At 57.6% G+C, this 125,904-nt stretch overlaps 4 protein-coding genes across 4 annotated transcripts; 3 read left to right on the forward strand and 1 right to left on the reverse strand.

The window, feature by feature from the left end:
• The first annotated feature begins 9,823 nt into the window (after positions 1-9,823).
• Positions 9,824-33,947, forward strand: SEMA7A (semaphorin 7A (John Milton Hagen blood group)). Its single transcript, XM_041418611.1, has 14 exons — positions 9,824-10,080; positions 23,754-23,887; positions 24,828-24,878; positions 25,171-25,266; positions 25,343-25,427; positions 26,141-26,251; positions 28,156-28,295; positions 28,569-28,747; positions 28,869-28,977; positions 29,238-29,436; positions 30,461-30,576; positions 30,946-31,097; positions 31,721-31,788; positions 32,415-33,947. The coding sequence occupies exons 1-14, from the start codon at positions 9,966-9,968 to the stop codon at positions 32,759-32,761; spliced, it is 1,902 nt and encodes a 633-aa protein (XP_041274545.1). The 5' UTR covers positions 9,824-9,965; the 3' UTR covers positions 32,762-33,947.
• Positions 33,948-40,483: 6,536 nt separating this feature from the next.
• On the forward strand, positions 40,484-50,875 carry LOC121343597 (cholesterol side-chain cleavage enzyme, mitochondrial). Its single transcript, XM_041418894.1, has 9 exons — positions 40,484-41,096; positions 42,613-42,768; positions 45,008-45,207; positions 46,489-46,692; positions 47,750-47,910; positions 48,705-48,871; positions 49,027-49,105; positions 49,733-49,924; positions 50,744-50,875. Exons 1-9 carry the CDS (start codon positions 40,816-40,818, stop codon positions 50,864-50,866), a joined length of 1,563 nt encoding a protein of 520 aa, XP_041274828.1. The 5' UTR covers positions 40,484-40,815; the 3' UTR covers positions 50,867-50,875.
• ISLR2 (immunoglobulin superfamily containing leucine rich repeat 2) lies at positions 48,769-64,463 on the forward strand. Its single transcript, XM_041418893.1, has 3 exons — positions 48,769-48,871; positions 55,217-57,217; positions 62,255-64,463. Exons 2-3 carry the CDS (start codon positions 55,223-55,225, stop codon positions 63,503-63,505), a joined length of 3,246 nt encoding a protein of 1,081 aa, XP_041274827.1. The 5' UTR covers positions 48,769-48,871; positions 55,217-55,222; the 3' UTR covers positions 63,506-64,463.
• A 2,047-nt stretch (positions 64,464-66,510) lies between these two features.
• Positions 66,511-80,883, reverse strand: STRA6 (signaling receptor and transporter of retinol STRA6). Its single transcript, XM_041418381.1, has 17 exons — positions 80,762-80,883; positions 80,384-80,462; positions 79,512-79,597; positions 78,566-78,717; positions 77,195-77,361; positions 76,435-76,522; positions 75,587-75,692; positions 75,401-75,477; positions 74,839-74,900; positions 73,828-74,008; positions 72,170-72,245; positions 70,922-71,055; positions 70,022-70,139; positions 69,150-69,251; positions 68,083-68,246; positions 67,228-67,365; positions 66,511-66,689 (listed from the first exon to the last, which is right to left on the reverse strand). Exons 1-17 carry the CDS (start codon positions 80,881-80,883, stop codon positions 66,511-66,513), a joined length of 2,031 nt encoding a protein of 676 aa, XP_041274315.1.
• Between the last annotated feature and the right edge of the window lie 45,021 nt (positions 80,884-125,904).

The raw sequence follows: 125,904 nt of genomic DNA on the forward strand, positions 1-125,904 counted from the left end.
ATCTTGCTAGATAGACTTTTCTGTAGCTTAGGAAGTTATTCTAGCCAAGAGTTAATACACAGACCATTGTTCTATTTGTCCTTACTTTCTACTTCTTATATAACTTTTCTGCTGACAAATCTTATGGCTCTATTTGCAGTTGGCTCACTTAGCTCTAATTACAGTTCTGCTGTTTCTGAGGCCTGCCTTTTGCAGCTTTCCCAAAACCCTCAGATTTTAAGGATTCCCACAAGTGGAACTGCAGAAAAAGCTCTGCCTCGGTGGGAAGTGGTGCTTTCAGCAGAGGGCACGGCCACCACGAGGTGACAGTGACAAAGAAATGACAAGGGCTGAGTGAGAGCTGGAGAAATGCCCGGTGTGGTTTCCACCACGTGCCGCGGCTGCAAAGCCAATTAACGGCGTTTGCCTCTAATTGCAATCAGTGGGAGCAGCGAAAAGCCAGGCCTGGAGCTGGGCCCGGCATCGCTCGGGGTGCGCTGGGCTTAACGAGGCGTGAAAACGGCAGCGGGTTCTCGGAGCGGAGAGCGCTCTCCTGCTTCACCTCCAGGCTGCTGCGCTGCCCTCTAATCCCTCTGTGATCCTCGCTGATAGCATCTCGGTGTCACCCAGCAAACCGGGACTGTTCTCTGCGGGACCCCTGCGCTGATAGGCTTTAATCCTGTCCAGAGGATTAATGCCCCGAGGGAGGGAGGGGCTGGTTTTGTGCTCACTCTGGAGCAGATAAGATGTGATGGACATAAATGGCTTTCCTGACACCCTCCCGGCTCTCTGCTGTCCGCACGCACACGGATTTTGTGTGTAAGGAAACCGATTAATCCCTTCCCATCCCTGGATCCCTTCGCAGGGGCAGGACAGAGCACATGCACAGCCCTCCCTTCCCCAGAGCCTTGCTGGCAGCCCCAATCCTCCGGGATAACCACGGATTAGCCGGATCACAGATGCTCCTGCCCAAAGCTGGGAAGCATTTGCAGGCTCTCCCGGCCACCAGTGCGTCCAGTTTGCCTTCCTGCACCACCTGAATTATCATTTTAGGGCTCAAACTGGACCAACACGTCCAGTTTGCCTTCCTGCACCACCTGAATTTTCATTTTAGGGCTCAAACTGGGCCAGCACGTCCAGTTTGCCTTACTGCACCACCTGAATTCTCAGTTTAGGGCTCAAACTGGGCCAGCACGTCCAGTTTGTCTTCCTGCACCACCTGAATTCTCAGTTTAGGGCTCAAACTGGACCAGCACGTCCAGTTTGCCTTCCTGCACCACCTGAATTCTCAGTTTAGGGCTCAAACTGGGCCAGCACGTCCAGTTTGCCTTCCTGCACCACCTGAATTCTCAATTTGAGGCTCATTGCTGTCCCAAAACGGTGTTTTTTGTGTCACTCGGGATATTTGATCCCTCCGTTGACCCACGTTTGGCATGAAGCCGTTTTCGCTGCTATTTCTGCTTCCCAACGCCCCCAGCGAGCTGAGAACTGCCTGGATTTTTTGGGTTTTTTTGGGCTGGAAGTGACTTTTCCCAGATTTCCTTTCCCAAGCGGCAGGGCTTGGCTGGGAGCAGCAGCTCAGGCACATGCAGTGGCTGCAGCAGAGGAGAAGTTGGCAGCGCTGCCGCTCACGACATCGCTTCCCTCGCCCGGCAGAGCCGTGCCTGAGCACAGGGGGAGCTGCGGGGAGGGGGAGAGGCTCTGCAGCCTCCTGCACGGCTGGGCAGCGACCGGAGCTCTGCTGCAGCGGCTCCTGCAGCAGCTCCTGCGGCACGGGGGGAGCTCGGAGGGGGCTGGGAGTGGTTCTGCAGCCACCCCAGTGCTGCGTGTTCCCGCTCCCAGCCTCACATGGGAGGGATGCTCAGGGGCTCTGCAAGGGCAGGAGCAGCAGAACAGCAGGGAAAGGCTTGAAAGGACAGGGTTAGGTTGGGTACCAGGGAGGAATTGTTCCCTCTGAGGGTGTGCAGGCCCTGGTACAGGTGCCCAGAGAGGCTGTGCTGCCCCTGGATCCCTGGCCTGGTGGGAGGTGTCCCTGCCCATGGCAGGGGTGGAATGGGGTGGCTTTAGGGTCCTTGTCACTAATTGTGAGTGGCTGAACGGAGACAGAGCAAACTGATGCCTGTTCCTTGTGCTCCATCCCTGGAGGTGCCCTGGCAGCTTCCCCTGCCGTGTTGGGAGCAGAGTGCTCTGCTTGGCTCTCAGTTCATCCCTCTCCTGCCCCTCTCTGTTCTCCAGCCCAGCAGCCCTGGCTGGGCTTTACTGGGAGCAGACTGGGAAGTAGGTGTTGTCTGACCCTGGAAGAGCAGGAGGTCAGGCCACGGTTCCCCAACGTCAGCAGGAACCTTCTGTTTGTGACATCAAAGAGCTGTTCTTGGTCTGCTTCCCTGCTGGCCTGGCTGGGGCTGCCAGGGGAAGCTGGGACAGCAGGGATGGATGGGAGCAGCTGCTTTTCCTCCCCTGTTTTCCATAATCCTGTTTTTCATCCCACTGCTGGACACCTGGAGGGGGTGGAGGTTTGGCTGGGCCCTACACCATGTGTTATCTGGAGCCCTTCTTCTCCTTGTCTCTCTCATTTTGGGCTGATTTGTCTCTGCTGGTTAATTTTCCAGCAAAAAGGTGGAGAGGAGGCAGAGCAGAATCTCCCAGATGGCTTTTGCAGTGCCTCAACCAATGCTGGCCAGATTTCCATGGGATAATGTTGGCTCCTTGCTCTCCCAGCCTGACTGTTCCCAGTTTGTCCCAGTCACACCTTGCCCTGGGCACATAAATTCCAGAAAATCAGTGAAGGTGACTTTCCCTGATTCTCCAGCATTTGTTGGGCAGGTACATCCAGCAGGAGCAGCAGCAGGAATTTGTCTGGCACAGCCTTTGCCAATCAACTTTCTTTTTTGCGGAGGTTTCCTGGCTGCTTCCAGCTTTGTCCTTGTAGGAAAGGCCAAAACACATCAAAAATTTGAGTTTTTCTTCCTTTCCCAGCTCCATGTTGGTTCAGTGAGGGGACAAAATAAGAGGATGTTTGGCAATAAGGACATTTTGGTTTTACTCTTTCTCAGGGAAACTTTGGAGAAAGGAGCAAAGTTCTGATTTTGGGACAGCTGATGAGGTGAGAGCATGGGGACGGCAGGTGACACATCCCAGTGACCTGTGTCCTGTGGGGTTTGCTCCCTTGCCTGCCATGAATCACTATTTTCCTGTTAGAAGTGACAAAAAAGGAGCTCTGATTTCAGCCCTCAAAGCTCCCTTTTAAGGTTACAGAGTTGAGAGGCCCCACGTGATCCACAATAAAAACCAGGCAACTATTTTAATTTGGTGAAAGCAGAAATGGGCTGAAAATGTCACCCTGTGAGAATATTTCTATTTCCTTATGTTCCCTTTTATATTTATAGTGTTCTAATATTCACAAACGTGTCCCAAAATCCCTTTGAGAGGCTTTTTCCCCCCTCCCATCTCTGAAATAAATGCTGATTTAAGAGCAGGGTCTGCTGGTTCAGCAGGGATGAATTAATTCAGGGGTTGAGTTGGAGCTGTGGGGTTCCCACTCCAGGAGCCATAAAAGCATCAGAGGGGATCCAGAATTCCTTTTTTTCCTGCAAGGGCCAAGAACAGAGACTGGAGCAAAACTTTGGATCAGGGTGAGCAGAGAAAAACCCATTTCTAAGAGATTTCCCAGCATCTGGCTGTCAGAGGCTGGGGCACTTTCAGAGCTGGGTGTTGGGAGCAGACCCCACATGAGGTTTGTCCTTAAACTGATCAATCTGTGGCCTCTCTGTCACCTGGGGGTGGCCTCAGGTGCCAAGGCTATCTAGCACCTGGACAGGGAAGCTGTGGGGCATGTCCTGGGTCCCAGGAAAGCTTTGAGGGTTCCTTTTGGGGTGCACTGGGGCAGCAGGAGGTGATACAGGCAGGGCAGCCAGCAAAGACATTGTCCTCCAATGTCACTGGGGCAGGAGGACATGACAAGGATGGGGCAGCGAGCAAGGACTTTGTCATCTGATGTCATTGGGGCAGGAGGACATGACAAGGGTGGGGCAGCGAGCAAGGACTTTGTCATCTGATGTCATTGGGGCAGGAGGACATGACAAGGGTGGGGCAGCCAGCAGGGACATGGTCCCCTGATGTCCCTGGGGTAGGAGGAGGTGACAAGGACACCCAAGGGAGTGGGGCAGTCAGGAACAGCGTTGTCTCCTGATGTCACTGGAGCAGGAGGAATGGGTTCCTTTTGGGGTGCCTGTGGCCACAGGGGCATGAGGGAGGTGACAAGGACAGGGCAGCCTGGAAGATCATTGTCCCTTGATGTCACTGGAGCAGGAGGAGCCAGCCCAGCAGGTCCCAGCATTTCCCTCCATGCTCTGGATTTGTCTACCTGGGGAGGTGGTGCAGCCCCATCCCTAGGTGTGTTTAACAAAGCCTGGATGTGGCACTGGGTGCCAGGGTTTAGTTGGGGTGTTGGGACATGGTGGTGATCTTGAAGGTCTCTTCCAACACAGTCATTCTGTGAATTCTGTGATTTTGCTGTTCCTGAGCGTTTCTCTGCATGGTGCTGGATTAAAGTTCTGGAATGTTCTGCCCAGGGAGGTGGTGCAGTCCCCATCCCTGGGTGCTGGATTAAATTTCTGGATTTGTCTACCTGGGGAGGGGGTGCAGCCCCATCCCTGGGGGTGTTTAACAAAGCCTGGATGTGGCACTGGGTGCCAGGGTTCAGTTGAGGTGCTGGGGTTGGATTTGATGACCTTGAAGGTCTCTTCCAGCCTGGTCATTCTGTGAATTGTGTGAATTCTGTGGGTCTGTGTGCTGCTCCTGGGGAGGGAAGCAGTGCTGGCCCCTCAGGATGCCTTTGTGGGGTTTGTCTGGCTGCCCTGCAGCGCTCTGACCCCGGAGGATTCTCAGTTACACATCATTTAATCACCCCAGCTCCTGCCAGCTGCTGTCTGCTCTGATGAGTTCCCAGCTGTTTTAATGCCTTGTGAAGCTGACCTAGAGCAGAGGCTAGACAGAGCTAAAGAATAAAGCAGGGATTTATTAAAAGGCCTCCATGGATCCACCTTGGGCAGCACAAGAGCCCAGCCAGGGCTACACCCAAGATAAAGCAAAATGGTCACAAAATGGACAGCTGGTCACAAGGTCTCTCACTTTGATAAGTTCTGCTCCATTTGCATATTGCAGCAAATTGTCCAACCACAGCTCCAGCCCATGCAGTCCCATCCTTGTTTTTCTCTCTTCAGCCCACATTGTTTATGCCCTTGGGGCTGAGATTTGGGTCATTTGTCCTTGGTGCCCAGCTAGAGCAGGAATTGTTTTGTCTCCCTGCTCTGTGCAGAGAGCTCACCATTCCCTCATATGAAGCCCAGACCCACACACTAAAGCAGCACAAAATCTGAAAAATATAAAACCTAAACCTGAGGCATCAGCTTTGTTCTCCTCCCACCCCATTCCTCATTCCCTTTTTCCTCCCTGAGCTGACCTCTGTCCCAAAGGGGCCCTGTGGGACTGGGCTGGCCCCACAGCAGGTGACAGGCAGCACCAGGAAGGACAGATGGGACACGGGAAGAAAGGGAAGCTCTTCCCTGCCCAGCCCAGTGGAAAAACAAGCCAAAGGGACTCCGGGGACATCCTGCTGGAAGAGATGGAGAGCTCCCCGTGTGTGCTGATCCAGTGTCACCACAGTCACCAGGCCCGGGGGTGGCTCTCAGGGGTCACAGTGGGGAGGAGAAGCAGGACAGGGCCCTTTTCCCCCCCTTTTTTCCCTGTCTCTCCCTTTCTGGCGAGATAGCGCTGCTGGAAGCGCTCCAAGGTCATGGCCAAGGAGGTTTCTTTTCCTGAGCAGCTCGGCTTTATGAGGCCAGAGAGGGCTCTGGCACTTGGCCCAGCAGCTTCTCCAGATCCAGGTGAGTTTGTTTGGACTCCCTGCAGAAGAATGTGGGCTGAAACTCCAGGCAGATTGCAGAGGGGTCAGACCTTAACCAGCTGTGTGCAGGAGGGTTTTGTGCCTCTGCTAGGGCTGATAAGGGGAGTTATCGTCTTGGTTAGGGGGTGGTGGTGCTGGACCCTCCCTGGGCATTCCAGAGCTGCTGGCAGATGTGGGAATTCAATTTTGGGGAGCCTGAGACGTGGCCATTCCCACTGCAGTGCTGCCCTGGAGCACAGCACACAGGGAAAGCAGGCTCAGGAGCTGCAGAACACTCTGACCTGCTGGAACCTCACAGGGACATGGAGCTGGCATGGAGCTCTCATGGTGGGAGTGTGGTGAGCAGAACCACCATTCCTGTTCTTTTTGTTCTAGCCTTGTTTCACTGGGTGAGACTCCACACTGGATTTTGTTAACTCTCCCTTTCTGGCACCCCTGCCTCGTTTCCTGCCCCACCATTTCCCCTCTTGTAGGAAATGAATTTGGAGAAAATTCTCCAAGTTTAATAGAAGTTTGATATTTGTTTACATGCAAATATTATATTTGCACAGCTTGTAGGTTTACTTACTATTTAAACAAAAATAGTAGGTTTACATAGTATGTATTTGTGTGTAAACAAATAGCAAACTTCTATCAAACTTGAAGAATTTTCTACAATTTCATTTCCCACGCTCTCTGAGGATGTGACACCTTCTGGTGATGCTCCTGAGTGGGTTTGGTGACAAGGGTGGGCTGTGGCTGTGGCCAGTCCTCAGGCAGGACCTGTGACCAGTAAATCACGTTGTGACCCTGGCCTGGAAGGTCCTGGGCTAGCCCCTGGGCTTTCCTTTGGAGGCATAGGAGGAAGGGGACTCCCAGCTGGGGTTTTGTGCTGCTCTCAAAATCACTGAGTGCAAATCAGCTCAGTCAAGTTCCCTTCTGACCAAATCTCTTGGGAAATCTTTTCTGGGGGGTGAAATCTCTTCTTGGGGGCACGTGGTTCCTCCACCCCTTTCCTGGGTGGTTTGTAAAGCCCTGGGGGTGGCTCTGAGCTCATTTGGGCCCCTTTGGTGGCACTTGTGCTTTGGCAGAACCCAGGGGGGAACTTGTGCCAACTGCACAGAGCCCCCAGACTCAATCCAGCTTGAGAAGGTGAGCCTGGAGAGCTGGGAAGTTCCCAAACTGTGCAGGGCCGTGGCCTTGGGGAGGGATGGTTGAGGTTTTTTGGTTGCTGCATACCAGGAATGTGAGCTGGGGGGGAGAATTTGGGTGTGGAGAGCAGAAACTGCAGCAGCTGATCAAGGATCTGCTCTGCTCACTTCCCTCCTCACTCTGTCAGCTGGGAATGAAGGGTCTGTCAGCACCACCAGGAGCTGAGGGGGATTTCACTGATTCCCACTCCAAAGCCGGCCTTCTCAGGCAGCCTGTTCCCAAAAGGAGGAGTGGGAGCTCTCATCTTCCAAAAGTTCTGTCCCAACCTCCTGGGCTGTCAGTCCCTCCCACAGCTTCAGCACAGGATTTTCCAGGTGCAGCATCCCAACCTTGTCTGGGAAGAGTGATGGAAAAGGGGATGAGGAACATCCTCATCATTTGTCCAGCTCATCCCAATGGAAAAGGGGCATGAGGAACATCCTCATCTTGTGTCCAGATGATCCCAATGGAAAAGGAGCATGAGGAACATCCTCATCTTATGTCCAGATGATCCCAATGGAAAAGGGGGATGAGGAACAGCCTCATCTTGTGTCCAGATGATCCCAACCTTGTCTGGGAAGGGCTGATGGAAAAGGAACCTTCTCATCCTTTCTCCAGCTCATCCCAACCTTGTCTGAGAAGGGAGGATGGAAAAGGGGGATGAGGAACATGCTCATCCTTTGTCCAGCTCAGCAGGGTCCCTCTGGCAGTGTCACACCTGCTTTGTGGCACAGCAAAGGTCCTGCCTGGCTTAGCCAGGGCTGAGATTTCTCTTGTTGTTCCTTTTTTCCGTGGAAGATCCTCCCTGCTGGTGCTTCCAAGGGTCACATTCCTGGCCGGCGGAAGGTAACAGATCTGGTTTTGTGGATAAAATCACCACAAGCCTGCACGGGTGCCAAGTGCAATCCGAGCTCTCTGGGTTGCCTGGGCCACAAACATGATGAATAAAACTGTTCCTCTTGGGGAAAAAAATCTGTGCTTCTGACAAGATTCCTGGGGGAGGCTGCCTCCTGATCCGTGCTGGAAGCGAGGCGCATGATCTGGGAGAAAGCTGCTCACGAGTTCTGCTGGGGAAGTTCTGATCCCAGAGTGGAGCAGATGGAAATTTCTGCAGGAAGGGGCTGAGCTGCTGCCTGGAATCTGATGCTGCCTGCTCCTGAGCTACCAAACTCAATCTGGGAGCTCCTTCCCTGCTTTGGGAAGGATGTTCTTCATTCCAGCACCTCCTGCGCACCGGGCCAGGCTGGAAATGGGCTCTGGGGAGCTTTGCTGCTCTGGAAGGTTGGGTTTTCCTGGGGGTTTGTTCTCCACATCCTGCCCATCTCCTGGAATCGCTTTCCCAGGCAATGAGCTCATGGTTCTGGGAGCCAGGCTCCCCCCTGGCTGCTCTCACCCTTCCCTGTGAGGCTGCCCAGAGCAGCTGGAAGCGCTCCAGGATGGGCTCGGAGCACCCTGGGACAGTGGGAGGTGTTGGACACCAAGGTCCCTTCCACCCCAAACCACTCTGGGATCCTACAAACACTCCTAAAATCCTGAAGGAGCTTGAGTCCTGAAAACTCCTTTTTCAGGAGTGTTTTTGGGGAAAAAACCTCCTTTTTCAGGGGTGTTCTTGGGGAAGAAACCTCCTTTTTCAGGGGTGTTTCGGGAAGAAAATTGTTTTCAGGAGTGTTCTTGGGGAAGAAAACTCCTTTTTTTCCTGCTGGAAACCAAGTGATAACGGGGTCTGGCAGCTCAGGGAGCAAACAGGGACCTGCAGCTGCCCCCGGGGCAGTTGGGGCTGAGCTCAGAGCGCTGCAGGGCTGGGAATCACCTCGGCCAGAAGTGAGTGTGTGCCTTCCCCCTGTAATTACCCCTGTAATTACCCCTGTAATTACACCCGGCAGCTGCGTGGCCAAAGAAAGATGAACCCACACACACAAAGAAGCGCCGGGAAATCCCTGTGGCTCCTTCAAATTCACCATTAGCCGGCTCATTAATTTATTTTTGCTTCCTTCAGCGTGCCCCCCTCGCCCTGCCCCTGCTCGTCCCTCCAGGAGCGGAGCGGGGCCGGGGCTGAGCTTCAATCGTCGCTTTAAAGGGCGCAGCTGCGGCTCCTTCCCGGTGGGCTTCTCCCATTCCGGTCACGTCCCGGCTCGCTCTCCGTGCTCGGAATGCCCCGCTCCTCTCATTAACCACAGCCACAAAGGCTCCCGGGCCTCCCCGGAGGGACCTTTGCGACAAAAAGGTGCCCGTGCCACCCGCGGGGTGTCCTTTGGGGGAGCGGCCGCGTCACGAAGGTTCGGGATGCTCGGGCAAGGGTTCGCCTTCCTGCCGGCTCCCGGAGTGTGACATCCACTCGGGGATGTCATTCCCCTGCCACGTGTGCTCGGGGTGTGACAGCGCGGGGAGCCCGTGGTGACGCTCGGGTGTCCCTAGGAGTGGCCCTTCCCTGCTGGCCCTGCTGCATCCTGCTCCTCCTGGATCCAGCTGTGTCGCTCCCCATCCAGATGTTGCCCTCCTGTCACCGCACCTGGCTCGGGGCACACCGCCGTGTCACACCACCCCCTCCCTGCCCCTATTTCCGTTCCCCTCTCACTCGTCCCAACCTCTCTTTCCCCTCCGCAGCCCCCGCGGGAAGTTCTTCGCAAACCCCGGCCCAGCTGCGGCTTTTCCGCGGGGGACAAAGCCACCGACCTCCTCACCGAGGAGAAGGAGGAAAACCCCAAAAAAAGCCCCCAAAGCGCGCGGTAAGAGCTGTGCCGGAGCTCAGGTGTGAGGCGAGCTGCCGGGGTGTTTTACTCCATCTTCCCTGCGCAGGGCCCGCCCTCCCCGCGCCATTGGCTGCGCCCGGCTGCTCGCAGCCTTTTGTACGCGGGGAGATGCAGCTGTCAGCCCGCCCGGCCGCCGATCCCGGCTCGCTCCCGGACTAGGAATGGGCAGGAGGAAGTCGCCTGTTGCCCTCCTGGTGGCCCTGTGGCTCGGCCAGCTGGGCGCGTGGGCAGCGGGGCGCCCCAAGGTGAACCCCAGGATCATCGCGGCTCCCCAAGGTGAGTCCCGGGCTGCGCCCTCGGGATGCGGCTGCTCCCCGCGCCGGCTCCTTCCCTTCTGGGGCTCGTCCTTTGAGCACTCGGGCTATTTTTATTTCTTTTGTGTTCTCGGGGAGGCTTTTGGCTCTCGTTAAACGCCTGTGGGCTGAGGCTGCTGGCTTTTAATTGGCTTTTCAGACCGTTCTTTCTTTTTTCTTTATTTTATTTTTTTTAGTGGTTTAAAAGCATTTTTCTACGAGCTGGGGATATTAAAGGCTGTCGAAAAGCGCTTCCCCCCCTATCTGCTGACTATATTAAAGGCTGTCAAAAAGCTCTAACACATTTCCTAACTTGCAGTTCTCCAGAAAGGAGAAGTGTGTATTTACATAGTTAATGCACTTATTTATCTGCTTGAACTCGCCCTGCTAGCTGCAGACGAGTTTGGGGAGTAAATATTTGCCGAGGACCGCTGGTCTCGGGGAAAAAATTTACAAACGGCACGTAAGGACTTTGTAACCAGACTGGATCTGGGCGAACCCGAACAAAGAAATGTTTTCAAGGCTCCGAGCCTGGTGTGTCGGCGCTGGTTTCATCCCGAGTTTTGGGATGAATCCCCTCCAGGCTGGCTGGAACAAAGACCCCGTTGGCTCTGCCGGGCGGGCTCTGCAGCACAAGGGCTCCTCTGTTGCTCCCCATTCCCTGGCAACTTCCGAGAACGCCCATTTCCCCCGCTTCGTTCCGTGCCATCTGTTCTCCTCCGCTGGCATTTGCGTGCCCTTCCCCGGGCTGGCAGAGCGGGGAGGGGGGTGCTGGCCGTGTGCGCGGCTCGGGGGTGGCCTCTGCTGTCACCTTGTCACACAAAGGGGAGAGGCACCGGCACGCAGGGCAGGGGAGGCTGCTCCGCTATGGCGTCACCGGCGGTGGCTGCGGGAAAAGGGGATGGGAGCTGCTGCTCCGGGGACATCCCCCCCTGTTCCCTACAGCGCTGGCGTTCGGTGTGGCTGGAAATTGAGGGACAGGGAGGGACGGAGTGGCCGATCCCCACCTGTGTCCCTGCACAATGCTGTCACTCGTCGCTCACCCGTGTCTGGGTGGCACTGAAGGCTGCTAGCACCTGTCACCGAAACCAATCAGGGCATTCAGCTACTCTCGGTGCTTATCCGTGCCTGTAATTATTTCGGAGAACTCGGCGGGGCCCCGGGCTAAGCGGGATTGCAGTCAGGGAGCGATGGGAGCGAGCCGTGTCCTATTTCACATCTCCTTGGTGTCACCTCTACCCTCCAGAAGCAGGGCAGTGGGTGTGCGAGGAGCAGGAGGAGGAGGAAACGGGCTGGGGGCTGCTGTGGCCGCAAACCCCGCTGAACTTCCCGTGGCCCGGGCGCACTGAAAGCTCAGCATGTTCAGCGTTCGGGCTCCGCACGTGGCTGCCGCAGCTGCAGCCCGCTCCGAGCCGGCCCTCGCCAGCCGTGCGGGGGGGATGGAGCCGCAGGGCTGATTTTCAGCTCGCAGGGCTGATTTCCAGCTCGGCCCCCCATTCCTGGGGGTGGGGAGAAGCGTTCCGGGCCCGCCGCTGCCTTTGCAGTGGTGCAGGGCTGGCCCTGGGCTCTGCGGGAGCTGGCAGCTCTCCCCTAATTAAATTTCTTCCACGCCACGGCCCCGCACAGGCGGCAGGTGATGCGGCTCGGCAAAGGCACCTCCACGTGCCCCAGCCCTGAGGAGGGCGAGGGTGCGGAATTCTGGGGCTGGGCAGAGCCGGGCTCTCTGCAGGAGCGATCCCTCCCTGCCTGCAGCGCAGGAAATCGGGCAAAGCTGCAGCTGCTTTTCCATCCCTCGGCCTTGATCCCCTCACCAGCAGCGTGCACGGCAAGTCTGTGACACCAAAAGGCTCAATTTCACCGGTTTGGCGACATCTGGATCCTCCCAGCGTCCACCAGACCCTGCCCTCCCTGCAGCTCCCGCTACTTTGGCCCCCAATTCCCAGTAAGAAATAGCAGAGGGGACGCGGGCATCTGGGACAAAACACACCCAGGCCAAGGTGGCACAACCCTGAGCTCACCCCTGCAGACAAAGGAGCACCGCGGGCCTGTCCTGCCGCTGGGAGCTCCCGCATTAACAATTCCCACCACTTTGGAGCACAGTGTTCTGCAGCTCCGTGGCCCCTGCAGCCCGCACAGGTGGCCGGCTCCAGGTCACCGTGGGCAAGTGGTCACTGCCAGGCACTCCTGGCTCTGCAGGGTCCCCTCCTCCCACGGAGCCCGGAGCAAAGGTCAGCTCCACATCACTGCTCGAGGCATTTTTGCTGACAGGGCCTTTACCCCGTTCCCTTTGGAGGCTGACCCGGGAGTGTCCCCGGCTGCTGCCCTTCCCCGTGTCCTGCGGAGGGCTCCGAGTTCCTGCGGGCTGAGCCTCACGGAGTGTTCCCATCATCCCTTCCCTCCCCATCCTCCCCTGCCTCCCTGGATTTTCCCCTGCCCGGTTGGGATATGCTCTAGGAAAGGTGCAGCCGCATCCCACAAGGAGCTTTCGGTGCTCGGCACGGCTCCCCCGTATCCCGGGGAGTGTGACAGTGGAGGGGACAGCCCGGCCCGGCTGTCTCCTGACCGGAAAGTCACCGAGCATCGCAAAACGCTGAGCGTGGCACGGAGCCTGGGGCTGCTGCAGCCCGCGGCCTTTGCAGCGCAGGCTGGGCTGGAGCTGCTGCCACGCTCAGCAATTCGTCCCTGCTCAGCCACACGTGCAGAGAGCCGAGGAAAACTCATCCCACCGCGGGGTGGGCTGGGCTCCGGCTGTTTAATTATTCCCAGCTCATTAACAGGTGAGCTGGAAGCCGAGATAAGGAGGTCCCCGAGGGAAAGGCAGGATTATACACTTGACCCTTGGCTGCCTCAGCGGGGTGAGCTGGCTCCAGCCCGCCCCGGGCTACAGCGGGCACTTGGATTGGCAGTTCCGGGAATCTGCCTGGAACAGCTCCTGGGCTCTGCTGGGCTTGGCTGCCTCCTTGCCTGGGAGGGCTGTGTCAGCAGGGCTGCCGGGGAGCTTGCTGTGCCCTGGCACAGCAGGGCTAGGTCCACCTGGAACCTTCTGGAAAGAGCTGCAGAGGGGTTTGGGATCAGGGATGGAGGGGCAGGACACAGGGCATGGCTCCCACTGCCACAGGGCAGGGGTGGATGGGATATTGGGAAGGAATTCCTGGCTGGGATGGATTTCCCAGAGCAGCTGTGGCTGCCCCTGGGTCCCTGGCAGTGCCCAAGGCCAGGTCGGACATTGGGGCTGGGAGCACCCTGGGACAGTGGGAGGTGTCCCTGACCATGGCAGAGCATGGGATGAGATGATCCTTGAGGTCTTCATCTCCTCCTGTTGTGGCAAACGAAGGATTTCTGGTGCCAGCAGCAGCTTTTCTCCTCGGTGACAGCATCTCTGGGGTTTTTTGTGGTCTCGTGGTGTGAAACATCTTTGTAGGACACTTTCCCACCAAGCTCTCAGAGCATCACCATTTCCAGGAGAAAGCTGCTCGCTTTCCCAGCAGTGCTATTTTCTCCTTTTTCACAGGGTTGGGGGATGCTGGGAGCTGAAAATGTTGGTTAGGGATGAAAAAAAAAAAGAGAAAAAGAAAAAAGAAATATGTTTTGCTGTGCGCAGATTGAAAAAGAAGAAAAGCAAACCAAACAAATGGAGTGAATCACAGGCACCTCCTGTTGCAAGAGCACGACACAAAAACAACAGGCAGGGCACGACTGATGGAAGTTGTGGCTGGAAAAGGGAGCCAGATGCCAATTCCTGACCAAGCTCCCAGCTCTGCACCAGCCAATTTGGGGACAGAACTGCTGAAAACCGGCCTGGGAAGGTGTTCTGTGGGTGATGCAGTCGGTGCCTTAAATGGGACACACTAAATTTAGACCTGAGTGCTTGAGTACAAACTAAACCCAAGCTTGAGCACGGAATAACTCTAACTCCAAGGTGCTTTTTAGGGAAAATCTCACATCCTAAAACGGGCTGGGAGGTGAGCGAGGAGGGGAAATGGGTTCCAGCCAGCTCCGTGGCTATTCCAGGCTGCTCCAGAAATAGGGCTGGTTCCTCCTGCTGGGCACCCTTTTGCTACCAGCCCAGCCCCACCCGAGTGGCACGCCGTGGGAGTGCCAGGGGAGCAGGATGTGGAGGTGTAATTTAGGTGTAAGGTTTGGGTGATACAGCCCTTAATGACAGCTCTGTCTGTCACCTGTCCCCACCCCGGCTTTGTTCACTGGGTCAGGGCAGCGATGATTCCACGTCTCGTTATGCACTGGGGGTAAATATTCCCGTCTGGTGGGTGGGACGGAGAGGGCACGGCGAGTTTCGGGAGTTTCCTTGAGGAAATTCGAGGCCGGTCCCAGCCGGACACCTGCCCTCGCACTGCCCCGGCCGCGGCTGTGCTGGGATCTGGAGTTTTGGGAAGTCTGCTTTCACATTCCTGCCCCCGGGGCTTTCCGAGTCTGGGGAATGCGGGGCTGCAGCCAGGGCTGGACGTGAGGCACATGGGAAGTCTGAGTCCCGGGCACACAGAGGGTGCTGGGGAGGGCTCCGGGAGGGCACAAACTGGAATGGCTCAGGGCTGGCACCCACATGGAGAGCACGGCAGGTGTGGGAAGCCTCCAGCAGCAGGAGGGAGCTGGAAAGACATGGTGGGGCCTTTCCTGATCCCTCTGGGAAGGGCACGGCGGGGCTGTTCCTGACCCCATTGGGAAGGGCATGGCAGGGCCATTCCTGATCCCACTGGGATCCTTCCCAATCCCTCTGGAATGGGCACCATGGGGCCATTCCCGATGCCTCTGCAAAGGACACAGCAAGGCAATTCCGAATCCCATTGGGGTGCTTCCTAATCCCAATGGGGAGGGCACAGTGGGGCCATTCCCAATCCCGTTGGGATCCTTCCTGATCCCTCTGGGAAGGGCACGGTGGGGCTGTTCCGGATCCCACTGGGATCCTTCCCAGTGCTACTGGGAAGGACATGGTGAGGTCATTCCCGATCTCTCTGGGAAGGACATGGCAGGATGATTCCCAACCCCACTGGGATCATTCCCAGTTCCCCTGGGAAGAGCACAGCAGGACCATTCCTGATCCCACCGGGAAGGGCCTCACCCGTGTTCCACAGGGATCAAACCTCTGGATCTTCCCACTCAGAACTTCCCTAGGGACACCAAGGCGGCTGTGCCCTTTGCCCAGCCCTGTGCCCAGCCCTGTGCCCACCCCTGCCCAGGAAGGGTTTTCCAGCTGTGAGGAGCTGCGATAGGGAAGTGGATGGAGAGTGGTTGTTCTGCTGCTGGATGCTGCAGAAGGTGCTTGGGGCAGCTTTTCCCCCTGGAAGGCCTTTCCTGGGAAATCAATGCCTGGGTTTGACTTTCCTGGGCTGGGAGGGGCTCCCCGGATCCGCCGAATCCATCCTTTGTTGCATTGACACAACATCCAGCAGTGCTTGTGCCATTGTTGGATAAAATTCCATCATCACAGCCTGGGACCAGCGCTGCAGAGCGGAGCCTTTGCAGAGCGGCAGAACCTGCCTCTAAATTTAGCCCCTGCAGCCGTGGGGTGCAGCCAGGAAGGCCGGACCTGCCGGATGGCACAAATCCACAGAATCAAAGGCTCCGGCCTCGCCTTGCAGCTCCGGTGCTGCATAATTATGGGGGGAGCGAGAGTGGGGCCGTGTTAGTATTCATGGAATTGCTGCCGAGCCCGCCAGCCGGGGGTTTGATGTTTAATAAGGAGAATTCCAGCGTTCCCGGAGCGTGGGGCGAGCGGAGCCCCGGCTTTGAATCCAGGGCTTGTTCCCCGCAGGATGCAGGTTAGGGGTCTCTTTTGTTGCTGGCTGAGTGGGTGTTTGGGATCAATTCCAGCTCCAGCTTGGAGCAGAGATATCGGCAGCACAGCTCCCAGAAGAGCTTTTGGGATCCCAAATCCCAATCCCAAACCCAGCAGCTCGGTTCCCAAACCAAAAGCGATTTTTCCCCCTCAAGGAGCTCCCAGAAATAGCTCGGGAACTGTTGATGTGCCAGGATATTTCCTTTCGGGAGCGTGCCTCTGAAAAAGTGCATTTGTGTGCTCTGCAGCGTGGCCCTGCCGGGCATTGGGATCTCTGGCTTTTGTGGGATGGATTATCCCTACTAAAGCGGGCTCCATTGTCTGCCCGGCTCGGGAAAAGCTGGGCAGGGCAGGGATCCCTCCAGGGCACCCTGGGCACGCAGGGACAGGGGGGAAAGGAGCAAGGGAAAAGCGGGATGGAGGAATTCCCAGCTGGAGCGGAAAGCCCCGCTGGGTGAGGATGTTGGTGGTCCCGCAAGGCCGTGCCCTTCCCTCGGAGGGGAGCTCGGAAGGGCTGGGGAGGCAGAGATGAGATGAGATAAGAGAGAAAGAGAGAACGCGGAGCTCTGTTGGCGGGTGATGAATCGCTGCTCATCTCCGGAGCGGCTCGGGGGGGATGAGAAACTCCGGATGAGCCCCGGGGCCGCGCCTTGCCGGGATCTCGGGGTGAGACAGAGGTGTGAGATGGCTCAGGCTGCTTTCACATCTCGTGTTTTGGGATTTCCCACCAGCTCCTCGGCCTCTTAGAGGGGTTTTCGGGCTGTGTGTCCCCCCAGTCTCTATCTCCCCGCCTGTGCTGGTTCTGATTGAGCAGCTGGAGTTTACCCCAGCTGGAAAATGGGAAGGAAAGCAGCCCACAGGCCCAATCCCTGCTTTTGGGAACCGCAGCCTTTCCTGCAGGATGGAGGGAACGGCAAAATTCCCGTCAGGGCTTTTACCCAGCCCGGGCTGATGGGAAACCACTTCGGAAAACCTTTTAACTGCTCCTTCCTGGGATGCGGCTGAGGGAAAGCCCGGCCCAGGCATCGCTGCGAGCCTGGCCCTGCCCTTCCCTGCCCCGGGGGCACGAGAGAGGCTGGGCTGCCTATGGAACACCGGGAATTCCACCAGGACTCGCTGATCCACGTTCCAGCCTCGGGGTGGGATGGACACAAAGCCGCGGCAGGGAGTTCCCCGGCCACGGGAAGCAGGGAATGGCTCACTTGTTCGGCCAGAAACTTTCTCTCTGATTTCCCCAGGAGTTTTTGGGGGTCCCTGCTCCTTTCAGGAACAGGGGAGAGCAGGAAAGCAGGGACAGGTGGCCACGATCCTGTCAGCTCCGAGCTGAGCAGGAGAGGGGAGCGTGGAGGGGGTGAAAGTGGGGCCAGGGTGGGCTTTGGACCCCGAGGGAGCTCCTGGGGGATGGGATAGAAACCTGGAGGGGGCAAAAAGGGGCCAGGGTGGGATTTGGACCCGGAGGGAGCTCCTGGGGGGATGGGACAGAAACCTGGAGGTGTCACTGTCACTTCTGCTCTGCTGCTTCTGCTTCCTTTGAGAAATGACTCAGGTTGGGGCACGGGGCAACCTGAAACACGACAGGGCTGCTCTGGGGTGATCCCTCTGCCCTTCCTTCCAGGCTCTCCTTCTCCAGAGGGGTGTCCCTGGGGACTCTGGGGGAACAGGACCCTGCTCCTGGGGTGCAGCCCCGGCAGAGGCTGGGGACAAGAGGGGACAGCAGGGAGGAAGTGGCCTCCACGCAATTCTTGCCTCTTGCGTTTCTCCTTTCGCCTCCTTCTCAGAAACCCCTCCAGAAAATGTGAAATGTGTCACTTCTCACGAGGTGTGGGATGGTGGTGGCAGCGTGCTGGGACCTCGCAGCCACAACCCTTCAAATTTTCTGTGGCAGGTCGGAGCAAACCTGCCCAAAACTTCTGAAATGCCTCATTTACAGTCAGGCTGTTCCTATAAAAAACCCCTTTGCTGCAGGCTCTGTCCCAGGAGCCTGCCAAGGCTGCCTGAGCCATCCATCCCATGGGAATGGGACACTCCTGTCCCACCAGGCTGCCTGAGGCGTCCATCCCATGGGAATGGGACACTCCTGCCCCCGCTGTGCCCCCCCGCTCAGTGTCACACTGTTCCCTCGTGTCACTCTGTTCCCTTTGAGCAAAGTCACGCTGGAAGGAAAACTTAGCACAGCAGCTCCTTGGAGACATATTTCCTCTTCCTGAAATGCCTCATTTTGGGAATTTATAGAATGTCTAAAAAAAAAAAGAAAAGAAAGAGAAAATGCAGCTTGGCTTCTTGCTGGCATCCTGTTGGAGCTCTGGGAGGAGGGAGGCAGTGGTGTGGTGAATCCAGCCCTGCTCTGGGGACAGAGGGGACCCTGGCAGCCCTCTGGGGTGTCCCTCTCACCCTGGCAGAGGTTGGGAAGGTGGGAAATGCAGGGATTGTCCTCCTGGCCCAGCCTGGCCTGAGGGAATGACGAAACTCCAGCCGCACTGCGGAGTTTGGGAGCTGGGATGGAGTCCCGAGTGTCTCAGGGAGTGGCCCTGAATCACATTCCCGGGAGAAGGGGACCTGGGCTTCTGTCACTCATCCTGTGGGAAGTGGGACAGGGATTGGTGTCACCACATCCTGCCTGGCACTGGGACAGGGATCGGTGTCATCACATCCTGACTGGCAACGGGGCAGGGATCGGTGACATCATATTCAGACTGGGAGCAGGACAGGGATCGGTGCCACCGTATTGGAAGCAGGACAGGGATCAGTGTCATCACATCCAGACTGGGAGCGGGACAGGGATCGGTGTCACCGTATTGGAAGCAGGACAGGGATCAGTGTCATCACATCCAGACTGGGAGAGGGACAGGGATCGGTGTCACCGTATTGGAAGCAGGACAGGGATCGGTGTCACAGCATCCAGGCGCTCCCGGTTGCTACCCCAGCGGCAGGATCGCTGTGGAGAGCCCGGGTCGCTCGCCCTGACTCAGGCGGGATGCGGGCGCAGGTGACATCCAGGGCCACTCCCACATTCCCAGCCTTTCCGTCAGAGTTTCCTGCTGCCTCCAGCGCCGATCCCAGCCGGACGCGCTGTCATCGAGGTGGGAACGTGTCACGGCGGTGGGGAAAGGAATCCAAGCCGGGGAATGTTTGGAGGCTGCGCGGGCAGCGGAGCAGGTGGCAGTGCCATCGGGGCCACCGCGAGTGACAGCGCTGCCACGCGTCACAGCGACACTTCCCGGGGACCGCCTGGGCTGCGGGGCTCGGCTGGGCTGCCAGCGCTCGGCACCGTGCCCGTGCCAATCCCGCTTTTCCTCGTGCCAGTCCTGGTTTGCCCCGTGCCAATCCCGGCTTGCCACGTGCCAATCCCGGTTTGCCACGTGCTGGTGGCTCGGCCGCTTGTCCCCATCCTGCGACAGGGACAGGAGAGCTCGGGGTGGCACAGCTCAGCCGAGGGGCCGTGTGGGAGTGGGCAGTGCCAGGGGACGGCAATTCCAGGGAGAGGGAATTACAGAGAAAAGGGCAATTCCAGGCACAGGGCAATTCCAGAAGGGGGCAATTCCAGGAGGGAGCAATTCCAGGAGCAGGGTATTCCAGGAGCAGGGCAATTCCAGGAGGGGGCAATTCCAGGAGCAGGGTATTCCAGGAGGGGGAAATTCCAGGTAGAGGACAGTTTTAGGAGAGGGCAATTCCAGGGAAAGGGAATTCCAGGGAGAGGGAATTCCAGGAGAGGGCAATTACAGGAGGGGGCAATTCCGGGGAGAGGGCAATTCCAGGAGGGGGCAATTACAAAGAGAGGGCAATTCCAGATGAGGGCAATTCCTGGGAAGAGGCAATTCCAGGAGTGGACAATTTTAGGGAGCAGTCACACTCCCTACCCTGCTCTCCCACCTCACATTCCAAGGTTATTCCCACTTTGCAGGAATTTATGAGCAGGAAATGAAAGATCTGCCTCGTGCCCACCCCAGCTCCCAAAATCCAGGTTCTGCTCCCATCCCGCTTCCACTTCCATTTATTTCAGATAAATGCTTAATTTCAAATCCTGATTTTATCCCTTGGGAGCCCTCCCCTCCACCCTGCTCTGCCCCAGCACAGCATCCCCACAGAATTCCTGTTGGATTAAACCCTTTCCTGACTTCGAGGTGGGGCAAGTGGGAGGCGTTTCAAAACCTTTTATTCCATTTTCAGTCTCTTGTGAGGCAATACAGATTTATAAATCACTCCATAGCAATCAGAAGCAGTCAGAAAAGAAATTAATCCCACAAATTCCTTTTTTTCCCCGGAGCCGGGAGCGGTGCGAGCCGGTGACTCAGGAGCGTCTGGGCTGCGGGAGGCGCTGCCAGCCGGGAATGCTGGAGCCGGGACAGGAGAGGCGAGGGGAGGGAAGGCAAGGCGGCGCTGACTCAGCCCCGGGCGGGCTGAGATGGGGTTTGCTGGGAGAGGTTGCAGCCCACGCTGCCCCTCTGCTCCGGGGGTGGGAACAGCCGGCTCCGGGATGTTTTGGAATGCTCCAGGATGCTCTGGGATGCTCTGAGATGCTCCAGGATGCTCTGGAATGTTCCAGGATGCTCTGGGATGCTCTCAGATGCTTTGGGATGCCCTGGGATGCTTTGGGATGCTCCAGGATGCTCTGGAATGCTTTGGGATGCTCTGGGATGCTCTGGTGCTTCTCAAGGGGCTCTTGGTCCCACAGGGAGCCGCTTGCTCTGTCACCAAAGGTTGGATGCAAAGCAGGATTGCTCCCCTCTCTCTGTGAAAAACACGAGAATTCACACAAGTGAACTCCTGTGCACATTTAAAGTTTAATAAAGGACAGTAGGAAACAAGGAGCACAGAGCAAAGGTTATTGTGGCATCAGCCAAGAGCCCCCTGTTATCTTCAGGGATACCCCTTAAATAACTTTAATTACATCCGCCTGTTGCATATTCATAGACCCTTATGCATAGTAATTTTTCCCCAAACTCATTTACATGTTCCAAGAATTGTTTAGCATGGTTTCTCCTCAGTTCCACCTTTTTAGATCACGTGGATTCCTTGGTTGTGGTTTTAGTCCCTTTTTATCCCCTGCAGTTTTGGGCCTGTCCCTCACTGCCTTCAGAGGGTGAGTGCTGCTGGCTGGCAGATGTGTGCAGGTGTGCTCACCCTGTGTCACTGGGTGCTGTCCCATCCCAGCAGGCTCTGGAACACACTGGGATCAGCCATTGCACTGAGCTTAATGAGCAACAGAAATGAAATCCATATCTTTACAACAAAGTTACTTTAGCACCACACATAAAATCCATTAATTTTTTACGAAAAACCAATATTATAATATGAATTTATAACATCTTCACTGCATCCGGGGCATCTCCCGGCTCTCATCCCTGCCCCCTTCCCTCCCCCCAGCATCCTCCGGGATGTCCCTCTCCCTGATTTGATGTCCCCGCTCCCTCCCCTCTGGCTCGGAGCTCTGCCGAGCACAAAGCCGCCCTTTCTCCCATTCAGGCCCCTGAGCGGGGACATTTCCAGGGACAGTGGTGCCATTGATTCCCGCCCGAGCCGCGGGGCTGGCGGCAAACACCGGGCACAGGGGCTCGGAGGGGTCAGCCAGGCTCTGGGAATGAGCCCTGTGTCCCCTGGAGCTCCGGGGATGGATTTGGGAGCAGGGGTGATGGCAGGGCCAAGCCCTCCAAGGGCAACGGCCTTTATTTCCAGTGTCAAAAGCAGCTTTTGAGAGATGTCCCGTTCTTTGGGGACACAATGGGACACGACCCTGTCCCTGGCAGTGTCCAAGCCAGGCTGGATGGGGCTTGGAGCACCCTGGCACAGTGGAAGGTGTCCCTGCCTTGGCACAGGGTGGAACGAGATGAACTTTAGAGTCCCTTCCAAAAATTCCCAAAAATTCCATGCTTTTATGGTGCTGAGATGATGCCCTCTGCCTCCTCATTCTCATCTCTTGATGCTGTTCAAATCCCAGACTCATAGCTTGGGGTGCAGGAATATTCCCCCACCCCACCATGGGACAAGGGGATCAAACCCCAGACTCATAGCTTGGGGTGCAGGGATGTTCCCCCATCCCACCAAGATCCAAGCCCCTTCCCTAACACAAGCTGCTGCAGGCAGAGCAGGACTTAGAACCAGCTTTGCAGGATTGAGGACCAGCCCTGCAGGACTCAGGACCAGCTCTGCAGGACTCAGGACCAGCCCTACAGGGCTTAGGACCAGCCCTGCAGGGACCCCAGCGGCACAGGGATCCCAGCAGCCGCTCCTGGAAGCGCTCGGAGGCTCGGCTGCCAGCTCCGAGCCCAGCCCAGGCTCGCTGGAGGCTGGCAGAGCTGTTTCCTCTCTCGGCTCTGATTCACGGCGGTCCCCGGGGAGCTGCAGGATAAACAACAACCTCGGCGCCGGCCAAATGATTGTTTAGGGCTGCTTTGTTTTCTGCTCGCGGCTCGGCAGGGCTCGGGGAGCTCAGGAAGAGCCCCCAGAGGAGCCTCAGGGCAGCAGGAGAGAAGTGTGGGAGAGGAGGAGGAGGAGCTGAGTTTGGAGCTCAGACTCAAAACTTGGAGATTTGCCTGGGTTAGCAGCGATTTAGGGGCTGGGGTTTCAAACTCAGTGAAGTTTGGTGAGGTCTGGGCAGACCCTCTCGAGGCGTGTTGGTGATGGGGTCACGGCACTTCAGTGGGGTTTTTGGGAAGAGAGAGGGTGTGAAGGGGATTGTGCCTCTGCTGGCTGCAGAATCAGCCTGGAAGGTTCTGTGCCAGCTTTTCCAGCTCGGGCTCAGCGGTTTCCAGAGCCTTTGGGCGCAGGGGAGGCTGGGCAGGGCACAGGGGCAGGAAGGGACGGTCCCAGGGGAATGGCACAGGGAACTGTCCCCTCCTTGTGTCCCCAAATTGAACCTGGGCGGTTCTGGCAGCTTCTCCAGCCCTGCTGAGAAAACTCTGCTTGTTTTAAGGGATGAGGGACCCGCAGGAGGTGGGAATAACCCCCCGCACCCAGCGGGAATTCAGCGCCCCGGTGACCTCCGGGGTGCCTCTTGCTGAGCGGGGCAGAGGGAGAGCCGGGCTGGGCAGTGCCGAGTGCCAGCCCTGGCAATTAAGAGCCACGCGCCGCTGATTAATTGCCCGGCGGTGCCGGCTGCCAGCTCCAGCAGCGCTCCCGGCCTTTGGCCGAGCGCTGGGAGCGCTGCCCAGGGCAGAGGCCGCTGTCTTTGGGAAAAGGAAAAGCGGGAATGGCGAGCTCGGAGCGCCGGGCAGAGGGCAGCCCTGAGCCCCGGAGCGATCCCCGGGAACACCTCGGTTTTTGGGATCCCAGGGGAGGAGCAGGGCCGGCCTCGCCCAGCCCAGCTGGACACGCAGCGGGAATGGAGCGGGTTTGTAGGGAAGGGGGGCTGGAGAAGGTGGGATGTGAAAGAGGAAGGGCAGAGGGGCAGACAGACGGATCTGCTGCCAGCTGGGACATCTGAGGGCTGGCTGCCACTTTTTGTTCCTGTCTGGGACACGGAGCCTGGGGGTGGTGGCTTTGGGTGAATGTTTCTCCTGTCATACCTGGGCTCTGGCCTGGGATCCACACCCTGTCCATCCTCCTGGAGATCCAAACCCTGTCCATCCTCCTGAGATCCAAACCCTGTCCATCCCTCCTGGGATCCCAACCCTGTCCATCCTCCTGGAGATCCAAACCCTGTCCATCCTCCTGAGATCCAAACCCTGTCCATCCCTCCTGGAGATCCAAACCCTGTCCATCCCTCCTGGGGTCCCAACCCTGTCCATCCCTCCTGGAGATCCAAACCCTGTCCATCCTCCTGGGCAGGTTCTTCCTTTCCTCCTGAAGGACAGACAAGGGCACGGGCAGGGATGGGATCCGCGGGTGCCCCCAGAGCAGCTCCCTGAGGTGTGTGCCCTTCCCAGGTGCCAAGGAGTATGTGTTCCCACGGAGGGAGAGGTTTCCGGTGTTCTTCCACCAGGAAAACACCTCCTCCATCTACGTCGGGGGCGAGGGGAGGCTCTACTACTACGACTTTGCAACGCGTGAGAACTACACGGTGAGGAGGCGCCGCTAACCGGTTTGGCAGCAAAACCCCACAAAAAGTCTCCGGGATCCATCTCCTGGCCATCATTCCGGGCCTGGATGAGCCTGGTCTCTTCCCAGCCAGCTCCATCCTGCCAGGGAACAAAAACCCAGCAGGAAAGAATGGGTTAGGGTTAGGGCTGGGGTCGGGGTTAGGTTTGGGGCTAGCATGAGGGTTAGGTTTAGGGTTAGGGTTAGGATTAGGGTTAAATCTCCCGTGTTGTCCACAGGTGGGTTTTACCTTGGGTGGGATCCCTTTGAGGCTCTCACTTCTCCGCACAGAGGGTGTTTCCAGCCAGGGATCTTTCCTGGATTCATCCTGGACATTTCCAGGCTGGGGTCCTTTCTGGATCCATGCTGGATATTTCCAGCTGGGGATATTTTCTGGATGCATGCTGGATCTTCCTAACCAGGGATCCTTTGTGGATCCATCCCAGGTATTTCCAGCCAGGGATCCTTTCTGGATCTATCCTGGATATTTCCTGTTGGGGATCCTTTCTGGATCCATCCTGGATATCCCCATCCAGCGATCCTTTCTGGATCCATCCCAAATGTTTCCAGCCTGGGGATCCTTTTTGGATCCACCCTGGATGTTTCCAGCTTTAGACCCTTTCTGGATCCATCCCAAATATTTCCAGACAGTGATACTTTCTGGATCCACCCTGGATTTTTTCAGTCAGGGATCCTTTCTGGATCCACGCTGGATATTTCCAGCCAGGGATCCTTTCTGAATTGAGAGCAGCAATGCTCAGATTCCGTCACTGGCATCCAGCCCGGCCTTCCTGCGGGATTTCAGGCACCAGGGGTGGGGAACAAGGACACTTCGTGGGTTTAGGTGACCTTGTGATGCACTGAGCCCACGCCTGGTGGCATTGGGAGAGCAGGAATGGAAACGTTTCCCTCTCTTATCCTAGGAAGAGTTCCCGGTGAAAAATGAAGGCCAGTGCGTGTCCTCTGGGAATCTGGTAGGTCCCACCTGTGAGGGAACAGTGGGGTGGCATGGGCTGGAGGATTTGGGTTGAGGAGGGAACAGCAGGATGGGGAAGATTTGGGTTGAAGGAATAATGGGATGGGGAGGATTTGGGTTGAAGAGGGAACAGTGGGATGGGGAGGGCTGGAGTATTTGGTTGAATGAGCTGTGCGAGCTCCTCATGAGCTCCCTCTGGACGAGGAGATCTGGGAAAACCCAGGAAGGATCTGGGGACTGGTGTGGTGCTGGGGGCTCTGTGCCATTGGCAGGCTCCTCTCCCCTGGCAGGAGGACAGCCGGAATTACCTGACCCTGGTGGAGCAGTACGGGGACGGGCTCTTGGTGTGCGGGACCGGCGCCTGCGCTCCCACCTGCTGGAACGTGGTACGGACCCTTCCCCCATCCTGGGTGGGGAAAACCTGGCCTGACCCCACTCAGGATCCCTTTTGTCCTTCCCCAGACACAGAGGAAGGAGAGCTCGCCTTGGGATGGGAGAGGGATCGCTCCCTTCACCCCTGACTCCAACACCCTCGTCGTTGTTGATGGTATGTGGGATATTTTCACATTTTCCTTTTTTCCCGTGGTTTTGTTATGCTTGAAGCCTTCCTGGGACAAACAGCAACTCCCTGAGGCTGCTCCAAGGGCTTTGTCCCTTTGGCTCTCCTCATGTTTTGCATGGAAATGCACATCCCTTTGGGACAGAGGTTGGAGATTCCCACAGGGGCGTGGGATGGGGGCTCTGTTTGGGAGGAACACTGAAAATCAGGAATGCCTTGGGTCAGGAGGGCCTGAATCAGGAATGCTTTGGGGGGGGAGGAACCTGAATCAGGAATGCTTTGGGTGGGGAGGGACCTAGGAAGGAGGGACCTGAATCAGGAATGCTTTGGGAATGCTTTGGGTCAGAAGGGACCTGGGAAGGAGGGACCTAAATTAGGAATGTTTTGGGTAGGGAGCAACCTCGGGAGGAGGGACCTGAATCAGGAATGCTTTGGGTCAGGAGGGACCTGGGTAGGAGGGACCTGAATCAGGAATGCTTTGGGTTGGGGTGGACCTTGGAAGGAGGGTCTGCAGTGATCCCACAGCTCCAGGCCTGCTGTGGGGACAGATGAGGATCCTTCCAAGAATCTGTCCCTGTCACCCTTCAAGGACTGGGTGTCAGGACTGGGATTCCTGTTCCACACCCACCATCCCTGTGATGCCCAGGAAGTCCTGGCTGCTTTCTCTCCTCATCCTCTTCCCACTCCCTTGTGTCCCACAGGCCAAGACATCTACTCCACCATCAAGAAGAGCCAGCAGAATGGGAAGATCCCTCGATTCCGCCGTGTGAGGGGTGGGGGAGAGCTCTACACCAGTGACACTGTGATGCAGAGTGAGTGAGGACATTCCCACGGGGGGGACAATCCCGGCAGGGGGACATTCCCACTGGGGGGATCCCCACTGGACTCTGCCCCCCCACAGCTGGCAGGGGACAGGAGAAGCTCCAGAGCTTCTTGTGGGGGCTCATCAGTGTCGGATTAAGCAAAACTCGTTGGTTTTGCTTTGCTTGCTTTTGCAGTGCAGATAAGGCTGTAGATCCATCAAAAAGGAGTGTTTGGGTTGCTTTAGCCAAGTCTGCAGGCTCAGACACCAAATGTTTGACCAATTTGATCCCAAACAAACCCTTTGTGACCTGTTTGATGTGCCAGTGCCAGCCAAGGAGTGGCCAATACCCAATGGTGGCAATTATTGGTGTGAGGCTGCCAACGATACCAATCCCATAACTAATTGGTGTCATTAGGTCCCTGATCTTCTTAAAGCACCTTCTGAACCTCAAGAATCGGAAATTCTTGGTTCTTTGGCAATGGAATTTTGTCCTGAGGGTGATCCACAGTTAAGAGTTGCTCTCCATCACGCTGTGTACACAAACTCCAGTTTGTGGTGCAGCTGTGCCCCCTAAGCTTAATCCGACACATCGGGTGCCCTCAGTGCCCGCCAGGAGGGAGCCAGCTGTCTGCTTCCCCTGACCGCTGTCCCAAACCAGCACAAAAGTGACTTCCCTGTCCTTGGGGCATGGGGAAATGAGGCTGGCGAGTCCCTCCTGCAGGGTGGAAGGAAATTGGGTTGTGCAAAATGCCCGGCAGCTGCCCCACAGCGTTGGGCAACTTCCAGTGCGGGCAGGGGCCCTGGGCAAACCTCAGCCAGGGCCAAACCCAGGGCAGGGACAGGGAGGGGACATGGGGAAAGGACCCTGCTCCACTTCCCTGGGCTTGTGGTGGCTGCTGTGGTGGCTTCCGGGGGGGATTATTGAGATAAAAAACAGAACTAAAATGGCAGCGGGATAAAACAGGGAGGGGGAAACCAAACCAGACCTGAGAGCCCCAGGGCTGCCAGCATGATCCTGGGACATTCCCTGACATGGGAATAGCAGGGCTTTGATCCCAGGACATTCCCTGCTGTGGGAACAGCAAGACTCTGATCCCTGGAGATTCCCTGCCATGGAAACTATCAGCTCAGGATCTCAGAACGACCCAGGGGTGCATTAACAGGAATGGTGTTACGGAGTTTTCCCAACACACAGCACGATTGCTCCTCCTTAGGGAGCCTTCCTTCCCACAATAGCTCCCAGAGCCAGGAGGGACTTGGGGTTCTGTGGCTGCCAAGGCTTCCCCAGGCTCCAGGGGGTTGTTCCCTGCAGGGAATGAGTCCATGCAGTCAGGCAGGAGGCACTGCGAAGGTGGCACCGATGCCTCAGGTTTAGCTTATATACTTTTCAGATTTAATGTGTGGGTCTGGGCTTCGTGTTAGGGGATGGTGAGCTCTCTGCACAGAGCAGGGAGACAAAACAATTCCTGCTCTAGCTGGGCACCAAGGACAAATGATCCAAATCTCAGCCCCAATGGCATAAAAAACAGTGGAATGAAGATAGAAAAACAAGAAGGATGGGATTTCATAATCTAAAACTGTAATTGGACAATTAACTGCAATATGCAAATGGAGCAGAACTTATAAAAGTGAGAGACCTTGGTTGTCCATTTTGGTTTATCTTGGATGTAGCCCTGGCTGGGCTCTTGTGCTGCCCAAGGTGGATCCATTGAGGAGATCCTTGTAATATATCCCTGCTTTATTCTTGAGCTCAGTCTCATCTCAGTTCTAGCTCAGCCTTCCCAAGGAGGGGCAGCCTGGGCTGAGATCTGTCCTTTCCCTGGGCCACAGCCATGTCCCACTCCCTGCCCTGTCCCCACCGCTGGCTCCCCAGATGAAATCAGGTCCAAGCTCTGTCCCTTGTCTCCCCAGACCCTCAGTTTGTCAAAGCCACCACGCTGAGGCATGAGGAGCCTCACCAGGACAAGATTTATTACTTCTTCCGCGAGGACAACCCGGACAAGAGCCCCGAGGCGCCTCGGAACATCTCACGGGTGGCCCAGCTGTGTAAGGTACCTTGGGGACAGGCTGGAGTGGCAGCCAGGACAGCTCCAGAGGGGAGAGGGGATGTGCCAGCTCCCCTGGGCTTACCCAGTCTTGGTTTGGCTCCTCTGAGTGGGGCACTGCCTCGTCCTTTGGCCTCATAAGGGAGAGAATTCCCCGCTCTGTCTCACTGGGATGGCAGGAACAGGATTGTGGCAGCATCCCATGGTTCCCCATCAGGATGGGCATTTTGGGGTGTTTCCCCCAAACCCTGACTCCCTCCTCGCTGTCCCTGCCCCCAGGAGGACAGGGGAGGAACCAGCTCCCTCTCAGCCTCCAAGTGGACCACGTTCCTCAAGGCCACCCTGATCTGCGTGGACCCCGTCACCAAGGGCAACTTCAACTGGCTGCAGGACGTCTTCTTCGTCCCTGCGGGCGACTGGCGGCGCTCCAAGGTCTACGGGCTCTTCACCAACACCTGGTGAGGGGCCCTGGCCCAAATCCTCCCTTCCAGCCCTCTTTTCCCTCTGGAAAACAGCTGGAGTGAGCACGGCGATGGGCACAGCCCGGTGTCCCCCCTGACCCTGTCGTTGTCCCCTCAGGGGAAGCTCTGCCGTCTGCGTCTACTCCTTCGGGGACATCGACAACGTGTTCAGGACATCGCGGCTCAAAGGCTACAACGGCCCCACCCCGGAGGTCAAACCTGGCCAGGTGAGGGAGGGACAGGAGCTGCCCCGCGGGAGGCCCGGGGAGGGGACACGGAGCGAGGGAGGAGCTGGGAACGGAGGGAGGCTGGAAAAGGTCCGATCCCTTCATGGAAAGCACGGGGACAGAGGATCTCAGAGGGCACCTGGCACGGGCACAGTGACAACACCCGCGGGGCAGAGCTGTCCCCTTCCCCCGCCGTCCTCAGCGCTCCACCCGCCTCTGACTCCGGTGCCTTTTGTCCCCTTCTGTCCCCTCTGCCGCAGTGCGTCCCCTCGGGGCAGCACACGCCGAGCGAGACCTTCAAGATCGCGGACAGCCACCCCGAGGTGGAGGAGCGGGTGGAGCCGCTGTCCCCCTCCAGGAGCCCCCTGTTCCACAACAAGCACCGCTACCAGAAAATCGGCGTGCACGAGGTGGCCGCGGGCGACGGGCAGCGCTACAACGTCCTCTACCTGGCCACAGGTGCGGGGACAGAGCCAGGGGACCTTCCCCGCGGGCAGGGCTGCCTTCCCAGCCTGGCATATGCTCGTCAGGCAGCAGCGAGCTGCCAAATTTCGGGAACAGCTGATCGCTGCCAGGCTGGCTGTGTGGGCACAGCCGGGCTCCGGGCAGCGTCCCAGGCACGGGGGAGGCGGGCACGGTTCGTGCTGGGGGGCAGAAATCCTTCCCCAAAGAGCAGCTCCGTCGTTTTTTGGTGCTTCCCGAGCTGTCCTGGTCCCTCCCATCCGTGGGATGTGTTCCCTGGCACTCGTGGAGGGACCTGCAGGGGTTTAAAATCCTGGTTTTGTGATGGAGAAGGTGCAGCCGGCTCTCAGTGGGTGGCTGGGGTTGGATTGGGGCCCACGAGTGATGGGTTTGTGATTTTACAGTTAGAGAGAAATAGAGAGAAATAAAGAGAAACTGAGCAAGAGAGTTAGAAACAGGGAAATAGAGACAGTTAGAGAGAAACTGAGAAATACAGAAATAGAGAAACAGAGCAAGAGATAGAGAAACAGAAACACAGTTAAAGAGAAACAGAGAAATAGAAAGAGAAACAGAGCAATAAATGGAGAGAAACAGAGAAATACAGGAACAGAGAAACAGAGTTAGAGAGAAACAAAGAAATAGAGAGAGAAACAGAGCAATAGAGTTGAAATAGGGTGAAACAGAGAGACAGAGGGACAGAGCAATGGAGGATTTGCAGGATCCTGGGTCTAAATGCAGCCAATGCCCAGCAGGGTCCCCCTGGGCAGCCTGATCCAACAGGAAGGGCTGTGGGATGGACATGGAGTCACCTAGGAGGTCCTGCATGAGCTGGGCTTCCCCTCCCCCTGGCTGAGGGGGGAGAAGGGATCCCTTTGGGAAGGGGGAAGCACGAGGATTCCCAGCCCAGTTCCCTCGGGGTGCTGCTCCTGCCCTCGCTGGGTGTCGGGTGCAGGCAGGCACCTCCTGGCACCGTCACCACTCTCAGGGTGCCTCACCAGGGCTGTGCCCTCTCTCTCCCCAGACAAGGGGTCCATCCACAAGGTGGTGGAGCTGCCAGACGGGGTGCAGAACATCGTGGAGATCCAGGTGTTCCCCAACAAGGATCCCATCCAGGCCATGATCCTGGACCACGCCAGGGTGGGTCCCTGCTCTGGGGGTGGGAGAACGGGGTGGGTGAGGTATGGATGGGTCAGTGCCAGCCCCAGGGTCTGGGAGTGAAGTCATGGAACTATTTGGGTTGGAAGGGACCTTTAATGACCATCCTATGATGACTCTATGACCTTCAGTGATCACTTTAATGATCACCCTATGACCTTTAATGATCATCCAGTCCCACCTTCCACTATCCCAGCAGCTGTGGCTGCTCCAAGCTCCAGTAGCCACCCTGGCCTTGGGCACTTCCAGGGATCCAGGGGCACATCTCCTTGGCCTCCCTCCAGCAGCTCCAGCTCCTTCCTGACCTTCCCTGGGACACGGAATGACAGTTCCTGTGCTCTCCTCCGGCAGGCCGTGCTCTACGTGGGCTCCAGCAGCCGCGTCCTGGAGCTGCCCATGGACATGTGCGGCGCCTACCGCAACAACTGCCACAGCTGCGTGCTGGCCAGGGACCCCTACTGCGGCTGGGCCAACGGCTCCTGCCTCTCGCTGGCCCTCAGCCGGTGCGTGGGGGCCACTCCCACCCCAATCCCACCCCAATCCCACCTGAAAAACACCCACACCCCCAGCATTCCCCTCCTGGGCTGAGTGCGCGAGTGGCTTTGGGGTGGATGCGCTGTCTGCAAAGGTTTGGGGTGCTCTGTGTGGATCCATCCCTCCCTTGAAGGGTTTTGGGCACCCAGCTCTTCTCCCTGAAACTTTGGGGTTCTCTCCATAGATCCCTCCCTCCCTTAGATGGTTTTGGGCACCCAATCCCTCTCCCCAAGAGTTTGGGGTGCTCTGTATGGATCCATCTGTCCCTTGAAGGGTTTTGGGCACCCCACCCCTCTCCCAGAAATTGTGGGGTGCTCTGCGCAGATTCATCACTCCCTTGAAGGGTTTTGGGCACCCAAACACATTTTCCCAAAACTGTGAATGTTCTGTGTCGATCCATCCCTCTATTGAAGGGTTTTGGGCACCCATCCCCTCTCCTTGCTGCTGGGTCTCACATTGGTCATCTCCAACCTTCTGAAATTGAGATGGGAGGGGGAGATTCCCGCTCATCCCACTGATGTGGCGGATTCACATCCCTGAACTGCCGCTTCCCAAAATTCTCTTGGTGCTTATTCCCATTCCCATCCCCCAGGGATGTGCTCCAGAACCTGAACTTGGACTCATGGCGAGGAAGCTGCCAGAGGGGTGATGTCAAGGAAGGTACATGGAGATGTTGTAGCTGGGGAAGGAATTGTTGGATTCTCCAGGCTTTGGATGGGTTTGGATGGGTTTGGATGGGTTTGGAGGGATTTGGATGAGTTTGGATGGGTTTGGACGAGTTTGGATGTGTTTGGGAGGGTTTGGATAGGTTTGGATGGGTTTGGGAGGGTTTGGATGAGTTTGGATGGGTTTGGATAGGTTTGGGCAGGTTTGGATGAGTTTGGACAGGCTTGGATGGGTTTGGATGAATTTGGGTGAGTTTGGATGGGTTTGGGTTGGTTTGGATGGGTTTGGACGGGTTTGGATGAGTTTTGATGGGTTTGGAGGGATTTGGATGGGTTTTGATGAGTCTGGACAGGTCGTCTGTCTTGGTTTGAAAGCCAGGTGTCTGCTAAGGAAGGCAGGAGCCTCCCCTGAAATGGAAAATGGAAAGCCCCATCCCTCCAATTTATTAATATAATTTTGAAATTAAGGGGCTCTCAGGCAGAAACATGGGAGCAGGAATAACAGGGCAGACCAGAAGTTTCAAGGAGTTCTCTCTCAGAAGCCACCTCTGAGGCTTCCTCCACCCCACTAAAACCCAGACTGCTCCCAACTAACTCAACCTCACCCCCGTGTCCCCGCAGACGACTTCCGGAACATCTCGGTGATGCCCCTGTCCCGCTACTACCTCAACTGCTCCATCGAGTCCCACTACGCCACCTACAACTGGTACCACGAGGACGTGCTCATCAAGAGCTGCAACACCTCGCACCCGCAGCACGACTGCTTCCACTTCATCCCCAGCGTGCGGCGCGAGCACTACGGCCACTACGTCTGCGTGTCCGAGGAGGACGGCTTCCGCCAGGCGCTGGTCAAGGAGCGCCTGCTGGACCGCCAGCGCTTCCTGTGGCAGCGCGGCCGCGCTCCGGCCACGCTGGCCTCGTGGCTCCAGCTGCTGCTCGTGGTGGCCCTGGCCGAGCTCTTCCACTGACGCCGTCCCGCTCGCCCTGCCCGCTGCCGCGGTGGTTTCTGCGGCTCCGTGGACCTGGAGCCGCTCGCCTTCCTCACGGCCGGCCTCGCTGGCGGAGCCGCGGGAGGAGGGTGTGACACGGTGGCGGCCCCGCTGGCCAGCCATGCATGCGCTGATGCTCAGGGCGAGGCCGCTCCTTGCATGTGATGAAGATGAGGAGGAGGAGGAGCCGGCCCTCGGCCTCCGGACTGCGGGATGCCGGCGGGGGCCGCTGCCTCCCGAGGTTTTGGGGGGTGATGCTGGGGTTGGCAGCGGCTGGGACACCCCCGGCGAGTCCCCTCCTGCTCCGGGGGGCTCGGAGGCCTGAGGGGGGCTCGGTTCGTTGTTTTTTGGTGTGGGAGGGAGGTCGGGAATCGGCGCCGCCGCGTGGGAATTTGCATGGAAAAGCCTCGGAAGGTGACTGGATTTGGGGTGTGGGGACGGGAAGGGGAGGTGGGAGCAGAGCCCGGAGCGGAGCGGGGGGCGCTGGGGAGACGCTGGAGACGCACAAATCCTCTGCAGGCAGCTGAGGGGCATCGCAGCGGGGCCGAGCCCGCTCCCACCCTGTCCCGGGCGTCCTCAGGGAAAGCGGCCGCGGATCTCAGGGCAGCGGGGGGGCTGCGCCTGTCCCCGCCTCTGTCCCTGTCCCCCGGGGCAGGCCCGGCCTTCGCTTCCCCCGCGCTTTCGGAGGTCTCGGAGCGAGACTAAACTGTGAAAATCGGGATTTTCTCCCTGCAAAGGGGGATCCCGCTCCTTGTCCCAACCTTGCCCAGCCCGGAGCGGCCCGGCCCTGGGCGGGGACACCCAGGGGACACCCTTGCCGTGCTTCCAATGCCTGTCCCGGCTCGGGAGAGCCCGAGGGGCCACGGGCAGCGGGCCAGAGCTTCCTACTGCACTACATCCCCGAGATGTTCCCCATGCCCAGCCCAGGACAGAGCTTCTCACAGCCCTTCTCAAAGCACTTTAACTTTGTGGACTAACAGATATTTATTATATCGACTGCTCGTTTCTGTCTTGTAGGATTTTATAATATTACAGCAGGCGGGGGCGGATCACAGGAGAGGAAAATTTTAAAAACCCACCACAACAGCTACCAAAAAAAATCCCCCCAACCCTTTCAGACCTGTAACCAAAGCGGATGGTTGGAATAAAGAGTGGAAGAAAGGCAGGAGAGCGCCGCGGTTCTCACTGGGAATGATGGGGCCGGGATTTCCCCTGACCTTTTCCGTGTCCTGCTCTCTCCAGCTCCGGGTTTGCTGCTCCTGTTTCGGGCCAGCAGCAAATTCCCGCTGGAAATCCCAAAGGAGGGAGTGAGCAGCAGCCCTGGGCAGGGAGGGGAGGGAATAGCGGCGGGGTTCGTGGTGTGGAGCCATCCCCGCTCCTCCTGCCTGGGATGCTCGGGATTTTTGGGAAAAGCGAGCTGGTGGTCGGTGCTGTGAGGGAAAAAGGGGTGGGCTGGAGCTGGGGGGAGGCGAGGAACGGTAATTCAGGATTTTGGAAGGTGCTAAAAGAGGCAGAAGCGAACGAAGCCTCCAGCAGCAAGGCAGGGCCGGCTCGGGGCTCGTCCCGGTCCGTGCCCGGCTATTCCCGATGCTCCTGCCGGGGAAATATTTCGGGATGGGTGAATGAGCTGCACCTCGGGACTGCAGTGACGCACAGCGCTGGGGACACGGGGGTGGCACTGAGGGGACCCGACCGTCCCCGCTCCTCACGGGGGCGAGGTTTGGCAGCCGAAAGCGAAACCTTTCCCTGCCTCCATCCCTCCTTGGCACAGAATTCCCGCTGGCACCCGCGGCGTGCGGGAAGGCAGGAGGCAGGAGCCGGGAACGGGCCATTCCCGAGCCGGGAGCTGGAATTTTGGCAGCCCAGTGGGGTGGGAACGCCGAGGAGCCCAGAGCCCGGGGGTAATTTTGGGTGCAGCGCACGGACTCGGAGCTCTTCCCACTCCAAGCGGCCCCGGCAGAAAGGCAGAGCCGGCTCGGGGCTCGTCCCGGTCCGTGCCCGGCTATTCCCGATGCTCCTGCCGGGGAAATATTTCGGGATGGGTGAATGAGCTGCACCTCGGGACTGCAGTGACGCACAGCGCTGGGGACACGGGGGTGGCACTGAGGGGACCCGACCGTCCCCGCTCCTCACGGGGGCGAGGTTTGGCAGCCGAAAGCGAAACCTTTCCCTGCCTCCATCCCTCCTTGGCACAGAATTCCCGCTGGCACCCGCGGCGTGCGGGAAGGCAGGAGGCAGGAGCCGGGAACGGGCCATTCCCGAACCGGGAGCGGGAATTTTGGCAGCCCCGTGGGGTGGGAACGCCGAGGAGCCCAGAGCCCGGGGGGAATTTTGGGTGCAGCGCACGGACTCGGAGCTCTTCCCACTCCCAGCTCCACCGGTGGGACCCCAAAGCTCCAAAATCCCGGGAAAGAGGCTCAGGAGCAGCGCACGAAGGTGACGCTCAAGAATTCCCACCCTGGAATGGGTGGGAATGGGCGCAGGGAGCCAGAATTCCAGTTTGGCCGCCCAAAATCCCTTTCCTTGCCCAAAAACCCGGCGGAGAGCGGGGGTGCGAGCAGCGCGGGGACAAGCGGGAGGCCCCGGGTGACAGCGACACAGGAGGGGCTGGCAGGACAAGCCAGCCAGGACAAACCGCGGAGCTTTTATTGCCGAAATCCCCGGGGAAAGCAGCGCCGGCCGAGCCCTGCGGGTGTGTTTTATCCCGGGACACGCTCCGCTGCTTCCTGAAATCCAGCCAGCCAAAACCCGGGATTTGTTGTGGCCTGCGGCTGCCCGGGGGGAGCCGAGATGTCCCCGCGCTGTCACCTCGTTGTCCCGGGGGTTATTCTGGGATGTGAGCTCTCCCGGGAAGCTCCAGCGCATGGGTCAGCCATTCCAGCAGCTTTTCCAGGCTTTTCCTGGCACAGGCGGAGCAGCGACGAACAAAACCACCAGGAGCGTTTGGGGTTTTAACCCCAGGGCCATTTTTGGGGCTGTTCTGTGGTTTTGTGAGGGTCCCCAGGACGAGGGAAGAGATGAATCTGACTCCATGATCTCAGAAGGCTGATTGATTATTTTATGGTGTTATGTTATATTAAAAGGATGCTGTACCAAACTATACTAAACTATACAGAGAAAAGGATACATCAGAAGGTTTAACAAGAATGATGATGGAAACTCGTGACTGACTCCTCAGAGTCCGACACAGCCCGACCGTGAGTGGTCATTAAGTCAAAACAATTAACTTGAAACCAATCAAGCATGCACCTGTTGGTAAACAATGTCCAAACACATTCCACAGCAGCAAAACGCAGGAGAAGCAAATCAGATAATTACTGTTGTCATTTTTCTCTGAGGCTTCTCAGCTTCTCAGGAGGTGAAACCAATCAAGCATGCACTTGTTGGTAAACAATGTCCAAACACATTCCACAGCAGCAAAACGCAGGAGAAGCAAATCAGATAATTACTGTTGTCATTTTTCTCTGAGGCTTCTCAGCTTCCCAGGAGAGAAATCCTGGCGAAGGGATTTTTCAGAAAATATGGCAGTGACGCTATTCCACACGCTTCAAACAAAAACCACCAGGAACGTTTGGGTTTTTACCCCAGGGTCGTTTTTGGGGCTATTCCAGCCCGGGGGCTGCTCCAGGAGGAGGATTTGCCATGCAGGACCATCCTGTATCCCCACGGATGGATTGGGACACCCCGGGAATCCTTTCCTGCTAAGATCGGGATCCCCCGGAGCCGGGATTGCAGGGATGGAGAGGCGCTGCTGCATCCCGGCCACGCCTTCACTTAAAATCCATTTGCGGCATTCCAAGGGTGGGGGTCCCGGATCCCTGCGGCGCTCCCGGCTCGCTCCCGGCTGCCTCAGCCCTGCCCAGCCGCTTTTCCCAGCCCGGGATGCGGCGGCTCCGCTTTGGGGGATTTTTGGCTACCGTGCTCCCCGTTTTTCCCCGAGGATCCCGAGGTTTAACCCGGGGTCTGTCTGTCTGTCTGTCCCTCTGCTTTCCCGGGGTCCAGAGATGGGGAGTGATCCAAGTGGGATCCAAGGAGGATCTAGGTGGGATCTGAGAGGAGGACTGAGGAATCTGAGGGGGATCCAGGTGGGACCCGAGAGGGGGATCCAGGAGGATCTGAGAGGGATCCGAGGTGGGACCTGAGGGGTATCCAGGCGGGATCTGAGAGGGGGATCCAGGCGGGATCTGAGAGGGATCCGAGTGGGACCCGAGGGGGATCCAGGGCTGGGATGGGGAGTGATCCAGGTGGGATCCAAAGGGGATCCAGGTGGGATCTGAGAGGAGGACTGAGGGATCTGAGGGGGATCCAGGCGGGATCTGAGAGGGGGATCCAGGAGGATCTGAGAGGGATCCGAGGTGGGACCTGAGGGGGATCCAGGTGGGATCTGAGGGGGATCCAGGCGGGATCTGAGAGGGATCCAGGTGGGACCCGAGGGGGATCCAGGCGGGACAAGGGCTGGGCGGAGCATGGGGAGGGGTCTGAGCGGGAAATGCGGCACTTTAGGGGAAATGAGATGGCCCGGGAGAAACCGGGGGAAGTTAAACTCGGGATGATCCCACACCAGCCTCTTCCTCTTCCTCCTCCTCCTCCTCCTCCTTCCCCCATGGGATGGGATGCCCCAATCCCCCTGGCAGCTTTGAAGCCTGGCAGTAAATGAGCAAGCAGAAATTCCTTTTAACGGAGGAAGGGAATAAAAACCCTCATTTTTTAAATTCCAGTTTCACATCAAAGCCGATCCTGGACCCCCACTCTGGGTCTCGAGCATCGAGCAGAAATTCGTTTTAACGGAGGAGGAAGGGAATAAAACCCCTCATTTTTTAAATTCCAGTTTCACATCAAAGCCGATCCTGGACCCCCCCTCTGGGTCTCGAGCATCCCCAAATCCCTGAGGGATGCTGAGGAGGATGGTGAGCCTTCCTCCCGTGCCAGGGAAAACCCTCCAGGGTGCGTTTGTCAGCCAAACGTTTCATTTTCAACACGATTGTGACAAAAAAAGAATTTTCCCCGCCAGAATTCGAGTCCCGGGGGGTTCTGGGCGAGATTTCACCACCGGGATTTTCCCGGATCCACTCGGGGAGAGCGGGGGGGGGAGCCCGGGATGAAAACCCTGCGGGGAAGAGAAGAAATTGGGGGGAAATCCCTCAAATCCAGAGGGGAACCGCGGGGGGATGGACCCCCAGAGGGACCCTGTGGGGCGGGGGGGTCCCTCGATAGGGCAGAGGAGACTTTGTGGGACAGGAGGGTCCTTCTGTAGGATTTATGGGGCAGGGGTGTCCCTTTAGGATGGGGGGGGTCTCTATGGGGCAGAGAGGTCCCTATAGGGTTTTCTATGGGGCAGGGAGGTCTCTATGGGACAGGGACCCACAGAGAAATCCCTTATAGGGTTTCTGTGGGGCAGAGAGGTCCTTATAGGGTATCTATGGGGTAGGGAGGTCCCTATAGGGTATCTATGGGGCAGAGGGTCTCTGTAGGGTTTCTGTGGGGCAGAGAGGTCCCTATAGGGTATCTATGAGGCAGGGAGGTCTCTGTAGGGTTTCTGTGGGGCAGGGAGGTCCCTGTGCAGCAGGTGCAGTTTCGGGGTCAGGCGCTGCTCCCGCGCGGCCTCGGGCACCCCGGGGTGGTGGCACTGTCCCCTGAGTGTCCCCTGCGGGACATGCCATCGCATCCCATGGGCTCGGGGGGCAGAGACCCCGCGGGGCTGGGAGCTGCGCCCCCAAATCCCTTCCCGGCCCCAAATCCCCGCGTGCCTGTAGGGTATCTATGGGGCAGAGGGTCTCTGTAGGGTTTCTGTGGGGCAGAGAGGTCCCTATAGGGTATCTATGAGGCAGGGAGGTCTCTGTAGGGTTTCTGTGGGGCAGGGAGGTCCCTGTGCAGCAGGTGCAGTTTCGGGGTCAGGCAGCGAAGCCACAGCTCCGGGCGCTGCTCCCGGGCGGCCTCGAGCACCCCGGGGTGGTGGCACTGTCCCCTGAGTGTCCCCTGCGGGACATGCCATCGCATCCCATGGGCTCGGGGGGCAGAGACCCCGCGGGGCTGGGAGCTGCGCCCCCAAATCCCTTCCCGGCCCCAAATCCCCGCGTGCCGCTGCAGCGGGGCGTGCCGAGGTCCCCGGGGGTGACTCCCGAGGGGAGGGGTGGCCCTGGTGTCACCCGCTCGCTCCAGAGGTGACAAAACCCCCGCGGTGTCACCTCCCCCGCGCGACGAGAGCGCTGCGGAGGGACCGCGCTGGTGGCCGGCGTGGGTGGCACTGGGGACAAGGCCACGCGGGGGAGGTGACGCGGATCTGTCCCGCTCCTCCCGAGCTGCGGGGGCGGGGCAGCGCTTTTGTCACCGCTTCTGTCACCAGGGCTGGGGGCGAAGTGTCGCTGCGGGTCCCTTGGCACCCCCGAGCCCTTCCTGTCCCCCCAGCTCCTGACAGAGCCCCCGGGCCAGGGGACACGGCTGTCCCCTCGTGCTCTGGGAGTGGCTCGGTGACTTCTCCGGGTGGGGGACAAGGGCAGGACCCGTGAGGGGACACCTGTGTGAGAGGGGACACACACAGGGGCGGTGCTGGCGTGTGCCCACCCTGCGGGAAGGGGCTGGAAGGAGGTGCGGAGGTGACACACTGATGGGGCTGTGACGTCAGGGGTGGGGACAATGGCTCGGCATGGAGCTGTGTGTCCCTCGGTGTCCCTCCATGTCCCCCGGTGTCCCTTCATGTCCCTCCGTGTCTCTCTGTGTCCCTCTGCATCTCTCTGTGTCCCTCAGTGTCCCTCGGTGTCCCCCAGTGTCTCTCGGTGTCCCATGGTGTCCCTCCGCGTCCCACAGTGTCCCTCAGTGTCCCTCTGTGTCCCTTTGTGTCCCTCCATGTCCCTCAGCGTCCGTCCGTGTCCCTCTGTGTCCCCCAGTGTCTCTCGGTGTCTCTCCATGTCCCTCGGTGTCCCTCGGTGTCCCTCTGTGTCCCCTGGGCCCTGCCCCCGTGTCCGTGGCAGGAGGGGACACAGCGGGTCCCACCCAGGACGGTGACAGTGCAGAGGGACAGGAGGGGGTGGCACTGTGCCACCATGTCCCCAAGGCGTGGGGCTGCAGCCAGTGGGCTTTGGGGCTGGGCCAGCAATGGGGACAGGGACAGGGACAGCAGGGGACAGATCCTGGGCCTGGGAGGAGACAGGGGAGACTGGGACCATGGGGATGGAGGGGACAGGGCCCGCGGGGCAGGAGGGGACAGCCGCTGTGGCCTGGCAGGGGACAGCTCCGCGCTCCGAGGAGGGAGGGGACAGCGCTGTCCCCGCGCGGTGGCACTGACGGGCCCGGCGCGCCCCCCGGTGCCTGTCGCCGATGTCGCATCCGCCGCCAGCCCCGCTCGGCGTCCCCACTGCTCATCCCTGTCGCGGGGACACCCCAAAGAGGGGACCCCCGTGTCCCCCTCCCCATTGTCCCCCGCCCCAAGCGCTGGCTGGAACAGAGGGAACTGTCGCGCCTGGGGACAGGGGACAAGGGACAAGGGACAAGCTTCGTACCTCTCTTGGAACACCCCAAAAGCCCTTCCCTGCTCTCAGGGGGAGTCTGGGGTTTGGAATTTGGGGATTGGGGTTTGGGATTTGGGATTTCGGGTTTGGGATTTTGGGGTTTGAGATTTGGGGTTCGGGGTTTGGGATTTGGGATTTTGGGTTTGGGGTTTTGGGCTTGAGGATTTGGGGATTTGGGACGGAGCCCTGGAATGCCGGGCCCGCCCCCCGGCACGTGAGGCGCCCCCAGCAGTGGCACCGAGTCCCCAAGGCCACCCCCCGCCGGGGTGACCCTGGCTGGCGGCCCCCAAGGCTGTCCCCGGCCGGGGTGACCCGCCCCGCGCCTCGTTATCATTTTTGGGGCACATCCCTCCTTTCTGCCAAGGCCACCGTGTCACCTGTCCCGGGGCCGGCGGGGCCCGCGCGGTGCCACCCCCGGCGCGTGGCGGTGGCGGTGGCGGGGGCTGTCCCCGCGGGGGGCGGGCGGGAGCAGCTCCGTGAGCTCGCCATAAGAGCGAGGCCACCGCGTCCCTCCGGGCCACCCTCCCCATGCTCGCCCAAGCTGTCACCAAGCCCGGAGCCCTGCGGGGATGTCCCCGAGCCGCAGCCGCGTGGTGTCGCCGGCTCGGCGGGGCTGCCGGCGCAGTCCCCTCGGCTGTCCCCTCGGCTGTCCCCTCGGCTGTCCCCTCGGCTCCCCGGCCCTTTAACCAGGTGCCGGGCGAGTGGCGAGCGGGCTGGCTCAACCTGTACCGCTTCTGGCAGGAGGGCGGCCTGAGCACCCTGCACCTCAGCATGGCGCGCAACTTCCGCCGCTTCGGGCCCATCTACAGGTGAGGTGGCCGTGTCGCCTCCCCGTGTCCCCTCCTGTGTCGCCTCCCTGTGTACCCTGCCCCTGCCACCCCCCTGTGTCCTCTCCCCGTGTACTCTCCTCGTGTCCCCTCCGTGTGTCCCCTCCCCGCGTCCCCTGCTCGGTCCCCTGCCTCTGTCTCCTGCCCATGTCCCCTGCCCGTGTCCCCTGCTAGTGTGCCCCTCTCGTGTCCCCCCATCCGTGTCCCCTCCCCGGTCCCCTGCCCGGACCTCTGCCCCCGTGCCCAGACCGTGTCCCCTCCTTGTGTCATCTTCCCGTGTCCCCTGCCCGGTCTCCTGTCCCTGTCCCCTGCCCAGTACTCTCTCCGTGTCCTCTCCTCGTGTCCCCTGCCCATGTCCCCTCTCCTGTCCCCGTGTCCCTTCCCGTGTCCCCTGCCCGGTCTCCTGTCCCTGTCCCCTGCCCAGTACTCTCTCCGTGTCCTCTCCTCGTGTCCCCTGCCCATGTCCCCTCTCCTGTCCCCGTGTCCCTTCCCGTGTCCCCTGCTGTGTCCCCTCCCCGTATCCCCTTCCTGTGTCCCCAGCTCTGTCCTCTGCCCCTGTCCCCTCCCTGTGTCCCCTGCCCATGTCCCCTCCCTTGTCCCTTGCTCGTGTCCCCTCTCTGTGTGCCCTGCCCATGTCCATTTGTCCGTGTCCCCTCCCATGTCCCCTCCCGTGTCCCCTCCTGTCCCCAGCCTGGCCATGTTCCCAGTCCGGGGCTGAGATGCTGGAGGAGCCTGGCCCATGAGGGACAAGAAGGGAGGAGACAGGGACAGCGGGGTGGCAGAGACAGGTCCTGTGCCCTCTGAGGGGACAGGGGCTGGGGGTCAGGAGAGGAGAGATCCTGTGCTCAGGGAGGGGACAGGGAACTTGGGACGGGATTTGGGGACAGATGCTCTGCCCTGGGAGGGGACAGGAACACTGTGGCAGCTGGGGACAGATGCTCTGCCCTGGAAGGGGACAGGGACACAGTGGCAGCTGGGGACAGATGCTCTGCCCTGGGAGGGGACAGGAAACCTGCACAGGGAGGGGACAGGGACCGAGGGGAGGGAGGGGAAAAGGGCTGTGAAGGTCAAGAGGGGACAGGGACTGTGGGGCAGGGCCCCGTGGATGCAGGACTTGGGGATAGCAGGGACAGGACATTGCCATGGGAACAGGACATTGCTATGGGGACAGAACAGGACACTGCCATGGGGACAGGACACTGCCAGGGGGACAGGGGAGGACATTGCCATGGGGACAAGACAGGACATTGCCAGGAGAATAGGACACTGCCATGGGGACAGGACAGGACATTCGCAGGGGGACAGGACAGGACATTGCCTTGGTGACAGGAGAGGACATTGCCACGGGGACAGGACACTCCCATGGGGACAGGACATTGCCATGGGGACAGGACAGGACACTGCCATGGGGACAGGACATTGCCATGGGGACAGGACAGGACACTGCCATGGGGACAGGCCATTCCCAGGGCGGGGTGCTGACTGTGGGGTCCCCCAGGGAGAAGCTGGGTGTCTACGAGAGCGTGAACATCATCAGCCCCGGGGACGCGGCCACGCTGTTCCAGGCCGAGGGGGCCCTGCCCGAGCGCTTCCGCGTGCCCCCGTGGGTGGCCTACCGCGACTTCCGCAACAAACCCTACGGCGTGCTGCTCAAGTGAGTGCCGAGCTCAAACCCGGCGGGGGCACCCCAAAGCCGGGCTCCTCAAGGGAGTGGGGACCTCAAATCCCCTCCAGTGAGGGGGGATCCCAAATCCCCAGAAGGGTTTCCACGAATTCAGGTTCCTGATGATCCTCAAGTGAGTGAGGATCCCAAATCCCAGCTCCTCTCACTCCTCAAGTAACTGGGGATCCCAAAGCTGGGCTCCTGTTGCTCCTCAAGTGAGTGGGGACCCCAGATCCCCTCCAGCAACTGGAGACCCCAAATTCAGGCTCCTCAAGTGAGTGCTGGCCCCAAATCCCCTCCAGTGAGTGGGGACCCCAAACCCGGGCTCCTCAAATGATTGGGGAACCCCAAATCCCCTCAAGCAACTGGGGACCTCAAATCCAGACTCATCAAGTGAGTAGGGACCCCAAATCTGGGCTCCTGTCACTCAAGTGATTGGGGATCCCAAATCCCCTGCAGCAAGTGGAGACCCCAAGTCTGGACTCCTTATATGAGTGCGAACCCCAAATCCCCTCCACTGAGTGGGGACCCCAAATCCGGGCTCCTCAAGTGAATGGGGACCCCAGATCTGGGCTCCTTAAGGGAGTGGGGACCCCAAATCCCCAGGAGTGCTGACCCCAAAGCTGGGCTCCTCAAGTGAGTGCAGACCCCAAATCTGTTCTCAAGTGAGTGGGGACCCCAAATCCCCAGGCATGGGGACCCCAAATCCAGGCTCTTCAAGGGAGTGCTAACCCCAAATTTTGGCTCCTCAGGTGTGTGCCAACCCCAAACTCCCTCAAGTGATTGAGGGACCCCAAATCCCCTCCAGCGAGTGAGGACCCTAAATCTGGGCTCCTCAAGGGATTGCTGACTCTAAATCCAGGCTCCTCAAATGATTAGGGGACCCCAAATGCCTTTCAGCGACTGGGAACCCCAAATCCGGGCTTCTCAAATGATTGTGGGACCCCAAATCCCCTCAAGTCATTGGGTGACCCCAAAATGCCCTCAAGCGAGTGGGAACCCAAATCCAGGCTCCTCTAGTGAGTGGGAACCCAAATCTGAGCTTCTCAAGTGATAGGGGGACCCCAAATCCCCAGGAGTGGGGACCCCAAATCTGGGCTCCTGTCACTTCTCAAGTGACTGGGGACCCCAAATCCCCTTCACTGAGTGGAGACCCCGAGTATGTGTTCCTCATATGAGTGCTGACCCCAAATCCTCTCTAGTGAGTGGGGACCCCAAACCCGGGCTCCTCAAGCGAGTGCAGACCCCAAATCCCGTCCAGTAAGTGGGGACCCCAAACCCGGGCTCCTCAAGTGAGTGCTGACCCCACATCCCCAGATGTGGGGGCCCCAAATCTGGGCTCCTGCCGTGACAGTCCCAGGGCAGGACACAGGCGCGGCCGGAGGGCGTTGGGGACATTGGCCGCGCTTTGGGGACGTTGGCTGCGCTTTGGGGACATTGGCCGGGTTTGGGGACGATGGCCGGGCTTTGGGGGTGCCATCGGGCGTGTCCCCGGGGCAGGACGGGCGAGGCGTGGCGCTCGGACCGGCTGCTGCTCAACAAGGAGGCGCTGGCCCCCGCGGCCGTGCCCGGCTTCGTGCCGCTGCTCAGCGCCGTGGGCGAGGACTTCGTGCGGCGCGCGCGGGCCCAGGCGCGGCAGAGCGGCCGCGGCTGCTGGACGGGAGACTTCAGCCAGGAGCTGTTCCGCTTCGCCCTCAAATCCCCAGGAGTGGGGACCCCAAATCTGGGCTCCTGTCACTTCTCAAGTGACTGGGGACCCCAAATCCCCTTCACTGAGTGGAGACCCCGAGTATGTGTTCCTCATATGAGTGCTGACCCCAAATCCTCTCTAGTGAGTGGGGACCCCAAACCCGGGCTCCTCAAGCGAGTGCAGACCCCAAATCCCGTCCAGTAAGTGGGGACCCCAAACCCGGGCTCCTCAAGTGAGTGCTGACCCCACATCCCCAGATGTGGGGGCCCCAAATCTGGGCTCCTGCCGTGACAGTCCCAGGGCAGGACACAGGCGCGGCCGGAGGGCGTTGGGGACATTGGCCGTGCTTTGGGGACATTGGCCGCGCTTTGGGGACATTGGCCATGCTTTGGGGATGTTGGCCGCGCTTTGGGGACGTTGGCCGTGCTTTGGGGATGTTGGCCGCGCTTTGGGGATATTGGCCGCGCTTTGGGGACGATGGCCGGGTTTGGGGACGATGGCCGGGCTTTGGGGGTGCCATCGGGCGTGTCCCCGGGGCAGGACGGGCGAGGCGTGGCGCTCGGACCGGCTGCTGCTCAACAAGGAGGCGCTGGCCCCCGCGGCCGTGCCCGGCTTCGTGCCGCTGCTCAGCGCCGTGGGCGAGGACTTCGTGCGGCGCGCGCGGGCCCAGGCGCGGCAGAGCGGCCGCGGCTGCTGGACGGGAGACTTCAGCCAGGAGCTGTTCCGCTTCGCCCTTGAGTGTGACAAACACCCCAAAACCCAAAAGAACCCCAAAACACCCAAACACAAAAAAAACCCAAAGCCCCCCAAAGACTCCTAAAAACCCCCAAAACACCAAAACTCCCCCCAAAAAACCCCCAACCCCCCCAAGAAACCTCAAAGAAACCAAAAACCCAAAAAAAAGTCCAATCCCCCCCTAAAAAACCTCAAACCCCCCAAACCCCAAAAAACCCCCGAAACCCAAGAAAACCTCCCAAACCCCCAAAGAACCCAAAAAACCCCACAAACCCCCCAAAACCCCCCCAAACCCCTCAAAACTCCCCAAAACCACCAGCCCCGGCCCGGCCTCAGGGATTGGCTAAAGGAGAGCGAAGAAGGGTGGCCCCTCCCCAGGTGGGATGTCCCCTCTCCTGGTGGGATGTCCCCTCTCCAGATGGGCTGTCCCCCAGAGCACCCGACACTGTTGGCAGAGCAGCTTTTTGTCCTTTCCTGGCCACCAGCTGGTGACAAACCCAGCCCCTCAGGGACAAACAGGAGGCCAAGCCAGGTCTCCATGGCCACGGCAAGGCTGGAGGTGGCCTTGGGGACAGGGACGTGTCCCTGACGGTCAGTGGGAGTGCCTGGGCCAGGTCTCCATGGCCTTGGGGACAAGGACAGGTCCCTCACAGTCACTTGGAGCACCTGGGGCTGGTCCCTGTGGCCATGGGGACAGGGATAGGGACAAGACATGTTCCTGACTGTCCCCATCCTCAGTGGTGTGCCACGTGCTGTACAGGGAGGTCCCTCTGGCCACGGGGACATGTCCCTGACTGTCCCTGTCCCCAGCAGTGTGCCACGTGTTGTACGGGGAGTGCCTGGGGCTGGTCCTTGTGGCCATGGGGACATGTCCCTGACTGTCCCCATCCCCATCCCCAGCCATGTGCCATGTGCTGTACAGGGAGCACGTGGGGGTGGTCCCTGTGGCCATGGCCATGGGGACAGGGACAATGACATGTCCCTGACTGTCCCTGTTCCTGTCCCGAGTGGTGTGCCATGTGTTGTACGGGGAGCGCCTGGGGCTGGTGCCATGGCCATGGGGACAGGGACAATGACATGTCCATGACTGTCCCTGTCCTGTCCCCAGCAGTGTGCCATGTGCTGTACAGGGAGGTCCCAGTGGTCATGGGGATGAGGACAATGACAATGACACATCCCTGACTGTCCCTGTCCCGTCCCCAGCAGTGTGCCACGTGCTGTACAGGGAGGTCCCTCTGGCCACGGGGACACGTCCCTGACTGTCCCTGTCCCTGTCCCGTCCCCAGCGGTGTGCCACGTGCTGTACGGGGAGCGCCTGGGCTTGCTGCAGGATTTCGTGCAGCCCGAGGCGCAGCGCTTCATCGAGGCCGTGTCGCGCATGTTCCACACCACGGCGCCCATGCTGTACCTGCCGCCCGCGCTGCTGCAGCGCCTGCGCAGCCGCACCTGGCGCGAGCACGTGCAGGCCTGGGACGCCATCTTCTACCAGGGTCAGTGCCACCCCGTCACCTCCCCCTGTCACCTCACCCTGACACCTCTGGGGATGCCTCACCCTGTCACCCTGCCCTGTCACCTCACCCCATCAGCTCTCCCTGCCACCCCTGGGGACACTTCACCCTGCCACCTTGTCCTGTCACCTCACCCTACTACCTCACCCTGCCACCTCTGGGGACACTTTGCCCTGTCACCTCACCCTGCCACCTGTCCCTGCCACCTCTGGGGATCAGCTCTCCCTGCCACCCCTGGGGACACTTCACCCTGCCACCTTGTCCTGTCACCTCACCCTACTACCTCACCCTGCCACCTCTGGGGACACCTTGCCCTGCCACCTCACCCTGTCATGTGACCCTGCCAGCTCGCCCTGCCACCTATGGGAACACCTCTGAGGATGCCTCTGGGTATGCCCTGCCACCTGTCCCTGCCACCTCTGGGGACACTTTGCCCTGTCACCTCACCCTGCCACCTGTCCCTGCCACCTCTGGGGACACTTTGCCCTGCCACCTCACCCTGCCACCTGTCCCTGCCACCTCTGGGGACACCTTGCCCTGCCACCTCGCCCCGTCAGTTCACCCTGTCACCTCACCCTGCCACCTCTGGGGACACTTCACCCTGTCACCTCTGTGTCACCCCATGACCATTTCTTCACCTCTCAGCCTTTCCCACGGCACCCCGCAGACACCTCAAAACCAACCATACAAACCACCCCCATAAATCCCGCTGCAGCCATCCTCCATCGTTCCATTTCTCCAAAACACCCAACCTTTCTTACAAAACTATCCCCTAAAACTCATTCCTGATCCAACCTTTCTTACAAAACCTCCTCCAAAACTTATTCCTGATCCAATTTCTCTCTCAGCATTATCCATCCTCTTCCACAATGTTTCTAAACCAACATTTCTTACCTCAAAATTTACGTGTAAATATTAAAATTTCCTACAAATCCATTTCCCACACGAGGGCACCTCTGGGAGGTTTCACCTCCACGATGAAGCCGCTCCCAAGGCGGTGACATTGATGTGTCCCCGGGGTGTCCCCGTGTCCCCTCAGCGGACCAGTGCATCCAGAACGTGTACCGGGACCTGCGGCTGCGGCGCAAGAGCAGCCAGGAGCACATGGGCATCCTGGGCAACCTCATCCTGCGCGACAAGCTGCCCCTGGACGACATCCGCGCCAGCGTCACCGAGATGATGGCCGGAGGGGTGGACACGGTACGGGCCTGGGGACACGGCCTGCCTGGGGACGGGACACGCAGGGAGAAAGTGCTGGGTGGGGCTGGGAGAAGGTCCTGGTTGGTGATAGGTGGGACAGGGAGGGAGAAGGTCCTGAATGGGGCAGGGAGAAAGTTCTGGTTGGTGATGGGTGGGGCAGTGCCAAGTTGGTAGGAGAAGGTCCTGGCAGCACCAAGCAGGTCCTGGCAGCTCTGAGCAGATCCTGGCAGCACTGAGCAGGTCCTGACAGCACCGAGCTGGACACGGTACGGGCCTGGGGACACGGCCTGCCTGGGGACGGGACACGCAGGGAGAAAGTGCTGGGTGGGGCTGGGAGAAGGTCCTGGTTGGTGATAGGTGGGACAGGGAGGGAGAAGGTCCTGAATGGGGCAGGGAGAAGGTTCTGGTTGGTGATGGGTGGGGCAGGGAGAAGGTTCTGGTTGGTGATGGGTGGGGCAGTGCCAAGTTGGTAAGAGAAGGTCCTGGCATCACAGAGCAGGTCCTGGCAGGGCTGAGCAGGTCCTGGCAGCACCGAGTAGGTCCTGGCAGGGTTGAGCAGGTCCTGGCAGCACCAAGCAGGTCCTGGCAGCTCTGAGCAGGTCCTGACAGCACTGAGCAGGTCCTGGCAGCTCTGAGGAGGTCCTGACAGCACTGAACAGGTCCTGGCAGCTCTGAGCAGGTCCTGGCAGCACCGAGCAGGTCCTGGCAGGGCTGAGCAGGTCCTGGAAGCTCTGAGCAGGTCCTGGCAGCACCGAGCAGGTCCTGGCAGCCGTGTGCCCTGTGTCTGTCCCCAGACGTCCATGACCCTGCAGTGGGCCATGCTGGAGCTGGCGCGGGCCCCGGGCGTGCAGGAGCAGCTGCGGGCAGAGGTCCTGGCAGCCAAGCGCGAGGCGGGCGGTGACCGTGAGAAGATGCTGAAATCCACACGGCTGCTCAAAGCCGCCATCAAGGAGACACTCAGGTGAGGAGGAGGAGGAGGAGCTCAGGTGAGGAGGAGGGGCTGCTCAGGTGAGGAGGAGGAGGAGGGGGTCCGGTGAGGAGGGGCCGCTCAGGGGAGGAAGTCACACCGCCCTCCCCGGAGTGTCCCCAAAGCCCCCGGTGGCACGTGTCGTGCAGGCTGCACCCGGTGGCCGTGACCCTGCAGAGGTACACCACGCACGAGGTCATCCTGCAGGACTACCGCATCCCGCCAGGGGTGAGGGGACAGCGGGACAGCGGGACAGCAGGGAGAGGGGGACACGGGGACAGTGGGGACATGGCATATGGGGATGTGGAGACATGGGGACACAGGGACAGGGGGATGTGGGGTTTTGGGGACATGGGGATAGGGGGGACAGGGAGATGGGGGGATGTGGGGACATGGGGAAATGGGGAAGGGGGGGACAGGGGAGAAGGGGACATGGGGATGTGGGGACATGGACACAGGCACATGGCGACAGGGGTATGGGGACACAGGGACATGGGGATATGGGGACAGGGGGTCACTGGGACAGAGGGACATGGAGACAAGGGGATGGGGGATGAGGGAACATGGGGATGTGGGGAGAGGAGGGGACACAGAGACACAGGGATATGGGGACAGGTGGTCACTGGGACACAGGGACATGTGGAGGTGGGGATGTGGGGAGATGGGGATGCAGGCAGGCAGGGACATGAGGATATGAGGACACAGGGACAGAAGGACAGGAGGACATGATGATACGAGGACACGAGCACATGGGAACATGGGGACATGAGGACACGAGGATACGGGGACACGGGGACATGGGGATGCAGGATGACACGGTGACACGAGGCCCCCGTCCCCCGCTGCTCCCGGCAGACGCTGGTGCAGGTGGGGCTGTACGCCATGGGCCGCGACCCCGCCGTGTTCCCGCGGCCCGAGCGCTTCCGCCCGCAGCGCTGGCTGGCCGCCGGCCCCAAGCCCTTCCTGGGGCTGGGCTTCGGCTTCGGGCCCCGCCAGTGCCTGGGCCGCCGCATCGCCGAGCTGGAGATGCAGCTCTTCCTCATGCACGTGAGTGTCGCCTGTCCCCAGCGCCCGGGGACAGCGCGGTGGCTGTGGGGTTCATCCGGCGGGGTCCCCAATGCCAGGGGTCAGCACGGTGGGATCTGTCCCCATGGGGTCCCTGATGTGAGGGGACACCATGGTGGCAGTGGGGTCCATCCCGCGGAGTCTCCAACATGAGGGGACAACGTGGTGGCTGTGGGCTCCATCCCCGTGGGTGAGGGGACAGCGTGGTGGCTGTGGGGTCTGTCCCACGGGGTCCCCAACACGAGGGGAAAGTGTGGTGGCCACAGGGTCTGTCCTGTGGAGTCCCCGGCATGAGGGTACAGCACGATGGCTGCGGGCTCCATCCCCGTGGAGTCCCCGGTGTGAGGGGACAGCATGGTGGTCACAGGGTCCATCCTGCAGGATCCCTGATGCGAGGTGACAGGGCGGTGGCCGTGGGGTCCATCACACAGGTCCCCAACATGAGGGGACAGCGCGGTGCCCGTGGGGTCTGTCCCATGGGGTCCCCAATGCCAGGGGACAGTGTCACTGGGGTGGCTCCAGGCTCTGTCCCCATGGAGTCCCTGAGGTGAGGGGACAGTGTGGTGACCATGTGGTCCGTCCTGCCGGTCCCTGACATGAGGGGACAGCGCAGTGGCCATGGAGTCTGTCCCCGTGGGGTCTGTCCCCATGTGGTCCCCGACACAAGGGGACAGCGCGGTGGCCGCAGGGTCCATCCTGTGGAATCCTGGCTTGGCTCGGCTCGGAGTGACCTCGAAGGTGACCCCGGGCCCGTCCCACCCGGTGTCCCCAAGGCCCCAGCGCCGTGTCCTCTCCGCCCAGATCCTGGAGAACTTCAAGATCGAGACCATGCGGGCCGTGGAGATCGGCACCAAGTTCGACCTCATCCTGATCCCGGACCGGCCCATCCAGCTGACCCTGCGGCCCCTCGAGGGCCAGCCCTGAGGAGGGGACACCCCGGGGACACCCCCACGTCCCCCGATGGCATTTGGGGACAGCGGGGACGCTCCCAGGGCCGCGGCCTCGGCTCGAGGCCTCGCTTTACGGGGAGACAAAGCGGGGCCGCCCCGCAGGGAGGGGATGGGGCTGGGGGTCCCCTCTGGCTCCCGGGGGTCCCACCGAGCTGCCCCGAGCCTCTGGAATGTCCTGGAGCCTCTGGAATGTTCTGGAATGTTCTGCCTGGCTCTGCTCCATGGGAAAGGGCTCGGCGGGGTCAGGCCGGGGGGGCAGCGCCCGGGGGGCTCGGGAAGGGCCGGGAGGGGCTGGGGGCACAGGGAGGGCCCCCATGGGGGATCCAGAACCCTCTCTGGGGGGGCAGGGGACACCGGGGACACTGGGGACACTGGGGTCACTGGGGGCATTGGGGGACACTGGGGACACTGGGGGCATTGGGGGCACTGGGGACACAGAGAGTCACTCCCAGGGGAGGGCTCTGCAGTGAGCAGTGAGACACTGGGGACATGGGGGACAATGGGGACATCAGGAACACCGGGAGTCACTCCCGGGGGAGGGGTCTGTGGTGGACAGGGGTCACTGGGGGACACTGGGGACACTTGTGACATTGGGGGACACTGGGGGTCACTGGAGATATTGGGGACACTGAAGGCATTGGGGTCACTGTAGGACACTGGGGACATTGGAGACACTGGGAGATGCTGGGGACACTGTAGGTCACTGGGGACACTGGGGGTCACCAGGGACACTGGGAATACTGGGGACATTTGGGACACTGAGGTCACTGGGGGCGTTGGGGACACTGTAGGACACTGGTGTCACCGGTGTCCCCTGTCCCCGCGCTCACCAGGGCCAGGCTGTGCTCCCGCAGGCGCGTCCCCAACTCCTGCTGCTCCCGGGCCCGGCTGCGGGCGGCCTCCTGCAGCTGGGACAGACCCAAACAGGCTGGGACAGACCCCAAAATGGGCTGGGGACCCCAAAACAGGCTGGGACAGACCCCAAACAGGCTGGGACAGACCCCAAACAGCGATGGGGATGCCAAAAGGGGCTGACGACCCCAAACCACGATGGGGGACCCTAAACCAGGCTGGGGACACCAAACCAGGCAGGGGGACCCAAACCGCACTAGGTGACCCCAAAACAGATTGGGTGACCCCAAACCGCACTGGGTGATCCCAAAAACATGCTACTTGACCCCAAAACCCTCTGGGTGCCCCCAAAAGCCCCTGGGTGACCCCTTCCCCACCCCGCGCTGCCCACCTGCCTCTCCCCCCAGGACAATGTGCCTTGTCCCTGTCACGCACAGGGTGGCAGTGCCCTGCCCGTGCCCGGCACGCACCCAGCCTGTCCAGCAGCTCCTCCCGGGTCAGCACGTCCAGCTCGGTGCCGCGGAGCTGCGCCGGCTCCCGTCCCTCCATCCCATGGAAGTGGCACTGGTGTGCCCGGGTGTCCCCATGCAGGTGGCACTGGGTGTCCCCATGCAGGTGGCACTGGGTGGCAGTCGCGTGTCGCGGGCTGTCTCGAGCGGGGCTGGCTGTGACAAGGCAGTGCCACCACCAGGTGTCCCCTTCGCACAGCGGCTCGCGGGCTGGCGCTGCTCTGGGGACACGGGGACACCGACACGGGGACACCGACACGGTAACACTGAAAGTGTGACATTGGTGACACTGACCCTGTGACACTGGGGACACTGACACGTGTGACACTGTGAGACACCCTGTGACACTGACACGATGACCCTGACACTGTGACACTGACATTGGTGACACTGACACGTGTGACACTGACCCTGTGACACTGACACGGTGTCACTGCCATTGTCACACGGCCATTATCACACTGCCATTGTCACACCGCCAGTGGTCACGCGCCCACCCGGACCCCCCGCGTGTCCCCCCGAATGTCCCTCGGTCACCCCCGGGTGGCGGCGCTGCTGGGCAGGAGCGGGGAAGGGAGAGAGGAGGGAGAAGGGTGGGAGGGGCGGGAGAAGGGAGAGAGGGAGGGGAGGGAAAGGGGAGAGAGGGGAAGGAGAGCAGTGGGAGGGAAGAGAGGGGTGGGAGAGAGGGGATGGAAAGGAGGGAGAAGGGTGGGAGGGGGCGCGATCCCAAAGGATCAGGACGTTATTCCCAATCCCACAGCGATCCCAAAGGATCAGGATGTTGTTCTAAATCCCGCAGTGATCCCAAACGACCCAGGACGTTATTCCCGGAGGCCCAGGCTGTGGGATCAGGATCAGCTTTTCCCTGCTCCGATCCTGCCCCAAAGCTCATCCATCCCAAAACAGGACTGGCACTTCCAGAGGGGCAGAACAGCTCCCAAAACCCCCAAATCCTGGAAAAAGGTGTCTAAAAATACTGCAAAAAACCCACTGTCTTAAATTTCCCTTCTCTGCCAGGAAAATGCCATTTTCTGGGGGTTTTTAGGGCCGTGAATGGCTCTGCTGGAATGACATTGATGATCCCGAAGGGATGTGATCAGTAATTTCCAGCCATATCAATCAATTCCCAAATGAACAATGGGAAAAGGGAGCCAGGAGAGGGAGAGGGGGAAATGGGATGGGAATATAATGGAATAAATCTGGGAAGGGGATGGAATCGGATCTGTGCTATCCATGGATCCACCCATCCATCATCCATCCATCCATCCATCCATCCATCCATCCATCCATCCATCCCTGGGAATGGGGTTGGGGATTGTGCCCGGCAGGCACAGCTCGGGGCGGGGCCGTCTCTGTCGCGACTCAGCCGTGTCGGCGACACCGGGAGGAGCCGCTCTCCTCCCCCGTCCGCACCGTGTCCCCCTGGCCCTGGCCGCTCGCCGCGGGGCGGGGACTGAGGAATCGGGGTCGGGAGCGGGAAAGGCGGGCGGGATCGAGGCGGGGATCGATTCCTGCCCGGATCGATGGTTCCTGCCCGGAGCTGGGGGACACCGCGCTCCCCGGATCCCGCTTTTCCGCGGGGGGAACGCTCCTGGGGCGGGACGCGGGAGCAGCATCCCCCCCCTCTCCCGTCCCCGTCCTCCCTCCCGACTCAAGGCTCGCTGAGCGCCCGCACGGGCCGGCATCGCCCCTGGAATTCCCGCATGGATCGGGAATAGCAGCAGCACGGGAGAGTCCGACCTGCTTTGCCTCCATCCTCCGAGGGATGCGCGGGCGGGACGGGAGCCGCGCCCCGACGGCATCGCCGCCGCTCCGGGGGAAAGCGGGAACCGCACAGCGGCGGCGGAGGGCCGAGCAGCACGGGCGCCTCCGCTTTTTTGGGGGCGTTATTTCTGCGTTTTCGGGGGTACCGGCGGTGCGGGAGCGGCCGCGGGCGGCGCCGACCGGGTGGGTGGGTGGGTGGGTGGTGGGCTGGGAGAAGGAAGGGGGTGGCGAGCGGGCGGAGGGGGAGGCTGGCAGAAATGCAAATCGCTGCCTCTCGCTGTGCCTCGGCAGCCCAGAGCCCGCACGGCCCCGCCGCCGCTCGCAGCTCAGCCCCGGCAGGCGCGGGGGCAGCGGGCGGGGTCCCCCCGGTCCCCCCGCCCCTCGGCCGGCTGGCAGGAGGAGGATGAGGAGCGCCGGGAAGGGCTGAGGGTGGCGGAGAGGCACCTAGGAGAGGGTGAGTGGCGGGGGACAGGGGGACAGGAGAGGGGGAATAGGGCGGGGATGAAGTAGGGAGAGACGGGGGAAAGAGGGAGGGGAGAGCTGGAGGGAAGGGAGAGGAGAGGGAAGCGAAAGAAATAATTGGGGAAGGAGGGATGAAAGCAGAGGATAAAGAAAATGGAGGTTAATTAGTTGGTTATTTCGCGGGGGAGAGTGTGGGAGGAAAAGCCTGATAGAGCCGGGGAAAAGAAAGTGAGAAGGGTGGGAAGAGCCGCCTGGGAAAGGGAGAAGGAAAAACCTGATCGAGCCGAGAAATAGAGAGTGAGAAGGGTGGGAAGAACCGGCCAGGGGAGAGGGAAGGAAAACCTTAATTGAGCCTCGAAATAGAGAGTGAGAAGGGTGGGAAAGGGAGAAGGAAAAACCTGATCCAGCCGGGAAAAAGAGTGAGAAGGGTGGGAAGAGAAGGAAAAACCTGACTGAGCCGAGAAATAGAGAGTGAGAAGGGTGGGAAGAGCCGGCCAGGGAAGGAGGGAAGAAAAACCTGACTGAGCCGAGAAAAAGAGAGCGAGAAGGGTGGGAAGAGCCGCCGGGAAGGGGAGGAAAGCGGGGGAGAGGGCGAGCAGGGGATGCGCGGGAGGCAGCGGGCGGCAGCCGGGGGGAGCCGGGCACAGACAATGGGGCGCGGCCCCGCCGCCTCCACCTCCCGCCGCCGGGCGGGGCCGGGGCGCGCTGGCGCTGAGCCCCGCGCTGTCCCCTGCCAGGGGGACATGGCCCCGCTGCTGGCGCTGCTGCTGGCGGCCCTGCTGGGCTCGGGCCGGGCGTGCCCGGAGCCGTGCGCTTGCGTGGACAAGTACGCGCACCAGTTCGCCGACTGCGCCTACAAGGAGCTGCAGGCCGTGCCCGCGGGGCTGCCCTCCAACGTGACCACCCTGAGCCTGTCGGCCAACAAGATCAGCTCGCTGCCCCGCGGCGCCTTCGCCGAGGTGACCCAGGTGAGCTCGCTGTGGCTGGCGCACAACGAGATCGCCACCATCGAGCCCGGCGCGCTGGCCGTGCTGGCGCAGCTCAAGAACCTGGACATCAGCCACAACCAGATCGTGGAGTTCCCCTGGCGGGACCTGCGCAACCTGAGCGCGCTGCAGCTGCTCAAGATGAACAACAACCGCATGGCGCTGGTGCCGCCCGACGCCTTCCGCACGCTCAAGGACCTGCGCTCGCTGCGCATCAACAACAACCGCTTCGCCACGCTGGCCGAGGGCATCTTCGACTCGCTGGGCTCGCTGTCGCACCTGCAGATCTACAACAACCCCTTCGAGTGCTCCTGCGCGCTGCGCTGGCTGAAGCGCTGGATGGAGAGCACGCTCATCTCCATCCCCGAGAAGGACTCCATCGCCTGCGCGCTGCCCGAGCGCCTGCGCGGCGTGCCGCTGGCCAAGCTGCCCGAGCTGCGCTGCGCCGCGCCCGCCGTCAGCATCACCTACTCGCCCGAGCTGGACGCGGCCGAGCTGCCCGACGGCTTCACGCTGAGCCTGCACTGCGCCGCCAGCGGCTCGCCGCCGCCCGAGCTGCGCTGGAAGATCCGCACGGCCGGCCAGAGCCTGGAGCTCGGCGGGAGCGGCCCGGAGAGCGCGGCCAAGGAGGAGCCGCGGCCGGAGCCCGAGCGCTTCGTGGCGTTCAAGAACGGCACCTTGGTGATCCCGCACCTGAGCAAGCGCGAGGAGGGCACCTACACCTGCGTGGCCACCAACGAGGTGGGCAGCAACCACTCCTCGGTCAACGTGGCGGTGGCGGGCGCGCAGAAATACCCGCCGGCGCCCGGAGGGGACCCGCTGGGCGGCAAGGGGCAGGCGGGCGACAAGAAACCCGACGCCGAGGCGGCCAAGAACAGCGTGCTGACCCCGGAGGAGAGGGGCAAAGCGCTGGGCCCCACCCGGCAGAGCCGGCCCGGCTCGGCGGCGGGGCCGGAGCCTGAGGGCCGGGGCCGGGTCCCGTTGGAGCCGCCGGGCCTGGAGAAGAAGTGCGGGGCCTCGGCGGGCGGCTCCAAGTACATCTCCAACCACGCCTTCAACCAGAGCGGCGACTTCAAGCGGCACAGCTTCGAGCTGGGCGTCATCGCCCTGGACGTGGCCGAGCGCGACGCCCGGGTGCAGCTGACGCCCACCCAGCCCGGCGGGGGCCACCTGGGCGTGCTCTACCTGTGCCAGCAGGGCCGCCAGGGCCACGCCCTGCTGCAGTGGTCGCAGATCGAGGCCGGCGTGAACTCGTACTGGTTCCAGGGCCTGAGCCCCGGCACCAACTACTCGGTGTGCCTGAGCTCGCCGGGCGAGGAGTGCCGGGTGCAGGTGGTGTTCACCACCAAGAAGGAGATCCCGTCGCTCATCATCATCGTGGTGGTCAGCATCTTCCTGCTGCTGCTGGCCACGCTGCCGCTGCTGGGCGCCACGTGGTGCCACCTGCTCGCCAAGCTGCAGGCCAAGCCCTACAAGCTGATCATGAAGGCACAGAACCCCGACCAGATGGAGAAGCGCATGGCCGCCGACTTCGACCCCCGCGCCTCCTACCTGGAGTCCGAGAAGAACTTCGGTCCCGGCGAGGCCGAGGCCGAGGAGGAGGAGGAGGAGGAGGAGGCGGGGGATGAAGAAGGAGCGCGGTGGCGGCGCGGGAGGGAGGGGGAAGGCGCGGCGGAGCTGGAGAGGGAGGAGAGCGTGGCCGCCAGCTCCATGGCGGAGTCGCAGTCCAAGGGCGGCGCCGAGGAGTTCGAGGTGCGCTCCGAGTACAGCGACAAGCTGCCGCTGGGCGCCGAGGCCGTCACCATCTCCCCGGAGATCAACGGCAACTACCGGCAGCGGCCCCGCTGAGCCCCCGAGCCCCCGCCCCCGCTGCCCACCGCCGCTTCGCCCGGGGAAAAACCTCTGGGAACGAGCGGAGCCGCCCCCGCCTCTCCTCCCCCTCCTCCTCCTCCCTCCCCTTCCCCTTCTCGTCCGGTGCTGCCGGGATGAGCCTCCCACGATTTCGTTTCCATTTCGGGCACCGGTGGTGCTCGCTGCCGGCTCGGCGGAAACAACGATTCCCTCTCCCCCGCCTCCCTCCGCCACCCGCCAGCCTCGGATTTTCTTTCCCCTCCGAGTTAAAAAACGAAAAAACCCCGAGAAAACGGCTAAAAGCAAAAAGCCCGATAGCCCCAAATTCTCTTTGCTGGAATCGGTTCAGTCCCCGCCGATCCTCGGCGCCCGGTGAGTCCCCTCGGCTCCCCGGTTCTCTCCTGTCGAGGCCGGAGCTGTCCCCGCCGCTCCCCGGTGTGTCCCCGCCGCTCCCCGGTGGGTGCCCACCGCGCTCCGGCTCATCCCGATTTTCCCCGGCGAGTGCCGACATTCCCGGTCCCCGCCACTCCCGGGCGTTTTCCCCCGCTCCCCGATGATCCCGGGGCTCCTCGCTCCCCGGCACTCCCGGTCGATGCTCCCCGCGCCCCGGTGGGTGCCGACATTCCCGGTCCCCGCCGCTCCCGGGCGGTTCTCTCCAGCCCCCGATGGATATTGGTGCTCCCCGGTCCCCGCCGCTCCCGTTCCCGGTGGGTCCCGCTCTCCCCGTTCAGCACCGGGCTCACCGGGACAGCTCCGCGCCCCCGAGGCGCCGGGGGCTCCCCAGTCCCCGATTCCCGCTCCCCAATCCCCGATTCCCGTTCCCCGTCCCGTCCCCTCGGTGTGTTTTGGGTAGAGTAGCCTTGTAGCCAAGTGTGTGTGCCGCAGACGGGCCCGGAGCCGGCGGCAGCGGTGGCCGCGGTGGCCGCGGTGGCCGCCAGCCCGCTGGCCACTCGCCCCGGTGCCGCGGAGAGCCGCGGGCGCTTTCTCTGCGCGCTTCTGTCCGTGACGAGTCAATAAAAGGGATTGAAAGTGGAGCCGCCTCCGTGCTTGGGGGGAAAAACCGGGATCCTGTCCCCAGGGCGGGGAGGGGACAGCCAGGAGGTGGCACCGCCACAGCCGCCTCCTTTTATGTGTTTTACCACATTTTTTTAATATCGTAAAAACATCAGTTCATTTTTTCCGGCCATAAAGCAGGCGCGGAAATCGCGTTTGCGTGCGAACGGAATCGCCCAAATCTATTAAATCTTCCCTATAAATTCACTCCGGAGGGGAAAAAAAAGGAATTCCATTTTCCCCCGGTGAGCATCGGAATCCGCTGGAGCAAGGAAACATCCCACGGATGTGTGTTTTCCATCATTTCATGGATCATTTTCTGTCGTTTTCCAGATAATTCTCTATAATTTTAACTATCATTTCTATCATTTTTATATAATTTTAGATATGCTTTCTATCATTTTAAATATGTTTTTATCATTTTAGATACGATTTCTGTCATTTCAGATATCTTTTATTTGTCATTTTTCCTGTAGTGTGTTTAATTTTTGATGGAATTTCTACAATCTCCATCTTTTTTTTTTTTTTTTTTTTTTTTGGTAAAAAAATAACCCCAAACCTCAGGTCTTTTTGACTTTTTTCCTCCCCAAACTCCTCTCGCTGCCGGTGCCACCTCGGTTCCCAAGCACTCCCAGCAGTGATCCCAAAATTCCCGCTGGATTTCTGCTCCCAATCCCATCCCACCGATGAAATCCCCCCCGGCGATCCAACATTCCTTTCTCCAGGGGAAAAATTGCCCAAATCCCTCCAAAATCCCCCCAAATCCCGGGAGTCTGAGGCTGCTCCAGGTGTTCAGATCTGCCTGGCAGAGCCTGGATATTCCCATAATTGTTGACATTCCCATAATTGTTGCTATTTCCATAATTAATTGTGGATATTCCCACAATTGTTGACATTCCCATAATTGTTGACATTCCCATAATTAATTATGGATATTCCCATAATTGCTGACATTCCCATAATTGTGGATGTTCCCATAATTGTGGATGTTCCCATAATTGAGCGTCGCGCTCGGGAGTCACGGCGGGAATGGAAAAAGAGCAATGATTCCAGCTGCCTTTAATTAGGGATCCGTAGATTCCCGGGAATCCGGGATTGAGGCTGGGATTTGCTGCTCTCCAGGAGGCCACAAATAAAGGGGGGTGGGGATTTACATTTTTCCTGGAAAAAAAATTCCTGCTGGGAATGGTTAAAGCATCCATGGAGTGCTTGGAACTCCCAAAAATCCTCTGGTTTTATCCCCATGGCTGGAATGAGCGGAGAGGTCTGGAGGGAATTCAAGCCTTGTAGTGGGAATGTCCCAGTTCAACCAGTTGGGTATGTCCCAGTTTGACCAGTCAGGAATATCCCAGTTTGGCCAGTCAGGAATTCCCAGTTTGGCCAGTCGGGAATTCCCAGTTTGGCCAGTTGGGATGGGCAGGCCCAGTAGGATCCAATTGGGAATGTCCCAGTTTGACCAGTCAGGAATGTCCCAGTTTGAACAGCTGGGAATTTCCCAGTTTGACCAGTTGGAATGGGCCAGTTGGGAATGTCCCGGTTTGACCAGTCAGAAGTGGCCCAGCTTGACCAGTTGGGATTGGCCCAGTATGACCCAGTTGGGAAGGTCTCAGTTTGACCAGTCAGGAATTTCCCAGTTTGACCAGTTTGGGGTGGACAGGGACCATTCCCATTCCCATTCCATTCCCATGTAGGATCTGCAGGATGAAATCCCCACAATCCAAATTTTCTGGCCTTTTCTCAGGAATTCTCTGCAGGGACATGAGGAGGTGGCCCTTGGGGACATCCCCAGTGCCATCCCCATCTCAGGAGCCATCCCCGGTGCCATCCCTGGTGTCATCCCTGAATTCGGGAATTTCCTCCTCCCTCCTGATCCAGCCCCGGTCCCACAACCCCTCTGCGGGTCACCCCGCCACCCTGTGTCCCCAAAGCCTGTCCCCAAATGATGTCCCCAAAGCCTGTCCCCAAATGGGGCTTTGGGGGATTTTGGGGGTCAAGGGTTTGAAGGGGGGACAAGATTTTAGGGGATTTGGAGGTCGGGGGTGTGGGGGGAGAGGTTTAGGGGCATTTTGGGGAACAGGGAATTGGGGTGATGGGGTTTTAGGGGATTTTGGGGTGCAGAGGTGTGGGTGGATGGGGTTTTAAGGGATTTTGTAGGGTAAGGGTGTGGGGGGAGAGGTTTTAGGGAATTCTGGGGATCAGAGGTGTCAGGTGACAGGTTTTAGGGGATTTTGGGGGGGACGGGGTGGGGGGATGGGGTTTTAGGGGATTTTGGGGGCAGAAGTGTGGGGTGATGAGGTTTTTAGGGGTTAGGGGTGTGGGGTGACAAGGTTTTAGGTGATTTTGGGGTACAGGGAATTGGGGTGATGGGTTTTAGGGGATTTTGGGGTACAGGGAATTGGGGTGATGGGGTTTTAGGGGATTTTGGGGTCAGGGATTTGGGTTTATGGGTATTTAGTGGATTTTGGGGGGCAGAGAAGTGGGGTGATGTGATTTAGGAGATTTTGGGGGCAGGGAATTGAGCTAATGGGTTTTAAGATTGATTTTGGGGGGCAGGGATGTGGGGTGACAAGGTTTTAGGAGATTTTGGGGGGTAGGGGTGTAGGGTGATGGGGTTTTATGGCATTTTGGGGGACAGGAATTGGGGATAACTTTTTTTAGAGGATTCGGAAGCTCACGAGTGTGGGGTAATGGGTTTTAGGGGATTTTGGGGGGCAGGGATTTGGGGTGACGGTTTTTTAGGGGGTTTTGGGCTCAGGGGTGTGTGCTAACGGGTTTTAGGGGATTTTGGAGGAGCCGAGGACGGGCCCCGCGGGCGGGCGCGGGTCGGTGCCATGGAAAACAATCCGGGCCCGGGGGACGGGGAGGGGACGGGCCGGGAGGAGGAGGAGGAGGAGGAGGAGAAGCCGAGGAGGGCCCGGGAGCGGCGGGGCCGAGTCCAGCGGAGCGGGGACAGCGGGGATCCGCCGGCGGTGACGGGGCGGGGGCGCGGGCCTGGGGAGAGGGGCTGGAGCGGGAAAGAACGGGAAAAAATCGGGAAAAAACTCCGGGAAAGGAGGGAAGGAAGGAGGCAGGGCGGTTATTCACGGCTCTGGAATGCGCCGGGAGGCGGCGGAGGAGCCCCGGGGGGCTCTGGAAAAGGGGTGGGATGCCACCCGGAGCTCCAGGAGGGAAAAAATTCCAAGATTCCCCTCCCCAGTCCCCGGGAGATGGGGTCTGTCCCTCCCTGAGTACCCCAAAATGTCACCTGGAGCTCCCCCAGAGCCAGCGGGGTGCCTTTGCCACCCCTCAGATCCCGATGGGGTTTATTCCCGAGAATTCCCGCTGGGAATGGCATGGCTGGGAATGGAGGGCAGGGGAATTCGCTTGCGAGGCTCAGACAAAGGGGTCTGGCTGCCAGCTGCTGGGAATTCCGAGCAGGAACGAACCTCTGGAGTGCCCTGGAAAAGTCACGGAGAGGGGAATGAGGAGTTAAGTTGGGAAAAATTCCCTTCCCGAGAATTCCAGCGGCCGCGGGGACCCCGCAGCCCCTGGCTGAGAGAGGCGCCGGGTTTTTTCCATGACACGGTCTGCCAGCCCACTGGAAATCCCAAAAATTCCTTGATTTATGGGAGGGCTGGTTGGGAAAGAGCTGCGGCGGCTCTGTTTGTCCTCAGCTCAGCGGGAGGAACCCGGAACCCCCCGGCTCCCGCTCCTCATCCCAAACAACGTTTCATCCCAAACCCGGAAAAGGTTTTCCAGAGGGGGAAGGACAAGCTCGAGGGGGAGAGGGGGGACTCCCCTGCTCAGGCTGGGATTTAGGGGATCTCCCAAACTGCTTTTGCCAGCTGGAATTGTTTTCCATCCCGGCTGTTCGGCCGGGCTCATTCCCGTCTCTGTCCCCGGCAGGACGCGAGGATGAGGCCGCTGCTCGGCGCCCTGGCGCTGGTGACACTCCTGTCCCCAGGCCTGGCCTGTCCCGCGCCGTGCTCCTGCTCCACCAAGAAGAACGGGCGGCTGCTGGCCGAGTGCGCCTACCGCGAGCTGCGGGACGTCCCGCGGGGCCTGTCCCCGAACGTCACCATCCTCACGCTCTCCGCCAACCGCCTGGGCCGCCTGGGCCGCGCCTCGCTGGCCGAGGCGCCCGAGCTGCAGTCGCTGTGGTTGGGCTACAACCACATCTCCTCGGTGGAGCCCGGCGCCTTCGCGGCCCTGCCGCACCTCAAGAACCTGGACCTGAGCCACAACCGGCTGGCGGATTTCCCCTGGCAGGACCTGCGCAACCTCAGCGCGCTGCAGATCCTCAAGCTCAGCAACAACCGGCTGGCCGCGGTGCCGCGCGGCGCGCTGGCCGGCCTGCGGGAGCTGCGCTCGCTGTGGCTCAACGACAACGAGCTGGCCACGCTGGCCCGCGGCACCTTCGAGGGGCTGCCGGCGCTGGCGCAGCTGCAGCTCTTCCACAACCCCTTCAACTGCTCCTGCAAGCTCTTCTGGCTCAAGGAGTGGGCGCACGGCACCTCGGTGGTGCTCTCCAGGGCCGGCTCCACGCTGTGCGCCGCGCCCGCGCGGCTGCGGGGCCGGCCGGTCACCGACATCCCCGGCGCGCTCTGCGTGCCGCCCTCGGCCCAGCTGACCTACCTGTCCGGCCCGGCCGCGGCCGGCCCCCGGGACGGGCTGACGCTGACCCTGCACTGCAGCGTGGCCGGCAGCCCCCCGCCGGAGATCCGCTGGCAGATCCGCACGGCCGGCCGCCGCGTGGACATCCACGGGCCCACGGTGGCGCGGGACGGCGGCGCCAAAGCGGGCCGGCAGCGCTTCCTGGCCTTCAAGAACGGCACCATGGCCATCCCCGACTTCGGCAAGGAGGACGAGGGCACCTACACCTGCCTGGCGGTCAACGACGTGGGGACGAGGGACGTGTCCATCAACGTGGCGCTGGCCGGCTCGGCCAACCCGGCCGAGGAGCTGCCCCGCGATGACCCCCAGGCCGGGCACCCCGGCGGGCACAGCTGCGCCAAGGGGGACGAGCTGGACCCGTCCGGGATGGGCGAGAAGTTGGTCATCGTCTACCGCGTGTCCGGCCAGGCCCGGAGCGGCGCGGGAGCCCGGGAATTCCACCTGGGGATTCTTTCACTGGCTCTGGGGTTGCTGCTCTGGTGAAGGGTGAGCGGCGCCTCGGGATTCCCGTTTTTCCGTAGTTTTTCCTCTCGTAGTGCCTTTGCTGAGCTTCTGGCATCCGGGAGCGCTCCGGAGCCCGATGGGGCCACCACAGGCCCGAGGCGGGTGGTCCAGCCCTTGACGTTCCCGCTCCTGGAGGAGCTTAGGGAACGTGGGGCTGATCCAGCCGGGATCAGCCAGGATCTGCCGCCAATTCCCGGCTGTCCCAAAGCGCCACTTCCTGCATTTTTCCCTGCCCCGATACGAGGGTGGCCACAGGAGGTGACAGTGGTGACAATCCTGCCCCAGAGCCACCACAGCTGCCAGCAGGGAGGGATCCAAGGACAAAATCCCTGGGAATGGGGTCCTGGGGGATACATATGGGACAGAGGATTGGGATGGACCCACAACCTTGGATGGGGAAGAAATTCCTGGGTTTTATCCCTGTAGGAGCATTCCAAGCACCACCAAGGCCCTGGAATGCTGCAGGAATCCCTAAAACCCCGACTGCCATCCCAAAAACCCATCTGGGCTGGACCCACCGGGCTTGAGCCAAAGATTCCCAAACTGTTCCCAGTGGGAATGGCGGAAAGATTGGGAACAACAGAGAACCTGAGCTGCCTTGAAGCCATAAACATTCCCCGAGTGCTCCAGAATTCCTAGCAGGACAAATATTCCTTCTCCAGGTGTACCGGGAAACCTCGGGGGATTTTGGGAATGTCCATGGCACCTGGACTGGGATACAGCACCAGAATTCCTAGTGGGAATCTAGGCGCGCCCTGCAGCCCCGTGGCCTTGTAATGCCCTGTAGGGACAGCAATAAATGCCTTTAATTAATGCCTTTAATTAATGCCTTTAATTACAAAATACCCATCATAAACACCTGTAATAAAGAAACAATCTTAATAAATACCTTGACTTAATAAATACCTTGAATTAATAATTACTTTTTTATAAACGACTTGAATAAACTCATTTTTTTTTTATCTAAACCAGCTGGGCTTCACTTGGTCTGTGCATCCCAAAATCCCCTCGAGCCATCAGCTCCTGGGCTTCCCCAGATTGTCCCCAACCCTCCTGGAACAGGGGACACTTCTGTCATTCCCAGCTATCCCAAATCCTTCCCAATGCTGAAGAATCCCCAGATTCTTCCCAATTCTGGAGCATCCCAAGATCTTCCAAACTTCCCTGCTCCCCACCCCCCCCACCCCAAAACTATAAGGAACTCCCAAAATCCTGGGACACCTCAAATTCCCACCCTGCAGCTCCCTGGGAATGGAAGTGACCCCAAAATCAGAGCCTGGAGCTAACCAGCCCCAAAATTCCGTGTCCAGAGGTATTTTAAGGAAAGGGCAGCCGAGTCTCTGTGGGGAGCTCCTGGATTCCCATAAATTTTTCCCACTGTGGGATAAAAATCATGGCCCCAATGGAAGTTTTGGGTTCATTTCACAGTATCTGACCTTTAAACTCCATTTTATCCCTGGGAATAGTGGGATCCAGGATTATTCCCAAAATTCCAGCTGGGAAGCAGAGTTGAGGATGCGGATTTGGGGTTTCCTTGTGAGCCGGGAAGCACCAGGAAGGGGAAGAAAATCCCAAATTCCGCCCAGGATGCTGCTGCTATCCCGAATACCACACAAACTCCATGGATCTCCAGGGAGCCTTGGGTGGGGCTGTGAAAACAGATCCCAAAATTCAGCCCCGCCCGTAGCACTGAGCTGCCACAGATTTTAGGGATTTTTAAAGGGATTTTAGAGATTTTAGGGATTTTTAAAGGGATTTTTTCAAGGTGTTTCAGGCTGCCTTTGTAGCTGCAGGGGTTGGGATAGGCTGGGTGGGAATCCTGGGAAAAGGGAGGGGTCTGTCCAAGGAAAACCAAAAGCATGGGAATCACCCCCGGTGCCCCCAAATCGTCCTGAGGGTGCTGGGAACATTCCAGAGGGAGGGAATGGGGTCCCTGGGATCCTGCAGAGAGCACCTCTGGCCAACCCCAAAGGAAATCCAGGATGATCTGGCAGCTCCATGGGCTGAGAATTCCCAAGGGAATCTTGGGGTGTTTGGGATCCACCAGGATCCTGCTCATTCCAGCCCAAAAAGGCAGGAATTCCAGGATTTAAGAGCAGGAAGAGATAATCCAGCAGCCCCTCATTCCCATCCTGATGGTGTTTTATCCCCAAAATTCCCCATTCCCATTCCCACCCTTCCCAAAGCTGTGGGAATGCGAAGGGAGCAGTTTTCCCATAAAACTGCCCTAAAGCGGGATCACGGATCGGATCCCAACATTCCCAGCTGGAGCAGAACCCTGAAATCTCTGCTGGGCGAAGTCAACTCAACCGTTCCCTGGGTTTGGGGCTGGGATGGTCCCAAATCCCACTGGAAGTGGGAATATCCAAGGAAAACTGCACATCCCGGGAGTAGGAACGAGGTATCTGTTTATTCTCCTTCCCCTGCACTTCCCAGGGAGGCTTTCCATGGATCCCAGCCCTGGAAAACCCCGGGATCACCACAAAACCATGAATGGAAGAGGACGGGGAGCAGGGCGGGATTTGATCCTTCAAAAATCAGGGAAAAAATGTCCCAGGAGTGGATGTGGATCCCAAATGGAGCCAGGATCAGGAAGGGAGAAGCCAGCAATGGGAATTTTCTCCCACGTGGAGCTCCCAGGGTAATTCCTGGTGGTTGAGAATTCCTTCGGCCAGCTGCGAATCCCTCCCAGCTCCTCTCCCAGTTCTCTGGGAATTGTCCAGTGCTGGAAAAGCTGCTGAGAACCCGGCTGGCTGCAGGAGTGAATCCCAAAATATTTTTGGGATGCTGGGAGTGTTTTTCCTTGGCTCGGCTCCATCCAGGCTGGACTCGGAGGTGTCACCTCCGGACCTCGCGAGTGGCTCGGTGTGGATTTAGGGATAAACCCTCAGAGTGAGTCCAGAGGCTGGGAAAGGGCGAGGGAAACGTCCAGAATTTGGGGATGGGAGGTGGGAGATGGGAGATGGGGTGGGATTCCCGGGAATTCAGGGCCTGGGAATGCCGAGCTGGGCACCGTTGGCTGCGGGATCGGCCAGCGCAGTTTTTCGGGAAGCGGTCAGCGAGGGGTTGTGCAGGAGCGTGTAGGCCACCCACCAGCGCGCCCGGATCCGCCGGATCCGCGCTCTTCCTGGAGCCGGGTGCTTGGGATGCATCAGCTGGAGGCCTGGAAGGAGACGGGAGCAGCAGGGAGAGGATTCAGGGCCTGGAAAAGCACCAGGAGAGCGGGAGAGGGGTTGGGATGAGGTGCAGAGGGATGGATTCCTGCTGGGAAAGGGGAGGTTGGGACAGAATTCCTGGCTGGGATGGAATTCCCAGAGGAACGGTGGCTGCCCCTGGATGCCCAAAGTGCCCAAGGAAAGGCTGAACAGGTTTGGAGAAGCCTGGGATAGAGGAAGGTGTCCCTGGATGGGCTTCAAAGGCCTTTCAACCCAAAGTGTTCCAGGATTCCCGGATTTCAGCCTCATTTCCCGGGAGGCACAAAGATCCCACAGCACCCCAAAGAGCCCCATCCCATCCCTGGAGCAGAATCAGCCATTGGATGATGGATGGATGGATGGATGGATGGATGGATGGATGGATGATGGATGGAGGAATCCATGGATGGATGATGGATGGAGGTGTCCCCACACCAACCAAAGGTGCCACCCAGAGGTCACCACCGTGTCCCTTCCCCCCATTCCCCCTGTGCCTCCAGGTCCCACCTTCCTCCAGCTGGGTGTCCCGGGGCGGTGCCGGCGGCTCCGTCCGGCCGGGCTGGAGCAGCAGGAAGCAGAAGGCCTTCAGCAGCGGGTGGCACTGGCTGACCTCCACCTTCAGGTAGTGGCAGTAGGTGCGGTACCCTGTGGGGACACCGCGCCCTCGTTTGGGACCGCATTCCCTATTCCCACTCTGGAGCCCAGGGACAGATCCAGCTCTGGTCTCCATGCTCCCACAATCCCAGCAGAAAAGCCTGAGCTCCCCTGAGGTCCCCTCCCCTTTATCCCAGGAGATGAGCGGAAACCACAAAGCTCAATCCACTTTTTTGGGGATAAATATATAGGACCCAGCTGGCACCACCTGCTCCAGGTGTTCCATTCCCAATGGTCTGAAGCCACCCTCACTCCCAGCATTAAAACAGAGGAAGACCTGAGGTCCCCAGAGGTCCCCTGAGGTCTCATCTCCTTTATCCCAAGACATGAGGTAACTGCTGGTGGAACTCCAAAGGTCATCCCCTGTTTTTTGGGATCAAAGAGCAGAACCAAGCAGGAACCAGGAGAAGCCACCTGTTGCCATCGTCCCATTTCCAGGCCACCCTCAATCCCACAGGAAAAACAGGGGAAGGCCTGAGGTCCTTTCTTCTTTATGCCAGGACACAAGGTGACCGCTGGTGAAGCTCCAAGGTCACCACTCATTTTTTTGAGATAAAAAGCAGGAATCAGGAGAAGCCACCTTCTCCAGGTGTCCCACTCCCAACATTTGGGGCCACCCTCAATCCCAGCAGCTCCAAGCCCCCATCCCAACCCCCCGTGGTGGGACAAGGATCCTGCTGGTGGCACGGTGGCCTCTCGATGTCCCACCTGGGTCGAAGGTCTCCACGCCGCGGTGCAGCAGGCTGATGTCCAGCCGGCAGAAGTGGATGGCGTTGTAGAGGCCGGAGATGAGCATGCGCCACACTGCGGCCATGACGCCCACCAGGACGTTGGTGGGGAAGAGCAGGAAGGTGACGATGTACAGTGCGCGCCTGCAGGGCACACAGACCCGCGGGATGGCCCTTCCCGGGAAAACTCCAGCCACCCCAAACCACCCAGCCCCGCCCGCATCCGGCCAGGTGGCTCCATTCCGCTGGGAGAAGCCAACGCCTCCCCAGGCTCCTGGAGAACCATCAGGAGCTCCTTGTCCACTCGGAGAGTGAGGAGCCATCCAAAATGTGGGGTTGGGATTTTGGGAGGGAGGCCACCAGCTCCAGGAGAGCCTCACTGGCCTGCCAGGAGGACACCTGGGTCCTTCTGTCACCCTGGCCTGGGATGGTGGCATCATCCCTGAGTGAGGGACAGCTGCTGGTGGTTTGGGATGGACATCGGGAGAGACTCTGTGCTCTGCCAGGGGGTGTCACAGGACACCTGGGTCCTTCTGTCACCGTGGCCTCAGGTGGTGTCACCACCTCTGAGTGAGGGACATCTGCTGGCGGCCTGGGATGGAAACCGGCTCCAGGAGAATGTCGCTGCCACACCAGGAGGATACTCAGGTCCCTCTGTCACCCCGGTCTCTGGTGGTGACACCATCTCTGAGTGAGGGACACCTGCTGGTGGTTTGGGATGGACACCAGGAGAACCTCTGTGCTCTGTCAGGGAGTGGCACTTGGGTTCCTCTGTCACCGTGGTCACAGGTGGTGACACCATCCCTGAGTGGGGGACATCTGCCAGCGGTGAACAACCCTACCCGGACAATCCCGAGGGATCTGGGCTTGCCCAGCCTTGGAAACGGGGTCAGTGGAGCAGGGCCACCCTCGCCAGTGTCACCCCACCAAAATTCAGGCCAGAACATCTGGAGAAACCTCCTGGGAACCTGGAATTCCTGCCAAACCCCCCTGGGGACAATGGGGGACAACTGGGGACAATGGGGGATGATGGCAGTGTCCCTGTACCTGTTGGTGATCTCCTTCTGCAGGGAATGTTGCTCCAGGAACTGGAAATGGGCCAGGACATGCTGCAGGAGCACGGCCACCACCAGGGTCAGCCAGAAGGGCCTGGAAGGACACTGGGAATGTCCCAAAACACCAGGACTGTCCCAAAGCATCGCCCCAGGCAGGAATCTCCAGTGGTGTTGGAAAAACCCCAAATGGAGCATCCCAAACCCATCCAGGACAATTCCCTGGGGTTTCCAGCTCTTCCCGATGGCTCACCACATGTCCTGGATGATCCCTAAGAGCAGGATGGACACTGGGAGTGCCCCAAAACACTGAGAATGTCCCAAGGTACCACCACAGGCAGCAGAAACCTCCAGCGGTGTTGGAAAAATGCCAAATTCCAATCCCATCCAGGACCATTCCTTGGGTTTTCCAGCCCTTCCCAAGGGCTCACCACATGTTCTGGATGACCCCAAAGAGTGGGATGGACATTGGGAATGCTCCAAAACACTGTGAATGTCCCAAGGCACCACCCAGGCAGCAGAAAACTCCAGCGGTGTTGGAAAAAACCCAGAAGGAGCATCCGAAACCCATCCAGGACCATTCCTTGGGGTTTCCACTCCTTCCCTGCTCACCACATGTTCCGGATCATCCTGAAGAGTGGGATGGACACTGGGAACGCCCCAAAACACTGGGAATGTCTCAAGGCACCAGGAATGTCCCAAAACACTGGGAATGTCCCAAATCAACAGGAACGTCCCAAAACACCAGGAATGTTCCAGAACACCGCCACAGGCAGAAGCTTCCAATGGTGTTGGAAAAATCCCAAACGGAACACCCCAAACCCATCCAGGGCCATTCCTTGGGGTTTCCATCCCTTCCCAGCTCACCACATGTTCCGGATGATCCCGAAGAGGGGGGAGCTGGTGCCGATCTGGAGCGGGATCACCACCAGGAAGGTGAAGGCCACGAAGCAGAGGAAGAAAATCACCTGCTGGATTAGGAGACCTGGAATGGGAACACGGAGCAGGAATCAGGGATGGAAAAACGGCTCTCATTCCTCAAATTCCTGCACAGGGCTTTCCTGACAATCCCATAAAACCCCTACCAGTCCCCAAAACCAGGTCTGCATTCCCAAGGGATTGTCCCCACAATTCCTGGGGGTGGAATGAAGATTTTCCCTCTTTTTGGGGTCCCCCACCCCGTTCCCAGGATGATCCAGGCTGGGATGGGGATGAGGAGCCCCCAGAATGCACTGAGGACCAGGCTTCCAGAGCTTTTCCCACCCAAATATTTGGGATGGAGCCAAACCCACTTCATTCCCTTTGAATTCCCAACCCAATTTTTCCAATTTTTCCAACTTTTCCAATTATTTTTCCAGTTTTTCCCGATTCCCAACCATCCGGTATTCCACAAATCCGCCAGATTCCATTTGAGGAAAGGAGGCTAAAAACCCTCTTGGAATCAGGGCAAAAACAGGGAATTGCTCCTTAATCCTTAAGAAAAGTGGGATCCCCACCCTGTGATTCCAAAATTCTGTTACCCAGGCATCATTCCACCCCTTCATCCTCTTTGAATTCCCAACCAAATTTTTCTGATTTTTTTGCAATTATTCCCAATTTTTTTCCAGTTTTTCCCAGTTCCCAATCATCGATGTTCCAAAAATCCACCATATTCCATTTGAGGAAAGAGGGCTAAAACCCCCCCTGAAAATGGGGAAAAATGGGGAATCGCTGCTTTATCCTTAGGAAAATTGGGATTCCCACGTCGTGATCCCAAAATCCCGTTACCCAGGCAGGCGAAGGCAGCCTGGAAGCTGGAGAAGGCCATCCAGCAGACCAGGGATTCCCGGGAAGGTCGCAGGATGTGGGCCTTGGAAAACACGTCCAGCACGGCGCCCTGGTACAGCGCCCGCAGGTTGGACCTGGATGGAAAACAGCCCGGATTGATCCCCACCCGGGATGGGGACGGGGACATCGGGAATGGGGGCAGGGACATTGGGAATGGGGATGGGGATATCAGGAATGGGGGCAGGGACATCGGGAATGGGGATATCGGGAACAGGAACATCAGGAATGGGGATGAGAATATTGGGAATGGGAATGGAAATATCGCGAGTGGGGATGGGAACATTGTGAATGGGGAAGGGCATATGGGGAATGGGAACATTGGGAATGATGATGGGAATATAGGGAATGGGGCCAGGGACATTGGGAATAGGGCCGGGGATATTGGGAATGGGGCTGGGGAAATCAGGAATGGGGACGGAGATATCAGGAATGGGAGTACTGGGAATAGGGACAGGGATATTGGGAATGGGGATGGGGATATCGGGAATGGGAGCATCAGGAATGGGGATAGAAATATTGGGACTGGGGTCAGGGACATTGGGAATGGGAATATTGAGAATGGGCCTGGCAATATCGGGAATGGGGATGGGATATCAGGATTGGGACTGAGAATATTGGGAATGGGCATGGGAACATTGGGAATGGGGCTGGGAACATCGGGAATGGAAACGGGGATTTCGGGAGTGGCAACATTGGGAATGATGGTGGGAATATTGGGAATAGGGTCAGGGACATTGGGAATGGGGCTGGGGATATTGGGAATGGAGATGGGAACACTGGGAACAGGGATGGGGACATTGGGAATGGGGATGGTGATATCAGGAGTAGAAACATTGGGAATGGGGACAGGGACATCAGGAATGGGAAAATTGGGAACGATGATGGGAATATTGGAAATGGAGGCAGGAATATCAGGAATGGGGCTGGGAATATTGGGAATGGGGATGGAGACGGGGACATTGGGAATGAGGATGGGGACTTTGGGAGTGTGAACATTGGGAATGATGATGGGAATATTGGGAATGTGGCCAGGGACATTGAGAATGGGCATGGGGACATCAAGGATGGGGCCGGGGATATTGGGAATGGGGATGGGAATCTCAGGAATGGTGCTGGGGATATTGGGAATGGGAATCTCGGGAATGGGAATCTCAGGACTGGGAATACCGGGAGCAGGGCCGGCCCCACCTGTGCATGCCCAGGCTCCGGAGCAGCATGGCGCAGGTGAGCAGGCAGCACAGCACCAGCGAGCAGATGTAACACACTGTGAAAAATGGGGGAAAATCCTGGATTTGGTGTCAGGAATAACGCTGGGAGTGGGGTTTTGCCGGGAATTGCACCTCAGGGATAGGGATAGAAACATTGGGATTGTCAGCATGCCTCAGTTTCCTCTTTTGTCTCTGTCTCCTTCAGCTCCCAAGGGGGAATGGAGGGGACAGAGTGAGGGAAAAGGAGAAGGGAAACCCAGGAAAATCCCTGGAGCAACCTGGGATGGGCAGGTTGGGCTGGGGGTCTTGGGAAAGGGGATCTGCGGGAAAGAGAGAGGAGGGAAAAAATGGCATGAAAGAGGTTTGGGGATCCAGGAAAAGCCCCAGAAATCCTCCCTGGAGCTGGTGGGATCCCAGGAACGCAGGGAGCATCGCTGCTATTCCCTGATCCCTGGAATTCCCTCATCCCTGAAATTCCTTTATTGAAATTCCCTCATCCCTGCTATTCCTTCTTCCCTGTTCTTCCCGCATCCCCCATCCAAGGATTTCCACTCTCCAGGGATCCAGGTCCATCTGTTCACTTCCAGCACGTTTCCAAGCCTGCAGCATCTGCCAGTTCTTCCCTCTGGCTCTTCCCAACGGCTTTTCCCGGAGTCTCTTCCCGCCTTGGCACGCGCCAGCCTGGCACAGCCCCATCCCTGCCAGCTGCTCTCGAAATCCCTCTGGAATCCACCCAGTCCCTGCCATCCACTCCCAAAATCCCCCTGGATTCTGCCCCATCTCATCCCCTGGCCAGGAATCTTCCCCAGATACCCCCGGAATCCTCCTCATTCCATCCTCTGGGTAGGGAACCCTCTGGAAATCTCCCTGGAATCTGCTCCATCCCTGCCAGCCACTCCCAAAATCCCCCTGGATTCTGCCCCAACCCATCTTCCCAAATCTCCCTGGAATTTGCCCCATCCCATCCTCCAGGTGGGGAATCCTCCACAGTCCCTCTGGAATCCTTCCTGTCCCATCCTCTCGGCAGGGAATCTTCTGGAAATCCCTCTGGAATCTGCCTCATCCTGTCCTCGGGGCCAGGAATCCTCTGGAAATGCCCATGGAATCCTCCCAGTCCCGTTCTCCAGGTGAGGAATCCTCCACAATCCCCTTGGAACCTGCCCATCCCATCCTCCAGGTGAGGAATCTTCCCAAAATCCCCCTGGAATCCACCCCATCCCATCCTCCCAAAATCCTCCTCGTCCTATCCTCCGGGTGAGGAATCTTCCCAAAATCCCTCTGGAATCCTCCCAATCCCATCCTCCAGGTAGGGAATCTTTTGGAAATCCCCTTGGAATCTGCCCCATCCCATCCTCCAGGTGATGACTCCTCCCAAAATCCTCCTGGAATCCACCCCATCCCTTTCTCCCAAAATCCCTCTGGAGTCCACGCCATGGAATCCACCCCATCCCATCCTCCCAAAATCCCCCTGGAATCTGCCCCATCCCATCCTCCAAGCCAGGAATCATTGGGAAATCTCTCTGGAATCCCCTCTGGAGGGTGGCTCCAGACGGGATCAGGATTGGGCTTGGGTTTGGGATTGGGCTCGGGTTTGGGATCAGGATTGGGATTGGGATCGGGATGGGGCTGGGGCTCCACCTTCCAGCGCCCACAGGAAGTGGCGGGCGGTGCGCAGCTCCTGCTCCATGTCCCCGGGCGCGGCCGCGCCCTGCGAGGGCACCAGCCCGAACTGCACCAGCAGCACCACCACGTCCTTGGTCATTCCCGCCCGGACAATCCGCAGCGTGGGCACCACCGCCACCAGCAGCAGCACGGCCACCTGCGGGGACACGGGATCCCGCTGGGTTTTGGGATTTATGGATTTACGGCTGAGATCCTGCAGGATTCACAGCTCAAATCCCACGGGATTTCATGATTTATGGTTGGATCTCGCAGGATTTCAGGATTTATGGCTTGGATCCCATGGGATTTCAGGATTTATGGCTTGGATCCTGCAGGATTTAGGAATTCACAGTTTGGATCATGCAGGATTTAGGGATTTACGGCTTGGATCCCATGGGATTTTGGGATTTATGGCTCAGACCCCATGGGATTTCAGGATTTACGGCTCAGATCCCATGGGGTTTAGGAATTTATGGCCCGGATCCTGCAGGATTTAGGGATGTACGGCTTGGATCCCACAGGATTTTGGGATTTACAGCTCAGATCCTGCAGGACTCACAGCTCGAATCCCCCGGGATTTCATGATTTATGGTCAGATCCCGCAGGATTTCAGGATTTACAGCATGGATCCTGCAGGATTTATGGCTCGAATCCCATGGGATTTAGGAATTTATGGCTTGGATCCTGCAGGATTTACAGCACTGTTCCCACAGGATTTTGGGATTTACGGTTCAGATCCCACGGGATTTATGGATTTATGGTATGGATCCCATGGGATTTAGGGATTTATGGCCCGGATCCCATGGGATTTAAGGCTCAGATCCCATGAGATTTAGGGATTTACAGCATGGATCCTGTGGGATTCAGGGATTTACAGCTTGGATCCCGTGGGATTTAGGGATTTATGGGAGCATGGAATTCTGGAAGGAATTTTAACACCATTCCCAAGTGACCCCCGGGATCCTCTGGGAATGTCCCTGGTGTCACCTGGTAGACGGCGACGACGGCCACGGTGACAGACACCACCAGCTTCAGCGGGATTCGGAATCCTGGAGGGAAAATTGGGAAACTAGGGTGGTGGAACAGGATCAGGGTGCGCCCAGCAAAGGGAACACCCTTTGGAATGGGATTTCCACAGGGAATTCCTGCTGGGATGGAGAGTTGGGAATGGATGGATGACTCCATCCTGCTTTTCCATGGAAACGCGGGATATTCCCTGCCCCATCCATGGATGGAAAGAGCCAGGGTGGCTCTGCATTCCCGGGATTTCACCTCCACAGTGCAGGACAATTCCCTTCTGTAAGAATCCCATCATTCCCAGGACCCCTTTTCCATGGATTTATGGGGCCTCCATGGGGTTCCCATCATTCCCATCACTCCCATGACCCCTTTTCCATGGATTTGTGGATCCCTGCCCCAAGAACAGCTGGATTTGGGCTCCAACCCAGGCCAGGCTGGAGAGGGCGTGGAGCAACCTGGGATTTTGGGAATGGCCTGGCTGATCCATAAATCCCAATCCCTGATCCCATGGGATTTTCCAGGTGCCCACCTTCCTCAGGAACGTAGATGTAGGAGAGCAGGTAGGACCGGATCCGGGAGCTGAGGCTCTCCTCGATCTTGACAGAGCTGCGGGAGGTGGGAGAGGGTGACATTCCCGACCTTTGGGAATAGGGTTTGCCGGCAGTGGGAATTGCCAGCAATGGGATTTGTTGGGAATAGGAATTTCCATCCTTACCTCCCCTTCTGGCCCCGCTTGGACAGCACAGCCTTGAGGTACTTCCTGTAATAGCTTTTCCCAGAAATCTGAGGATAACGGATGGATTTGGGGTGGCAGAGCTGCCCTGGCTACCCCCTCATCCCAGGCATATCCTGATGGGAATTCCCGACCCCAAACCAGCATACGGAATGTGCGGTGTTGGTACGGAAAAGTGGGAATAAAGTGGGATTTTGTTCCCAAACCCCTCCGGGATCCCTTGTTGCCCCCTGCCAGGGTCACCTCAGGCCTTTCCCGCTTTTCCCTCCTCTCTTCCCAACAAAGCTCCGGGCTTCAGAGATTATCTGGGAAAACGAGGAGAGCCCGGAGCCGGTCTGAACAGAGCCATTGATGCTGGAAGCCTCTTGTGTAAGGGATTTCCCTTATACAAGAGGAAATTTCAAATCCCGGAGGAATTTCCCGACCCTGCTGCTGGTGCAGGGACAGCAACAGAGAACCCACAGCAGGGGGAGGGGAACATGCGGAGATCCTGATGCCGATCCCAAACCCAGTCCCGGGATAGCAATGGAGAACCCCAGCGGCAATGCCAGGAGGGGAACGCGTGGAGATCCCTATCCCAATCCCAATCCCAAACCAAGTTCTGGGATGGTAACAGAGAACCCCCAGCAGCAGAGCTGGGAGGGGAACACAGAGATCCCAATCCCAATCCTGGTCCTAATCCCAATCCTGATCCCAATCAGGCTCTCAATCTTGATCCCGATCCGAATCCCAACCCCAATCCCAATCCCCCTCTCAGTCCCAAATTCCCGAGTTCCCGAGTTCCCGTGTCCGTAACCATGGCTCGGGGCTGTCCCCATTCCGGAGGCTGCGCAGGAGCAGCGCTGGGTACCAGAGGCTGAGCAGGGACAGGGACAGCAGCACGGGGACATGGGACAGCAGCGAGTACAGCCGGTGGATCTGCGCGGGGACACGGGGTCACTGCCACCATCCTGGGGACGCTGCCACCACCCTGGGGACACCACCCTCAGGGACACAGGGCCACTGCCACCGCCTCTGGGGACACGGGGTCACTGCCACTGCCCCTGGGGACAAGGGGTCACTGCCACCACCCAGGGACACTGCCACCATCCTGGGGACACTACCATCACCCTGGGGACACCGCCACCACCCTGGGGACACCACCACCACCACCCTGGGGACACTGCCACCACCCTGGGGATATCATGTCACCCCTACCATCCTGGGGACCTCGCCACCACCCTGGGGACACCACCCTTAGGGACAGAGGGGTCACTGCCACCACGCTGGGGACACAGGGCCATTGCCACCAGCCCAGCTAGGGGCACTGCAGGGACACACTGGGAGCTGGCCGGGGAGCCACAACCCCTCAGGGCCACTCTGGGAGGTGACAACCCCTCAGGGCCACTCTGGGAGGTGACAACCCCTCAGGGCCACTCCAGCAAGCCACGTCCACTTTGGGCCACCTCTGCTGTCCTTTTCCTGGCCTCGGGGCCACTCCAGGAGGTGACAAGGGAGCCACAACCCCTTGGGGCCACCTCAGGAGGTGACAAGGAAGCCCCAGGCCCTCAGTGCCAGCGCAGCAGGCCGTGCCACGCCGGTGCCACCCACCTTGGGTGCCAGGGGACACTGCGCGCGCTGCCAGGCGTGCGCCCCGCAGTGTCCCCAGGCCAGCAGGGTCCCCGCGGCGTAGCCCAGGCGGTGCCGGGGGCCAGCGCAGGCCAGCAGGGGCGAGTAGAGCGCCGGGAAATAGAGCAGGGCCAGAACCTTCCAGAACTCTGACACAGCACACACCCGCCTCAGCGGGGGCACCCGCGTCACCGGGGGTGGCACACCGCCCCGGGACACTGCCACTGCCCCGGGACACTGCCACTGCCCCGGGACACTGCCACCGCCCCGGGACACTGCCACCGCCCTGGGGACACTGACACCGCCCTGGGACACTGACACTGCCCTGGGACACTGCCACCGCCCCGGGACACTGCCACCGCACCGGGACACTGCCACCGCCCTGGGGGCACTGCCACCGCCCCGGGACACTGCCACCGCCCTGGGACACTGACACTGCCCCGGGGACACTGACACTGCCCCGGGACACTGGCACCACCCTGGGGACACTGCCACTGCCCTGGGACACTGACACCACCCCAGGGATACCGCGTCACTGCCACCACCCTGGGGACAACACCACCACCCTAGGGACACTGCCACATCCCCGGAAGGGATACCGCATCACTGCCACCACCCTGGGGACAACACCACCACCCTAGGGACACTGCCACATCCCCGGAGACACAGGGACACTGCCACCACCCTGGGACACTGCCACTGCCCCAGGGATATCACGTCATTGCCACCACCCCAGGGACACCACCACTGCCCCAGGGACACCGCCACCACCTCAGTCACTGCCACCACCCCAGGGACATGGGGTCACTGCCACCAGCCCAGCCAGCCCTTCCCAGGGATGGGATTTGGGAATTCCACGCCTTTTGTGGGGTGGGGATTTTGGGAATTCTGAGCCCTTCCCATGGATGGGATTTTGAGTGTTCCAAGCCCTACCCAGGGATGGGATTTGGAAATTCTGAGCCCTACACAGAAAAGGGATTGAGAATTCTGAGCCTTTGTGGGGTGGAGATTTGGGAATTCTGAGCCCTTTGCAGGGTAGGGATTTTGGGAATTCTGAGCCCTTCCCAGAGTGGGGAATTTGGGATTTCTGAGCCCTTCCCATGAATGGGATTTTGGGTGTTCCAAACTCTTCCCATGGATGGGATTTGGGAACTCCGAGCCCTTTCCATGGATGGGATTTGGGAACCCCGAGCCCTTTCCAGGTGGGGATTTGGGAACCCCGAGCCCTTTCCAGGTGGGGATTTGGGAACCGTGAGCCCTTTCCAGGTGGGGATTTGGGAATCCCCAGCCCTTTCCAGGTGGGGATTCGGGAACCGCGAGCCCTTCCCGGGGCCGTGTGGCCCGGTGTCTCACCGCGGGCGGCGGGTGACGCGCTCGGTGTCCCGGTGCCCGGCAGCGGCAGCGGGCGCGGCTCCAGCAGCAGCCGGCAGAGCTCGGAGCAGAGCAGCGCCAGCACGGCCGCGGCCACGGCGCGGTGCCCGTCCTGCTCCAGGAGATTCCCGGGGCTGCAACGGCCCCCAGTCGGGAATGCCGCTCCTTCCCGGGACTTTGGGAATGCCCACTCCTTCCCAGGGATGTCAGGGTTTTGGGAATTCCCACTCTTTCCCAGGGATGTCGGGAATGCCCGCTCCTCCCCAGGGAGGGACTGTGGGAAATCCCGCTCCTTCCCAAGGATTTTGGGAATTCCCGCTCCTTCCCAGGGAGGGGATTTTGGGAATTCCGAGCCCTTTCTAAGGAAGGATCGGCAGGGTTTGGGAATTCAGGGTGATTTCCAGGAAGGGATTTTTGGGAATTCCTGCTCCTTCCCAGGGAGGCACTGTGAGAATCCCCGCTCCTTCCCAGGGATGTCAGGAATTCCTGCTCCTTCCCAGGGATGGGATCAGCGGGGTTTGGGAATTCTGAGCACTCTCCATGGAGGGGATTTTGGGAATTCTGAGCCCTTTGAAGGGATGGGATTTGGGAATTCCAAGTCATTTCCAGGAAGGAGATTTTGGGAATTCCAGGTCCTCTCCAAGGATGGGATTTTCAGATTTCCAAGGTCTTTCCAGGGTGGGGATTTGGGAATTCTGATTCCTTTACAGGGAGGGATTTTTGGGAATTCTGAGCCCTTCCCAAGGAAGGATTTTGGGAATTCTGAGCTCTTTCCATGGATGCACTAGTGGGGTTTGGGAATTTTGAGCAGGGAGGGATTGGCAGGATTTTGGGAATTTCAAGTCCTTTCCAGGGAAGGATCAGTGGGATTTTGGGAATTCCGAGCCCTTCCCAGGGAGGGATCGGTGGAGTTTTGGGAATTCCATACCTGAGCAATCCCGGGACGCCGTTCCAGCAGCTCAGGTGGAGCCGGCGGCGCTTGACCAGGAAGGACAAGGCCAGCATCACAGCCAGCTGGAATGGGATGGAAATCCATGGAAAAGGGTCCTGGAGTGCTGGGAACCCCAGGGAGACCCCATAAATCCATGGAAAAGAGACCTGGGAATGATGGGAATGATGGGAACCCCATGGAGGCCCTATAAATCTGTGGAAAAGGGTTCTGGAAATCATGGAAATTATGGGAACCCCATGGAAACCCCATAAACCCATAGAAAAGTGTTCTGGGAATGGTGGGAATGATGGGAATGATGGGATCCTCGTGGAGGTCCCATAAATCCATGGAAAAGTGATCCTGGGAATGATGGGAATGATGGGAACTCCATGGAAACCCCATAAATCCATGGAAAAGAGACCTGGGAATGATGGGATCCTCACAGAAACCCCATAAATCCATGGAAAAGGGTTCTGGGAATGGTGGGAATGATGGGAATTATGGGATACTCATGGAAACTCCATAAATCCATGGAAAAGCGTTCTGGGGATGGTGGAAATGATGGGAACCCCATGGAGACCCCATAAATCCATGGAAAAGGGATCCTGGGGACAATGGGAATGATGGGAATGATGGGATCCTCGTGGAGGTCCCATAAATCCATGGGAAAGGGTTCTGGGAATGATTTGGGAGGAATTTTGGAGTTCTTGTCCCACAGGGAAGTGAAATCCCAGGAATCCGGGAATTCTGGGATGGTTTAGGTGGGAAAACTCATCCAAGATGAAAGGGAATGGAATGTGGGGATGTGGGATTGGGCTTTTTTCCAGGAATTTTGGGATGGGGTTGGGAATTTCGGGGTGGATACTCACGGAAATGGGAGCCATGATGGTGTGGTACATCTGGGGGGAGATTGTGGGGTGACATTCCGGGATGGCTTCGGGAAAAAGGCTGGAAAAATGGAAAAATCCCAGATTTTGGTGGGTTTAACTCTAAAAGGGCCAAGAAAAATGATGGAAAATAGGGAAAATCCCAGATTTTGATGGGAATAAATCTGAGAATGACAGGGCTGGGCCCAAAAATTCCAGGGCTAAAAATCCAGGAATAAGTCTGGGAATGATCAAAAATTCCAGGATTTTTAGAGGGTCCAAAACTCTGGGAAGGGACACTTGAGAATATTTTGGGGACATTTTGGTGATATTTTGGTGACACTTTTGGGGACATTTTGGGGACATTTTAGGGTCACTCACTCATCGTGGGGCGCGGGCTCCGTGGATTCGTAGATGTACCAGTCGGATCCCAAATCCTCATCCAGGAAAATTCCCGGCTCCAGGGGGGAATCCCGAAATCCCGCGGAGCCGTTGGGGGCCATGGCCGCCCCTCCCCCTCCGGGATCCCCGCGGCTGGAAAAGCGGGAAAAACCCCAGGAAAGTGGGAAAAATTATGGGGAAAGTGGGAAAAACGCTGGGAAAGGTGGGAAAAACTCTGGGAAAGTGGGAAAAATGATGGGAAAGTGGGAACGATTGTGGGGAAAACTGAGAAAAGTGGGGAAAACACTGGGAAAAGTGGGGTAAATGCCAGGAAAAGTGCCAGGAAAAGAGGGATGGGGGCTGTAAAAGTGGGAAAGAAGCGGGGAAAAGGGGGAAAAACGCCAGGAAAAGTGGGATGAGGGCGGGAAAAGTGTGAAAGAGGTGGGGAAAATCGCCGGGAAAAGTGGGAAAAACACCGGGAAAAGCTGTTCTGATCCCAACTCCCAGTGGAATTCCCGCTCTTCCCGGAGTGGGGGAGGCGCCACTCCCAGGGCCGATCCCGCCTTTGTTTGGGTTTTCCTGGGAATTCTCGGCGCTGGAAAAGCGGCGCGAAGGTCGCGGGGGGGGGGAGGGGCAGAGGCGCTGTCCCCAAAGTGCCACCAGCGGCGACAGCGCGAGGCCGGGAGCTGTCCCCAGCGCCATCCCGGGAATTCCGGCAGCACTTTGGGGCAGGGACAACCCCAGTGTCCCTAAATGCCACCTGAGGGGTTTGGGGACATCCCGGGACCTGGGGACATCCCGGGAACAGCTCGGGATGCCCCAGTGTCCCCAGGGCTGGGAGGGGACAGCGGGAGCAGCCCCGGGGACATTCCAGGGTTTGAGGACACGGCTCGGGGATGTCCCTGATGTCCCCAAGGGAGAGCGGCAGCAGCTCAGGGACATCCCGAGCTTGGGGACAGCCCAGGAGCAGGTCTGGGATGGCTCCAAATGTCCCCCAGGGACAGCAGGAGCAGCTCCATGGTCACCCTTGGGAACATCCCGGGACTTGGGGTCACCCCATGGACAGGTCTGGGATGTCCCCAGTGTCCCCAAGGGAGAGCGGCAGCAGCTCCAGGACGTCACCAATGTCCCCAGGGCTGTGAGGGGACAGCTGGGGCTGGCTCTGCTTCAGTGCTGGAATTCCCTCGGGATTGGGATCGGAATTGGGATCAGGACTGGGGTTGGAATTGGGATTGGGATTGGGATCAGGACAGATCCCAGAGATCTGCCCCACAGCAGTGGCACTGTCACCGACTGTCACCCCCTGGCACTGCCTGGCACAGAGGCCCAGCAGCTTTTCCTGGGATTCCCCCCATGCCCCCATGGAAAATTTGGGATTTGTGCCTCCATTCCCAAAAATCCACCGGGAATCAGAGCCCGCCCCCTCCACGGTCCTTGTCAGGGTGATTCCAAATCCCAAAACCCAATCCCAGATCCCATCCCAAACCCTCATCCCAAAACCCATCCTCAAGCCCATCCCAAATCCCAGCTTGGGATCCCAGTGGTCTCAAATCCCATCCAAAATCCCATCCTATGTTTGGGAGCTGGGAATGGGGTTTGGGATTTTGGGAATGGAGTATGGGATTTGGGAATGGCGTTTGGGTTTGCGATTGGGGTTTGGGATTTGGGAGTGGGGTCTGGCATTTGGGAATGTAGTTTCGGTTTGGGAGTTTGGGAATGGGGCTTGGGATTTGGGATTTTGGGAATGGGGCTTGAGAGTTCCTGATTTTTTCAGCCTCCCAGGACTCAGGGAACCGTCCATTTCCGATTTTCAGGACAGGGAAGGCTCATTCCCGATTTTCCAGGAAGGCTCATTCCCGATTTTTAGTGAACAGTTCATTCCCGATTATCTGGGAACGCTCATTCCCGGCTCCTTCCCAATTTTCCACCTCTGGAGCACCGCAGGAATTGTCCCCCCATGGAATGGGATCCCTCGGCTCCTTTCTGACTCCCGAAATCCCAAAAAAATAGAGGCGGGAACGCCAAGATCCCAGCGGGATCCGCATTCCCGGCCCGGCCCTTCCCAGCTCCCGCGTTTTCCTTGGAATCCGATCCCACCGCTCCTCCCGCGACCTTGGAGCGCCCCGTGAAACTCCCGCCCATCCCCCACTCCCCTGCTCCCGGGAATTTCGGGATCCGGGATAAAACCAGGAATGGGATCCAGGAGGGAATTCCCAGAATAAAACCAGGAATGGGAAAGGGATCCAGGAGAGAATTCCCAGATCTTGGAATTAAACCAGGAAGGGAAAAGGGGATCCATAATAAAACTGGGAAGGGAAAAGGGATCCAGGAGAGAATTCCCAGAATAAAAGTAGGAATGGATATGGGATCTGGAGGGAATTCCCAGATCCCAAAATAAAACCGGGAATGAAATCCAGGAGGCAATACCCAGAATAAAAGGGGGAATGGAAAAGGGATCCAGGAGGGAATTTCCAAATCCTGGAATAAAACTGGGAAGGGAAAAGGGATCCAGGAGGGAATTCCCAAATCCCAATCCTGTTTTTAATTAAAATGATCCAAATTTCATTCCAGGGTTTTCCAGGGAGTTCTTGGGCTGAGGGGTTGGGATCATCAGGATTGCCCTTAATTCCCAGTCCCGATCCCTGCAAATCCTAAAAATGGATTTAGGAACAGATCCCACTCCAGCACCCCCCAAGAGACCCCAAACTCGGTGATCCGGCCCCAAAACGATCCCAAAAAAGCTGTGGGAACAAAGGGACAAAGCTCCTGAACACCCAAAGCCTCTCCCAGGTTTTTTTTTGGGGGGAAAAGCCTCTGGAAGAGCAGCCCCGGAGCTCTCCAAACCCCACAAACATCCCAGAGATTCCTGAGGGATTCCAGGACCATCCCAAGGGATTGAGGAGCTTTTTCCTAACCCCATTCCTGAGCCCACCCCAAAATCCCCATGGTTCCCCCATTCCCAAAATACCGGGAGAGCCGGGACTTTCTCCAGTTCTTCCCAATCCCATTCCTGACCCCATTCCCAATCCTGTTCCTGGTTCTCCTTGATGCCACCCCAAAATTGCTCCGTTCCCCCATTCCCAGAACCCCAGGAATCCCAGAAAGCTGCTCCAGCTCTTCCCAACCCCATTCCCAACCCCATTCCCAAACCCTATTCCCATTCCCAACCCCATTCCTGTTCTCCTTGATCCCACCCCAAAATCCCTGCAGTGCCCCCATTCCCAAAATCCTGGGAGCTGCTCCAGGTCTTTCCAATCCCATTCCAAATCCCACCCCAAAATCCCTGCAGTTCCCCCATTCCCAGAGCTCCAGAAGCTGCTCCAGCTTTTCCCAACCCCATTCCCAACCCCATTCCTGACCCCATTCCCAACCCCATTCTCGTTCTCCTTGATCCCACCCCAAAATTCCCCCCCAAAATCCCTGCAGTTCCCCCATTCCCAGAACCCCAGGAGCTGCTCCAGCTCTTCCCAATCCTATTCCCAACCCCTTTCCCAACCCCATTCCCAATCCTATTCCCAACCCCATTCCCGATCTCAACTCCATTCCCAACCCCATTCCTGGTTCTCCTTGATCCCACCCCAAAATTCCCCCAAAATCCCTGCAGTGCCCCCATTCCCAGAATCCCAAATCCTGATCCTGGGATTCTGCAGCCCCCAGGGAAAGGGAAACCGGGAGTGAAATCGCTGCTGCAGGGTGGAATTTGGGGTTTTTGGGATTTTTGGGAATTCCCACCCACCCCACCCACCCCCCCACCCCNNNNCACCCCCCCACCCCACCCCCCCGGGCAGGATTTGAGTCCTCTGGGGGTAAAATCCCTGCTGGGGGGGGGCGGAATTTGGGAATTATTTTTTTGATTTTCTTGATGCTGGAATGCCAGAACCCCCAGGGATGCAAAAACCAGGATGAAAGCGCTGCTGGGGGGCAGAATTTGGGAGTTTTGGGATTTTCCTGATCCTGTGATTCTGTAGCCTCCACGAAAAAGGAAACCGGGGGTTAAACCCCTGCTGGGGGGTGGAATTTGGGATTTTTGGAAATTTCCACACTCCCCGGGCAGGATTTGGGTCCTCTGGGGGTTAAATCCCTGCGGGGGGGCGGAATTACGGATTTTTGGGATTTGGGGGATTTTTGGGAATTCCCGCACCCCCCGGGGCAGGATTCTATCCCAAATTCCCACCCTGGAATTCTCAGCCGAGCCGGGAGAGGAAACAACCCCAAGCCCAGAGAAGTGGGAGGGGAAAAGAGGGAAAAACCCCAAATCCAGGTTTACCTTTTCCTCCTTTCCTTCTTCCCCTCCTTCCGGCCGCGCCCGCGACTCCCCCGGCGAGCCGGGCTTTGCTAAGCTCGGTCTAAAGGCCGGCCCGGCCCGGCCATGCAGCTCGCGAGGCTCCGGAGGCTCCGGGAACTGCGGGAACTTTGGGATTTTGGGAAAACTTTGGGATCTTTATGCCCTCCATGGAGCCTTGGCCGGGGGCCACGCGCGGGGCTTTAGGGATTTAAACCCGGCCCAGCGGGGCTCGGGGCCGAGCTCGGGGGGGAGGAGGCGCCTCCGAGCTGTTCCCGGGATTTGGGATTTGCTGGGATGGACGGGGAATGTCGGGAATGGGATGGGAACTTCGGGATGAGGAGCGGCGCTAGCGGAGCGCGATCCTTGCCCAGAATCCCACAAATTGCTTGGGGTTTTTCGGGAATTTGGGGCTAAACTGCACTGGGATGGAGGGGGAAGGCAGGGACTGGCATGATCCCACAGGGACTGGGATGGGAACATCCCTCGTTCCTACCGGGATCAAAGCCAGGGGAAGCTGAACCCCATCCTTACCCTTAAATCCCACAGATTTATTGGGGTTTTCTGGGAATTTGCAGCTAAACTCCCCTGGGAATGGAGGGGGAAGGCAAAGACTGGGATGATCCCGCAGGAATTGGCATGTGCAAAACTGAGCCCGATCCTTTCCCCAGATCCCGAGGTTTTATAGGGATTTGTTGAGAATTTTGGGAAAAACTTCCTTGGAAGGGAGAGGGAAGGGCAGGGGGAGCTGATCCCGATTCTTTCCCCTAAATCCCGAGGTTTTACTGGGATTTCTTGGGAATTTAGGGCCAAATCTCCTCGGGATGGAGGGGGAATGCAGGGTTTGGGATGATCCCACAGGGGTTGGGATGGGAACATCCCTCATTGTTGGTGGGATGAAATCCAAGGAAAGCTGAGTCCCCAAATCCCCAAATCCCACGGTTTTCTTAGGATTTCTTGGGAATTCAGGGATCCTTTCCCCAGATTCCCCAAACCCTACAGGGTTTTTTGGGATTTTTCCTCTCCTGGCACATCTGGGAAGGGAATTTGGGGGAAAATATCCCTGGGGTAGAGGGGGAAATGCAGACATTGGGATGATCCCGCAAGGATTGGAATGATCCCGTAGGGATCGGGATGATCCCACAGGGATTGGGATGATCCCACAGGGATTGGGATGACCCCACAGGGATTGGGATGATCCCACAAGGATCAGGATGCACAAAGCCAAGCCCAATCCTTTTCCCAAACCCCAAATCCCAAATCCCGCCATTTTCTTGGGATTTCTTGAAAATTCAGGGACACCAAACCTCAGATCATCCCCAGGGATCCGACAGAGAATGCAAGAAAGGGACGGAAAAGATTTTGGGATGCCAGGAGGGCAGGAGCAGCCCCAAGCCCATCCTCCATCCCACAAATCCCGGGGCTCGGGGAAAAACCTCGGGAATGCGGACAAATCCCCACGTGACACCAAATACCGGCAAAATTCATCCGGGCGGAAAATCCCGTTGAATTTTAGCCCGAGCCTCGTGACCCCAAGGGATCTTTGGGATTTGTTTTGCTTTTCCCACTTTTCCCAGGGTTGTTTTTAAAGGGAAAACACCGCTGAAGGATCCCGAAGGAGATTCCTGAGAAATGGATGGAATTCTGAGTCCTCAGGGGTTTTCCTTAATCCTAAATGAAAATATTCCTGGGGAAATCCATCCCAGTTCCCAGCGGGGTCACCAAACCCCTCCAGATATCCTGGAAAAGTTGGAATTGCAGGAGTTTGGGGTTTTTTTCCTGGAAAAGGGGCTCGGATTTTGGGCTGCCTCAACATTGAAGGCAGCGCTGGAAAAGCAGGAATGGGAAAAGCAGGAAAAGCATCCCAGATTATCCAGGGATACGTCCAAAGATGGGAATTCCAGGGAATTCCCTCGGGGGCTTCCATTTTTCTGGTTTTGTCCCAGAGTGCTGGACAAGGATCCAGGGAATTCCAATGTCATCCAGCTCACCCTCATCCCAATTCCATGGGATCCTCATCCTGAATTCCATGGAATCCTTATCCCAATTCTGTGGGATTCCATGGGATCTTCATCCCAATTTCCATGGAATCTTCATCCAGATTTCTGTGGGATCCTCATCCCAAATTCTGTTTTATCCCAATTTCCAACTCATCTCAATTTTCAACTCATCCCAATTCCCTCCTCATCCCAAATTCCATGGAATCCTCATCCCAATTCCCACCTCGTCCCAATTTCTGTGGTATCTTCATCCCAAATTCTGCCTCATCCTAATTTCCATGGAATCTTCATCCCAGTTTTTGCCTCATCCTCATCCCAATTCCATGAAATCCTTATCCCTATTTCCGTGGCATCCTCATCCCGAGTTCCACCTCATCCTTGTCCCAATTTCCGTGGGATCCTCATCCCAAATTGCGCCTTATCCCAATTCCCACCTCATCCCAATTTCCACCTCATCCTCATCCCAAAGGACCAGGACATCCCAGGAGGCTTCCAGGGAGGTGTGGGATTTATTTGGGAATTCCAGCAGAGGGATTGTGGGGCTGGAATTTTGGAGTCAGGAATTTGGGCTGGAATTTTGGTGCCAGGATTTTGGGGCTGGAATCTTGGGGCTGGGGTTTTGGGGTCAGGAATTTTGGGGCTGGAATTCTGGCTCCATGCCTTGCAGGTTCCTGGGAATCCCCCCCAAAAAAATCCCAAAACTTCCCCTCCCTGGGGCCTCCTGCGCCATTTGATCCCAGCCCATTCCCCCCGGGATAATCCTGTTGTTTCAGGCCTGGAATGTGGGATTTTCATGGAATGTGGAGCTGTCTGGGACAGGAGCCACCTGTGGGCCCGGCTTGCCTTTCATCTCAAAAAATGTGGGAACTTCATCCCAAAAAAATGTGGGAACAGGCCCTGGAGGAGGCTCCAGCATTCCTGAGAAACTCCAGAATTCCAGGGAATTGGATGGGATGGATCAGGGATGGATACTGAATCCAGACGTGGCTGATCCAGAATTTGTGAATCTCTCCCTGAATTCCCAGGATTTGGAGGATCCAAAATTTGGGAATCTCTTCCTGAATTCCAGCAGGACTTCGAGGATCCATAATTTGGGAATCTCTCCATAAACACAGGCATGGCTAATCCAGAATTTCCAGAGTCTTTCCCTAAATTCCCAGGATTTGGCTGATCTGGAATGTGGGAATCTGTCCCCAAATCCAGGCAGGGCTTGGGGGATCCAGAATTTGGGAATTCTCAATTACAGCCTCAGGAATTTTGGCATCTCCAAGATCCTAGAACCCCAAAATTTCAGGAATTCTGCATTCCAGTGCCACATCCATTGGTTCCACGCTCCCGGCGGGAATTCCGCTCCGGCTGATGGATGAGAAAGGCCTTGCCACTGGGATAATGATTTTCCCTCATTTGTCCAGAGCCTTCGGATAATGAATTCCCAGGAATTGGAGCCTTTGGATGACAAATTCCCAGGAATTGGAGCCTTTGGATAATGAATTCCTGGGAATTGGAGACTTTGGATGACGAATTCCCAGGCACGGAGCCGCTGCTGCCACAGATCCGGGATTATCCCACGGATCATTCACAGCAGCAGGGAGAGAAAAAGGGGAAAGAAAGGGGAAAAGAGGGAAAAGAAGGAGGGAAAATGGGGAATAAAAATGGAAAAAGGAGGGGAAAATGAGGGGGAAATAGAATAAAGAGGGAAAAAGAGGGGAAAATGGGAGGGAAGGGGAGGGGGAAAAGTGGGGAAAAGAAGGGAAAAGGAGGGGGAAAGGAAGGGAAAAAAGGGAAGACAGTGGGAAAAGGGAGGGGAAAAAGGGGGGGAAGGGTGAAAATGGAGCAGAAAATGGAGGGGAAATGGTGGGGGAAAAGTGGGAAAATTGGGAAAAAGAGGGAGAAAAAGAAGGAAAAAGAGGGAATAAGAAGACAGAAAGGTGGGGGAAAGGAGGGGGAAATCAGGGGAAAATAAGAGGGAGAAAGGAGAGGGAAACGTGGGGAAAATGAGTGAAAAAAGTGGGGAAAATTGGGAAAAAAGAGGGGGAAAGAAGGGGGAAAGAGGGAAAAAAAAGGAAAAAAGAATGAAAAGGTGGGGGAAATAGGGGAAAGGAGAAAAAAGATGGGAAAAATAGGGAAATGGTGGGGAAAAAGTGGGGGGAAGAAGGGAAAAAAGATGGGAAAATGAGGGGAAAAAGATGTGGATTTGGGATTTGTGGAGCTTCCAGGGGTTGGAAAATGGAATCAAAGCTGCTCCTGGCTCTGTTAATGCTGGGGTTTGCCCCTCTGGATTTTCCATGGAAAAATTCTGACTCCTGGAGATTCTGGGGGTTAGGAAAATGGGACCTTCCTGGGACAAAAATCCCAGGGAAGAAGAGGGAAAAAAAAAATTCCCCAAGAGCAGGATGGGAATGGGTCAGCACAAAGCAGGAATCCAATTTTTTTTTTCCTAAAAATGAGGGGGAAAAGTTCTTGGATGGAAAAGCTGGGAAATCTCCAGGTTTTCCATCGGCTTGCCTGGAAAAGTGCAAATTCCAGGATTTAATTCCCACAATTTTCCGGCATCGTGGCTCTGGAAGTGTCATGGGAGTGAAGGAAAAGTGGGACAGGAGGGGGAGGGAATGGAAGAATTCTGGGAAGAGAATTCTGGGTGGGAATGGCAGCGAATTCCATTATGGAACAGGTGGATTGGGAATCGGCCCCGGAATTGGGAAGGAAAATTAATTTGGAGATTTGGAATCCTGAGGCCATTCCGGATGGATCTCCAGGGAAATTCCAGAAGTTGGGATGGGATGGAAGGAGGAGGGAACTGCTGGGAAAATGCTGGGGTTGTTAATGAGCTCAGCTCCAGGGGGAAATTCCCTAAAAATCATAAGGATGAGGAGAATACATGAAATTTATCCAGGTAGGTCTGGATCCAAGGAAAAATCCTGGCTGGATCCAAGGAAAAATCCAAGGAAAAATCCAAGTAAAAATCCTGGCTGGATCCAAGGAAATGTCCAAGGAAAAATCCAAGCTAGATCCAAGAAAAAAATCCCAGCTGGGTCCAAGGAAAAATCCCAGCGGATCTGAGAAAAATCCCGGCTGGATCCAAAGGAAAATCCAGCCTTGATCCAAGTGAAAACCCCAGCTGGATCGAATGAAAAATCCAGAATTTCCATCCTTGGATGTTTGTGCCCTGGTCCTGGCTCTGCTGAGGGCGTTCTCCAAGGATTTTTGGGATTTTCCAGCAGATCCAGAATATTCCAGTGTCCTCCTCCCATCCCACGCCCGGCAGCTCTGAGGAATCTGAGATGGGAAACCTCGGAGACGATGGGAAAAGCATCCATGGAAAAGGCATGGATCCGGTTGGATTTTCCCTTTTCCCAGGATCCAGCCAGATCCAGGAGCAGCATTTTTCCCATCTGGAAGTTTTTCCTGGTTTTCCATCCCTGGAGCTAGGCTGGGATCTGTTCCTGGAATTAACAGGGCAAAAATGAGAATTCCAGGATCTGATCTGATTAATGGAGATGGGATTGGGAGTGGGGCAGATCCAGAGGGATGGGATGGGAACAGATCCATAGGGATGGGATGGGGCAGATCCATAGGGATGGGTTGGGAACAGATCCGCAGAGATGGGGCTGTCACAGGATTTGCTGGGATGTCCCAAGGATCCATTGGAATTCAGCATCCCAGGCTATGGGATATCCCAAACATTCTTTGGGATGCCCTGGCTGGATTCCAGGATATCCTGGACAAATCCCGGGATATCCAGACTGTTCTTTGGGATGCCCATGCCATATTCCCGGATATCCCAGCCCAGCCCCGGGATGCTCCAGCCCTTCCCCCTCCCATCCATGTCCCGATGCCGCCTGGTTAAATCCGTTATTCCCGTTATTCCGCTCCGGGCGTTTAGCGCCGTGAACGGAGCCTGGGGAGCCATCAGGCAGGAAAAGCATTCCCAGCCTCTCCATCTTCCTCCAGAATTTATGGAGTCTCGGGAGTGGGATAAAGCTGCCACGTTCCCAACAGCCGCTCGTAAATCACTGGCAGCAGGGCGGCAGCAGGGAGGGCGCGGAGCAGCGGCTGCTCCTGGATTTATCCCAAATCACTCCGAAATTTATCCCAAATCACTCCAGGATTTATCCCAAATTGCTCCTGTCATTATCTGGGTTTATCCCAAATCACTCCTGAATTTGGCCAGGATTGCTCCTGAATTTATCTGGAATTTCTCCCAGATTTATCCTGGATTGCTCCTGGATTTATCCCGGATTGCTCCCGCCTTTATCCGGGTCTGGGCATTCCCTCCGAAGGGTCCTGGGGTGGTTCAGGGCCGGCAGCTCCTGCTGGAGCATCCCAGCTGCAATTGGAGCCATGGGGGGAATGCTGATCCCAAAAATTCCAGGAGAACCCAAAAAGCAGTGGGGAAAACACAGCCAGGAGTGGGCAGAGAGCCATTCCTGGATAGCCCAGAGCCATTCCCAAATATCTCAGAGCCATTCCTGGATATCCCAGGAAATCAGGTCTGCCATTCCCAGTTATCCCAGGGATGTGGAGCTGCCATTCCTGGATATCTCAGCAATTCCATGCTAACATTCCCAGATATCCCAGGAATGTGGGGCTGCCATTCCCAGATATGCCAGCAATTCCAGGCTGCCATTCCCGGATATCCCAGCAATTCTGGGCTGCCATTCCCAGATATCCCAGGAATTTCAGGCTGCCATTCCCAGATATCTCATAGTCATTCCAGATATCCCAGGGCCATTCCCGAACACCCCAGCAATTCCAGGCTACCATTCCGAGATATCCCAGCAATTCTGGGCTGCCATTCCCAGATATCCCAGGAATTTCAGGCTGCCATTCCCAGATATCCCAGAGCCATTCCCAGATATCCCAGAGATGTGGGGCTGCCATTCCCAAATATCCCAGCAATTTCGGGCTGCCATTCCCGGATATCCCAGCAATTCTGGGCTGCCATTCCCGATCCAGCCGTGGCCGCTCCCAGCCGGCAGCGATTCCTTCCCGCAGCTCCGCTGGGGACCGGGAAGTGTTGATGGAAAAACAAATTATTCCGGCTGCAGGCGCCGCTAATCAACCCGCGCCGTGAATAATTAATGACCCTCGTTAATGAGGTGCTCAGGGCGGCCGGGAATGAAGGCTCTGGGAATGCTCGGCGGGATCCAGGGATGCTCCAAACGTCCCGGATTTTGGGGCCGCCGCCTTGGGGACACCGGGAGTGGCTTTTCCCTCCACCCCCACCAGGAACGAGCTGCAAATTCCTGGTTTGGGAGGAGTTTTCCTCCCTGGAAAACAAAGCAGGGAAACAAATTCCAGGAGGGAAATCCGGGACTCCTGTTGGATTTGGGGTTTTTTTTAGGGATCATTGATCGTTGGAGGGGTTTGGGATGCTTTGCTTTCCCGAGGAGAGCAGCTGTCGGGAAAACCAGCTCGGTTTTTTGGGAAGATGGAAACAATCACAGCGGGGATGAGGGTGAGAGCTGGAAAACCAGGAATGTGAAAGAAAATCGGGAAAAATCCACAACCAAACATCCCAACGTTGGGTCTGGAGTTGGGAATGTTCCGAGGTGTGGGAACAATAGGAGCAGGGCTGGAATTCCCAGCTGGAATACATCCAGCTCGGCTTGCAGGGAGCGTTTGGCTAAGCCTGGCTCAGCCAAGCTGAGCTTGGCTGGGGCCCGGAGCAGTCTGGGATATTCGGGAAGTGCCCATGGAATGGGATGGGAGCAGTCCAGGATAGCGGGAAGTGCCCATGGATATGGCATTGGAGAAGTTTGGGGTATTTGGGAAGTGCCCATGGATGTGGGATCAGCTCTGGATTCCCTTCCCACTGAAATCATTCCAGAATTTCTGGGATAAGAGCATGAACGGGATAGTGGGAAGTGCCCATGGAATGGGATCAGAGCAGTTTGGAAAGTGCCCATGGATATAGGAAGAAATCCAGTTTCCCTTCCCACCGAAATCATTCCAGGATTTTTGGGATCAGAGAGCGCAGGGACAGAGGGGATCCAGGCAGAGCAGCCCTGGCCCGATTCCCACCCGGAATTCCGGCTCCCTGCACCCGGAATCCCCCGGGGTGGATTGGGATCATCCTGCTCGGGGAAGCTTTCCTCTCCCTCGGTGTCACCTTCTGTCACAGCGCCTGTCCCCAGCGAGGAAAATCCCGGGAAAACATCCCTGGAAAAGCGCTGATTCCCGCGTTTCTCTGGCTGTTGCCGGGCAGATTCCCAGATTTCCACCCCGGGGGCTCCGGAGCTTTGGGCTCGTGATTCCAAAGGCTGGCAGGTCACGGAAGGGAAGAGCCACCCTGCGGTGCCGGGAGGGACACTGAGTGACATGGGAGTGACACGGGAGTGACAGGGGCGGGTTCAGGACAAAGCCACCCCTGCAGTGCAGGAAGGGACAGGAAAGGGACACGAGAGTGACACAGGAGGGACACGGGAGCGGGGTCAGGACAGAGCCACCCCTGGGAGTGACACCAAAGTGACACGGGAGCGACATGGGAGTGACAAAAGAGGGACATGAGAGTGACACGGGAATTACATGAGCCTGGGGTTCAGGACAAAGCCACCCCTGGGAGTGACACAGGAGGGACCCATAAGGGACACGCGTGTGACGCGGGGGCAGCACGGGCCCCAGCTCAGGACAAAGCCACCCTTGGAAGGGACACCAGAGTGACACCAGAGTGTCACAGGAGCGACAGGGGAGTGACACGGGCCCGCGTTCAGGACAAAGCCACCCCTGCGGTGCCGGCAGTGCCACCGAGAGCTGGGGAGTGCCACGGGGCGACAGCGAGCGGCACGGGGGGACAGCGAGTGCCATGGGGTGACAGCGAGCGGCACGGGGTGACAGCGAGTGCCATGGGGTGACAGCGAGCGGCACGGGGTGACAGCGAGTGCCATGGGGTGACAGCGAGTGCCATGGGGTGACAGCGAGCGGCACGGGGTGACAGCGAGTGCCAGGCGGGCTCAGGCCCGTCCCCGTGCTCCGGGCGGGAATTGCGGGTGCGGCTCTGAGGAGCCCGCGGGGCTGGAGCGGGGCTGGGGCCGCACGCACAGAGAGGCGATCCCGGCTTTTATCCCACAATTTCAGGTTTTATCCATGAATTCCAGGTTTTTATCCCTGAATTCCATCTTTTTATCCGGGAATTCCAGGGTTTTATACCCCAATTCCAGATTTACAGCCTTGAATTCCAGTTTTTAATCACCAAATTCCAGTTTTTTATCCCTGAATTCGAGTTTTTAGCCCCCCATCCCAGCTTTTTATCCAGGAATTCCAGCTTTTATCCCTGAATTCCAGCTTTTTATCCCCAAATTCCAGCTTTTCATCCCTGAATCCCAGCATTTACCCCCCAATTCCAGCTTTTTATCCCCCCCGAATTCCAACTTTTTATCCCCCCCAAATTCCAACTTTTTAACCCCCAATCCCAGCTTTTTAACCCCAAATTCCAGGTTTGTATCCCCAGTCCAGGTTTTTTATCCAGGAATTCCAGCTTCTGCAGGCCCGAATCCCAGTTTTTAACCCGTGCCGTGCCGTGCCGGGCGGCGCTGCCGTGCCAGACGCGCCGTCTCGCACCCGCCGGGCTGTGAGCGGAGCGGGGGGGGGCGGCAGCTGCCGGCAATTAACGAGTTCATTAATTAATCGCGGTGGCTCCGCTCCCAGTCCCTGTCCCCATGGATGGGTGCGAAGGGACAGGAGCTGGCCAAGGGGTGGTGGCAGCTCAGAGGTGGCCAAGGGGTGGTGGCAGTCCCCAGATCCTCCCGGCTGGGCTCTGATCCCAGTCCCTGTCCCCATGGATGGGTGGGAGGGGACAGGAGGTGGCCCAGGGGTGGTGGCAGTCGCCAGATCGCCCTGAAGGGCTTTGCTCCCAATCCCTGTCCCCAAGGGTAGTGGGGAGGGGACAGGAGCTGGCCAAGGGCATGGTGGCAGCTCAGAGGTGGCCAAGGGGTGGTGGCAGTCCCCAGATCCCCCTGAAGGGCTCCGGTCCCAGTCCCTGTCCCCATGGATGTGAGCATGGCAGGGAGGGGGCCCAGGGGTGGTGGCAGCTCAGGGGACACAGGGTGGCATGCTGGGCTGGACTGGGCACGCTGTTGTGTCCTCCCAGAGAGGGTGGCACTGTGGTGACATTGTCACATCCATCAGGGTCACAGGTCTCAGGGAGAGGCCCCAGTGACTGGGACATATTGGGGACATTGTCCCTGGCTTGGTCCTCAAGCCACGCTCTTGGGGACCTCTTGAGCGCCATGCAGGTGTCCCTGGGACATTGTCCCCACTCTGTCCCCTCCCTGCAGGCTGTCATGGTTAACCAGGGGACAAACTTGGGATGTGACAATCTGTTGGGGACACTGTTCATGATCTGTCCCCTCCCTCCAGGCCCTCACCATCAACCAAAGGACAAGTTTGGGATGCAGGGACATTCTGGGGACACGGTCCTGGCTTGGTCATGCTCTTGGGAGCCTCTTGAGGACCTCTTGGAGACCATGGAGGTGTCCCTGAGACATTGTCCCCACTCTGTCCCCTCCCTGCAGGCTGTCACCATTAACAAGGGACAAGTTTGGCATGTGGGGAGGGGTTGGGGACACTGAACCTGGCCTGGTCCCCAGGCCACACTCTTGGGGACCATGGAGGTGTCCCAGAGCCATTGTCCCCAATTTGTCCCCTCCCTCCAGGGTGCCACCATTAGCCAGGGGACAAGTTTGGGATGTGACAATCTGTAGAGGACATTGTCCCCAATTTGTCCCCTCCCTGCCGGCTGTCACCGCTAACCAGGGGACACGAGGGACAGGAAGGAATTCTGGAATTCCCAACGTTGGAAATGCAAAACCGTGCCTGAGGATCCACGGGGCCGGGAGATGGGAGGGGTTGGGAAAATAAAATGAAAATAAAATAAAAATAAAAAAATAAATAAAATAAAATAAAATAAAATAAAATAAAATAAAATAAAATAAAATAAAATAAAATAGGGGCTGCTGAGTGAGGCAGGGGTGCAGCAGGAGCAGCTCGTGCATTATGCAGGAGCCGGGGGAGGCAATTAACAGTGAGGGCTTCGATCTCCGGTCCCAGCACCCGGCCTGGGGCTTGGAAAACGGGAAAAGCGGCTCCTTTTCCATGGAAAACCAGGGCAAAACAGCTCCTTTCCATGGAAAAATGGGGAAAGCAGCTCCTTTGCCATAGGAAAGTGGGAAATCCAGCTCCTTTTCCATGGAAAAGTGGGAAATCTAGCTCCTTTTCCATGGAAAAGTGGGAAATCCAGCTCCTTTTCCATGGAAAATGAGGTCAGAGCCTCCTTTTCCATGGAAAAATAGGGGAAATCCAGCTCCTTTTCCATGGAAAAATGAAGGGAAAGAAACTCCTTTTCCATGAAAAAGCAAGAAATCCAACTCCTTTTCCATGGAAAATTGTGAAATCCAGCTCCTTTTCAATGGAAAAACGGGAAGAGCAGCTCCTTTTCATGGAAAAATGGGGAAAGCTGCTCCTTTTCCATATAAAAGTGGGAAATCCAGCTCCTGTTCCACTGAGAAGTTGGAGAAAGCAGATCCTTTTCCATGGAAAAATGGGGAAGAAGATCCTTTTTCATGGAAAATCGGGAGAAAGCCACTCCTTTTCTGTGGAAAAATGGGAGAAGCAGCTCCTTTTCCATGGAAAAGTTGAGAAATCAGCTCCAGGGTCAAGCTGCCCTCAGGATCGTGTTTTCCAGGTCATCTCTCCAGCCAGGATTTTCCTTTTTCCAGGGAAAAGGAGCCCCCTCTGCTGCTTTCCCCCCACTTTGCCAGGGAAGATTCCGGAATGGCTCCAGCCATGGCAGGGACAGGGACATGGGGTTGGGAAAAGGTGGGAATGTCATGGATGGATGGATGGATGGATGGATGGATGATGGATGGATGATGGACGGAGGGATGGACGGAGGGATCCATGGATGGGTGTGGGATTCCTGGAGGAGTTCCAGCCGCGCAGGATTTTGCCCAGACTCCATCACTCCGTGCCCTCAGTGCCCCTGGTGCCGGGGCCGTGCTCCAGCGCTGGCTCTGTCCCCATTCCCTGACCCAATCTTGCTGGGTCTCTTTGACCGTTCCAGCCAAAGTTGATATCCCGAGCCATGGGATCACTGCTGATCCATCACAGCGTTGCCATGGCAACCGGGTGTTTTTCAGGATGCAGGACAGGAGAGGTGCCATAGCAAGGAAGTCAGGAGCTCCACTCCAAGGAAAAATGGGATTTTATGGAAGTGGCAGCCACAGACCCCTCCCAGAACGTTCCCATCCCAAAAATATGTGATCCCAGCGTCCCAGGGAATCCCAGAGATTTGGGGAGGGAAAAGAGGCCTGGAAAAGCGGTGGGAGATCCCTGGGAGGATGGGACATGGATTAGGATCTTCCTTTTGGGATACTCCAGGGTCCTGGAAGCACCTCAGCCCCACTCCTCACCACTGGATGTCCCAAACATCCCCCATTCCTGCCCCCAGGTGTTCCTGGACATTCCCAAATCTCCCATTCCCATTTCCAGGGGGTTCCTGGACATTTCCAAATCCCCCATTCCCAAATCTCCCATTCCCCATTTCCATGGGTTCCTGGACATTCCCAAATCTCCCATTCCCATATCCAGGGGGTTCCTGGACATTTCTAAATCCCCCATTCCCAAATCCCCATTCCCAAATCCCCCATCCCCAATCCCCCGTTCCCAAATTCCCCATTCCAAATCCCCCATTCCCACTTCCATGGGTTCCTGGACATTCCCAAATCCCCCATTCCCGTTTCCATGAGTTTCTGGACATTCCTGAATCCCCCATTCCCAATTCTCCATTGCCAACACCCCATCCTCACATCCTCCATTCCCGTTTCCATGAGTTCCTGGACATTCCCATACCCCCATTCCCAAATCCCCCATTCCTGTTTCCATGAGTTCCTGGATATTCCTGAATCCCCCATTCCCAATTCTCCATTGCCAATCCCCCATCCTCAAATCCTCCATTCCCTTTTCCAGGGGTTCCAGGACATTCCCAAATCCCCCATTCCCGTTTCCATGAGTTCCTGGACATTCTCAAATCCCCCATTCCCATACCCCCATTCCCAAATCCCCCACCCCCAATCCCCCATTCTCAAATTCCCCATTCCAAACCCCCCATTCCCGTTTCCATGAGTTCCTGGACATTCCTGAATCCCCCATCCCCAATCCTCCATTGCCAATCCCCCATCCTCAAATCCTCCATTCCCTTTTCCAGGGGTTCCAGGACATTCCCAAATCCCCCATTCCCACTTCCATGGGTTCCTGGACATTCCCAAATCCCCCATTCCCATTCCACCATTCCCAAATCCCTCATTCCCAAATCCCCCATTCCCATTTCCAGGGGGTTTGGAGCCTCTCCCTCCCCCTCTCCCAAGGACTCAGGGATGACCTTGGAGCGGGACCGAGGCCCCAATTAAGGCAATTAGCGCAATTAGAGGCTCGGGCCCTCCCCGCTCCTTTCAGCGCCCACAAAGCTCCTCAAGGCCGCGGCTCCGCAGCTGCTCCCGGGGGCGGGGCTGCCCTGTCCCTGCCCCCTGTCCCCAACTGGGGGGTGCCCTGTCCCTGTCCCCAACTGGGGGAGTCCCCCTGTCCCCATGGCTGCCCTGTCCCCTGTCCCCGAGCTGCGGGAGAATAGACTAGAATGAAATATAGAATAGAAAATAGAAACCAGAAAACAAAATAGACTAAAATTATAAAATATAACATAATATATAATATAAAATATAAAATACAATGAAATTAAATTAAATCAAATTTTAAAATAATTAAAATAAAATAAAACACACCTCAGGGCTCCCCAATGCCCGCGAGCTGTGCCCTCCCCCTCAGCTCCCCACTGGGATGAGGATGGAGCAGCACAGGGCAGGAATATTGGGAGCGCTGGGAAAAGTGGGACAAGGGCCCAGGAAATAGATCACTCTGCAGGGATAATAACTTGGGATGGGATAAATCCTTATCTTTTATCTCTTATCACCCCTTATCACCCTTTATAATCCCTTATCATCAACTATCATCCCTTATCATCCCTTATCAACCCTTATCATCCCTTTTTGTCCCTTCTCACCTTTTGTAATCCCTAACCATCCCTTATAATCAACTATCATCTCTTATCATCCCTTATCATCCTTTATCATCCCTTATCACCCTTATCACCTCTTACAGTCCTTTATCATCAATTATCATATCTTACCATCCCTTATCACCCCTTATCACCTCTTATAATCCCTTACAATCAACTATTATCCCTTATCACCCCTTATCACCACTTTCCAACTCTTATCTCCCCTTTTCAATCCCTATCAACCCTTACCCTTATCTTCCCTTATCACATCTTACAGTCCTTTATCATCAATTATCATATCTTACCATCCCTTATCACCACTTCCCAACTCTTATCTCCCCTTTTCAATCCCTATCAACCCTTATCAACCCCTATCAACCCTTATCACCCTTTATCATCCCATGCCACCCCTTACTATCCCATATAACCTTTATTGTCATTTATCATCTCTTATCTCCCCTTAATGATAATGATGGAGAATCCATCCTGGAGAATCCTGGGAAAAAATCCAGAACATTCCCATTCTTTAGATCCTAAATCCAGAGCGTTCCCTTTCCTTGGACTGTAAACCTGAGCATCTCCTTTCCTTGGACCTTAAATCCAGAACATTTCTTGGAGCGTACATCCACAGTGTTACCATTCCGTGGATCCTAAATCCAGAGAGTTCCCATTCCTTGAACCCTAAATCTAGAGTCCCCATTCCATGGATCCTAAATTCAGAACATTCCGTGGATCCTAAAGCCAGAGTGTTCCCATTCCTTGGACCCCAAATCCAGAACATTCCCATTTCCTTGGACCCTAAATCCAGAGCACTTCTTTGGACCCTAAATCCAGAGCGTTCCCATTCCTTGGACTAAATCTAGAGAGTCCCCATTCCTTGGATCCTAAATCCAGAACATTCCGTGGATCCTAAAGCCAGAGTGTTCCCATTCCTTGGACCCCAAATCCAGAACATTCCCATTTCCTTGGACCCTAAATCCAGAGCACTTCTTTGGACCCTAAATCCAGAGCGTTCCCATTCCTTGGATCCTAAATCCAGAACATTCTTTGACACTAAATCCAGAGCGTTCCCATTCCAGCCTGTGTGCCCATGGATGTCCCCACCCCATTGTGACAGGACTCGGGGCACCCCCAATGGTTTTGGGGCTCCCAGGACGACCCCAAGAGGACAACGGAGACCCCTAAACACTCCACTGGCCCCGTTGAACTGTGGGGAGCTATTTAATGAACCGAGCCAATTAACGGGGGATTAATTGATCCAGGTGGCCGGGACAGCACAGATAAAGGGTCCCCAAACACCCCATAATTAATGAGCCCCAAACACCCCATAATTAATTAATGAGCCCCAAGCACCCCATAATTAACCCTGCCGATCCTAATGAGGCCCTCGTTAACATTCCAAGCCCTGGGCCTTTCCCTGTCCCCTCATCAATTCCGGGATAATTAACCCCCAGAGCCTGGAACGGGATTTTGGGATCAAGGGGATCAAAACTCCAGGAACAAATCCCCGATTCCCCTGCAGCAGGGGCTGCCATGTTCCCAAAAGTCCGCCATGAAATCTCTTCCTGCTTTTTCCCCAAGGAAAAAACGCTGGAAGGGCTGAGGAGGAGCTGGGGGTGTGGGGTTTGGGATTGGGATTTGGAGTTTTGGGTTTGGGATTTGGAGCTTGGATTTGGGGTTTGGAGTCTGGGATTTGGGGTTTGGGATTTGTGTCGGGCAGCTGAAAGTGATGGGGACAGGGATGGCCAAGACTGGCATGTGGGATTCGCCTCATACAGGCAATAAACAGGAATTTTGGGGGTTTTCTCTTCCTGGGGATGTTATTCCTGGCAATTATTCGGGATTTTTCCCAGGCAGAGGGGACCAGGAGGGATGGATGATCCCACAACATCCCACAGCAATCCACCAAAACCTTACAGCCACCTCCTGCCGCTTTTCCTGGAACTGGGACAAACCCCACGGAATTAGGGCCGGGATTTGGTTACAAAAGCATCTCCTGACAAAACAAACCTCCCCCTGATCCTGATCCCAACAAAAATGAGGCCATTTGGGGGATTTGGAGCCGCGGGGCCTCCAGGTGTTCCCCCCACCCCACAGCTGCCGTCCCCAGGTGCGAAACCCCATTCCCATCCCATAAACCCCGGCACGACCCCACGAGAAATCCTTTTCCCGGCTCGAAGGGAATTTCCATATCAATGGGGCGCTTCCAGCGGCACGCGAGCCTCATCCCCGGCCTGGCCAGGCAGGAGTTAAGCCGCGCCTAGCTGGGCTGGGGGAAGGGAAGGCCGAGCGCAGCCGGCAGCATAAAGAGAGGGCGGTTTTCCCTCCCGTCAGCTCTTTGGGGCTTTTTTTTTTTTTTTTTTTTTTTTTTTGTCCCCTTTTCCATGAAAAGCTCCCACTCCCGCCTGTCACATCAATCGCGGCTCCGCGCTAATTGCAGGGGGGTGGCGATGTCACCGCGCCAGGGGACACGCGCGACAGCCGGGGCGGGCACGGAGCAGCGGGAGTCAATGGGAATTTCAACGGGAGTTTTGGGGGTTTTTCCCTGCCCTGGAGTGTCCGGGGTGTGCTGGGATGGAGCAGTGGGAATAAACGGGAATTTCAACGGGAATTTTGGGGTTTTCTCTTCCTGGGGATGACTGGGATGTGCTGGCCGTGGGTCCTCCTTGGGGAATCCAATGGGAATTTTGGGGTTTCCCCTTCCTGGGAGTGTCGGGGATGTGTTAGCAGTGGGTTCTCCTTGGGGAATAAGCCGGGAATTTTGGGGTTTCCCCTTCCTGGGAGTGTCTGGGATGTGTTAGCAGTGGGTTTTCCTTGGGGGATAAGCCGGGAATTTTGGGGTTTTCCCTTCCCTGGGATGTGTTGGCTGTGTGTTCTCTTTGGGAAATAAACCAGGAATTTTGGGACTGTCCCTTCCTGGGAAGTGCTGGCCATGGATCCTTGGAGTGCACGGGGGTTTTGTCCCAGTTTGGGGCTGGAGAGGGGAAGGAGCTGCCAGAATTAGATCCATCCCCCATTCCCTGCCCCAAATCCCCAGTCCATTCCCCATTCCCTGCCCCAAATCCCTGCTCCAATCCTGGCTGCTGCCATCCCTCCCTGCCCTTCAGACTGTGGGCCAAAGCCAGCAAGGGGCCTTGCTCCCTGCCCCAAATCCCTGCCCCAATCCTGGCTGCTGCCATCCCTCCCTGCCCTTCAGACTGTGGGCCAAAGCCAGCAAGGGGCCTTGGGGACATTCCCACTGCCACCCCAGCCCTGCTGGCCGGGTTTTGGGGACATTCCTGCTGCCACCCCAGCCGTTCCGGGTGCAGCTCCGAGTGCTCCCGATCCCGGTTGTATTCTGATTTTTCCCAGACTGAAGCGGGGCTGAGGGAGCCTCGTGTGACCCCTGACTGCGGGCTTTGGGAACAAGGCCGGCCTTGTGCCGGGCCAGGATTTTGGGATTTGGGGATTTTGGGATTTCAGGAAGGGCTGTTCCCCCTCCTGCTCGTTAAGCAGCTGGGTGTTAATTAAACCCGGGAGAGGCAGCTTCCCGGGCTCTTCCTTTTGGAATTTCTCCATCCCTGGGAGCTCCGTGTGCTGCTGAGGCCCAGCAAAGTCACTCTGTTCCCATAAAATCCACCTGGTGAGAACGGGATCTCCCAAATCCACCTGGCAGGAATGAGATCCCCCCCCCAAATCCAACTGGTGGGAACAGGATCCCCCAAATCCACCTGGCAGGAATGAGATCCTCCAAAACCGAGCTGGCAGGAACAGGGCTGGGTGTGACCCTATTGCTGGGTTGGGTGTGACCCCACTGAGGGACTGGGTGTGACCCCATTGTAGGGCTGGGTGTGACCCCACAGCAGGGCTGTACACCCCACCCTACAGGGGCCGGGTGTGACCCATAAGCGGGAGGCGATCCCTGGGGATTTCGGGATCCGGACCAGCCTCTCGCCGGGTGTGACCCTGCAGGGAACATTCAGGGGGCGCTGAGCATCGCCCCCATCCCGAACCCCGCGGTCTGAGCCTTCCTCCGGCCTCTTCCCACTCCCCCCATAAAATCCACCTGGGGAGAACGGGATCTCCCAAATCCACCTGGCAGGAATGAGATCCCCCCCCCAAATCCAACTGGTGGGAACAGGATCCCCCAAATCCACCTGGCAGGAATGAGATCCTCCAAAACCGAGCTGGCAGGAACAGGGCTGGGTGTGACCCCATTGCTGGGTTGGGTGTGACCCCACTGAGGGACTGGGTGTGACCCTGCAGGGACCGGGTGTGACCCCATTGTAGGGCTGGGTGTGACCCCACAGCAGGGCTGTACACCCCACCCTACAGGGGCTGGGTGTGACCCCACTGCAGGGGCCGGGTGTGACCCATAAGCGGGAGGCGATCCCTGGGGATTTCGGGATCCGGACCAGCCTCTCGCCGGGTGTGACCCTGCAGGGAACATTCAGGGGGCGCTGAGCATCGCCCCCATCCCGAACCCCGCGGTCTGAGCCTTCCTCCGGCCTCTTCCCACTCCCGAGGCCCGGGAGCTGCCGGAGGGAGGGAAGCAGAGGAGGAGGGAGGAGAGGAGGGAAGGAGCAGCGACCTTCTCCTCCCCGCTCCTCAAGTGCCTCCGCGGCACCTTCAAACTCGCCGTTGCCGCGGCAACCGGAGCTCCGGGCCGCGCTTTTGTTCCCAAAACTGCGGAGGAGGGAGCGGGGCAGGGCCGGAGCAGCGGGAGCTCCGCTGGGGCCACTCCATCCCGGGAGGGGCGGAGGGGATGGGACAGAGCTCGGGCTGGGGCCACTCCATCCCCGGGAGGGGCAGAGCCCGGGAGGGGCAGAGCTCCATCCCCGGGAAGGGCAGAGCTCCATCCCCGGGAGGGGCAGAGCCCGGGGCCGGGGTCAGAGCTCCAGCCGGGCCCGGAGCACGGATCCAGCTGGTGGAGCACAGGTCGCTCCGTGCGCTGAATTTTGATGGCGCTCTGGAGCAAAATTCCCTGGATCAACAGGGCCCCGGGAGGCCATAAATAAAATATCGTGGAAAAGAGGCAGGCAGAATTCCGGGTGGGCCGTGAGGAGCTGGATTGTCACCAAAATCAGGGCGGTTTTTCAGGAATTCTGGGTTTATCTCGTCTTGGCCTGTTCCTGCACGGGAAGGGCCCCCAGTTTGGGTAGGCACCGGCATGGATTTGGGATTTGAGGTTTCAGGAAGGAAATCCCTGCCCGCTTCCCCCCGCCCCGGCATGGATTTGTGATTTGAGATTTCAGGAGGGAAATCCCTGCCGGCTCCCCAGTCCCCGCCGTTTCCCGGGGATATTTCCCAATTTAAACGTTTCTGGGGGGTTCGGAGGGATGAACACAAACACAGCCGCCGGGAATTTGTGGGATTGGTGGAGCCCGCATCCCTGGCACTGCCGGGAGCCCGAGGAATGATTAATCCCGGCCATCTGGCCTGGCCGCCAGCCTCCTCCTCCTCCTGCTTTTTCCTCATCCTCCTCCTCCTCCTCCTCTGCATCCCTGAGGGCTCTCCCCCACACTCCCTGCCTCAGTTTCCCCACCTGTAGGCCGCGCTTTGTTCCCGGGGGGATGAATTCCTCCTGCCTGGGGGGGAAATGTTGGGAAAGGCCGGGAGGAGGAGGAGGAGCAGGAGGGGGAGGGGGGAGCGCGGCCGCTCCGCTTCCAGAGGTTAATGGCTTTCCCTGGGCTCGGGATAATGGGATTGCAGGATCCCGCGCGTCCTCTCGCCTGTCGCTTCCCATCAGGTCCGCGCTTGGCTTCACCTTCAGCAGGACACCCCCTCTGTCCGCGTTTGGTGTTTTTTTTGGGATCCCGGGGGGTTAACCCTTCCCTGGCATCGCGGAGAGCTGGAATTCCTGGCCGGGAGTTGGGGATTCTGCAGGGATCCACCTGTGGGAGCGCTGGGTGCTCTGCGCTCCTGGGGTGTTCCCATGGTGCCCAAAGCCACTTTTCCACCAAAAAAGATGGATTTGGGCACGAACCAAGCCCACGGGGGTGCAGAGACCCCCATCCCAGCCGCCCTCCCAGCGCCAAGGTCCGGGAATTCGGGACACATTTATTTCTTGGACTAAATTAAATTAATTTTTGGGGTAATTTAATTCATTTAAGTTAATTTTGGGGGTCTTTCCCTTGGGGATTCTCCCGCTCATCCCTTGGCATTGCCCCCTCCAGCCCCGCCCGTGCCAAGCATCCCGGCGGGATGAAGGCGGCTCCTTCCCCCCCCTCCTCCTCCTCCTCCCCCGGTCCCTTTGTTGTGCCGCTCCAGGTGGCCGCGGGTGGCGGTGCCAAAACGTCCTCGCGGATCAGAGCACCGGCGGTGACATCGCCCGCGGAGCCGCCATCTGTCCCCCGGCCCGGCCCTCCGCCAAGCCCCGGGGGACAGCGGGAATGTCGCCGCCGCCGTGCCGGTGACAGGAGCCAGGCGGGCGACAAGCGGGGTCAAACCCGCGCCGTGTCCCCGAGCGTGGCTTTTTGTCCCCTGCTGGGGCTGGAGCGGGGCCATCTCCATTGCCGCACGTGCGGGGATGAGGCCAGGACAATCCGCCGGAATTCGGGGGATTCGGCGAGGTTTCTCCCCCAAATTGGTCTTCTCGATGGCTGGGAAAGGACGGGAGCAGCTGGAGGGTGCCGAGCGTTTTCCCAAGGATTCCTGGTGTCCAAATCCAGCTGTGTCCCTGCCAAAAATCCCATCCCGGTGCTGGGGCATGGCGCATCCCAACCCTCATTCCCAAGGCTGGGTAAAGCACGGCCACAGCTCTCTGGGATCCCATCCCCCTCCCAAAGCCGGAGCAGAGGGAGACCCCGCCGCTTTTCCAGCCTCGGTGGGAAGCAGGAATGTGCTGCTGTGGAAAGGGATCTCATTCCTGGAGGAGCAGCATCGGGAAGGAGCTGCTGTCGATAAATTCCAGGTGTTGGGATGGCGGTGGCAGGGCTGACCTTTGGAAAGCTCTCCCGAGGTGAGGCCACTGCGGGGGACAGGCCAATGTCATTCCCAACAAGCCGATGTCAATCCCTATGATGGATTGTGGATCGGGGGAGGACGCGACTCTTACTGTTCTGTATGAGCTGGAATTCCAGCTTGGAAAGAGGGTTGAGGGTGACAGAAGGACACCGAGCGCCTTCCTGAGACTGAGTGCACCACAAATCCCAAATTCCCGCACAAATACCCAGTTCTCTGTTTTATTCTGAGAAATGGATGGATGGATGGTGGATGGATGATGGAGGATGGGTGGATGGATGGATGGATCCATGGATGGATGGATGGATGATGGAAGGAGGGATGGATGATGGAGGGATGAATGGATGGTGGAGGGATGGATGAATGGATGTTGGATGGGGGGATGGATGGATGATGGGTGGATCCATGGATGGATGGATGATGGATGGATGGATGGATGATAGATCAGGGTTTCTGGGATGCAGACCCCCCTAGAGGCCTGCATGACCGTCCTGGCACAGAATTCCCAAACAATCCCACAGGAATGTAGGATCTTCTCTCCAGCCTCTAACCTGCCTCTCTGGCTGACACTGGGACAATCCCAAACCCACCAAGAACTTCATGGAAAACCCAATCCCACCCTTCCTCTGCCTCCCCCAGGCACCAAGATCCCATCTGGGATGATCCCAAGTGTGCAATCCTGGGAATACCAAACCCCAGGGCTGGGAGTGACAGGGAAGGGGACAAGGACAAGGCTGGAGCTCTTTGGAGCTGTCACCCCCTCCCCAGCCCGAGTCAGCGGAGTTGGATCCTGCTTTTATCCCTTGGAAATCTTGTCCCGAGGCTTTGGAAAAAGCAACGATGCAAATCCGTGGCTTTTCCGGGAATTTCAGCACGTGCCGGTATTCCCAGGAAACCGCGGCGGGAGGCCGGAGGGGGAGCCGGGAGCGGGGGAAAGGCCAGGCTGCTTAACCCCGGTGACAAATGTCCATCTGTCCCCGTCCCCGGGGACGGCTCCTCTTTTCCCGGGAATCACGGCCCGGGGAAGGGCGGGATGTGCCGCCAGCCCGATCGATCTCATTTCCACATCCCCAAATCCCCTCCGCCGGCAGAATTTGGGGATGGAGCGGCTCTGGAATGAGGAGGGAAAAGGGGGATTCGCCTGATGAATTATTCACGGCGCCCGGGATTAATCCCGGCGCTTCCAGCTGGCGCTAAATTATCGCTCCTGGTCATGCGGGAAAACGCCTTTGGAATTCATTTCCCTGATTATTGTTTGGATCTGAGAGCTGCCAGGGGCTGTTTTTTTAGGATTTTTTTTTCCCTCTCTTCCTCCACCTCTCTCATTCCCCGCTGCGGCTTCCCGTAAGGGATGGAAGAGCTGGGAGTGGAGACGAAAACCAGGGAAGCAGATCTGGATAATTTATCCGGAGCGATGGAAATGAGGGAGACAATTCCTGCTGAGCGGGGCCACGGCTCCCCACGCCCTGCCTGGGGCTCGGGATTGACCAAGGGAAATCGGGGTTTTCCAAGGAAAGTCACGGTTTTCCAAGGAAAACTCCTGATTTTCCAAGGAAAGTCACTATTTTCCAAGGCAGGTCAGGATTTTTGCAAGGAAGGTCACGATTTTCCCTGGATTTGGGGATCCCACAATCCCAGAACTGATGAATCCCACAATCGCTGGATCTGGGGATCCCACAATCCCAGAATTGATGAATCCCACAATCATATAATTGATGAATCCCACAATCATATAATTGATGAATCCCACAATCATATAATTGATGAATCCCACAATCCCAGAACGGATGAATCCCACAATCCCTGGATCTGGGGATCCTACAATCCCAGAATTGGTGAATCCCACAATCGCTGGATCTGGGGATCCCACATTCCCAGAACTGATGAATCCCACGATCTCTGAATCTGGGGATCCCACAATCCCATAATTGATGAATCCCACAATCCCTGGATCTGGGGATCCCCCAGTCCCAGGACTAATGAACCCCGCAACCCCTGAGCGATTTGTGAAAATCCCAGAGCCCCCGCACCGTGACGAGCAAATCCCAGGAATGTTATCCCAGGTGCACTCTTTGGAAAACGCACCGAGACCCCCAAATTTTCCCTTTTCCATCCTTTTTCCCCCTTTTCCCTCATCCCCCGCGCTCTCCCTCTGGAGAACAAAAGCCTTTGACATCTGCGGGAGACAAAGAAATCAAAGACTTGAGCAAAACGCTGCTGTTCGAGCGAATTAACGTCGGCAAACTCCACCTTTCCCAGGTTTTTTTCCAGTTTTTTTTTTTCCCCAGGGGAAACAGCCCAATTCCTCCTCCCTCTCGCGGCTCCTCTTTTCCCTTTATTTTTCTTTTTTTCACCCCAAATCCGGCGTTTCCCCCCAAAAAAAGCTGAGATGAATCCCAGGGGATGAATCCCGGGAATGCCGAGCCTGGAGAACACAAATCCAGAGGGGTTTGTTTCCATCCCAGATTTAATCATCGGCCGCGTTTTAGGCTCGGTTTAACCCAGCCCGACCTCGCTCGGCGCCCTTAATTTGACACCTGCGACCTTTGGGGTGTCACCGACCTGGCAGTGTCACCCGAACGGGGCTTTGGGGACACGCAGAGCCTGGAAAAGCGGGGAAATCAGGGAAAAGCTGCTGATGGCGCTTAAACAGCTTTAATTTATGGGATTGCTGCGCTGAAAGCCCCGCTGGAGCCGCGGCTGGCGCCGATTGTCGCTGATTGTCACCGCGCCAGGCTGGAGCTGTCACCGAGCCAGCCATCGAACCCGCCCCGGCCCGGCCGAAAAACACCGGGAGCGACTTTGGGAGGGAGCGGACTCGGGGTGCCCGTGTTTCAGCCTAGTGCGAGCACCGAAATTGGGGGTTTTATCCCCGAAATCGCGGGGGAGGCACCGGGGAAAGGTTTGAGTTTCTGGGGAAACCCAGAATTGGGGGTTTTATCCCCAAATCATGGCTGGGAAAGGTTTGGTTTGAGGATCACAGAATTGGGGTTTTGGCTCCAAATCACGGTGGAGATGCTAAGGAAAGGTTTGGTTTTGGGAATCCCAGAATTGAGGTTTTTATCCCCAAATCACGGCGGTGAAAGCTTTGGTTTGGGGAGTCCCAAAATTGAAAGGTTTGGTTTTGGAAATCCCAGAACTGGGGTTTTGTCCCCAGGAAATGTGTGGTTTGGGGATCCCAGAATCGGGGTTTTATTTTGGGAATCCCAGAAATAGGGTTTTGTCCCCAGGAAAGGTTTGGTTTGGGGAATCCCAGAATTGGGGTTTTTATCCCCAAATCACGGCAGTGAAAGGTTTGGTTTGGGGAGTTCCAAAATTGAAAGGCTTGGTTTTGGAAATCCCAGAATCGGGGTTTTGTCCCCAGGAAATGTGTGGTTTGGGGATCCCAAAATCAGGGTTTTGCCCCCAGGAAATGTGTGGTTTGGGGATCCCAGAATCGGGGTTTTGCCCCCAGGAAATGTCTGGTTTGTGGATCCCAGAATCGGGGTTTTGTCCCCAGGAAATATTTGGTTTGGGGATCCCAGAATCCCGCGCTGGTTTGGGTTGGAAGGGACTCCCAAGCCCCCCCAGTGCCACCCCGCCAGGGACAGCCACCCTTCCCCTGTCCCAGCTGTCCCTCCTCGGCCATCCCAGGTACCATCCGCCTTTCTCCTGCAATTTCCCCCGCACGGAACAATCCCTCCCCGCCGCCATTCCAGCCTCGCCCAGCTTGATTGACAGCTGCCAATCAAGCCCCGCGGGCTGCGGCAGGATTCCGGCGGGGCCGGGATGTCTTTGTTGGGAGCGCTCGGCGCGGCCCCGGGGGAGCGCTCGGGGCAGCGCTAATTGAATTAAGGGCCGGGCCCGGGCCGGCCGCAGCTGCGCGGGCCGGGGATCGCGGGGCCATCACGGCCTTAATGAGGCGGGCACGGAGCGGCTGCCGGAGCCACCCCGGCTGGTCCCCGGGGCCATTCCCAGTCATTCCCGGAGCCATTCCCGTCCCAGAGCCATTCCCGCAGCTGTTCCCGGAGCCATTCCCGGGACCACTCCCGGAGCCATTCCCAGTGATTCCTGGGGTTGCTCCCGGAGCCATTCGCAACCATTCCAGGGGCCATTCCCGGAGTCGTTCCCAGGGCTATTCCCAGCTGTTCCTGACCATTCCTGGAGCCATTCCTGGCCATTCCCCACCATTCCCGACCATTCCCAGCCATTCCCGAAGCCATTCCCTGCCATTCCCGGAGCCATTCCCTATCATTCCCTGAGCCATTCCCTGAGCCATTCCCGGAGACATTCCCTGAGCCATTCCCGGAGACATTCCCGGGGCCATTCCCAGAGCCATTCCCGGCCATTCCCGACACCCTTCCCGGAGCCACTCCTGACCATTCCTGGCAATTCCCGACCATTCCTGACCATTCCCGGAGCCACTCCCAGAGCCATTTCTGGAGCCATTCCCGCCGCTCTATCGAGGCTAAGCCAGGCCTAGGCCCGGCTCAGAGCCCCCCCAGGGCCCCGTGGCTGCTGGGCGGGATGTCCCGGGACAGCGCCCCGAGGATCCCGTGCCAGGCCATCCCCGCCCGACCCCGCTGGCCCGCGGCCAGCAGCGCTCCCTTTATCCCATTAGGCTCCCACTTCCCGGCCTAACCCGATTAGGCCGAGTCCATCAAAGCCGGGCCGGAGAGGGAAATGAGGGCCCGGGAAATCGAGTTAGCGCTGCCGGCAGCGTCTGGCACGGCTCTGGCACGGCCGGGGGGGCACAGCGGGGGCACCCGGGCTGGGGCACCCGGGAGAGCCCCCTGGGGCTGGGCAGCTGCTCCTCCTCTTCCTCCTCCTCCTCCTCGGACACACAAAACCCCTGAACCCAAAACCCTGTACCCACAGCTCCTCCCCATCACTTCAGCGGTGGTTTGGGAGCTGGATTTTGGGGGAAAGGGGACATCAAGCTCAGCCCCATCCTCACCTTGCACCCCCAAAACCTTTCTCGTTCTGACCCCCAGATCCTCCCTGTCCCTCCGGTGGTGTTTTGGGGACCTGGATTTTGGGCTCCCTCACCCTGGACCCCAAAATTTTCCTGGTGCCCACCCACAGCTCCTCCTTGCCATTCCCAGCAGCATTTTGGGGACCTGGATTTTGAGGGGAAGGGCACATTAAACTCAGCCCAATCCAACCCCCAAATCCCCAGCTACTCCCCATCACTCCCAGCGGGGCATTTTGGGAACCTGGATTTTGGGGTCCCTCACCCTAAAGCCCCAAAACCTTCCTGGTGCCAGCCCTCAGCTCGCCCCCCCACCATGGCTCCAGTGGCATTTTGGGCACCTGGATTTTGGGCTCCCTCACCCTGGACCCCAAAACCTTTCTGGTGCTGACCCCCAGCTCCTCCCTGTCACTCCCAGTGGATCATTTTGGGGACCTGGATTTTGGGGGAAGGGGACATCAAGCTCAGCCCCATCCACACCTTGGACCCCCAAACCCCAAAAATCCCAAACCTACAGCTCCTCCTTGTCATGCCAGTGGAGTTTTGGGGACCTGGACTCTGGGGTCTCTCACCTGGAACCCCCAAAACATTTCCTGGTTCCCAGCCACAGCTCCTCTCTGTCACTCCCAGCAGCATTTTGGGGACCTGGATTTCGGGCTCCCTCACCCTAAAGCCCCAAAACCTTCCTGGTGCTGACCCCCAGCTCCTCACTGTCACTCCAGCAGAATCTGGGACCTGGATTTTGGGGTCCTTCACCTGGAACCCCAAAGCCTTCCTGGTGCCCACCCACAGCTCCTCCTTGTCATTCCAGTGGCTTTTTTTTTTTTTTTTTAAATTTTTTTGTGTCCCCTTCACCCAAAATCCAGGTCCCCAGAAAGCCACTGGAGCGATGGGGAGGAGCACGATCCCAGGAAATCATTTCCATGGGTACTTTCCTTTTTCCAGCCCAAATACGCCAGCATGATCCCAGAAATATTTTCCATGGATATTTTCCAGCCCAAATGTGCCAACAGGATCTCAGGAATATTTTCCATGGATATTTTCCCTTTTCCAACCCAGCCGCTGTTGGGATGAACATTTCCCCCCTTCCCCGGCCATTTTCTCCCCCCTGTTTTTTTTCCCTGGTTTCCCGTTGGTTTCCCCCCGGTTTTTGGCTCTTTTTTCCCCCCTGTTTCCCCCCTGTTTTTTCCCCGTTTTTTCCCTGTTTTTCCCTGTTTGCTGCCCTCCCGCCTGGAGCAGGAAGTTTTTTTCCCTGATTTCCCTTTGGTTTCCCCCCGGTTTTGGCTGTTTTTCCCCCCTGTTTCCCGCCTGTTTTTTCCCCGTTTTTTTCCTGTTTTTCCCTGTTTGCTGCCCTCCCGCCTGGAGCAGGAATTATTGTCACTCGGCCGCTGCCGCCTGGCAGAGCCATCTCCTGCCAGCGCCGGCATAATCGGGAGTGACACCCTGATAATGGGGACACGCCACCCCCGGGGCGGGGACAGCGCGGCGACAGCTCGGGGACAGCTCCCGGGGATCACAGCTCCCGGGGATCACAGCACGGGGACAGCGCAGGGACTGCTCGGTGACACCTCGGGGATCACAGCTCGGGGCAGAGCGGGGACTGCTCGGGGACAGCTCCCGGGTACAGCTCGGGGACAGAGCAATGACAGCGCGGGGACAGCTCCCGGGGATCACAGCTCGGGGACAGCTCGGGGACAGCTCGGGGATCACAGCTCGGGGCAGAGCGGGGACTGCTCGGGGACAGCTCCCGGGTACAGCTCGGGGACAGAGCAATGACAGCGCGGGGACTGCTCGGGAACAGCTCCCCGTGATCCCACCCCTGGGACAGCTCCGGGACACCTCAGGGACACCCCGGGGACACCCCGGGGACAGCTCCCGGGGACCACAGCGTGGGGACAGCCCGGGGACAGCTCGGGGATCACAGCTCGGGGACAGCTCCCGGGGACCACAGCTCGGGGACACCGCGGGGACAGCTCGGGGATCACAGCGCTGTCACTTCTCCCCTCGCGGCCGCTCCTGATCAAGCCCCGCTCCCGGCGCTGCCCGCGGCTCCCGCTCCTCCGGCTCCGGGAAAAATGACAAAAATGCTCTAAAATTATTAAAAATTAATTCAAAATTGAATAATGAAAGGGGAACTCGCGGCTCTGCTGCGCTCCCCGAGCCCCATTTGGGATTTTGCCCCAATCCTTTACCCCCACCCCGATCCCAAATTTCCCTTTTTTCTCTGCCCCTGTTATCCTGGGAATAAACCCTCGGGATCTGCTCCTTGATGGCTTCATTAAAAATGACAAAAATACACTAAAAATATAAAAATAATTTTAAAATGGGAAATCTCCCTCCCTCTTCCGGCTTTGGATTTCCCCCCCAAATCCTTCCCCCCCCCCCGATCCCAAATTTCCCCTTTTTTGTGCCCGTGTTTTCCTGGCATAAGTCCTCGGGATCTGCTCCTTAATGGTTTCATTAAAAATGAAAAAATACGTTAAAAAATTTAAAATAATAAAAAAATAGGAAATCGCCTCTCCCTGATCCCATTTTGGGATTATTCCCCCCAATCCTTTTAGTCCCCTGATCCCAAATTTCCCTTTTTTCATTTTTTTCCCTGCTCGTGTTTCCCGGCCTCCCTGGGAATAAATCCTCGAGATCTGCTCCTTAATGGCTTCATTAAAAAATAATAATTAAAAAAAAATTAAGTAACCTAAAAATAAAATTTAAAAAAGGAGGAATCGCTGCTCCCCGATCCCATTTTGGGATTTTACCCCCCAATCTTTTCCCTCCCCCACCCCGATCCCAATTTCTCCCCTTTTTTCCCTGCCCGTGTTTTCCTGGGAATAAACCCTCGGGATCTGCTCCTTAATGGCTTCATTAAAAAAATTTAAAAAAAAAAACAAACTGAAAATAAATTTTTAAGAAGGAGAAATCGCGTCTCCCTGATCCTGATTTGGGATTTTTGCCCCAATCCTTTTCATCCTCGATCCCAAATTTCCCCTTTTTTCCCTGCCCGTGTTTCCCGGCCTCTCCAGGGATAAATCCTCCGGATCTGCTCCTTAATGGCTTCATTAAAACATGAAAGAAAACACTAAAAATTTTAAAATAAAATTTATAAAAGGGGAAATCGCGGCTCCCAAATCCCGATTTGGGATCTTTCCCCCCAATCCTTTCCCCCCCCCCCCAATCCCAAATTTCCCTTTTTTCATTTTTTCCCTGCCCGTGTTTTCCCGGCCTCCCCAGGGATAAATCCTCAGGATCTGCTCCTTAATGGCCTCATTCAAAAATAAAAAATACACTTAAAAAAAAAAAAAAAAAAAAAAAAAAAAAAAAAAAAGAAGAGGAAATCGCGTCTCCCCGATCCCATTTTGGGATTTTTTATCCCCAATCCTTCCCCCCCGATCCCAAATTCCCCCTTTTTCCCTGCCCGCGTTTCCCGGCCTCTCCCGAGCCTCTCCCGATGAATAATTTACAGCAGCACTTAACGATCACGGGGGCGGATTTTTGCTGCAGCCTCTTCAAACATTTGTTCTCCTCCTCCTCCTCCTCCTCCTCCTCCTCCGAGCCTTCCTCCCCCTCCCACCCCCCTTCCCCCCTGCCCTGCCGGGATTTGCGGCTCTGGGGCAAAAACCAGGGGGAAAAGGATTTTTTGAGGGGTTTTGATTTATTTTTGGGGATTTAATTTATTTCTTGTTTGTTTTTAATTTATTTATTTGTTATTTTTCCCCCCCTGTCGCCGGTGTTTTGTTCCGGGGGCTGTCGGATCGCAAGGAGAGGGGAGATGGGCGAAAAGCGGCGGAAATCGGCCCAAAAATCGGCCCCGGGGAGGGGGAGGGAGCTGGGGAGGATTTGGGGGGGAAAATGGGGAGAGGGAAGGGAGGGGAGAGAGTGAGGGAAGGGATGGGGGGAGGGATGGGAGGGGAGAGGGAAGGGAGAGATGGGGAGAGGAAGGGGAGGAGAAAGGAGGGAGCGGGGGAGGGGGGTGTGAAGGATGAGGATGAGGGTGAAGATGAAGATGAGGGTGAGGATGAAGATGAGGACGGGAATGGAGCACGGGGAAAGGGGCTGGAAGGGGAGAGGGTTCTCAGAAGGGAGAGAGGAAGAGTGAGGAGAAGGAGAAAGGAGGGAGTGAGGGAGACGGGTGGGAGGGGTGAGGGTGAGGATGGGGATGAAGATGAGGATGAAGATGAGGATGAGGATGAAAGGTGAAGATGAAAGAAAAGTATGAGGATGAGGATGAGGGTGAGGGGGATGGAGCACGGGGAGAAGGTGGGCGAGGGGAGAGGGTTCTCTGAAGGGAGGGGAAGAGTGAGGAGGAGGAGGAGGAGAAAGGAGGGAGCGGGAGAGAGGGGTGAGGATGGGGATGAGGATGGGGATGAGGATTAAGATGATGAAGATGAGGAAGAAGATGAAAGGTGAGGATGAAAGATGAAGATGGGGATGAGGATGGGGATGAAGATGATGGTGAAGATGAGGATGAGGATGAAGGGTGAAGATGAGAATGAAGATGAAGGATGAGAATGAAGATGTAGATGATGATTAAGATGATGAAGATGGGGATGAAGGTGATGATGAGGATGAGGATGAAGATGAGAATGAAGGCTGAAGATGAAGGGTGAAGAGGAAGATGAAATGAGGCTGATCTTCCAGCGCCATCTAGCGGCCGTGCGCGGCGGGAACGGCTCATCCCGGGAATGGCGCTTTGGGATCGGGATGGGAACCCCGCATTCCGGGAGTGGGATCGGGATGGGAACCCCGCTTTGGGGTCGAGGTGCCGCCCCGATTAATTAAAAGCTCCAGTTAATGAGCTGACGTCACCCGGGGTCACAGCAAACCCCAGACCCACCCGCGGTGTCCCCGCTGGGCTGGGGACAGGAAAAGCCACCGGGAATTCGGGGACAAGGCTGGGACAGGGGGACAGCGGGGCTGGGAAGGGAGCCGCGGATCCATGGCAGGAGGGATTTGGGGTGACCCCGGAACACGATTTGATCCCGGGAGGCATTTTGGGGTGATCCCCTCCTTATGCGGCTGCCCTTTTTGCTCATTTCCTTTTTTTTTTCCTCCTTTTTTTTTTTTTTTTCTTTCCCTTGCTTTCCCCTTTTTCTTCCCCTTTTTTCCTCTTTTCCTTGCATTTTTTTTCTTTCTTCTTTACTTTTTCCCCTTTTTTCTCCTTTCATTTTTCGCTTCTTTCCTTTTTTCTCCTTTCCTTTAATTTCTTCTTATTTTATTTTAAATCCTTATTTATTCTTTTTTCTCTCCTTTCCCCCCTATTTTTCTCCTTCTTCCTTTTACTTTTCCATTTTTCCTTTCTTTTTTTTCTCCTCTCCTTTCCTTTTTTCTTCTATCCTTTGATATTTTTTCTCTTTTTCATTTTTTTTAATTTTTTCTTTTTTTCTTTTTTCTTTTTTCCCTCCTTTTTTTCCCTTCCCTTTTTTCTCCTTTCCTTTCCCATTTCCCCCTTCCCTTTCATTTCCCTTATTTTTTCTCTTTTTCATTTTTTTAAATTTGTTTCTTTTTTTCTTTTTTTTTTCTTTTTTCTTTTTTCTTTTTTTTTTCTTTTTTCTTTTTTCATATTTTTCTTTTTTCTTTTCTCTTTTCTTTTTTATTTTTTTCATTTTTAATTTTTTTTCCTTTGCTCTCCTTTCTTTTCTTTTTTCTTTTTTCTTTTTTCCCTCCTTTTTTTCCCTTCCCTTTTTTCTCCTTTCCTTTCCCATTTCCCCCTTCCCTTTCATTTCCCGACTCCCTTTGAGGCGAACTCCCGGGCCGCGCCCCGCGGAGTCCCGGGCTCTTCCCGAGCCTTATCTCGGCGGCGCAGGGAGAATTCCAGCGCCCCTCAGATCCCACCGAGCGCCGCTATCAGCGTTCGGGAGCGCTCCCAATTAACGCCTGATCCAATTAACTCCTGCCTGGAACCGGGATAAGAGAGTTCAGCCCGGGTTCCATCAGATACAGCCCAGGGATGAGGGGAGAAACAAAAAAAATTCCTTTTTATCCCCCCGGGAATTGGGGTTCCGAGGGAAAACGCCGGGATTTCAGGGGTAGGAGGTGAAAGCAGCGCTTTCCCCACGGGTTTTTGTGGTTTCCCCCTGTTTTCCCAGGATTTTCCCCACACTTTCCCCCCATTTCTCCATTTTCCCTATCTTTCCCCTATTTCCACTCATTTCCCCACATTTCCCCCCATTTCCTCAATTTCCCCCTCATTCCTCCCACATTTATTCCACATTTCTCCCCATTTTCTCCACATTTCCCCATTCTCTCCTCATTCCTCCTCCATTTTCCCCCCATTTCCCCTCGTTTCTCCCCCATTTCCCCACATTTTCCATCCTATCCGCTTTTCTCCCCATTTCCCCATTCCCCTCCCTCATTTTCCCCATTTTCCCCTTATTTCCTCCCGTTTTCCCATATTTCTCCCCATTTTGCCATTTCCCCCATTTTCCCCTCATCCTCCCCGTCCTCCCCCATTTTCCACCCATTTTCCCCCATTTCCCCCCTCATTTCTCCTGCATTTCCCCACATTTTCCATCCCATTCCCTCCTTTTCTCCCCATTCCCCCCATTCCCATCCCTCCTTTCCCCCATTTCCCCCTTATTTGTCCTCCATTCCCCCATTCCTTCCCCAAATTCCTCCCATTTTCCCCACATTTTCCCCATATTCCCCCCATTTTGCTGAATTCCCCCCATTTTCCCCTCATCCCCCCATTTTCCACCCATTTCTCCCTCATTCCTCCCACACTGATTCCAAATTTTTCCCCCATTCCCCCACATTTTTCCCACATTTTCCATCCCGTTCCCCCCCATTCCCCTCCCTCATTTTTCCCTAATTTCCCCCCCATTTCCCCATATTTTTTTCCACATTCTCCCCCACATTTTCCCTCCCATTTCCCCCGGATTTTCCCCACAATTTTTCCCCATTTCTCCCCCATTTTCCCCGGATTTTCCCCACATTTCCTCCCCGTTTTTCCCAATATTTTCCCCCATCCCCCCCCCCCCNCAAATACACCCACATTTTCCCCCATTTCTCCCCCATTCCTGCCTGGCTGGGACCGCTCTCTCCAGGGATGCCGGCCCCAAAACCCCGCTGGGATTTCCTGCCTGAGCGGGACAATCCCACGGAGGAGTGGCGGCCCTAATTCCCCAATTGTTGGGAAGATGGGATAAGCTGCGATTTACATATCTGAGGAAAAAAGGGGAAAAATGCTTTTAAAGAGTTTGATTCCCCTTTTTTTTTCACCTGTCACAGCAGCTCTCGTGAGGCCCTGGGGAATTTGGGATGTCTTCATTTGCTCAGATATTCCAGGGGGATGAGGGGTGGGACTGGGGGGAAATCTGGGAAAAGTGGAGGGAAAATAGGGGAAAAATCTGTGGGAAATGGAGGAGGAAAATGGAAGGAAAATCTGGGAAAAATGAGGGGGAAATGAGGAGGGAATCTGGGAGAAAGTGGGGGGAAAATAGGGGAAAATCTGGGAAAAATGAGGGAAAAGTGGGGGGACATGGAGGAGGAAAATGGAAGGAAAGGGGAAATGCGGGAAAATGGGAGGGGATGTTGGAAAAATGGGGAGGAAACGTGGGGAAATATAGGAAAAATAGGAGAGAAGTGTGGAAAAATGTGGGGGAAATGTGAGGGAAATGGAGGAAAACGTGGCAAAAATGTGGGAAAGAAATGGGGAAATGGGGGGGAAATCCAAGAAATGTGGCAAAAAATGGGGTGAGGGGGGACAAATGTGCAAAAAAATGGGGAAAATGTGGAAAAATGTAGGGGAAATATGGGGAAAATGTGAGGAAAAATGGGGGAAATGGGGGGGAAATAAAGGGAAAATGGGGGGAAATGCAGAAAAACAGGAAATCATTGCTTTCCCCTTTTTGTCCCTAAATTATCCCCGAATCCTCCGGTTTTGGGGACACTTTGGGGCTCCTGGGGTGGTTTTGAGGTCGATTTCCCATCCCGCCTGCAGAGGGATCCACGGAAACCCCACGGAGCGATTTGTTAAATAAATATTAGGAAAAAAACCCTCGGAAGGAGCAAATGTGGGAGCGGATGAAAGGATCCCAAAGCTTCAGAGGCTCGGGAAAGATCAGGGAAAAAAGGAATAAATATTCAAAAGTGGAATTTCAAAGCTGCATTCCCGGCCTTTCATCCCGGCCTCCCGCGGGAAGCGGCGGCGCCGAGAGATCCGGGGGGAATTCGGGGAAAAGATGGAGCGGGAAATGCCTGAAAAATCCCAAAAACTGCGGGGAAATCAACCCCAAAGCGGGATGGGATGGGATGGGATGGGATGGGATGGGGAGGGATCGGGGTGTCCCTGGTGCTCCTGGAATGGTGGGGTTTGGGGTCACCTGGAATTCTCCCATGTGGATTTTGGGGTCACCTGGAATTCTCCCATGTGGTTTTGGGAATCACTCCTGGAATTCCCTCGTGTGGATTTTGGGATTCCCGAGGTGTCCCTGGAATTCATCAATACAGATTTTTGGATCACTTGGAATTGCCCCGTGTGGATTTTGGGATCCCCAGGAGTTCCTCAATGTGGATTTTGGGATCCCAGGGGTGTCCCTGGAATTCCCTATGCGGATTTTGGGATCCAGTGGGAATTCCCCCATGTGTATTTTGGGATCACCCCTGGAATTGTCCTGTGTGGATTTGGGATCCCTGGGGTGTCCCTGGAATTCCCCAGTGTGGATTTTGGGATCACCCCTGGAATTCCCCGTGCGGATTTGTGATTCCCTGTGGTGTTTTTCGGGATCCCCGTGATTCGGGATCCCCGCGGGCTTTGGGTCGTGGCCGCTCCGGGGTTGCCAAGGGCCGGATCTGCTCTGTTGTGGCAACGGCGCCGGGAGCGCCCGAGCGCCGGGAGGAACGGCTGATCCTGCAGAAATATCCCGGGAACGGCGGCTGATCCTGCAGAAACATCCCGGGAACAGCGGCTCCTGCTCCCACTGCATTCCCGGCACCGCCCCGTGAGTGCCCGCGATCCCCGGGATTCAGGGAATTGTTCAGGAAGGGCTCGCTTGGGATCGCGCCAGCCTGGCAACCCCGGGGCACGGCTGGGGGTGGGAAACAGGAATGGGAATGGGAAGAGGAAGAGGAATGGGAATGGGAACGGGGATGGGAATGGAGATGGGAATGGGAATGTGGATGGGGATAGGAGTGGGAATGGGATGGGATGGGATGGGATGGGATGGGATGGGATGGGATGGGATGGGATGGCATAGGAAAGGAAATGGGAATGGGAATGGGAATGGGAATGGGGACGGGGATGGGAATGGGGTTGGGAGTGGGAATGGGAATGGGAATAGGAATAGGAATAGGAATGGGAATAGGAGTCAGCAGGATCGGGAATGGAAACAGAGTGGAAATGGGAATGGGACAGGCCAGGATTGGAAATGGGAATGGGACATGCTGAGATAGGGAAGGGGACAGGGTGGTATCAGGAATGGGACATGGCAGGAATGGGAGAGAGCAGGATTGGGAATGGGAGAACCAGGAACAGGACTGGGACACCTCCACCCTCACCCCGATCCCCGATCCCCGATCCCTGTCCCCGCTGTCCCCGCTGTCCCCGCTGTCCCCGCTGTCCCTGCCAGCCGTGTCCCCCGGGATGTCCCTGCCAGCCCCGGGCCGGGCCCTGCCCGCGCAGGAGCCGCTCCGGAGGCACGGGAACATCCCGAGCCTGGATCCCCCCTTGGAAGCCCTGCCTGCTCCAGCCTTCCCGGCTCTCCCTGGCCGTGCCCACGAGAGCACGGGACACCAGCAGGAGCCGGTGAGTGACACAGGGGACACACGGGGAGGGGACAGCGATGTCCCCAGGGTGGCCTGGGAGGAGACAGCGCCGGGCTTGGCTGCTGTTCATCTTGGGAGTGAAGCGATTCCTGGATTTCCCCATTCCCTGCAGATGTGGAGGAAGGATTGGAGCCTGTGGCTGCTCCTGCCTCCCTTTCCCTGTCCCCACGGTCCCCCAGGACTGTCACCCCTGGCCAGGTCAGCAGTCAAGGCCATTCCTGAGGCACATGGCTGCCTCCGGCCAAGGTCCTGCCCCCACCAGGATCCTTCCAGAGGGGATCCAGGATAATTCCTCAGGAATTCTTCCCCACCCCCCAGCATCTCTAGCCACACACGGGCCAAAAAAGTCCAGGAGAATCCATTGGGAATGTTCATCCCTCTGTTGTCCTTCACTCCATCCCCCTTTAAAGAGCTGGAAAGCCACAAAAAGCTCCAAGTTTGGGGGCCCCAGGTCCAACCCCACATCCCTGGGAGATTCCACAGGGGGTGGGTGGGAAAAAAGAAAAGAGGGAGATGAGGAAGTGGAAGGAGAGGAGAAGGTTGGGAAGGAGAGAAGGGAGGGTGGATGGATGGATGGATGGATGGATGGATGGATGGATGGACGGACAGATGGATGGATGGATGGATGGATGGATGGATGGATGGATGATGGATGGATGGATGATGGAAGGAACGGACAGATGGATGGATGGATGATGGATGGATGGATGGATGGATGGACGGACAGATGGATGGATGGATGATGGATGGATGGATGGATGGATGGATGGATGGATGGATGATGACAAGAACTGGGAACAATCTGCAGATCTCTCAGCTCCCCCACAGTGTGTCTGACCCTCATCCCAAGCCAATTCTTGGGGCCGGGGGCACATCCCATCCCTGTCCACGGGGACATCCCTGTCTGTCCAGCAGTGCCAGGCTGTGCTTGGGCTGTCCGGCAGTGCCAGCTCTGCTCTGTTCCCAGGGTGGTGGCAGCCACCATCTGGCGCTGCAGAGGATGGCCGGGGACCTTCTGTCCCTGCGCCGGCGCGTCGCCAGCCTGGAGGCCGAGAACGGGCACCTGCGGCACAGCCTGGCCCGGCTGCGGGAGCCGGCGCAGCTCCGCGGCACCGGGGGTTTTGGGGTCACCCAGAGGGGTTTGGGGTCACCCAGAGAGTTTTGGGTTCACCCAGAGTGTTTTGGGATCACCCAGAGGGTTTTGGGGTCAAGTAGCTTGTTTGAGGTCACGCAGCATGTTTTTGGGATCATCCAGTGTACTTTGGGATCACCCAGTCTGTTTTGGGGTCACTTAGCGTGGTTTGGGGACTGTCCCAGCACAGTTTGGGGTCCTCAGCCCATTTTGGGTTCCCCATGGCGGTTTGGGATCTGTCCCAGCCCAGTTTGGGTCCCCGGGCCCGGTTTGATGTCCCCCAACGTGGTTTAGGGTTCCCAGCCCAGTTTGGGGTCCCCCTGTCCATTTTGGTTTCTGTCCCAGCCCCTTTTGGTGTCCCCATTGCTGTTTGGGGTCTGTCCCAGCCCATTTTGGGGTCTGTCCCAGCCTGTTTGGGTCTGTCCCAGCCTGTTTTGGGGTCCCCAGCCCATTTTGGGGTCTGTCCCAGCCTGTTTGGGTCTGTCCCAGCTGCAGGAGGCCGCCCGCAGCCGGGCCCGGGAGCAGCAGGAGTTGGGGACGCGCCTGCGGGAGCACAGCCTGGCCCTGGTGAGCGCGGGGACAGGGGACACCGGTGACACCAGTGTCCTACAGTGACCTACGGTGTCACCGGTGTCCCCCAGTGACCCCAGTGTCCCCACTGCCACCAATACCCCCAATGTCCCCAATGTCCCCAGTGTCCCCAGTGACCCCAGTATCCCCAGTGTCCCCAGTGTTCCCCAATGCCCCCAGTGTCCCCAGTGTCCCCAGTGACCCCAGTGTCCCCAGTGTCCCCACTGCCCCCAATACCTCCAGTGTCCCCAGTGTCCTCAGTGTCCCCAGTGTCCCCCAATACCCCCAGTGACCCCAGTGTCCCCAGTGTCCCCACTGCCCCCAATACCCCCAGTGTCCCCAGTGTCCTCAGTGTCCCCGGTGTCCCCCAATGCCCCCAGTGACCCCAATGCCCCCAGTGACCCCAGTGTCCCCAGTGTCCCCGGTGTCCCCTGCCCCCCCAGAGAGGGTTCTGGATCCCCCATGGGTGCCCTCCCTGTGCCCCCAGCCCCTCCCGGCCCTTCCCGAGCCCCCCGGGCGCTGCCCCCCTGGCCTGACCCCGCGGAGCCCTTTCCCATGGAGCGGAGCCAGGCAGAACATTCCAGAACATTCCAGAGGCTCCAGGACATTCCAGAGGCTCGGGGCAGCTCGGTGGGACCCCCAGGACCCAGAGGGGACCCCCAGCCCCATCCCCTCCCCGCGGGGCGGCCCCGCTTTGTCTCCCCGTAAAGCGAGGCCTCGAGCCGAGGCCGCGGCCCTGGGAGCGTCCCCGCTGTCCCCAAATGCCATCGGGGGACGTGGGGGTGTCCCCGGGGTGTCCCCTCCTCAGGGCTGGCCCTCGAGGGGCCGCAGGGTCAGCTGGATGGGCCGGTCCGGGATCAGGATGAGGTCGAACTTGGTGCCGATCTCCACGGCCCGCATGGTCTCGATCTTGAAGTTCTCCAGGATCTGGGCGGAGAGGACACGGTGCTGGGGCCTTGGGGACACCGGGTGGGACGGGCCCGGGGTCACCTTCGAGGCCACTCCGAGCCGAGCCAGGATTCCACAGGATGGACCCTGCGGCCACCGCGCTGTCCCCTCGTGTCGGGGACCCCACGAGATGGAGCTCGCGGCCACCGCGCTTGATCTTGACGTTCTGCAGGATCTGGGAATTTCTCCTGCCCAGATGTTGGAATCGGGATCTTCTGGAGTCCCTGAATAATGGGATTTGTTCTCTCCAGATGCTGGGAATGTCTCCTGCCCAGATGTTGGGATAAGATCCTTCTGGAGCGCCTGGATCTGGGAATTTGTTCTGTCCAGATGTCGGGATCAGGATCTTCTGCAGGCCCTGGAAAATGGGATTTGTTCTCTCCAGATGTTGGGCTGGACTTGGGGATTTGGGGATTTGGGATTGGGGATTGAGGATTTGGAGATTTGGGATTTTTGATTTGAGATTTGGGATTGGAGATTGGGGATTTGGGAATGGGGATTGGGATTTGGGGTTGGGCATTTGGGGATTGGGGATTTGGAGACTTGGGAATTTGGAACTGGGGATTTGGGATTGTGGGATTTGGGAATCATCTCTACCCCCGGGATCTGGGAATTTCTCCTGCCCAGATGTTGGGATCAAGATCTTCTAGAGCTCCTGGACAATGGGATTTGTTCTGTCCAGATGTTTGGCTGGATTTGGAGATTTGGGATTGGAGATTGGGGATTTGTGTTTTGGGAATCCTCTCCATCCCCTGGATCTGGGAATTTCTCCTGCCCAGATGTTGAGATCAGAACCTTCCAGAGCCCCAGAACCTTCTGGAACATGGAGAATTCCGGCCGGGAATGCCGGGACGGAGGCGATTCCCCAATTCCAGACCGGATTTGGGGATTCCCCGCTCTCGCTATCCCGAGAAATCCCGAGTCCAAAAATTCCCGGGTTTCGCCGAGACTGGCTGGTCCAGCGTGGGCTGCTGGCGCCCCCTGGCGGCGGTGATAACCGTGGGGTTTGGGATTTGGGATTCAGGGTTTGGGGTTTGGGGATCTGGGGTTTGGGATTCGAGATTTGGGATCCAGGATTTGGGATTTGAGGCATGAGATCCGGGATTTGGTATTAGTGGTTTTGGATCCAGGATTTGGGATTTGGGATCCGGGATTTGGGGTTTTGGGATTCGAAGTTTGTTGTTTGGGATCCGGGGTTTGTGCTTTGGGGATTTGGGATCCGAGGTTTGAGGTTTGGGATCCAGGATTTGGGATCTCGGGGTTTGGGATTTGGGCTCTGGGACCCACTGTCCCCTCCCTGTGTCCCCATTGTCAGTCCCGTGTCCCTCTCCCCATTGTGGCCATGGAAATTTGGGATTTGCTTTGGGGATTTGGGATTTAGGATCCGGGATTTTAGGTTTGGGATTGGGGGGTTGGGAATTCTCCCGGATTTCCCGCCCTGCTCCATCAACTCCGGCATTTCCAGAGGGGAAAACCGGGGAATTCTTGGGGGATCCGGAGGGGTTTGGGGTCCCACCAGCCAGGGGATTTGGAATTTGGGGATTCCCTCCTCTGATCCCATTTTTTATTAAATGTCCCAAGTAAAAAAAAAGGAGTTTCCAGCCGAATTCCCAATTAATTCCAGGTGTTCTCCGTCATAATTCAGGATTTAATATCCAGGAGGAAAACCCCAAATGGCCCCAAAGGGGCAAAATCTGGGAGAAAAATCCATTTTTTGGGCAGGGTTTTCCTTCGGGCAGGGGATTTTCCGGGGAAAATCGGGAAGTGGAGGGAACTGGGAGGGAAAAGGGATCCCTGAAGGGTTAAAAAAGCGGGGAAAAGCGAAATTCCACTTTTTTAATTCTCGACTGGATGCAATTCCCGCCTTCTCCCGGAGGGCAGGATCTGCTCTGGAAGCGCTTCCCGGGACCGAATCCCGAGGAATTCCACCCAAAATTCACTCCGCGAGTCATCCGGCGTTTAAAAAGTAGGGAAAAGTGAAAATTCCAAGGTTTTTCCCGCCTGGATGCACTTCCGGAGTGCGGGAACCGCTCTGGGAGCGGAGTCTTGGAGCGAGTCCCGCGGAATTCCAGCAGAATTCCTCCTGGAGGAGGAGGAGGAGGGAGAGCAAGAGGGAGGAAGGCTTGGAAAAGAGGGAGAAGGAAAAAGAGGAGGAGGAAGAGGAGGGAGAGGAGGAGGAGAAGGAATAAGAGGAGGGAGAGGAGGAAGATTTGAAAAAGAAGGAGAAGGAAAAAGAGGAGGAGGAGGAGCAGGGAGGAAGGCTCGGAGAAGGAGGAAGAGGAGCAGGAGGGAGAGGGGGAGGAGGAAAAAGAGGAGGAGGAGGCGGGGTCGGAGGAGGAGGAGGGAGGAAGGCTTGGAAAAAGGGGGAGAGGAGCAGAAGGAGGGACAGGGGGAGGAGGAGAGAGAGAAGGAGGAGGAGGAGGGAGGAAGGCCTGGAAAAGGAGGAGAAGGAGGAGGAGGCGGAGGAAGAAGAAAAGAAGGAGGAAAAAGAGGAGGGGAGGAGGAGAGCA

The sequence above is a fragment of the Onychostruthus taczanowskii genome, unplaced genomic scaffold, assembly GCF_017590055.1.
Source record: "Onychostruthus taczanowskii isolate IOZ18803 unplaced genomic scaffold, ASM1759005v1 scaffold6, whole genome shotgun sequence".
NCBI classification, from domain to species: Eukaryota; Metazoa; Chordata; class Aves; order Passeriformes; family Passeridae; genus Onychostruthus; species Onychostruthus taczanowskii.

Excerpts from the sequence above, each read along its gene's own strand:
- ISLR2 (XM_041418893.1), top strand. The coding sequence starts at position 55,223 with ATGGCCCCGCTGCTGGCGCTGCTGCTGGCGGCCCTGCTGGGCTCGGGC. Across the intron at positions 57,218-62,254 it reads GCGGCGCCGAGGAGTTCGAG|GACGCGAGGATGAGGCCGCT; the intron begins GTGCGCTCCGAG and ends TGTCCCCGGCAG.
- STRA6 (XM_041418381.1), bottom strand. The coding sequence starts at position 80,883 with ATGGCCCCCAACGGCTCCGCGGGATTTCGGGATTCCCCCCTGGAGCCG. Across the intron at positions 68,247-69,149 it reads CAGAAGGAGATCACCAACAG|GCGCGCACTGTACATCGTCA; the intron begins GTACAGGGACAC and ends TGTGCCCTGCAG. Across the intron at positions 66,690-67,227 it reads GGACACCCAGCTGGAGGAAG|GCCTCCAGCTGATGCATCCC; the intron begins GTGGGACCTGGA and ends GTCTCCTTCCAG.
- LOC121343597 (XM_041418894.1), top strand. The coding sequence starts at position 40,816 with ATGCTCGCCCAAGCTGTCACCAAGCCCGGAGCCCTGCGGGGATGTCCC. Across the intron at positions 47,911-48,704 it reads TGGCCGGAGGGGTGGACACG|ACGTCCATGACCCTGCAGTG; the intron begins GTACGGGCCTGG and ends GTCTGTCCCCAG. Across the intron at positions 49,925-50,743 it reads TGCAGCTCTTCCTCATGCAC|ATCCTGGAGAACTTCAAGAT; the intron begins GTGAGTGTCGCC and ends CTCTCCGCCCAG.
- SEMA7A (XM_041418611.1), top strand. The coding sequence starts at position 9,966 with ATGGGCAGGAGGAAGTCGCCTGTTGCCCTCCTGGTGGCCCTGTGGCTC. Across the intron at positions 23,888-24,827 it reads CAACGCGTGAGAACTACACG|GAAGAGTTCCCGGTGAAAAA; the intron begins GTGAGGAGGCGC and ends CTCTTATCCTAG. Across the intron at positions 31,789-32,414 it reads GAGGGGTGATGTCAAGGAAG|ACGACTTCCGGAACATCTCG; the intron begins GTACATGGAGAT and ends GTGTCCCCGCAG.